General features: G+C 40.4%; 5 protein-coding genes, 1 long non-coding RNA gene, 2 other non-coding genes and 1 pseudogene across 17 annotated transcripts; 3 read left to right on the top strand and 6 right to left on the bottom strand.

Moving 5' to 3' along the window:
* The first annotated feature begins 298 nt into the window (after positions 1-298).
* LOC137210318 (general transcription factor IIF subunit 2 pseudogene) lies at positions 299-1,575 on the top strand (annotated as a pseudogene).
* A 14,194-nt stretch (positions 1,576-15,769) lies between these two features.
* Positions 15,770-36,381, bottom strand: LOC137218578 (zinc finger protein 239-like). 7 transcript variants are annotated; one of them, XM_067725680.1, is made up of 6 exons: positions 36,284-36,343; positions 35,473-35,651; positions 35,218-35,273; positions 24,734-24,995; positions 21,312-22,193; positions 15,770-16,703 (listed from the first exon to the last, which is right to left on the bottom strand). In XM_067725680.1, the coding sequence occupies exons 4-5, from the start codon at positions 24,765-24,767 to the stop codon at positions 21,691-21,693; spliced, it is 537 nt and encodes a 178-aa protein (XP_067581781.1). In that variant the 5' UTR covers positions 24,768-24,995; positions 35,218-35,273; positions 35,473-35,651; positions 36,284-36,343; the 3' UTR covers positions 15,770-16,703; positions 21,312-21,690. The 7 variants fall into 7 exon arrangements, 6 of the variants coding, with proteins under 6 accessions (XP_067581781.1, XP_067581779.1, XP_067581783.1 ...); XM_067725678.1 differs by having other exon boundaries at positions 24,734-24,947; XM_067725682.1 differs by having other exon boundaries at positions 35,478-35,651.
* An 11,193-nt stretch (positions 36,382-47,574) lies between these two features.
* On the bottom strand, positions 47,575-59,028 carry LOC137218575 (zinc finger protein 684-like). Its single transcript, XM_067725659.1, has 5 exons — positions 58,872-59,028; positions 58,220-58,328; positions 54,045-54,189; positions 53,263-53,358; positions 47,575-49,078 (listed from the first exon to the last, which is right to left on the bottom strand). Exons 2-5 carry the CDS (start codon positions 58,220-58,222, stop codon positions 48,153-48,155), a joined length of 1,170 nt encoding a protein of 389 aa, XP_067581760.1. The 5' UTR covers positions 58,223-58,328; positions 58,872-59,028; the 3' UTR covers positions 47,575-48,152.
* A 76-nt stretch (positions 59,029-59,104) lies between these two features.
* On the top strand, positions 59,105-65,370 carry LOC137218579 (uncharacterized). Its single transcript, XR_010940759.1, has 3 exons — positions 59,105-59,197; positions 62,934-63,049; positions 64,509-65,370. It is a non-coding gene; the product is annotated as an uncharacterized lncRNA (long non-coding RNA).
* A 1,039-nt stretch (positions 65,371-66,409) lies between these two features.
* ZNF684 (zinc finger protein 684) lies at positions 66,410-79,584 on the bottom strand. Of its 3 annotated transcripts, XM_067725660.1 has the most exons (5): positions 79,415-79,584; positions 77,972-78,009; positions 72,558-72,684; positions 72,138-72,233; positions 66,410-67,982 (listed from the first exon to the last, which is right to left on the bottom strand). In XM_067725660.1, exons 2-5 carry the CDS (start codon positions 77,984-77,986, stop codon positions 67,078-67,080), a joined length of 1,143 nt encoding a protein of 380 aa, XP_067581761.1. In that variant the 5' UTR covers positions 77,987-78,009; positions 79,415-79,584; the 3' UTR covers positions 66,410-67,077. The 3 variants fall into 3 exon arrangements, with proteins under 3 accessions (XP_067581761.1, XP_067581763.1, XP_067581762.1); XM_067725662.1 differs by lacking the exon at positions 72,558-72,684; XM_067725661.1 differs by lacking the exon at positions 77,972-78,009 and having other exon boundaries at positions 72,138-72,257.
* A 6,309-nt stretch (positions 79,585-85,893) lies between these two features.
* On the bottom strand, positions 85,894-93,376 carry EXO5 (exonuclease 5). 2 transcript variants are annotated; one of them, XM_067725657.1, is made up of 4 exons: positions 92,955-93,376; positions 92,235-92,405; positions 92,074-92,130; positions 85,894-87,392 (listed from the first exon to the last, which is right to left on the bottom strand). In XM_067725657.1, the coding sequence occupies exon 4, from the start codon at positions 87,381-87,383 to the stop codon at positions 86,271-86,273; it is 1,113 nt and encodes a 370-aa protein (XP_067581758.1). In that variant the 5' UTR covers positions 87,384-87,392; positions 92,074-92,130; positions 92,235-92,405; positions 92,955-93,376; the 3' UTR covers positions 85,894-86,270. The 2 variants fall into 2 exon arrangements, with proteins under 2 accessions (XP_067581758.1, XP_067581759.1); XM_067725658.1 differs by lacking the exon at positions 92,235-92,405.
* A 6,456-nt stretch (positions 93,377-99,832) lies between these two features.
* LOC137208786 (zinc finger protein 184-like) lies at positions 99,833-136,773 on the bottom strand. The gene is made up of 13 exons (XM_067709468.1): positions 136,660-136,773; positions 135,723-136,156; positions 131,779-131,864; positions 129,678-129,804; positions 129,316-129,414; positions 124,569-125,733; positions 114,166-114,573; positions 113,859-113,986; positions 112,233-112,448; positions 110,787-110,872; positions 104,977-105,103; positions 104,547-104,645; positions 99,833-101,179 (listed from the first exon to the last, which is right to left on the bottom strand). The coding sequence occupies exons 2-13, from the start codon at positions 135,847-135,849 to the stop codon at positions 100,044-100,046; spliced, it is 3,804 nt and encodes a 1,267-aa protein (XP_067565569.1). The 5' UTR covers positions 135,850-136,156; positions 136,660-136,773; the 3' UTR covers positions 99,833-100,043.
* Positions 101,567-101,639, top strand: TRNAK-UUU (transfer RNA lysine (anticodon UUU)). The gene has a single exon. It is a non-coding gene; the product is annotated as a tRNA-Lys (tRNA).
* Positions 130,041-130,136, bottom strand: LOC137220371 (small nucleolar RNA SNORA12). Its single transcript, XR_010941669.1, has one exon. It is a non-coding gene; the product is annotated as a small nucleolar RNA SNORA12 (small nucleolar RNA).
* Positions 136,774-143,356: the final 6,583 nt, after the last annotated feature.

Below are 143,356 nucleotides of genomic sequence, written 5' to 3'. Positions count from 1 at the left end.
ACAAACAAACCAATCAAATAAGACCTTTCATTCCTTCAAAAAAATAAAATAAAATTATTAAATGCCTACAGCACTGAAAGCCACAAACTCTACCCTCATGGTGCTTACAGTCTAGTAGGGAAGAGATACGATAATATAATAAATATACAAAATACAAATTATCTAGGATATTTCACGTTGACTGGTGCTCTGGAGAAAAATAAAGCAGGGGAGAGGGACAGGGAGAAACAGGGTGGTAGGGAAGGCGTTTAGAGATGACTGTGTCTTAGAAAACTCTTCACATCAGTAGATAGGAGCTCCTGTAATTTTAATTGCTGAAGTACTTCGTTTTCAGGATGTGCCACACTCGTTTATCAAACTCCCCACTTTTATGATGGTTTCCCATCTTCCCTTACTCTGAATCATTTGACAGTTGTTGTATAGCACTCGTTAGATTCTAACAAGGATAACATTTCTGAAGTCAGCATGTGTTTTTTATTTCCTTGCTAGGTTCCTGGACTCCAGCAGCTGGTTCTGGTGTCCTGCTTTCCTCTTCATCCCTAGCTGGCCCACCCTCTGCACCCTCAGCTCAGGTGCACATGGCCTCCAGAGGCAGCAGACCCAAGCCCCAGAGCATTCCACTCAGCTTGGAGGGAATCCAACAGAACCAGCGGATGTGGTTGGTGAAGCTTCCTAAATACCTGTCACAGCAGTGGTCTGAAGCTTCTGGAAGCGGTGAAGTAGGGAAGCTGCAGATTGCCAAAAATCGGGGAAAGTCTGAAATCTCATTTATCTTGAATAAGGAACTTACAGACATTCGGGGTACAGATGGACAACCTGCCCCGGTCATTGCTCCCAGGGAGCATCAGCTTGTCTTGCAGGGGGTCAGAGGCCAGGTCCTCACAGTGCTGACTGAGCGTGCACCGGATCAGCTCTCCCTGGAAGGAACGGTGGTACATCGGGGAGAATGCAGACCTGCTCTGAGTGAAAACTACACGAGGCTGAAGAGAAAGCAAATAGAGGAGTCTTCCAAACCTGCCAGAACCGTGCAGAAACTGGAGAAGGTAGTCACGACCAATTATAAACCTGTTGCCAATCATCAGTACAATATTGAATATGAGAAGAAAAAGAAAGAAAATGGAAAGAGAGTGAAGGCTGATAAAGATCAAGTTTTAACCTTGCTATTTGCTGCCTTTGAGAAACACCAGTATTATAACATAAAGGACTTGGTTGGTATCACTATGCAACCTGTGGCGTACCTGAAGGAAATCTTGAATGAAATCGGTGTTCAGAATGTAAAAGGGCCCCACAAAAACACATGGGAGCTAAAAGCAGAGTACCGGTATTGTCCGGCAGCAGCTAAGAGTGAGCGAGACAGCCCTTTGTCAAGAAGCGTCAACATGAGCGGGACAATCTTCCGATGCTAAAAGTGATGTGAGGCTGTGTTATTGCTAAGAGATAGGGCGATTAAATATCTTTTTAAGTATTCACATTTAGATTGTAAAACAGGGAAATAAAAAAAGATGTAAACGGAGAAAATGTTGTCTGAGGACTGCCCGTCTTTGCTGCATCCCCAAAGAGCTCAGCTCCTCTCAGTCTAAAGAGAAGTGTCATCAGAAACTGGACAGGGGTGGGACCGGGGGTGGGCCTGGAGTGGAGGGCAGGGTTGGCTGGGGTAGGCGTGGAGGCCAGCAAATTCTACATTCTAAAATTACCGAAGAACACAGTTGTTTTTGAAATGTTTAAAACGTATGGTCCTTTCATATGCAGAAACATCAATGAAAAATTATTTAGAGTAAGAGAGTGAGATAATTAAAACTGGCAGTTGCAGGTAGAGGAGGATGGACTCCGACTGATGGAGTGAAACGGGCTGCATTAGAGATCCTTTCCTTACTTCAAGGGAGTTGTGAGTTGTATCTTAAATTTGGATCCCTGATAGTTGCCTGAAACATCTTTTCAAGAGATTCCACTCCGGCAGCAAGCACTGAAATGAAAATTGACAAGGATAATGGCAACGATGACAACAATAATGGCTAACATTTATGCACTTGGTGTAAGCTAGGTGCTGTGCTCAGGACTTGGTATCATTTATTAGATAATTTTTTTCTTTCAGCAGCTCCACGAGGGAGATGTGGAGTCTCTCTTCTGCTCTCCCACCCCATCCTTCAAAGGCTGCTGAGAGACGTGGGGTTGAGGAATGGTTTTTTAATTTTTATTATTTTGGCTGCGCCGGGTCTTAGTTAGACGTGGAAGTCTGGAGGGCAGAGGAGGTCTGTTTCACTGCGTTGTTCAGGGTGTTCTGCTGCACGGGGACCGGTCTCATTCTTGGAATGTGCCGCGACAACGGGTACAAATGTTTCCTCTGGGCCGGGAGCTAGAGAGGGAGTTGGCGTGCTGTTATCCAGGGTCCAACGGGGCTGTCTGGAGGGGTGGAGAGACCTTGGTCGATGTAGGCTGAGAAGTGGCATCTGATGCCAGGGCTGCGGAAGGAATCATAAGCAGACACGCAGAGCAGAGGTGCCTTCCTCTGCATCAGGCTTACTGAAGGAGAGATGTGGCAGTGATGGGAAACCTCCCAATAACCAGCTCAGCACCTGTGAGAGCACTGGCCTTCTTCATCTACCAGAGCCAACCAGAGCTGGCTTCCACCAGAGGGCTTGAAATCAGATCTCAGGAGTACCAGTTCACATTCTACTTTCCTTTCTCCTCCATCCTTACACGTTGGCGGGTCCCAAACAGTGGTTCATGAATAGGGGAGGAGACAGCAGGAAGCGAGGAGGGAGCAGAGTGATGAAGCTGTCCCCACGTGGGGAAGGTGAGAAGGCTCAACACCGAGCCATGTCTGGGCGTCCTTATCACTGTGTCAAGACTGTTTGGGACCTAAAGTGACTGTAGGCTATTTATTTCCTAGAGAAGAAAAGGGCGGGTTTGCCAGAGTCTCTTCCAGGGAAGGAGGTTACTCCATAAATGAATATTAAAGAGATGGTAAGAAGCAAAAAGAAAATTAGTTTGATTAAGTCTTGAATATTGCTTATTCAGCTGGTGGGGGGAGTAACTCTAGTCAGGGGAGTAAGGTGAAGGCAGCCAATGTTGTGTGACTTTATTCCAACAACAATCAGCTGCTGAGTACAGGCCCAGAGTCAGAGTTGGGGTTATCAAGGGTTGGAGGTTTTCTAGGTTAGTATGATGGGTGGAGAGAGGGGAGAGAGTTGAAGCTGTTTACAAAGATTTATAATGATGGAAAGGTGGAAAGTGGAGACAGGAAGGGACAGACAGATAGTGGAAAGTAAACAGCATCAAGTCCTGGGAGACCCCAGTGGGGCTGAAGAATTACTGGAGTGTAGGTACCAGAGAACCTGAACAGGAAAGATGGGAGGTGGTGGTCAGTGATGTTAAGTAACTTCTGTGACGTTATAAAGCCACCAAGAGGGGAAATGGTGGCCTTCCATCAGTTAGACTGGTAGTCCCCAACTCATGCTCATTGTTTCTGTTCTATTACGAATGCTTGGAATAAATCTGACCTTTCCATCTTCATAACGTTCCCTCCTGGAAACCATGGTGTCAGCTTGAATGAATACTATATTTTCTACCACCAATTTTCTCCTTGTTTTCTATAGTTTTTCTAGGAAATAGCTCTTAGGTCCTCCCATACTCTCCCTTCCCATTTATGCTGGGCTAGGTCTCCATCTGTCACATACTTTCTTTTTTTTTTTTGCGGTACGCGGGCCTCTCACTGTTGGGGCCTCTCCCGCTGCGGAGCACAGGCTCCGGACGCGCAGGCTCAGCGGCCATGGTTCATGGGCCCAGCCGCTCTGCGGCATGTGGGATCTTCCCAGACCAGGGCACGAACCCATGTCCCCTGCATCGGCAGGTGGACTCTCAACCACTGCGCCACCAGGGAAGCCCTGTCATATTCTTTCTAAATAATGTCTCTGCCTGAAACAACCAGTTTTGTTTATTCCACACCTGGTATAAAACCTTAAGTGATTCCTTATTCACTGCTTCACGTCATAGATGTCTACCTAATTTTCTAGGCCATCCACACTTTCTCCTGCTATTACTGAGAGCCTTCCATGAAATCTGAGTTCCAGTTACTCATAGAAGATGAATAAAGGGAATCATGCTCAATGTGATCTCATCGATGTCCTCAAAAGTAACAATTCTTGGGCCTTCCCTGGTGGCGCAGTGGTTGAGAGTCCACCTGCCGATGCAGGGGACACGGGTTCGTGCCCCGGTCCGGGAAGATCCCACATGCCGCAGAGCGGCTGGGCCCGTGAACCATGGCCGCTGAGCCTGTGCGTCCGGAGCCTTTGCTCTGCAACGGGAGAGGCCACAGCAGTGAGAGGCCCGCGTACCGCAAAAAAAAAAAAAAAAAAAGTAACAATTCTTATTGAAGTTCCAGAATGCTCTGAGTGACGCATGTAGTGCTGGCCAACCTGGGCTAGCTCCCAGAGAGGACACGCGTTTTCAGTCCAACACAGAGGAGCACATGGAGGAGGAATGAGCAGACGAGCCTTTCCCATCAGATCGCGTGGCACAGGACTTGCACTCAATGCATTCTCCCTAAATGAGTGAATGGCTTTCAATGCACGAACATTTACTAAATCTATCCATCCAATTAGACTGCTAAGGACAATTCATGGTTGAATTTAAGTCAATTTGAATAGGAAGTGAAGCTCTGGAAATTTTAAAAGCAAGTGAGGAAAGTGGCTTCAAGGACTTTATGGCTATAGAAGGTTAACAGTATTTGGAATGAAATGAATATCAAAATCATACAAATTCATTTTGAGGATTGCAATTCATTTAACCAGAACAATATGACTAAATTAAGCAAAGCGTGGCTCTGTATCCCAGATGTAGAGAGGCGCTAACAATTATATTCAGAACTGGTAGAGAAGTAATTATACTCCAATGAAGATGTTAAAAAAAAGGAAAGAAAAAACTGGTAGAGAGGGAGATTGAGAGACAGGGAGAGAGTACCAGCTACCTGGTACTACCAAAGCTACCTGCTTTGTACTAAACTCCTCTACTTATACCATTAAAATAAGAACTTATTTTATATATAAAATAGATAAACAACAAGGACCTACTGTGTAGCGCAGGGTAATAACCTAAAATGGAAAAGAATCTGAAAATGAATATATATATTATATAATCATACAAGTATTATATATATAATCAGTTTGTTGTACATCTGAAACTATAAAACATTGTAAACTAACTATACTTCAATTTAAGAAAAGAATTTATTCAATGCTTATTGATTTTTGTCTCCACTGAGAGTCTTTCAAATAAGTCATAGTCATACTTTTTTTTATTGAGGTATAATTGACATATATCATTATATTAATTTTAGGTATACAACATAATGATTCAATATTTGTATATACGGTAATATGATTATCACGGTAAGTCTAGTTAACATCTGTCACCATACATAGTTACAAAAATAGTTTTTTCTTGTGATGAGAACTTTTAAGATTTACTGTCTTAGTAACTTTCAAATGTGCAATAGAGTCTCATTAACTGTAGTCACCATGCTGTACGTTATATCTCCAGGACTTATTCACTTTATGACTGGAAGCTGTGCTTTTTGATTCCCTTCACCCATTTCGCCCCCTACCCCTCTGGCAATTACCAATCTGTTCTCTATGGTATGAACCTGTTGTTGTTGTTGTTGTTTTTAAAAAAATATTCCACACATAAGTGAGACCATAACATATCTTTCTCAGTCTGACTTATTTCAATTAGCAAAATGCCCTCAAGGTCCATCCGTATTGTCACAAACAACAAGATTTCCTTCTCTTATGGCTGAATAATATTCCCTTGTGTGTGTGTGTGCATGCGTGGGCATGCATGCATCACATTTTCTTTATCCATTTATCTATGGATGGACATTTAGGTTGTTTCCATATCTTGGCTATTGTAAATAATGCTGCAATAAACATGGGGGTGCAGACATCTTTTTGAATTAGTGTTTTCCTTTTCCTCAGATAAATACCTGAAAATGGAATTGCTGGATCATATGATAGTTCTATTTTTAATTTTTTGAGGAAACTCCATACTGTTTTCCACTGTGGCTGTACCAGTTAAGCCATGGTCGTCCTTGATGTCTGAGTGAAAGAACTTGCAATCAGAATTCTGGGTGGTGAAGGGACTACACACAAGAAGCCCATCAAGGATTACCAAGAACTACACTCTTTAGAGATTATTTAGCAGCAGGATAGCCCTGGCCTAAGAGATGTTACTCTTTTCCAATTCTGAAGCTCAGCATGAAGGCAAAGGGCAGATGAGAAAGAGATCAAAAGTAAAGATGACAATCGTAGTCACCTGAGGGTAACATTTTCAAGATTTGGGGAATAGGGACAATGCGAGAGGAGAAAAGTAACTCCCTAAGTGAAACCTGATAGCCATTCCAGGACTTAGGCATTAATTTAACAAAGCTTAACACAAATCAAAACTTTAACGAAAATAACTATTTCCTATTTAAGAGGAAATTTTAAGTTGGGAGAAAGGCTTGATAAAGAAGTTGATTTAGCTGCTTATGGGTGAATTTGCCAAGGATGCTTTGGTGTTCCAGATAGCCCAGGTTAGCTGGAGGAATCAGAGGAGGTAAGGGGAATGGTTTGTCTTTATCCTCCATAACGTACCCATGTGGACTGATCATATTAGTTGCTTAATAGTAGATTATTAAAATAAAGGCTTGAGCTGCAAGGCTATATTGTACAGCACATGGAATACAGCCAATATTTTATAATAACTTTAGAGTGTAATCTATAAAAATATCGAATCACTATTTTGTACACCTGAAACTAACATAATATTGTAAATCAACTACACTTCAATTAAAAATAATAATAAAGCTAAATAACTCTCCTAAAGGGACTTCCCTGGTGGTCCAGTGGTAAAGAATCCACCTTCCAATGCAGGGAATGCGGGTTCCATCCCTGGTTGGGGAACTAAGATCCCACATGCCATGGGTCAACTAAGCCCGCGCACCACAACTACTGAGCTCACGCGCCTCAACTAGAGAGCCCGTGTGCCGCAAACTACAGAGCCCACGCTCTCTGGAGCCTGCACGCCACAACTAGAAAGAAGCCCGCACACCACAACAAAGAGCCCCCTCGCTGCAACGAAAGATCCCACATGCCACAAGGAAGATCCCGTGTGTCACAACCAAGACCCGACATAGCCAAAAAACAAAACAAAACACCCCAAAACTCTCCTAAAAATAAATTTTAAAAAATAAAATAAAGGCTTATTTGTTAGGGTGCAGTGAACCCTCCAAAACATTGATTCCCCTCTATCTCTGCCCCCAAATTTCTCACCTTTAGTCCCAGATGAGTGTGCTGGCAAAGCACTTGGTGAGGAGGCTTCTCCTGACCATGGCTGGTCTGAAGGGACCTCATCCTTAGCTGTTTGTTGATTTCAGGGAAGCCAAGGTGTTAAATGTCTTAAAATTTCATCAAAATAGGATGGACAGGGACTTCCCTGGTGGTGCAGTGGTTAAGAATCTGCCTGCCAATGCCGGGGACATGGGTTTGAGTCCTGGTCTGGGAAGATCCCATATGCCACAGAGCGACTAAGCCCATGCGTCACAACTACTGAGCCTGTGCTCTAGAGCCCAAGAGCCACAACTACTGAGTCCTCATGCCACAATTACTGAAGCCAACGCACCTAGAGCCCATGCTCTGCAACAAGAGAAGCCCATGCACTGCAACGAAGAGTAGCCCAAGCTCGCCACAACTAGAGAAAGGCTGCACATAGCAATGAAGACCCAATGCAGCCAAAAATAAATAAATAAAATATATAAATTAAAAATAAAAACAGGATGGACAGCACAGTAGCCCTGCCCTGACAACTGCTCAATCTTTTTTTATCTCTTTGCCCTTCCTCAGCCTGTTTTCAGAAGTAGATACCTGCTCCTTATTTAATGCTATGGAATGTCTCTGAAAAAGTATCAGAGCCCCATCTTAAGGTTTCTGTAGAGGACCTGGGAGTGGGTGCTTGGAGCTTGTTGGTTCACTCACTCGTATGTACCATGTCAAAAAAGGGGGCTTATTTATTATAGGACTAACAGCTTCTTACTTATAGAGCAAAGTGTTCCAGTACCAGAAACATTTTTCAGTGAGGAATTGCTGATAAGTGCAAAATTATTTTTATACTCTTTAAACAGTACTCGAGGAACATATTCATTGGCCCTAAGGGTGATCAGAGATTGCTTTGACAACTCGAATTGTGAAGCCCTCTTCCTGTGTGGTTCCTTTACTTCCCTTGATCGTGACCCCAGTAAACTCTGCCAGCATCAGTACTTTAACAGGATGTTCCAGACCCCATCTTAGTTGCCACGACCAAGATTCTGAACCAGCCATCCTCTAGGAAGCCCATATTCCGTTTAGAAAAGGAGTATAAAGCAGCAGTTCCAAAACCTGGAACTTAGATGCTCAGTCAAACCATCTCACAGAAATGCTGAATCTCAGCCTCCTGGGGTGGAACCCAAGATAACTCTATTTTTAACAAGCTGCAGTTGGTTCTGATGCCCAGGCACATTTGGGAACCACTGATACAGAATCAGATTAGGCTATAAATTGCATATTTATGCCACTCCATATGACTAATTACAGTAAATAGGCTGATGCCAGAGACAGCACAAATTATTTCAGTGACAGACTGACTTTATGCTGATGTGTCTAATTTAATCATCATTGTGCTAAAGATAATTTAACCGTTATCCTACTTGACTATAGGAATTTCTCAATCTGTTTATTTTTTTATATATAATAGACTCATACCAGATTCCCCTTATCAAGTTGTATGTTCCCACAGCAAACCATGTTTAACGCTGTTTGAAGCTTTAGAAATAACATCATTTAAAAGCCGAGTTGTGGCTGCTTGTCCCCATAAGTTTTCATTTACGGTCATCACCCATCTCATCATGGGTGATGTCAGAGAACCCTTTGTTAATATTTCCTTGGGCAGCCAATGAGCATTTTCAAGTCTCCTGAATTTTACCTCCTACTTCGATCAATTTATTGGTAGAAATTTCTGTATTCAGTAGGTTTAGCACACTAGTAAAATGCCACCTAAGATTTTGTTTCTTTTTTTAACTTTATGCAAACATCCCATAGAGCAGTAATTCTCCAACTTTGGTATACGTAATAATCACCTATAAGGGAAGGAGGAGCCTTTACAAATGCAAATCCTTGGTCCCCACACCTGTAGACTGATTAAGAAGGCATGGGTGAGGCCCAGGAATCTGCATTTTAACAAGTGCCCCCCCCCCCCCGCAAGATAATTATGTACACTGAAGTTTTTGTGCACTAAATACTAAGGTATTATCTACACTGTAGTACTCACCTTGAGTAATTCTGATATAGGTGATCTGCAAACCACACTGTGAGAAAAGAGGATACTCACATAAGAAATGGGAAAGTGGAAAATTTCACCTACCTCAAGACAAGATTTTAGACAATGCATAGGACATCATCACCCAGGAATAGCAGCATTGTGGACCTACTTCCATGATTACTTACATTCTTGGCAGAATCTTGTACCACTGGACAAGTCATGGTATGAACCCAACTCTTCGTGAGGTTTTTTCAGTCTCATTATGGGTCCAGGATGTTCCATAATTTTTTTTCAACATTTTTTTATTGCTTCTTCATAAACAGAACCTTAAGGTGATTGCTTCTATATCTTGTAACATTAAAACACTTGACAGATAATATTTTCACTTAAGTTTCACTCAGGCTATTGGTATGGTTTATTTCTTATGTGTAACGTCATTATGAGTTTTAAAGTTCTAGGTGAACTTTCTTCCCCCCACGATTGTCATATTTGTAATAGGTGTCTCTGCTGCATGTCTGTAACTTACAGTTTTGACCGTCCTTATTATCACATCGATTATAGAGGATTTCTCTTCCACGTGGATTCTACTAAAGGTGAATATTTCCTTTCTGACTGAAGTCCGTATCACACTTGTTCATATCAATTTTTCTCTTGTGTGGATTCTCAGATGAATGTGAAGTGTTGAAGCCTGAGAGGAGCCTTACCACACTCATCACATTTATACGGTCTCTCTCTCCATGGGCTGTCTTATGAATGCCAAGTTTCACACTCAGAAAAATGCTTACCACACGTACCACACTGATATATTCCTCTCCCGAATGGGAATGGGGTGTATAATGGAGAGGAGTGGAGCACCTGGTGAAGCCCTTACTGTGCTCTTCATGTGGATCTGGTTTCTCTCCCATGTGGACTCTGATGACCTCTAAGATCAGCAGCTCTGTAATAACTCTCACCACCATTACCTCCTTTATAGGGTTTCTCTCCTGCATAGATGCTTTCATGATTGCAAATGTTTTTGTACTGGCTGATACCCTCAACCCACTCGGCACATTTGCAAGGCCCTTCTACTGTGTGAACCCCAAGGTTGTTAGAAGTTTTTATTTTAGCTCATCTAAAAAGGGTGTGTGCTGGACTTCCCTGGGGGCACAGTGGTTGAGAATCCGCCTGCCAATGCAGGCGACACGGGTTTGAGCCCTGGTCCGGGAAGATCCCACATGCTGCGGAGCAACTAAGCCCGTGCGCCATAACTATTGAGCCCACGCACAACTACTGAAGCCCGTGCGCCTAGAGCCTATGCTCCACAAGAGAGGCCACCACAATGAGAAGCCCGCGCAACACAACGTAGAGTAGCCCCCGCTTACTGCAACTAGAGAGAAGCCCATGTGCAGCAATGAAGACCCAATGCAGCCAAAAATAAACAAATATGAATCTCATGCAAATAAATAAATAAATAAATAAATAAAAAGGGTGTGTGGTAGGAAGCTTCTGATATGGCTCCCATGATATTCATGCCTTCAGGTAATCACAGCCTCGGATAATTCCTTCCTCTTGAGTTCAGGCTGGACTTAACAACTTGCTTCTAACAAATAGAATAAGAAAAACTAACAATATTAATCTCCCTTTCATTTTCTTAAACTGAAATGATATGGTAATTGTGATGGGGATGCTACTTCTGTGATGAGGTTACGGATGACTGTGACTCTGTCTTGCTCGTCATCTCTTTCTGGCTCTTCTTGCATGTTTGCCTGATGGAGAGAGCTACCTGGCAAGGGACTAAGGGCAGTCTGCAGCCAACAGCAAGTAAGGAACTGAGGCACAAAATCCAACAGCCTCAAGTAACTGAGTCCTGCTAATAACCATGCTTGGAAGCTTCCCCTGTTGAACCTTCACTTGGGACTGCTGCCCCAGCCAACACCTTGACTGAAGCCTTGTGAGAGACTGAAACAGATGACCCAGTGTAGCTCTGCCTGGACCCCTGACCCACAGAAACTGAGATAATAAGTCTATGCTGTCTTAAGCCACTAAGTTTTGGGGTAATTTGTTACGGAGCAATAGATAAATAATACAGCGTGTAGTGATATCTCATTGTAGGTTTTATTTACTTATTTATTTATTTTTGGCTGTGTCAGGTCTTAGTTGCAGCACACGGGATCTTTCGTTGCAGTGCGTGGGCTTCTCTCTAGTTGTGCCGCTTGGGGTCCAGAGCTTGCAGGCTCAGTAGTTGCGGCACACGGGCTTAGTTGCCCCCCGGCATGTGGGATCTTAGTTCCCCAACCAGGGATTGAACCAGCGTCCCCTGCACTGGAAGGCAGATTCTTAACCACTGGACCACCAGGGAAGTCCCTCTCAGTGTGGTTTTAATTTGCATTTCCTTAATGACTAATAATGTCGAGCATCTCTTCAGGTGCTTATTTACCATCTGTGTACCTTCTCTGGTGGACTATCCATTCATATCTTCTTTTAAATCGGGTTGTTTTCTTTCTTATTGTTGAATTTTGAGAGATTTTTAAAAGATATATTCTGGCATACTCCTTTGTCATACAAGTGTTTTCTCCTAGTCTGTGGTTTGTCTTTTTATTCCCTTAACAGTGTGCTTCACAAAGCAAAAGTTTTAAATTCCGATGAAATCAATTTTTTTTTTCATGGATTTTGCTTTTGCTATCTTATCTAAGAACTCTGCTTAACTAGAAGTCATGAACATTTTCTCTTATGTTTTCTTCTAAGAGTTTTATAATCTTATGTTTTACATTTAGATCTCTGATCCACTTTTTTGAAAAACAGCTTTATTAAAGTATAATTCACATACCATACAATTCACCCATTTAATGTGTAAATTAAATGTTTTTTTAGCATATTCAGAGTTGTGCAACCATCACCACACCTAATTTTAGGACATCTTTATCCACACCCCCCCCAAAAAAAAACCCCATACCCATAAGCAATAAATCCCCTTTTCCACTTTCTACCTTTAGCCCCGAGCAACCATTAATCTACATTCCATCTCTTCAATCTTGCTTATTTTAAGCATTTTATATAACTTGAATCATACAATATGTAATATTTTGTGACTTCTTTCACTTAGCATATTTTCAAGGTCTATCCATGTTCTAACATGCATCAGTACTTCATTTATTATAGCTGAATAATAGTCCACTGTATGAATATACTATATTTTATTTACCCACTCACCAGTTGATGGACATTTGTTTCAGCTTTTTAGTTATTATGAACACTGCTGCTATGAACATTTGTGCACACATTTTTGTGTGGACAAATGTTTTCGTTTCTCTTGGGTGTACCCAGGAATAGAACTGCTGGGTCTTTTGGCAACTCTATGTTTAACTTTTTGGGGAACTGCCGAATTGTTTTCCAAAGTGGTTGCACCATTTTACAATTCCACCAGTAATATATGACAGTTCCAACCATCACGGCTTGTTACTGTCTTTTTGATTAGTGACATGCTAGTGAATGTGAAGTGGTATCTCACTGTGGTCTAGCTATGATCCATTTTGAGTTAATTTTTAACAGTGTAAATTGTAAATCAAGGTTCGTATTTCTGCATATAGACATCCAGTTCTAGCACCATTCATTGAAGACTTTCCTTTCTCTACTGAATTTCTATCGCACCTTGGTCAAAAATCAGTTCATCATATTTGTGAGTCTATTTCCGGGATTTCTATTATGTCTCATTATTCTCTGTTATCCTTTTGCCCAGATTACACTGCCTTGACCGCTGTAGATTTACAGTATGTCTTAAAATCAGGTATGAGTCCTCCAGACTTTGTTCTTCTTTTTCAAAATTGCCTTGGCTAGTCTAGTTCCTTTACCTTTCTATATAAATTTTTGTTTGGGATTGAAATAAATCTATAGGTCAATTTGGGCAGAACGGCCATCTTAACTATACTGAGTCTTCTAACCCATATGCGTATGTCTCTTCACTTTAGTTCTTTTTTTCACCTCTTTCCTTAGCACATAAAACCTCACATAATTTGTTATATTTATACTTAAGCATTTCTTTCTCCTTTGGAACTAATACAAATGGTACTGTTTTTTAAATTTGTGTTTCCAGTTGTTCATTGCTAATATATAGAAATACAACGGATTTTTGTATATTGATCTTGTATTCTGCAACCTTGCTAAACCTTTTAATTCTAAGAGCTTTTTAATAGATTCTTTGGGATATTTTACATAGACAATCATAACATCTGTGAATAGTTTTATTTCTTCCTTTTCAACTAGAATGCCTTTAGTTTTCTCCAGACTTATTGCATTTGCTAAGACTTCCACAGCAATATTCAATAGGAGTAATGACAGTAGACATTCTTGCATTAATTTCCAGTCTTAGGAGGAAAGCATTCCATCTTTCACCATTAAGTATGATGTTAGCTGTAGTTTTATTGCAGATGACCTTTACCAGACTGAAGAATTTCCCTTCTATTCCTAGTTTGCTGAATTTTAATTATGAATGAATGTTAATTTTTTTAAACTGCTTTTTCTGGACCTATTTATATGATCATGTAGTTTTTCTTAAATCTGTTAATGTGGAGAATTACATTGATTTTCAAGTGTTGAATCAGTCTTGTATTCCTGGAATGAACACCATTTGGTTATCTTTTTTATATTTTGCTGAATTTCACTTGCTAATATTTTGCTGAGGAATTTTTGCTTCTATATACGGAGGGCAGGGATATTGGTTTGTAGTTTTCTTGGATTTTTGTCTCGTTTTGATATGAGGTTACTGTTGGCTTTATTAAAATGAGCTAGGAAGTACTGCCTCTTTATCTTCTGGAAGAGATTGTGAAAAATTGTTGTTGTTTCTTCCTTAAATGTTTAGTAGAATTCACCAGTGAAATCATCTGGACCTAGAGTTTTCTTTTTTGGAAGCCATGAATTAGATTTCTTTAATAGGTATAGGACTATCCACTTTATTTCTCCTTGAATGAGTTTTGGTAATTTGTGTCTTTCAAGAAATTGGTCCATTTCATTTAAGTTGCTGCATATATGTGCACAGAGTTGTTCATGGTATTTCCTTATTATACTTTTAATATTTGTAGGGAGACTAGCGATGTCCCCTCCTTCATTCTTTATGTCAGGACTTTGTGCCTTCCCTCTTTTTATCTTGGTCAGTCTGGCTAGATATTTATCAACTTTACTGATTTTTTTCTTTAAGAATCAGCTTTTGGTTTCATTGATTTTCTCTATTTTTCTGTTTTTGATTTTATTAATTTCTGCTCGTATCTTTATTATCCCCTTCTGCTTGTTTTGAGTTTATTTTGCTCTTCTTTTTCTAGGTTATTTAGTGAATTACCCACTTTAGAGACTCCAGAACCATAGTAACAAATCCTGATTAAAATAGGCCAAAAAAAAAAAAAAAAAAAAAAGGAAATCAGACAAATCTATAGATGCAAAAACTACACAGAAAACATTTTATTAAGATAATTAATCATAAAATAATTAATAGAGAAACCAATATTATGATATCAATAAATGCCAAAACGACATTGGATCTCATTCAGCATTATTTTAAAAATAGGTAGAATGTTCAGATCAAAACTACATTAAGGGGCTTCCCTGGTTGTGCAGTGGTTAAGAATCCACCTGTCAATGCAGGGAACATGGGGTCAAGCCCTGGTCTGGGAAGATCCCACATGCCGCGGAACAACTAAGCACATGTGCCACAACTACTGAGCCTGCGTGCCACAACTACTGAAGGCTGCACACCTAGAGCCTGGCTCTACAACAAGAGAAGCCACCACAATAAGAAGCCCGTGCACCGCAATGAAGAGTAGCCTCCACTTGTTGCAACTAGAGAAAGCCCACATGCAGCAACGAAGACCCAATGCAGCCAAAAATAAATATTTTAAAAAACTACATTAAGAATACAAAAAGAAAAAAAGTACAGAAAATCCTCACCCTCACTCCTGTCCCCCCAATTATTTTATTAGTCCCTTGTTTATCCTTCCAGTGTGACATTATGCAAATATAAGCAAATATGGATATATAGTCTCATTCTCCTCCTTACATAAAATTCATTATATATATATTTCTATAAAATATATATTTATATACACACATTGTTCTTCACCTTGCATTTTTCATTTAATAATATATCTTGGAGGTATTTCCATTTCAACAAGGAAATTTTCCTTATTTTTTATTACAGCTGCATACCATTCCACTGTGTGGATATAGTTTATTAAACCAGTTCTCTGTTGGTGAACATTTGTGTTGTTTTCTACTTTTTACTATTGGAAACAATGCCAGATATTTGCAAAGCACATGTACAAGTGTATCTGTGGGATAGAGTCTCAGAAATAGAATATCTGGATCAAAAGGCAAATGTATCTACAGTGTCGGTAGATATTGTCAAATTCTTCTCCATAGGAGTTGTTCTATTTTGCAAGCCCCACAGCAATGTATGAAAATGCCTACTTCTGTATGCCTCATTAACAAGTTTTTTTTTTAATTTTCAATTTTTTGCTAATCTCATAGGTGAGAAATGGTATCTCAGCATGGTTTTGATATGCATTTCTCGTATTATGAGAAAAGTCTGTCATCCTTCCATACATTTAAGGGTCACTTGTATTATGCCTGAACAGTCTCTTCACATTTTTTTGTGTGCTTTTTCTTCTTAATTAATTTATTTTTGGCTGCGTTGGGTCTTTGTTGCTGCGTGCGGGCTTTCTCTAGTTGTGGCGAGTGGGGACTACTCTTCGTTGCGGTGCGCGGGCTTCTCATTGCGGTGGCTTCTCTTGTGGCGGAGCACGGGCTTCAGTAGTTGTGGCCTGCAGGCTCTAGAGCGCAGGATCAGTAGTTGTGGCGCACGGGCTTAGTTGCTCCGCAGCATATGGGATCTTCCTTGACCAGGGCTCAAACCCGTGTCCCCTGCATTGGCAGGCGGATTCTTAACCACTGTACCACCAGGGAAGTCCCTGTGCTTTTTCTTCTTGATTTCTAAGAGCTCTTGATAAATAGGCAGATGAATCTCTTTGTCTGTGATATGGACTGGAAATATTTTCACCAGTTGTAATCTTTTATACAGTTTGTATTCTTCCTCAGGGAACTGGTGAGGAAAAGCCTTCCTTTCCTAAAGCCCTCCCTCAGTGTCTCTTTCCCACTCAGTACTCACTCATTCATTCATTCATTCATTCATGGGGATTCAACAGAATGGATGAAGGCAGAGCCTGGGGGGAAAAAAGAACCATTTCATGATCTTATATACCCCACTGAGTTGACACTCCATGATTAAACCAGTTACACTTACTTTTGTTTCATAATGTTTTCATATTTTACAATAGGCACGTATCATTTTGTAATTAGAAGAGTTAATGCTGTTGTCAACAGGGATTGGGAAGCATTAGACTGCTTGCAAAATCCTGAAAAACATAAAATAGAAAATAAAAATCATCCATTGACACTATTAATATATTAGTATATTTCTTTCCAGTTTTTTCCTCTATGTATGTGTCTTTATATCTGCTATATTATGCAAATTTTCCTAAGTCATTAAAAATGATTCAAAAACATCACTTTTCTTGTTGGAGAATACTGCATCATAGAGATATACTATGATACATTATGACATCCTCTGGATTGTGAAGTAATCCTTTCCTTCTTTTAAAAAATGTAGGGCTTCCTTGGTGGCGCAGTTGTTAAGAGTCCGCCTGCCGATGTGGGGGACACGGGTTCGTACCCTGGTCTGGGAAGATCCCACATGCCACGGAGCGGCTAGGCCCGTGAGCCATGGCCGCTGAGCCTGCATGTCTGGAGCCTGTGCTCCGCAATGGGAGAGGCCACAACAGTGAGAGGCCCACGTATCACAAAAAAAAAAAAAAAAAAAAAAAAAAGTAGAAATAACACATGCTAATGTATACCTTTTACACATAATTTATTTGATTATTCCCTTAACATAGATTCTTAGATGTAAAATTTCTCAGTCAACTGGCATAAACATTTTAAAGCCTTTTGATACATACTGCCAAATTGCATACTGCAAGGGATGCTGCCAAAGTATTCAAGGGAAATTTAATTTCTAATAAATGCACTGAAATGCATTTATTAGAAAACAAGAAAGGCTAAAAATAAACTCCAACCATGTAACTCAAGACGCTAGGAAAAAAAAAAAGATACACCCAATAGAAGTAGAAGGATATAATAAAGAATGAAAAATTAGCAAAAGAGAAAATAGCATGTAAAAGCTATTTTACATGCTACTGTCTTGATTAGGGAAAATACAAGTAAACCCACTCCTATATACATTTAGTAAAATGGCAGAACATGCTTCTGCTTTTCAGGATTTTGCAAATCCTAATTTTAAAACTAACCAGAGAGAAAAGTCAGGCTGTCTCAAAAGAAACAATAATTAGACTAATAACAGACTTTTAATAGCAGCACTAGAGGTTAAGGAATTACTGAGAAAAATTAAATTCCAATTTAGAATTCTATATCCAGCTATGCTATAATTCACAAGTAAGGGAGAAATAAAGAATTTACTACTCTCAGACATATCTGCTGAAAAACTACTGAAGGATTCATTTATTTTATTTACAAAAGAAATACTTTTACAAGACTTAGTATGTGCCTGGCACTATTTTAATCATTCTACAAATATTAATTCATTTGATCCTAATAACAACCCCATGAAGTAAATAATACTATCATCTCTCTTTTACAGATGGAGAAATTGAAGCACAAAGAAATTAAGTACTCTGCCCAGGGTCACATAGCTAGAGATCTAGAGAGCCAGATATCAAACCCAGGCAGGCTGACTGCAGAGCTGGTGCTTTTAACCACGATACAAGCTGCAACTGCTCTGGGAGGCTGAGGAAATGGAACTCAGAAGGAAGGAGGAAATGCAAGAACCAGTGGTAAGAAACTGGTAAATGTTCCGGTTAATTGAAACTTGGGTTGGCTATTTACAACATATAATAATAGTGATAAATCTGCGGTGTGTTAAAAACGTGATGAGGGCTTCCCTGGTGGTGCAGTGGTTGAGAGTCCGCCTGCCAATGCAGGGGACACGGGTTCGTACCCTGGTCCGGGAAGATCCCACATGCTGCAGAGCGGCCAGGCCCGCGAGCCATGGCCGCTGAGCCTGCGCGTCCGGAGCCTGTGCTCCGCAACAGGAGAGGCCACAACAGTGAGAGGTCTGCGTACCGCAAAAAAAAACCCCAAACCCCCCCCCCCCAAAAAAATGATGAAGTTAAAACCATGTATTGATACAACAATAACATGTAACATGAGAGGAGGAGTAGAGTTAGTGTTCTGTTCTATCTTGTTAAGGAGGGGCTTAATTTAACAGTTATGTAAGTTAACATAAAACAAAAGGAGATAAAATGTAAATAGTAATCTTGTAGAGGTAAATAAAGGGAGAAGAAAACATAATCCAATGGAAAGAACAAAATGAGAGAAAATGAAACAAAACTCCCAAAATCCCAATCCAACAGATTTTTTCAAAAATTTTAGCAAGCTGATCCTACAATTTATATGAAAAAATAAAGGGTTTTAAATAGCTAAGACAGTTACTATAAAGCTATATTACTCAAAAATGTGTTACTGGCACAGGGATATACAAATAATCTATTGAAAAGAATACCTGTCTGATAGCTTAGAACACGATAGAAGTTAAAATCCATGAGTTTGTTCTAAAACATTAGCATAAAAAAAATATCAGGGCTTCCCTGGTGGCGCAGTGGTTGAGAGTCCACCTGCCGATGCAGGGGACGGGGGTTCGTGCCCCAGTCCGGGAGGATTCCACATGCCGCAGAGCCGCTGGGCCCGTGAGCCATGGCCGCTGCTGAGCCTGCGTGTCCGGAGCCTGTGCTCCGCAACGGCAGAGGCCACGACAATGAGAGGCCCGTGCACCGCAAAAAAAAAAAAAAAAAAAAAAAAAAAAAAAAAATCAAAACTGTAATGTTTGGTGAATCAAGCAAATTGCAAAAAGATAACATACAAGATGATGTTATCTATGTAAAAATTTAAGATACCAGGGACATACGGGTAATAAAAAAACCAAAAACATACAGAGGAACAACACATAGTAACTAAAGCATAATGGTTACCTCTGAGCAGAATTGAGAGAATAGGGCATGAGGCTTTAGTTGTATCTGTTGCTTTTTTTTTTTCCATACCAAAAAAAAAAAAAAAACCCTGAAGCTCTTATGGCAAAAAATTTAACATCTACTTAATCTCAGTTGAGAAAATAGCTGTTACATTTTCTGAACTTTTCTGTATGTCTGAAATATTTTGTACTTCAAATATTTTTTAAATCTAAAAACAGAGAGAAAGAAAATAAAAGGGAAGAGACAGAGAGGAAAAAGAAAGAGGAAGAAGGAAAAGACACTAATATAAAACCTCAGTGTTGTGAGAATTTTATTAATATAACCTGCATTCAGTGGTATTTGGGTGCCATCACAGTCCTCAGGGATACCATCCCCTTTCCCAACTTAGGCCAGTGGTCCCTGGACAGCTCAACTGGCAGTCCTCCTAAAGAGCCCCAAAGCCTTTCTAATCCCCAAATGGCTGTTTAGTGGGGATGCAGAAAAATACATTGCTCTTAGGTGAAGGACTCAGTGGAAATGTTGACCAACTTTCTCTGTTCCCTACCCAGATTTAGAGATGACACTGGGTCACTGACCTTTTCATAACCTCCACTGGTCCAGGTCTTCCCTTTTCATTGCCAGACCCCCAGGCTGTTCTCTAGTTAATTTATGCCTCCTGAAGGGGGTCAAGCTTATTATTGCCTGCATATATGATCCTTCCTTCTATTGGAGGGATAATGGTCCCGCCTGACTTGGGCCACGTGGGGAAGTGATGGGGCATAGAGTTGCCTTCCAAGGGCCCTCACAGCAGCTCTTCCACCTCTGGCCCCAACTGGCCCTGATGCTACTGGGGTCCATCTCTACCCACTACAGACCACACTCTGGTTAGCATAGATCTCCAAGGAGAGCCCTGTACTGGAGGTTGAGACACTTGCTGGAGACTTAGGAGAAGCCTTGGGGCTTCCCACCCCTATGACCCCTCCCAACTACCTCCCAGGCACTGTTCTTTTCCTATTTCTTCTAATTATTCCCTACCGTTTCAGACTTGCTTTCCTCTCCTCTAACTCCCCTCTGTAAACCCTGACCCAGCCCCCTTTTTTTTAGCTATCTCTTCTATAGACACTTACCCTGAACATGCCTCACCTGGGAATTTCTACAATCCATGGTGCAAAGCTCCCAGCAGCCTGATGACATGATGGGCAGGGAGACACTCAATCAGGGCCAGGAGGCTTCCAGCCTAGAAGGGCACTTTGCCAGGTAAGGGGCGTCTCTCCCAAAAGGAAGGCCTTGTTAATCCTTGGCCCTGGATAACTCATTGGTTATGTCTAACATAAACCTCTTTGAGATGAAATATAAAACAAAAGAAGAGCTACTGCTACCAGATTCTGGTGGAGTCCCCCTTACGCGGAGGTGGTCAGTCCAGAGCCTGACACATAACTTCATTAGGGTGTACACAGGATTTTTTTTTCCTGAATAGATACACATTTTAATGTATGAGTTTTGACTAAAGTATTTTCACAGCTGATACAGTTTTGGGGGTGTGGATTCTTATGCTGAAGACATGTATTTTTAAATTTACTACACTGATTTAATAATTTGATAATTTTTCTCTAAGTCCATTAGTATAATCATCAGGTTCACAGGATTTCTCTCCTGCAGGGATTAACTCATGACAAAACCCATGATCTGACCTGTGAACACACTTTCTAAAAAGGCTTCAACATGTTGACCTTGAAGTCCTTACCCCACTATCACACAAACAGGGGTTCCCTCCCACATGGATTCTCATTCAACAAATATTTACTCGGTGGCTACTCCTGCCAGGCACTGTGCCAGGAGCTGGGGACACAACGGCGAGCAAAGCACACGCAGCTGCCCTCTCTTGGAGCTGCCAGAATCGTGGTAGAAACAGGCTCTCTGGGGAAGGGGGAGATATGCACATACCTACACCTGCATGGTTTTCTCCCACGTGGAGTCAAATGGATGTGAAGGCCTGACTCGCTTCTCACGCACACAGGGTCTCTACCGCGCATGGACTCTGATGTGCATGAAGGTTTGTGCTGTAACGGAAGCCCCAACCACAGACACTGAAATCAATGGTTTCTCCCCTGAGTAGACGCTCTGCAGAGAAGCTCTGTGCTCTTAAGAAACCCTTTACCACACTTGCACATTTGTAACATTGCTCTCCTGTGGGGACTTATGGAACTCAAGGTTAGTGCTCTTTCCAAAGCCCTTACTACACTTAGCACATATAAATGGGTTTTCTCCTGTATTAATTCTTAGATAAACTCGAAGATCTAAGCCCTAACTGAAGAAACGCTTATCACACACCCATCACATCTGCAGTTTCATTCTCTGGAGAATGTGAAGATTCACTGTGATCTAAATCCTTTCCACACTCCTCACACCTACAGGTTTCTCTCCTGTGTGGACTTTCTGATGAGCACGGAAGCTTGTACTTTAAGGGTTTCACCATTGAAATGGTTTCCCTTGTGTGGACCCTCTGATGCTCTTGGAGGTCTACGTTCTGTCTGAAGCTCTCACAACACTTCTCACATTTGTACGGTTTTGCTCCAGCGTGGACTCTCCAGTGGATGCGAAGGTTGGGGCTCTGATGGAAGCCCTTGCCACACTCCTCGCACTTAAAAGGTTTCTCTCCTGTGTGGACCCTCTGATGCACGTGAAGATTCCTGTTATAACTGAAGGCTTTGCCACGTGTATCACACACGAAAGGTTTCTTTCTCGTGTGGACTCTCTGGTGGATGTGAAGGTCTGTGCTCTGACTGAAGCTCTTGCCACACTCGGCACAGTCATAAAGTTTCTTTCCTGTGTGGGAAAGGGGATGATTTAAGAATGAGAAAATGTTTACAATGATGAAAAAATATGACCGTCAAGTTAAAAGACCTCAAGGGAGGTTGTAAGCAATAGAATATCAGACTGGAGAATGTAAGAAACTATGTTAGTGGATTAAAAGATCAACTTGAAGATGGGACTTCCTGGTGGCACAGTGGTTAAGAATCCACCTGCCAATGCAGGGGACACGGGTTCAAGCCCTGGTCTGGGAAGATCCCACATGCTGCAGAGCAACTAAGCCGGTACACCACAACTACTGATCCTGCACTCTAGAGCCTGCAACTACTGAGCCCACGCTGCACAACTACTGAAGCCTGCGTGCCCCAGAGCCTGTGCACTGCAACTACTGAGCCCGCGTGCTGCAACTACTGAAGCCCGCGAATCTAGAGTCCGTGCTCTGCAACAAGAGAAGCCACTGCGATGAGAAGCCTACACTGCAAGAAAGAGTAGCCCTTGCTCACCACAACTAGAGAATGCCTGTGTGTAGCAATGAAGATCCAATGCAGACAAAACTAAATAAAATTTTAATAAATAAATAAATACAAGTTCTTTAAAAAGAAAAAAGATCAACTTGAAGAGTTCTACTAGGACTCAGAGGAAAGGATTTTAAAAATAGAATTATGATCTCGAAGCTCCTATATATTACATGTATAAGAGATTCAGAAGGAGAGAAGAAAGGATATGAAATAATAATAATAATAATAATAAATAATGAGAATGTACTTAGTCTGAAAGAGAACTTGATTCTCTTAGATTGAAACTATTTTCCCAGGACCACTTAGGAGTGCTAAAAAAAAAAAAGACAAACTAACATATACACCTACCAGGATGAAATTTATGAATTTCAAGGATCAAGAAAACATAAGCATACAAAACATTAAAAAAGCAAAACAAGTTACTCCTTTGAAAAGAGACTGAGACTGACCAAAGACAACAGTACAATATTTTCAGAGTCTTGAGGGAAAAAAGACTATCAGCAAGCAAGCTAAACCTAAACCAATGATTCCCCTACAAGGACAAAAGAAAGGAAAAAAAGGAGGGACAAAGATGTCCAAAATTTGTCAAAATAAAAACTCGTGAAAAGGGAAGACATGGAATATAAAAAGTAGAAATGAATAAATTAAAGCTTTTCCTCTTTTTCCCTCAACAAAATCTCATGAAATATCAAGGGAAAACTCCCCATGAGCTGAAGGCTTCAGAGATGAATGGGCTCAATGACAGGCAAATATAATTACGGGGTTGGGGGGTGGCGGGGAGGACTGCCTAGCTAGGCACATCCTGGTAAAACTCCTAAATTCCAAAGAAGGGAGGGACGAGAAAAACAGGTTAAACAAACAAAAATAAGATAAAATAAGACAGAGAAAATTACTAAACGAATGAATCAGATCAGACTCAGCAGTATCCGAGGCTTAAAAACAAAGATACAATGGCTAGAACATTCTCAGGGAAAATGATTTTGAATCTAAAGGTCTCTACTCAGTCAAACTACTATGCAAGGGACTTCCCTGGTGGTATAGTGCTTAAGAATTCGCCTGCCAACGCAGAGGACACAGGTTCAAGCCCTGGTCCGGGAGATCCCAAATGCCGCGGAGCAACTAAGCCCATGCGCCACAACTACTGAGCCTGCGCTCTAGAGCCCATGAGCCACAAATACTGAGCCCGCATGCCACAACTACTGAAGCCCGCGTGCCTAGAGCCTGTGCTCCGCAACAAGAGAAGCCACCGCAATGAGAAGCCCGTGCACTGCAACAAAGAGTAGCCCCTGCTCACTAGAGAAAGCCCACGTGCAGCAACAAAGACCCAACTCAGCCAAAAATAAATAAATTTAAAAAAAATTAATTTCAGTATATCAATATATCATACAATGGAATATGATATAGCCAGTTAAAAGACTGAGATAGGTCTAAATATTTTGACATGTGAAGATATCTAACATATGTTACTAACTAAAAGGAAAGTTGCAGAACTAATTTTTATAACATAAACAGATAAATACACAAATAGAAACAAAACAAATATGTATCTGTGAGCTTATATATTTTCTGTCTGCTTATATGTAATATAAATAGAAAATAGTCTGAAAGATACTTTTTACTTTATATGCAATATATTTTGTTTTAATACCTTTCTAATTAAATAAGTAATTACAGGGAGGGGGGCATGGGGAGTGACTGCTTAATGGGTATGGGGTTTTCTTTTAGGGTGATGAAAATGTTCTGGAACTTGATAGAGGAGTTAGTTACACAACATTGTGATGTACTAAGTACCACTGAATTGTACACTTTCAAATGGTTAATTTTATGTGAACTTCACCTCAAAAAAAAAAAAAAGAAATATAAATGGCGGAGGGGGAACTCAAGTTTTTACTTAGTAGCAACATTTTTCTTTCTTCAATAGTGATTTGGACACTCTGATATTTGAATCTCAAGCCTTCACCTAGTTAAACACTTTAAGAGCTCACAGCTTTAAACAACCAAGGGAACAAAAATTCTCCAAAGAGCAGTTGTCCTCACCCACTAAGACCAGGTTGCCATAGATCTCCAGCATCACCTCTTTGTACAGGGCCCTCTGTGCGGAGTCCAGCTGCCCCCACTCCTCCTCGGTGAAGTCCACGGCCACATCCTTGAACGTAACGTGTTCTTAAGACACCAATGACCAGTAATTCCTCTTCAGTGAGCAAACATCTATACCAGCTTCCGTGGTACAAAGGGTACAAACTTGGCAACACTGAGAAAGGTAGACAGTATAAAGGGGACTTCAGAATTTTGTCCTAAGCTGTAAGAATAATTTAAAGAACAATAAAAAAATTTTAAAGATATGTATATCTTTTGCAGAGGCTCACCAACCCTAATAATATGAGGAGCTCTTAAAAATCAATTAAAAAAAAATAAAATGCTCCCGGTAAAAATGGACAAATGGTAAATAATCTGAGTGAGTAATTTCAAGAAGAAAAAAAATTACCAATAAACACATAAAAAGACATGCTGCCTCACAAATTATCAAAGAAATGGGTATTCAGATAACGAGGCATTATTTTCCCCTATCCTTGGGGCAAAGATTAAGACTTATAATACCCACTAACAGTGACAGTATGAGAACACACATACCCCCATATACTGTTGGAAGGAGTATAAATTGGTATGAACTTTTTTGGAGAACAATTTGGCAGTATTTATCAAACATATCTTTTGATCCAGCATTTCCTATTCTAGAAATTCATCCTCATAAGATAACTAATGACTTCCCTGCTGATAAACCCAATGGAAAGTTTTCAATCCTTTTTATGCTTGACTCCTTGGCATTATTTGGCCCTGTTGACCACATGGTGTTCCTCAAAACTCCTCCGAGAGTCTGGATATCATAGTATCCTAACTCTCCTAACACTCTGGTCAATCTTTCTCAATCTCCTTCTCTCCAGGTCAATGTGCGGGTTTCCTGGGTTGGATCCTAGGCCTTCTTCTCACTCTCCCTATGTGATCTCATATATTCTGATAGCTTCAAATGCCAACTGAATGCTGACAACTCTCAAATGTACTTTGGCAGCCAAGACCTCAAGCTATACCTAGAGTTCCAGACCCAAATATCTCCTTGGTGAACATCCAGTGTGAAGCATAGTGCCTGATCTACAGTAGGTAATCAATTTCTACCAAGTGAAAGAAATATCTATTTGGATGTCTTCCAAGACATCTAAATCAACATGCTCAGTTCTGACTTTATCTTCCTTTCCAAAACTTCTTCTCTCCCAGTGCTCTCTAACTCAGGAAACCCCACCTCCAACCACCCAGATGTTTAGGTCAGAAAAAAAGAGGTCATCCTTGACTTCCTCTCTCCCATCCCTCACATGATCCGTCACTAAATCTTTTTTTTTTTTTTTTTTTGCGGTTCGCGGGCCTCTCACCGTTGTGGCCTCTCCCGTTGCGGAGCACAGGCTCCGGACGCGCAGGCTCAGCGGCCATGGCTCACGGGCCCAGCTGCTCCGCGGCATATGGGATCTTCCCAGACCGGGGCACGAACCCGTGTCCCCAGCATCGGCAGGCAAACTCTCAACCACTGCGCCACCAGGGAAGCCCACTAAATCTTTTAAAATCTCTCTTTTACCTCCACTGCCCCCACTTTATTCTGAGCCACCATGACCTCACCTCTGCCTCCTAATTGGTCTATACCATCCTGCCTTCCTGCAACATGATCTCTACTCTGGCTCCTCTTTTTGTGCCCATTCCTTAAATATTAATATTTGTGTTCCTCAAGATTCTTCTCTGGTTATCTTCGTTTTCTTCTCTTCTCACATATCAGCTGGATGATCTCAACCAAGCCCATGACTTTAATGACCATATACATGGTGACAACTCATAAATTTGTATCTTTCACCTGGATCTGTCTCAGACCTTGATATCTACCTTCTAGACTTCTTTAATTGGATGTCCGACAGGTGCTTCAAACTGTCTTCTAACTCCCCTCTGCACACACAAACACACACAGAAACACAGAGGCTCCATCTCCTCTGTTCCTTATCTCAGTGAAGACTATCACCTTTCACCCAGTTGCCCAAAACTTGCATTTCAGCCTTAACTACTCCTGTTCCCTCACTCTCCACCAACATATACAGACCCACAGTGTTATGTATGTTTTAGATACGTACTTGGAAATGTCCATATTCTTTATATACTTATTTATCTACAAAGCCAAGTTCTATTCCATTTCATTTCAAAGTTATATTTCAACATAAAGTTCATCTGACGCTGGCTAATTAGCCAGGCTAACTGATACCTTTATTATTAAACAAATCCAAGGATTCTTTGATCTATCATTCTTTTTGGAAGCCCAGCACCTTTAAACATTTAATTAGGAAGATATCATTTCTATTTTCAAGCAAGCTTGTAGATTCTTAGACTATCTTAAAGACTAACCACCAAGTGTAAATATAGCTGCATCCACACCTGAACAGTGGCTAGGTATTAAAATGCCCTTGATAAGAATTGGCAGTTTTGGGAATAGACAGGAAGGTGTCCTATGAACTGAAAATGATTTTATGAGATTACTTAAAAGCTAGTGCTTTCCTTTCCAATCACTGCACTGTAAAGAAGTCTAATATGGGTACAGCCACTGTGGAAAACAGTGGTTCCTCAAAAAACTAAAAATAAAACTACCATATGATCCAGCAATCCCACTCCTGGGAATATATATCCAAAGAAAAGGAAAACACTAATTTGAAAAGATACATGCTCCCCAATGTTTATAGCAGCACTATTTACAATAGCCAAGATATGGAAGCAACCCAAGTGTCCATCAACAGATGAATGGCTAAAGAAGATGTCACACACACACACACACACGCACACACACAATGGAATATTACTCGGCCATAAAAAAGAATGCAATTTTGCCATTTGCAACAACATGGATGGACCTAGAGGGTATTACGCTTAGTGAAATAGTCAAACAGAGAAAGACAAGTACTATATGTTACCACTTATATGTGGAATCTGAAAAAAAAAAAACACAAACAAAAGCAAATGAATGAATATAACAAAACAGAAACAGACTCACAGATATAGAGAATCAACTAGTAGTTACCAGCAGGGAGAGGGAAGGGGGTAGGAGCAAAATAGGGGTAGGGGAGTAAGAGGCGCAAACTACTATGAATAAAATAAATAAGCTACAAGGATATATTGTACAGCACAGGAATATACCCAATATTTTATAACTTTAAATGGAATATAATCTATAAAAATTTTGAATCACTATGTTGTACACCTAAAACTAATACAATATTGTAATTCAACTATACCTCAACTTAAAAAAAAGTCTAATATGAATGAGGATGTGATAGATCTTTTAGTGTGGTTATTTGTATTTATTATGGTTCTAAGAAGAAAGATTAAGTTGTATTGTGGGAAAACTCTAAGAATGAAATTCAATGTCTTTTATAAAGCTTTGAAATAGTTTACTAGTGATCTGTCAGTATTGAAATTCAAACATCAACATCATTAATGCTTAGTCTACAATAACTGTAACTTATTTTCTAAGACTGTATATTATGTGACTCAAAGGCACACTTAAGACTTATGTTCTGGATATCTATCCACTGTCTTAATTCTGTTTCTCAATCATCACAAACTTATTTCCTAGAGAGAGCATTCACTGCAATGCAGTCAAGTAACAGAAAATTTCTAAGTCTAGAAATACAGCAACTTCAGAAACAAAGTTGATGAAAATAAATTCCCAGTAATTAGGCATGTTCACACTGTAGTACTAATTTTCAATTCTTAATTATGAGAAGCTTTTGGGAACTGGCTGTAAAGGTGAAATATTCAAGTTGGTCTTGAATAAAGAGACACTGCTAATGTTTTGTTTATTTGACCCTAAGAATTTAGCCTGATAACAGCTGGCATTAGAAAATCTATTAACATACATAATCATAACAAGTAAAAAAGGAAAATCCATATGACCATCTCACAGGATGGCAAAACAGCATTTAATAAAATAAATCAAATTCTAATTTAAAAACACTTTTTTTTTTTGGCTGCACCACGCGGCATGCGGGATCTCAGTTCCCCAGCCAGGGATTGAACCCGCGCCCCCTGCACTGGAAGCATGGGTTCTTAATCACTGGACCACCAGGGAAGTCCCTAAAAACACTTTTAAAGGACATTGGTCTAGGTAGTGAAATAAACAGACAAAACATAAACCCAGATGAGAATAACAGATTATCAATATGCAATGATAATATTTTGACTTGGTCTTAAATATTGGGAGATTGAAAATATTTGTAAAGGAGTCTGTTTTACAAATTTAACCAGATATGAATAATGAATGATCACATCAATTAAATTTTGTCATTTTTAAAAATTTATTCTTAAATACAGTAGAAATGTGTCATTATAAATGCCTAAAACCACAGTTTTTAATGCCCAACCCCAGGTTTTATTTCAGCTATTAAAGAAGCAATATCAAGTGTATTTAAGGCTGTATCACTACAGATTGTGCTGAAAAATCACTTGTAGTGTTGCAACGTCTCACATCTATAATGATCCTACACACGGTGAGTAAGTAGTACAGGCACACATAAATTAGCTGCTGATATAAATGAAACCTCTAAGCCTATGATCTATTTGATCTCATGTAAAGAAATACATTTTTTGGTTCTTCCTCATATTCCTTGTTTGTAAAATGTCTGCAATATGGCTGTACTATTTATTCACTTGGCTGAGGATTTTTTCTAAACAGTGCATACTCTTTTTATATAATATAAAAAATGCAGTGGCAACTTTGAGTCTCTAATCTAGCCCACTAGTTTGACGAAGTGCTGGCTTGTATGTCTAGGCTAGACACTTAAATTATAACTTTTTCCTAGGGTATGTACTGACATAATTAACCTTCATCTATGGAAAGAAAACTTGATGATAAAACAACACACATTTCAAATAACCCCCTCCCTCCCACTCTCGCAATGAGAATCACATTTCATTTGCTATTTTTTTCTGATAACAAAAGTGCTATTATGGAAGATAAGAGAAAACTACAAAAAAAAATACAAAATATATAATCATATTGCCCCCAAATAACTACTATTTACATTTTGGCATATATATGTAAGTTTTAAAACTTGGGGATATTCTTTACAACTTTTAAAAACATTTTTCAATTAAAATATCATGAACATTTTCCCCTATTAGTAAATATTCTTCTATACCTTGTTAATGGCTATATAGTGGCTCTTCTCATGGTTATATCATAATTTAACAATCTCCCAGGACTTCCCTGGTGGCCCAGTGGTAAAGAATCTGCCTTCCAATGCAGGGGATGCGGGTTCGATCCCTAGTCAGAGAAGCAACTAAGCCCACGTGTCACAACTACTGAGCTCGTGGGCCTCAATTAGAGAGCCACAACTAAAGAGAAAACCTGCATGCCACAACTAGAGAGGAGCCCGCACGTCACAGCAAAGAGCCCACGCATTGCAACGAAAGATCCCGTGTGCCGCAACTAAGATCCAACACAGCCAAATAAATAAATAAATATTAAAAACAAAACAACAGGGGCTTCCCTAGTGGCGCAGTGGTTGAGAGTCCGCCTGCCGATGCAGGGGATACGGGTTCGTGCCCCGGTCCGGGAAGATCCCACATGCCGCGGAGTGGCTGGGCCCGTGGGCCATGGCCGCTGAGCCTGCGCGTCCGGAGCCTGTGCTCCGCAACGGGAGAGGCCACAACAGTGAGAGGCCCGCGTACCGCAAAAAACAAACAAATAAACAAACAAAAACCAACAACAAAAAAACGTCCCTATATTGGACACTAAAGTTACTTACCACTTTTCATTATCATAATGATACTGCAAGTTATATCACTGTATTTAAATTATATGCACTTATCCACTCTTTTTCTCAGGGTAAATTCCTAAAAGTAGAATTGTTAGCTAAAAGACTTTTGTTAGGTTTGTTAGGTAAAGACTTCTGACACATATTTCCAAAGCCCTCCAAAAAGTTTGTAGCAAGATGACATTTAGTTTAAAAGTATTTGAGTGTCCTGGTTTTGCCAGTAAGTATTTTTAAAAAACACATCTCTGACAATTTGATAGGTGGCAAAAATGCCATTTCATTATATTATAACATTTCTTGGATTACTAGTTAAGTTGAAAAATAGTAAACCAGATGCTACAAATATTTATAAGATTTACAGGTCAATAATATCATGTCACAAAAATAAGGAATTTCACCTAACTGGAAACAAAGAAAAAGGACTACTCCTTTCCCCACAACTGAAAAGTTAAAATAAGACAAAACAACCCAGTGAGCTGAGAGCAGAGTGGCAGGCAGTTGGAAAGGACGGGCTGCCCTGCAGAGATGCCAATAGCAGCGCTGCTGTGGTATATGGAACCTTATGCCAGCTGCAGGGTGGGAAGCTTAGCCTGACCTGGGACCTCTGAGGAACTGGGACCATCCCACGTTAGTACCATCCTCTAAGCTCTGGCAGAAACAGAAGCATATTTCCCCTGGAGAAAAATTTCCCATAGGACTCAAATAAAGATCAATCAATGAGCTCATAATTAAACTCATCAAAGGGGAGAGTGAGCATAAAACAGATTTACACTACCAACAACTACAGATATTTAAACTATCAGATACAGAACCAGAACAGCAATACATGAATTATTTGAAAAAATAAAAGATGCAATTATAAGATGATAAAGCAAAGAAATTATCTGAAAATAACACGCAGTTGTGAAAAAAATAACAAATGGAATGTCTAAAGATGCATTAAAAAGGAACTTCTAGGAAGAATGTATTTCAGGAAAAAGAAAAGTGATCCCAGAAGGAAAGCCTGAGACAGAAGAAAGAATGGCAAGCAAATAAATGATAAACATATATGTAAATCCAAACAAACATTGTCTGTATAAAATAATAATTCTATAATATCTAATTTATTAAGAGGACAGAATTAAAATGCAAAAAACAGGGACTTCCCTGGCGGTCCAGTGGTTAGGGCTCTGCACTTCCAATGCAGGGGGCACAGGTTCGATCCCTGGTCGGGGAACTAAGATCCTGCAAGCTGCTCAGCAAGTGCGAAAAACTAAAAAATAAATAAAATGCAGAAAACAATAGCTTTTAAGTCAATGGGGGATGTGATCAGTAGTTCCTAAGTCCTTGCATTATTCTGAAAGAGGTTAACATATTGTTTAAACCTAGGCTTGCAAGTATGCACGATAAAATTTCAAGGGTAACCACCAAACGAATGTATATAAGTTATAAATTTCAAACATGTAAAGAGGAAAAAGAAAAAAAAGAAAAAAACCCTCTCCACTTAAAAAACAAACAAAAAAAAGAAAGGAGGGGAAAATACAGGAAAAATGGACAAATAAAATTAAAGTGCAAGACAGTACAAACACATCAAATATATCAATAACTACACTAAATGCAAACAGACTAAACTTGCTAGTTAAAAAGGTGCTGATTATCAGATTGAGGGGGGAGGAGACAGAATTCAGCTATAAGCAGTTAATGAGAGACATACCTAAAGCATAAGGCCCTGAAAAGGTTGAAATAATGGAAAAAGGTAAACCAGGTAAATAATAAACAAAAGAAAGCAGGAATAGCTATACTAATGTTGAACAAAATAGATTTCTAGACACAAAGTGATATAAAAGGTCACTACATAGGGATAAAAACTTTAATTCTCCATGAAGATATAACAACTCAACTTGTATGTACCTCATAAAACATCCTCAAAGTAATATATTTTTTTAAAATGGAAGTACTACAGAGAGAAATTGACATATCTACTACTCAAAGAGATTCCACACACTTTTTTTCTCAATTCTTGATGGGTTAAGCAAACAAAAATAAATCAATAAAGATACAAAAATTTTAAACAAGTCAGATCTTATGGACACCTATAGACAGTTTTAAAAATTGTATAGAAGTATTAAAAATTAGGGGATGGGCTTCTCTGGTGGCGCAGTGGTTGAGAGTCCGCCTGCCGATGCAGGGGACACAGGTTCATGACCCGGTCCGGGAAGATCCCACATGCAGCGGAGCGGCTGGGCCCATGAGCCATGGCCGCTGACCCTGCGCGTCTGGAGCCTGTGCTCCGCAGCGGGAGAGGCCACAGCAGTAAGAGACCCGCGTACGGCAAAAAAAAAAAAAAAATTAAAAAATAAATAAAATAAAAATTAGGGGAAAATGCTGTTAAGTAATTTCCAATCAACATTATCTATGACCTAGGCTGCTTAGCACCAGATTTCTGTTGGTAACAAGAAAGTTGAGATGCTCCTTTACCATGCTGACGAAAAGCCCTCAGACCCTCTCTGGTAGAAGAAAAAGAACACCCATAGCCCAGCCCAAGGGCCATCCTTGGATTTTAAAGAACACAAACCCTGGTCAATGAATAAATACACTCACTTTATTTGGGAGAATCCTGAGGCTTCAAGATATTTCTGAAGATAAGTGTTCCGTTATGGATATGGAAAGAGCACTACATATGAGGAGTAATAGGTGGGGGTTTAAGTTTTGTTTTTTCCAAAAGTAACCATCTGACATTGGATGAAGGTAAGGAGGATAAGGATGATAAAGATTTATTCAATAGATATTTATTGTACCTACAATGCATCAGATATTGTTCCTGACTCTGGGGATACATTAGTGAATAAAACAGACAAACACTGCCCCGGTGGAACTAGCTTACATTCTATCAGTATGTGACAGGGAAGAAACATAATACATAAGTATACTATATAGTAGGTTAGAGGGTAATATGAAGGTTAATTTTATATGTCAACTTGGCTGGGCCACATTGCCTAGATATTTGGTCAAACATTATTCTGGATGTTCCTGTGAGGGTTTTTTAGATGAGATGAACATTTAAATGGGTGGACTTTGAGTAAAGCAGATTACCCTCCTTAATGTGGGTTGTCCACATCCAATAAATTGAAGGTCTTAATGGAATAAAGACTAACCTCTCTAAAATGAGAATGAATTGTGCCAGCAGAAAGTCTAAAAAAAAAAAGTTGAGGGGCTTCCCTGGTGACACAGTGGTTGAGAGTCTGCCTGCCGATGCAGGGGACACGGGTTCGTGCCCTGGTCTGGGAAGATCCCACATGCCGCGGAGCGGCTGGGCCCGTGAGCCATGGCCGCTGAGCCTGCGCGTCCGGAGCCTGTGCTCCGCAACGGGAGAGGCCACAACAGTGAGAGGCCCACGTATCGCAAAAAAAAAAAAAAAAAAAAAAAAGTTGGTACCTACCCACTTACCTTTAGAGAATATACATTCTACTCAAGCACACGTGAAACACTGTAAAAATTGATCATAAACTAGGCCATAAGGCAATTATAAACAACACAAAACGGTAAAGACTTGAAAGAGGTATGGAAGTTCATATACAGGTATCCTTGCTATCTGCCACTTCGCTTTCATGAAAGACCTACATTAAGACCTACATTAGCACCTGTTTTCGCTAACAGAAAGAAATCTGAAAAGCATTTTCACTTTCATGAAGAAAAACAAAAATCAAAAAAATCATTCAACACTTGTTTTGCAGAGTCATTACAGAGGCAGCACATACCCAGGGCTGCTAGAGTGGCACTGCCAAACTTCTTCCCCAGGAACTTCACTCAGCATCAAGTTTCCATAGCTTTGAACTGTGTCTGTGAGCATCTGTGCTTTATCTCGATTTATTTTGTGCGTCCATTAGCAAGATGTGTCCTAAAGTAATTGCTTCTTTCCACCATTTTGGCTTCAGAAAGGTTTCCTAGGAACACCCTACTTTCAGATAGCGGAGGAAACCTGTAGTACTCAAATTTTCTCTAGCTCACCTCCTTCAGTCTTCCTCAATCACCCCAGTGCACACTGATTTTTTTCCCTCCTCTAGCACTGTTATCACTGAGTGCAGTCTTCAAAGTGACACTTAAGAGTGGCTTCTTTTCATATTACTCATTGTATATGTGAGTAATAATCACTATTTTATACATGTACATATTAATCTCCCCCAAAGAAACCACACACTTTGAAGTAAGAATTGTATCTAAGTCAGTTTGTTTTGCTCTTACAAATAAATGAGCACAGAGCAGCCATGACAAAGTAGATAAATGAATGAGCAACATGTTAGGGAGAGAAGAGACCTAACCTAAAGAAGGGCACCAGGCAAGAAAGTGCATTCCTTTCAGAGTCCTTCATTTCACAGATTAGGCCCAGCCCTCAAGGTGTGCACAATTCAGGCTCAGTCCCTGGATGAGAAGACTTGTCCACTGACAACATGTACAGCATAGGCAATGGGCCTAAAGACAAATCTGGCTCCACCATTTCATAGCTTGGTGAACTTGACAGGTCTCTAAACCTCACTGAGCCAGCTGCTACATCTGCAAAATGGAAATAATGTCCACTTCTCACAACTGTTGTGAGTGTCAAAAGAAAAAGTCAATGTTGAGCATATCCAGCACATCCAAAATGTGTTTCCTTCTCCTTTTCTTCAAGAGTATGTATACCGGGACCGAGAAAGGAAATATGCATCTCACCTGGGAACCGGTCATCTCTTCTTCCTCAGCAAGGTCAAGGAGTTAAGGAGGAAAAGCTGGAAAAGAAAGGAGCCATGAGACAAGCCTGCCTTGCAGCCCCCAGAGTGGCCAGCCTCGCCTGAACCATTCCCTCAACCAGCCTGCCCTACGTTGCCTTCTCCTCTCCACACTACAGACTGTTCACCACCTCAGGCAAGAGATGGGGAACAGTCTGTTCTAAGTTCACGGTCTCTCCCTGTTCTCTGAAGGTGTCACCTGACCCAAGCCTTGCTGAGGAACGTCCACAGCCTCAGCAGCTCCAGAACCACTTCCTCCTCCAGACCCTGGTCTTGGCTAGTAGTTTTGGCAGGAAGCCTCAGGTCACAGGTGTATCCTCTCAGGGGTCCAGCCGCCTTAAGAGTTGCGGTCTTCTTTCCTACCAGCATGGCTTGTTCCTGTGGGCTCAAGAACAGCAAGAGTGCCACAGTCGGAAATCCAGCCGGGCTCAAAGTTACACTAAGCGTCTCCCAGGATACATACGGAGGAACTCCGGCTAGGAACCTCTGGCCACCGGGACAGCAAAGCCGGCGGCCAAACACTTGAAGGAGAAACCCGAGACATCAGAGGGTGGAAGCGCCCGCACACACTGCTCTGGGAGAGATACGCGGCTGACCCGCCCCGCCGATATGCTGCGATCGTAGCCCCGACCTGGGGGCGCCCACAGCCGGGAGCAGCGGGGCACAGGGGGCTAAGCCAAGGCTGGAGTCTGAAGGAGATGGGGATCCTGGAGCCACGGGGCGGAGGGGAGGAGGGTTCCACGAACGCTCCTGTCTGCGGTGAGCAGAGCCGGTGACTGTGCCTGCTTTAGAGAACCTGGTAGGATCTGACCCTCCACAGCCAAATCGCGGGTGACACACTCTTTCGGGGACCATCGCTCCCGGGGCCCCAGACTTGGGGCTTCAAGTCCCTCAAACCCACCCCTACTCTGGCCCTCTGATATCTATCTTCCCTTTGAACCTGAGTGCCCCTCTGAACCCCAGTCTTGCCGGAAGTAGCTCCTGCCTCTGCCAAGAGCCGCCGGACTCACCTGGCTCAAGCCGGGTCCCGCGTCTCTGGTTTCCCGGCTCGGGGCCAAGCCCGCTGAGGCTGTACTGCGCCTACGCGGAGAGAGCCCGGCGTCGCCCACAAGACCCCGCGGCGCGCCGCCTCGGTCCCTGCCGCCGCTGTCTCCATCGCCTGTTCCCCTGGCTGTGGCGTGTGGAGGGTTCTCCTTCAGCCTTGCCAAGGGCTAGAAACGCCACTTTTTAGTTTCAGTTCCTGGGATCCTACAGTGGCAGTGCCATGTAGAAGCTTGCGACCTACTACGGAGGTTTGAGTGGGGAGGGGAGGGTGTGCAGGCTGGGTGAGACTGCGCGCTGGGACTTCTCCCCCTCACGCTTGGGAGCCTGGCTTTGTTGTCAAACCCAAGTTCATGTGCCCAGTCAATGCCCAGTGAGACCAGGGTTTGGAGCCAAGAAAACAGGGCTGAGCAAGGAGAACAGGGCAACAGGGTGGCTCATGATCAAAAGACCTGCGATCCCTGATGACTTGGAGGAAGAGTGTTTATACGCAAACTTTCGGGGGGGGGAGGGGGAGTGCTTGCAGAGTGTGTGACCTTCCTCTGATTGGTTGGTGGGAGGTGTTCCAGGAATCTCAGTCATCAGCCTTCTGGTTCCAACCAGTTTGGGGTCTATGTGCTTATGCTTAGCATAAAGTTACCATCCTCTACCTGAGTGGAGCCCTTAGTTCCTGTAGAACTAAGAGATACAAGCTGCATTATTGTTTCTGTATTCCCTCACTCCCCTTATTAGTAACTGTTTGAATCTGCCCTTTGGAACACAGGGAAGGTCTAAGAGGCTGCAACCTTTTTCCTACAAACAAAAAATGGGGGACACAGAAAGGCTTTCATGCTTGGGAGGGCCCCACGGGGTCCTGCTCAGTTTCAATCGCCCCTTTTCTTTGCTACTCCTCAATCATGAGGGGACCCAGGTGTTGGACAAAAAAGGGAATAACATTTTGGATAAAGAGATTAATCATAAACTCAGCAGAGGAACGTGTTTTTAGGGGGACTCAGTTTCAGTTTCTTGGGGTTGGGGGCTGAGAAGGGGAAAGAGACTGGCATCTCTCATTTGGCCAGTGGTCCTTTCCAGAATGTCACCTCATATGCACCTCTGGGCAGACAGGTGTTCTAAGGCAGGGTGGCGAGGGACCCCTCAGTGCGGCCCGCCCTCCTGCACGGTTCTCGGACGGGGAGGCCTGGCCCAGTGTGACATCTTCCTATCCTCTCCGTCCCCTATCCCCGGCTAATGTACTCAATATGGTGTTCTCTTGACGGCCCCTCTGCCCTGCTGTTTCTATACGGGCTTCACTCCTTGCAAGCAGCCCCAATCTACATGGGGGAATCTCTTGCAACCCTCTTCATGGTACCAACTCGGGTCCTTGGGCTCTTTAATTAATAGAAATGGATAAGAGGCCAGATGAGAAAATCAGGCAAGGCTTTATTGAGACTTGTGCTGCAGCATGAGGGAGGGAAAACAAGTGAAAGATTCCCTTGCTCGCTACCGGAGGAAGGGGGTGAGGCTGGGGGCAGATGGGGGGGTCGGCAGGAGGGGTGGCGGAGGTAATCTGCCCACCTCCTGGTGGTACTGAGCGCAGGGGGCATGCGCAGTGCCCTGCTTTTGCTCTCAGCACCTCAGGAGTGGCAGTTGGTTTTTGGCCTTTTTGTATCTTACTGTTCATAATTTGCCCCAACTGCGCATGCATGCAGTTATTTTTAGTCCCTTACAGTTTCTTTGTACCTTGTTGCTCAAGGAGACCTTTGTCCAGGTGCAAGCACTCCAGTAAAGTGTCCTGGGTCCCAGGTCCCAGCCTATCTCACTCACTTGATTTTTGTAGAGAAATGCCAGGGCAGTCTCTGTCAGGGCTGACTCATGACTCTGCTGACTCCCATCCCCACCCTCTGACCAATCTTCTGGTTACATGAGGTTGTAGGGGTTATGGGGCAGGTCTGAGAAGATGGTTGAGGAAGGAAAAGTCGGTTTGGTCACCCTTTAAGTCCTGGAAGCAGAGAAGTTGTCTGACCCCCAATTATTTGTGCCTCTTTTTACAATGTGGGGTACTTGATGCCTCACCTGTAAATCCTAGTTTCTATCCTAGGCTAAAGGGCAAATCCCACTTAACATCTGTTAGAGTTACATAACATCCTGCACATGGTTGTATCAAAAATTTAAACTAGGGCTTCCCTGGTGGCGCAGTGGTTGGGAGTCCGCCTGCCGATGCAGGGGACGCGGGTTCGTGCCTCTGTCCGGGAGGATCCCACATGCCGCGGAGCGGCTGGGCCCGTGGGCCATGGCCGCTGGGCCTGCACGTCCGGAGCCTGTGCTTCGTGGCGGGAGAGGCCGCAGAGGTGAGAGGCCCGCGTACCGCAAAAAAAAAAAAAAAAAAAATTTAAACTATTCTCCCATTGTTGAACCTGTAGCTATGGTAGTCAGCCCTATTCACAAATATTCTGGGTTCCCTCTTCTTTCCAGTACATGGTAGGATTGCAATTTCCCATCCCTTGGAAGTTAGTGGTGACAATGTAACTTGTTTGGCTGCAAAATACGAGTAGAAGTAATGTGTGCCACCTCCAAAAGGAACCTCTGAAGAGCCAGCGCACAAATTGTCATGTTTCTTTTCCCTCTGCCCCAGAAATTGTAACGTTCATTGTGGCAAGCAGCCTCTAAAATGGCCCCCAATGATCCCCTTCTCCTGGTATTCAAGCCCTCATAATCCCCTCTCCTTGAATGTGCACTGAACCTGGTGACTTGCTTCTAATGAATAGAATATGACAAAAGTGATGGGATATCACTTCCAAGATTAGGTTACAAAAAGACTCTGGCTTCCATCACGCTTGGCCTCTTTACCGTCCACTGCTCCCTTAATCACTTTAAGAGCAGCCAGCTGCTTTGCTGTGAGATGTCCACGTGGTGCCTGCAGAGGGCTGTGTGGTAAAGAGCTGATGTATCCCGCCTGGTAGGACCTGAGGCCTGCCAGCAGCCACATGAGTTAAGTTTGGAAATGGATTTTCTGAGGCCTGCCAATCATCACATAAGTGAACTTGGAAGCACGTCCTTCCCCTGTTGAGGCTTGAGATGACTGTAGCCCCAGCAGACACCTTGACTGCAGTCTTTTTTCTGTGTTTAATGAAGTTTATTTATTTATCTAGGCCATGTAGCATGGCTTACAGGATTTTAGTTCCCCAACCAGAGATTGAACCTGAGCCCTCGGCGGTGAAAGCGTAGAGTCCTAACCACTGGACCGCCAGGGAATTCCCAATTGCAGTCTTAAACGCCAGAGGATCCAGTGAAGCTACGCCCAGATTCCTGACCCACAGAAATTGCGACAAAATAAATGTTTCTTGTTTTAAGCCACTAAGTTCTGGAGTAATTTGCTATGCAGCAGCAGATAACAAATACATTCAAAATGGTTCCAGAGTGGGGCAACATGGAGCTGAGGCCCCAGCCTTTCCAGCCTGGGCAGGTAATATGGCTGAGAAACAAATCTTTGTACTTACAAGCCACTAAGTAGATTGGGGGGTTGGTTTAGTACTACACTAACCTTTGCAAATGTAAATAACACAATGATAAACATCTTTGTACTGAAGTCATTTACTAAATTTCTAATCATTTGCTTAGGACAAATTCATAGAAATGGAATTGCTCATTTAAATGGTATGACAGGGACTTCCCTCGTGGCGCAGTGGTTAAGAATCTGCCTGCCAATGCAGGGGACACGGGTTCGGTCCCTGGTCCAGGAAGATCTCACATGCCGAGGAGCAACTAAGCCCGTGCGCCACGACTACTGAGCCTGTGCTCTAGAGCCCGCGAGCTACAACTACTGAGCCTGCATGCCACAACTACTGAGGCCTGCACACCTAGAGCCCATGCTCCGCAACAAGAGAAGCCACCACAATGAGAAGCCCGTGCACCACAACGAAGAGTAGCTCCCGCTCACCACAACTAGAGAAAGCCCGCGCACAGCAACGAAGACCCAAGGCAGCTAAAAATAATAAATAAATTTATTAAGTAAATAAAAAAATAAGTAAACGGTTTGACATTTTAAGACTTTTAATGTACATTACGAACTAATGGTCCAAAAAGTTATGTTGATTTACATTTCCACCACTGAGGGGTAGTTTGATTCACCAAACCCTGACCAGTTTATTTACCTTTCAGTCATAACTTATGTGTCAATGAAAAAAAACCTGTTCATTACCTCCGCCAAATTATCTTTTAAATATAATAGTTTCTAGCTCCCGGTACCACAGTCTTGGTTCGGGCCTTCATCATTCCTTATGTGGCCTACTGCAGTATTCTACTCAATGGCTTTGCTTTCTGCAATCAATGTGCCACTCAGCTTGCCTAAGTTATCCTTCAAAAAAATAGTAACCTGGTCATTAGTCTCCTTAAACTACTTCAATGCCAACCCGTGTATTAGTTATAATAGACTAAACTGCTATAACAAATAGATCTTACAGTGCACTGGCTCAGGAAAATAGAAGTCTGTCTCTTCCTCATTTCACAGTCTGGGTAGCTGGTCCATGTTGGTGGGTAGCTCTTTTCTGTGTGGTCAGTCAGCGACTGTCTTAGTCCATTCTGGCTGCTATAAAAAAATACCACAGACTAGGACGCTTATAAACAAGAGAAATTTATTTCTCACAGTTCTGGGGGCTGGAAGTCTGAGATCAGGATGCCAGCATGGTCGGGTGAGGGCCCTCTTCAGGGTGGCAGACTCCTCCTTACATGGTGGAAGGGGCTAGTAAGCTCTGTGGGGCCTCTTTTTCTTTTTAAGGAAACATAAATAAGTGCACTGACATACCATATTCACAATGGAAAGTACCAATATTATAAAGATGGCAGCTGTGCTCACGTTACCTCCTAAATTCAGTTCCAATCAATAACTGAACAATGAAAACATTTTTCATCGCAGACATTTTCAAACTTCACAAAAAAGGATAGTGTAATGAACTCCATGTACCCATCAACCTGCTTTGACAGTTATCAACATTTTGGCAATCTTGTTATAATTACAGGAATTTAAGGGGAAATGTGTGTTATTTTCCTGGAGAATTTTAAATCAGGACCAGAAATCATCATGTCATTTTGCCTGTAATTACTATAGTTTGCATCACTAAGTACTTATTTTTTAAAGCCATAACTACTATTATCATACCTACACAAATGAATACTTATTCCTTAATATCATCTAACTTTCCATCCACATTCAGATTTCTCAGGTTGTATCCAAAGATGGCTTTTTACAGTTGGTGTATTTGAATCAGGATGTAAACAGTCCTTACATTTGCATTTGCTTTTGTCCTTTAAGCCTCTTTGGCTGTGTAACAGCTTCCCTTCTTTTTATTTCCTGCAGTCTGTTTGTTGTGTGTGCATGTGAAGGAAGGGATGTGGGTGGGTGCGTGTTCCAGTGGTATGTGTGTGGGGCCTCTTTTATAAAGGCATTAATCCCAGTCATGAGGGCTCTACCCTTATGACCTAATCCATTCCCAAAGGCCACACCTTCTACTACTATCACCTTGGTTATTAGGTTTTCAACATGAATTTGGGGGCGGTGGGACACAAACGTTCAGACCATAGCAGTGACCCAGACTGACAGTGGCTCTGCCCTTTTCAACACATTGCTTCCAAAGTTGACACATTCCAGCCCCTAGAAGAGCACCTCCACTACTAAAACACCATCCTCTGTGGTCTGGACTCCAAGGCAATTGCCTCTTAACTGGTCTCCCTATTTGCCCTGTTGCCATCTCTACTATCCATTTCCCACACACAGAACTTTCCAAAAATAAACCAGACTATACTACTCTTCTGCTAAAAATGTTCAAAATCTTCAAAACCTTCCCATCACATTCAGAAGGAAATCTCACATAATCTGGCACCTGTCTAATGCACAAAACTCACCTTCACTGCTCTGCTCCAGCCACACTGGACTTCTTGCTGATTCTCCACAGGCCAGGCTCACTCTTGCCTCTGGACCCGTGCACAATCTTTCCAAGGCTCCCTCCTTTGCTGCATTCAGGTCTCTATTTAAAAGTCTCCTCTTCTCAGAGGACTTCCTTGGCCACTCCACCTTAGTTTCCTATGAATTCAATCACCTGACAGGTGTTTGTTTTTTTTTAATGTTTTACTTATCAATACCTGGGGTTATTATATATTTGTTTGATTATTGTTGTTTGAGTTGAGTGCTGGCATCATGCCTTTTTTTGCTCACTGCTATATAATCAGTATACAGTCAGAACAGGGGTCAGCTCTGGTTTGCTGCCTGTTTTTTTCTTTTTTTTTGGCCGCACTGCACAGCATGAGGAATCTTATTTCCCCAATCAGGGATGGAACCCGTGCCCCTTGCAGTGGAAGCATGGAGTCTTGACCACTGGACTGCCAGGGAAGTCCCCTGCTCACTGTTTTTGTAAATAGTTTTATTAGAACACAACCACACTCGTTCGTTTACGTGTCTATGGCTGCTTTCATGCTATAGCAAAGTAGTTGTAACAGAGACTGTATTGCCCACAAAAGCCTAAAATATTTAATATTTAGCCCTTTACAGAAAAAGTTTGCCAACTCCTGATCTATAGCAATTAATAAGGACGTATCAGCTTTCTATTATTTGCTCAGTGGATCTTGTTCCGTTCCTTTGTTTTCCATCCTTTCTGTATGATTCTGCTTCAGTCTTCTTGTATGCAGTTTATACCTGGATTTTAAAAAACAATCTGGTGGTCTCTGAAAAAGTATGGATTTTTAAGCCCTTTCTGGTTAAAAGAAGGAGGAATGAAGAGTATTTCTTTTACCATCTTGATTAAAATATAATGAAGACAGAGAACCGTGATGCAAGAGAAACAGCTGCTCTGATCTTAAAGATACTTTCTACTGCTGCTGTGCTCTATGAAACGTCTTGCTCAAAAATCAGACTAAATCCCATCTCTGTCCAAAAGAAAGCAGTAACTGTTATACTGATTAAACACATTTACTACCTTCCTAGCTAATTTCTAGACTTGAAAAAATTATTTGAAGAAATTTTTTTTTTTTTTTGCAGTACGCGGGCCTCTCACCGCTGTGGCCTCTCCCGTTGCGGAGCACAGGCTCCGGACGCGCAGGCTCAGCGGCCATGGCTCACGGGCCCAGCCGCTCTGCCGCATGTGGGATCTTCCCAGACCGGGGCACGAACCCGTGTCCCCTGCATCGGCAGGTGGACTCTCAACCACTGCGCCACCAGGGAAGCCCCATGAAGAAAACATTTATTATAAGAGATAGTATTAGTTCATGAAATAATTTGACAATATCACCAATTTATCTTCTTTCTTCCTTCCTTTCTCCAGAAAGGCACCAGCTCTTTTGATTTGGGGTTAGGGACAGCACCTGATTATCTACCTTTTGCAATGTAAGTTATAAGGTGCTTCTGACATATTTATAAAAAAAAAAAAAAAAGAACGTTATTATTCCTTAGGAAAGGTGATTTAATCCATTTGCATTTATTGTGATTAGTGATATACTTTGACACATTCCTGCTGTTTTATTTTTGCTTTCCATTTACCATGCCTTTCCTTCATTGCTTTGGTTTTTCTTTCCTGTTTTCTATTGGAATTACAGCTCTCTTTTTCTCTCTAGTGATTTGCGGCCTAGTCTATTTCTTTCAGTGGTTAACCTTCAATTTTTAACATGCATATTCAACAAGGTATAAAGTTAGTATCTCTATCCTTTCCCAGATCAAGGATTTTATAACTTTAGCCCTGATTCCTCCCACTTTTCCAACTTTATTCTCTAGAATATTCATTTTACCTTATTTCTAGCCCTCTCCCAAAGCAGTCATCATTTAAATTACTTACACCCAACATAAACTCAGCTTTACCAACTTGTTTACAACTTGTTTGTTCATCGATATTTCTTGCATCCTACTCTTCTCAGGTGGCTGATGTTAATGATGGTTTCTGAGGAAAATGAGATTTCAGGTGATATTTTCGTTGAGAGTTTTTTGGCCTTCTATATACATATACATATATATATATATTAATAAGCAGGTATTATAAAAGCATTAAAAAATAAACCTATCTTCAAACTGGAAAAAAAATCAACCTAATGTCCGTGTATAAACACTTAAACAGAGAAAAAATAGCATATTTCAGTGTTCCTGTTAAAAGGAAAAAAGTCAAAGTAAAAATATCTCAAAGTGTAACATTCTTGAGGGAAGGTGGGTGTGAAAAAGGATAATCTGCTTACATTATGTATGACTATTTTCAAACATTTCGGACTAGACAAAGGCACAGGCTTCCAACGAAGAAAAATGGGCTTCTGGGGATTTGAGATCATATTTGACCTGAGTGTAAATAACATTTTGGTTTTCTTCCTGCCAAAATCATGTTCTGGGGTTGAGGTCATACAGGAAAAGAATGAAGTCAATGGTAGAAAGCTCCCCATGTAGCAATTTTTATGTGTCCAGTACTAGAGTCCAGGTGTCAAAGAAGTCTGGAAATGTGAGAAAATAACTTTTTATTGTTGTTTTTTCAGATAAATGGTCATATCTCTAGCTTTAAATATAGAAGTACTTTGCCCACAAACATGTCTGAGGTTGAAAGAAAACATGTTAAACATATTATTTGAAAACATAACTAGTTATTGTTTGAAATTTTTTCTTGCAGCATTATTTACGATAGCCAAGACATGGAAGTAACCTAAGTGTCAATTGATGGATGAATGGATAAAGAAAATGTGGTATATACACAATGGAATATTACTCAGCCATAAAAAAGAAGGAAATCCTGCCATTTGCAACTACATGGATAGACCTGGAGGGCATTTTGCTAAGTTAAATAAGTCAGACAGAGAAAGACAAATACTATGTAATCTCACTTATATGTAAAATAAACAAAACAAAACCCAAACCCACAGATTACAGAGAACAAATTGGTGGCTGCCAAGGGCTGGGAGTGGGGGCTGGGCAAAGTGGGAGAAGGGGGTCAAAAGGTACAAACTTTAAACTTTCAGTTATAAAATAAGTAATAGGGATGTAATGCACAGCATGGTTAATAATTAATAATACTGTGTTGCATATTTGAAAGTTGCTGAGAGAGTAGATCTTAAAAGTTGTCATCACAAGAAAAAAATTTTAGTAACTGTGTGTGGTGATGGATTTTAACTAGACTTGTGCAGAACATTTTGCAATGTATACAAATATTGACTCATGTTGTACACCTGAGGCAAACATGATGTTACATGTCAGTTATATCTCAACTTTTTAAAAAAGATAGGGAATTCCCTGGTGGTCCAGTGGTCAGGACTCTGCACTTTCACTTCTGAGGGCATGGGTTCGATCCCTGGTCGGGGAACTAAGATCCCACAAGCCACACACCCCCCCCCACAAAAAAAAAAAAAAGAAAGATAAATTGAGCAATATATTAAATATGTTCAAGAAAGTAAAACACTACAATAACTTGTGATCACAACAATCACCAACAACAGGGTCTTGGCAGATATAAGAGTCTTCCAATTATATGTAAATGTCTAGTACCCCTTATCCTATTTTATTCAATAAAAATATATATGTTTTATTAAAAGAACTTCAAATTCACTTGACTTTACATAAAAATAATTTGTATATTTGATTATTATTAGACATGATTTTCTGCACATCTCACAAATGTGAGCTCTAGACCCATGAAATGCATTAGAATTAGTGAGATTCATGATTTTGTTTTATTGCCTGACAATGACTTGGTTTAAATAGAAGAAAAAAATTTTTTCTTTGTTTCAACTTTTTAAACACCTATTTAATTTTGTTTCATTATGGTTCATACTTAGCTAATTATTTTACTCTATTAATTAAGAAAGGGAACAAATAGTTTAATTCAGAGCTCAGATCATAATACCAAATACTCATTCTAGCAGCAATGAGGCAGTTCCCACCCTTCAAGGGTGTCTGTCTTCTTGCTGCCTTAAACTTTACATTTGCTTAGATACTAACATTACTGCTAAAGTCAGGAGCTGAGAAAGAGCTAGGAGGGGAAGAGAAAATGTTAAATAAGGCAAAGTGACAGCTTTAAAGGGAAGTGAGAGAAAAGGCAGTCAAAATTGAAAAAAGATCCCTGAGTTTATAATTAATTTACATATATACTTCTGTGGTTTGCCAAGTGATTTGGTGTGACTACCTAAGTTTAATTAGCATACAGTCTCAGAATGAAAACTCTGTAAGACAAGGCTTCACTTAGATTTGATGGATATTCAGAAAATCACTCTCATTCACGTCTTTGTCATCATCACCCTGCAAAAATGTTAATGAGGGAAAACAATTCCAAGTTCACACATATAATCCCAAAACTTATGCTTACAAGAGAAAACCTGATTTTGTGAATATAGGTTCAAGCTCAATGCAGTACCTAAGCTTCAACCAAGTCTGAAGAAAGGGTTTAAAGACTCATATTAGCAAGCAACACTTAAAGTGAAATACAGACTTTTCACTTAAATCATTGTGAGTTCATGTGTCTTTAAAGGGAATACACAGAATTTATGTAATGTCAAATTATAAAAGAACTGCTAAGAAGTTCAAGGAAGCAGAAACACTTTTCAATATAGCTTGATATGATACCTATGGTAGTCACCTGGAAATTTCCAAACAAGCCTGAGATATCTCTGAATTGATTTCCTAAACAAAAAGGTAATAATTGATTTTAATAATAATATAGACAATTTAATTTTATTTTAATCAATAATATTGATTTTAATAATTTCCTTCCAGAGGTCTCACAAAGTATTATGACACCTAATTTTTCTAAACTAAGTACCCCAGTTATATACTGCTTTAGGTTCACTCCTACTTATGTAGCCACTCCAGTAAAATAGGATGGATTTTATTTATGACTATTTATCTGGAGAAATGCCTCTTTCCCTATACTAAGTGCTTAGAGTAATACAGAACACAGCTGTTTTCTTTCTTCAGTGTCCGGTTAATCAGGATTAAATACACACACGCACATACACACACATGCACACACACACATTGTGCACAGAGAAGAAAACATATTACACAATGTCTTCAGCTGAGCAGAGCAGACGACTTCATAACTGTCCCTGACTATTATTTAAGAGGAGGCTCAAGAAGGCTCAGTAACAACTGCCGTAACTATTCATAAGTGCCACGAAATGGTTAGAGATCAAGTTCATAGCACTGACCTTCATCCTACATAATAAACCGTATTATTTCATTTATATTTGGCAATCTGGTTACGGTGATTTTAGGCTTTGAAGAGACAATGATGGTGTTTCCCAGAGATCTTAATAGATATAATTTTAGAAGGGGTTCAAGTTTTATTTATACATTTTTTATTGTATCAAAATATACAGAACATAAAATGTACTATCTAAACCATTTTTAAGTGTACAATTCATTGGCATTAAGTACGTTCACAATGTTATGCAACCATCGTTACAACAGATAAAATTTTGTATAATGTGCATAGCATATATTTCAAACCCATGGTTATACAAATTTCTTAAGCAATGCAGACATTTGTATAAATTGTGTAAAAATCATAAATCAGGGGCAGTGTACACATGCAATTATAGTCAGTCTGATGCCTTAATTATTCAATTTTTTCACAACTTCCTCAGTTTTACTGTAAAGTTGTCTGTAGCTCAAAATTTTCTGCAATCTTTTCAATAAAATTAGTAATATCACTTACAGAACATGAATTTCAGAACATGCTTTTCCACATTTATTCAACTGATAGGGTTTTTCTCATGATGAATTCTTTGCTGCTTCAGTAAAAGGCTAATTTTAAGTTTTCCCACATTTACAAAGCTCCCTTGTTTTTATGACTTCTTTGATGGAGAATAAGATGTGTCTTCTAGTTAAAAGATTTCGCACATGTGTTGCATTTATTTTGTTGCTCTGCTGTGAGTTGAGTAATGTTTAAGGAGATGTGATCTCTTGATGAAGGCTTTGCCACATTCAGTGCACCCGTGGGGTTTCTCGCCTGTATGAATTCTCTGATGCATGACCAACACTGATGAGTCTGCAAAGGCTTTGCCACATTCTCTGCATCGGTACGGTTTCTCGCCTGTATGGATTCTGGAGTGTTTATAAAGGGATGAACTGTACCTGAAGCTTTTCCCACACTCCTTACATTCAAATGAGTTCTCGGGTGTGTGTGATTTCACATGCTGAGTAAAGGAAGAGTTCCAGGTGAATGATTTCCCACATTGACCACATTCATAAGGCTTCTCTCCAGTGTGGAGTCTCTGATGGACCACGAGTTGTGCTTTATGCGTAAAAGCTTTCCCACAATCACTGCACACAAAGGGTCTCTCTCCACTATGAATTTTTTGATGAGCTGCAAGGTGTCCCTTACTGTTAAAGGCTTTCCCACAGTCACTGCATTCAAAGGTTATTTTTTTCCTTGTATGCTTTTTTTCATGTCTAATGAGATGAGACTTCTTTTGGAAGGCTTTCCCACATTCACTGCACCCAAAGGTTTTTTTCCTTCTGTGCTTTTTTTCATGTCTAATAAGACACAACTTGTTTTTGAAGGCTTTTCCACATTCCTTGTATTCATGAGAGTTTTCTCTGATATAACTTTTATTATAACTAAGAAAGTATAAGTTAGGTTGCAAACACTTTCCATTTGATTCACATTTATGCTGTTTTTCTCTTGAAGAAATAAAATTTATATTCAGATTACAATTTTGGACTGTCTCATTGGTCAGTGTTTTCTTGAAGGTGAACATACCTTGGTTCAAAAAACTGTCTTTGCTTCCTTCTCCTTCCTGTCCCTCTAGCTCATCATCAAGTAAGCAGATAACTTCTAAAAAGGAGTAAAATGAAACATTCTCAGTTACTCCTTCCAATATCATGTAATAGAAAGAAATTTTTAAAGTCTATGTTTTAGGGCAAGGATGCCTATTCTGACCACTTCTAGTCAACATAGTACTAAAGTCCTAGCTAGACCAATTAGGTAAGAAAAAGAAAAAAAACATCCAAATGGGGAAGGAAGAAGTAAAAGAATCTCTGTTCATTGATGACATGATCTTGTATTCAGAAAACCCTAAAGATTCCATGAAAAAACTGTTAGAACTAATAAATTCACCAAAGTTGTAGGATACAAAATCAACATACAAAAATCAGTTGTCTTTCTATACCCTAAAAGCAAACAATCTGAAAAGGAAATTAAGAAAACAATCCATTTACAATAGCATCAAAAAGAATAAAATAAACTTAACCAAGGAGATGAAAGACCTGTACACTGACAACTACAAAACACTTCTGAAAGAGATTAAAGAAAACACAAATAAATGGAAAGACATTTTCCATTTTCTGTGTTCATGGACTATTGTTAAAATGTCCCAAATGTACCCAAATGTATCTACAGATTCAGTGCAAGCCCAGTGGAATTTTTTGCAGAATTTGAAAAAGCAATTCTAGGGGCCTTCCCTGGTGGTGCAATGGTTAAGAATCATCCTGCCGGGACTTCCCTGGTGGCACAATGGTTAAGAATCCGCCTGCCAACGCAGGGGACATGGGTTCAAACCCTGGTCTGGGAAGATCCCACATGCTGCGGAGCAACTAAGCCTGTGTGCCACAATTACTGAGCCTGCACTCTGGAGCCTGCGAGCCACAACTACTGAGCCCATGTGCCACAACTACTGAAGCCCACGTGCCTAGAGCCCATGCTCTGCAACAAGAGGAGACACCCCAATAAGAAGCCCGCGCACTGCAACGAAGAGTAGCCCCCGCTCGCCACAACTTGAGAAAGCCCGTGCACAGCAATGAAGACCCAATGCAGCCAAAAATCAATAAATAAATAAATTTATATATATATAAAAAAGAAGAATTCACCTGCCAATGCAGGGGACAAGGGTTCGAGCCCTTGTCTGGGCTTGCACAGCAACAAAGACCCAATGCAGCCAAAAATAAATTTAAAAATAAATTAATTAACTAAAAAAAAAAAAAAAAAAAAGAAAGAAAAAGCAATTCTAAAAGTCATATGGAACGATGAAGGACTCCCAAGAGCCAAAACAATCTTGAGAAAGAAAAATGCAGCAGGCCTCACATTTCCTGTCTTGAAACCACATCACAAAGTTACAGTAATCAAAACTGTACTTTATGGTACTGGCATAAAGACAGACATATAGACCAACAGAAAAGAATAGAGATCCCAGAAGTAAGCCCACACATATATGTTCTTCAAGAAGTGTGCCAAGACAACACAATGGGGAAAGAATAGTTTCTTCAACAAATAGTGCTGGGAAAACCAGATACCCACATGTAAAAGAGTGAAATTGGACCCCAATCTTACACGACAAACAAGAATCAACTCAAAATGTATTAAAGACTTAAACATAAGATCTGAAACTATAAAATTCCTAGAAGAAAAGGTAGGGGAAAACTTCAGAATATTGGTGCTCACAATGATTTCTTGGATAGGGAACCAAAAGCACTGACAACAAGAGCAAAAATAGACAAGTGGTACTACAGTAAACTAAAAAGTTTCCATCAAGAAAAGGAAACAATTAATAGAGTGAAAAGGCAACCTACAGAATGGGAAAAATTATTTTAAAAACATATATTGGATAAGTCGTTAATATCCAAAATATATAAGGAACACTTACAACTCAATAGCAAAAAACGGGCAAAGAACTTTAATGGACATTTCTCCAAAGGAGACATACAAATGGTCAACAGGTATATGAAAAGATGCTCAACATCACTAATCATCAGGAAATTGCAATTCAAAACCACAATAAGATATCACCTCACACCTGTTAGGATGTCCATTATTAAAAAAATAATAACAAGTGTTGGCAAGAATGTGGAGAAATTAGAACTCTGGTACACTGTTGGTGTGCATGTAAAATGGTACAGCCACTATGGAAAATGGTATGGAGTTTCCTCAAAATATCAAAAATTGAACCACCATATGATCCAGCAATCCCACTTCTGGGTATTTATCAAAAAAATTGAAAACAGGATTTCTTTGAGATATTAGCACTCCTGTGCTCACTGCAGCATTATTTGCAATAGCCAAGAGTTGGAAACAATCTAAATGTCCACTGACAGATGAATGGATAAAGGAAATATGGTATATACATACTTTAAAAAAGAAGGAAATCCTTCATATGATACAACATGGATGAACCTCAAGGACATTAGGCTAAGTGAAATCAGCTAGTCACAGAAGGACAAAAACTGCATGATAGCACTTACATAAGGTATTTAAAATAGTCAAACCTATATAAGCAGAAAGTAGAGTAGTGGTTGCCAGGGGCAGGGAGGAGTGGGAAATGGCGAGTTGTTCAATGGGTTTAGAATTTCAGTCCTGCAAGATGAGGAAGTTCTAGAGATCCCCTGTACACCAATGTGCATACAGTTAACCATATTGTACTATACACTTAAAAGTTTGCCAATGAGGGTAAGTTTCATATTATGCATTTTTTTCTACCACACACATGCAAGAAGTCTCTGGTTTCAGGTCTAGTCTCCCATTCTGGACTACAAAACGAAAAAGAGATCTGTATTTGTCCTGCCCTGGGCATTAAGAAGAAACTGCTGAAATGGAGGCTTCTGGAAAACAATAATGAGATCAAGTAGCTTTTTCTATTTATAAATATGACTTTCCATTCTGTGAAAAATGGTAAAACAGGTACAAAGTAATGTTATAACAGTGACAAAGAAAGTTAAAAAGGGCTCTTAACAAGGATGCAGAGTAGCTCTGAGAATGGGGAGAGCCATTTCAGAGGAATGAATGAGGAGGGTAACCAGGGGAACAAGGAGATAAAGGCATTCTGAGAAATGAGAAGAGCTAGACTGGGTTGGGGAAATTTGACCAAGTCAAAATCTACAACATCTAAGAATTAAGTTATCCTGTTAGGATGCTCCCGAGTCTCCTTCACACACTTCTCCTTCTCCTTCCTCATCCTGCACACAACCACCAAAGAACTGTCAAGCCATTAACTCCCTTTTACCTATAGGCACTTTCCTATATCCTCTCTAGCCACCCAAGCCACAGTTGAGGACTATTTGTAGAAAGTTCTCCAACTCCACTTCTAGCTAGGATTCATTCTCCAATGCCTACACATACCCAGGAACACAGAGGCTCAGCAGAACGTTGAAAAGAGACCAGATGTCAATTCTTTTGCTTCTATCATCAGTTATTTCTACTACTCGATAAGAATTTTTCCTGATAAATAATCCTATTTTTTTTATAACCTCTTTCAACCTTCCAGATGTACTAGCCTCCAAAACTCTGCTTTGCCCCTGACACCACACTCTTTAACTCAAATTTCACATTTTGGTTTCCACACATACAGATTCCATTATTTCTGGGGATCTGAACCATAAGACTGCTAGGCTTTACCAACTTTTGCCTTTATATACTGTGTGGTTAAGAAAGTTAACTCTGACTACTGTTACCATGGTGCCACACCGTGTCCAAAACAACATAATCACTGCTCAAAACCCTACAAATGCTAAGTCCACTGATATAATAATGTTAGGGAAAATGGAGGAGAAGGCAATTCTTCACTGTTTCTGAGATTGCCTTCCATCAAGGGAGAACCTTATTAGTGTAACAATTGGACTCTTACCTCATTCCTTATTTCTCAAATAAACACAATCTGATTACATTATTAGAAACAGATGTATGGAAAGATCTGCCACCATGTTGAGGAGGGAAGAAGAATGAGGATTCTAGGGACTGAGAGAACCAACAAGCACCTCGATGGAACAGGCAGCGCGAGGAGCCAGAGCGGAGAGGAAGGACATCCTCCCACACAAGAGCTGAGAAACAGAAAGAGCGGCCACGTGGAAGAGTGGAAGTGAAGGTGTCACCTGGGGATCTGAGGATGTTGTGTCAGGTGTACCCAGTCACTTTCAAAGGTGTGTGGTTTTAAGACGTGCTTCCTGAAAAGTATTTCAGAGGTGCCTGTCCCTCACTCACCAACTGGGATCTCAGTTCCAGAGACTCCCATCTACCTGCTTTCTCTGACTCACCTGGAGAGCGCCAACGTGGGTTCTCTCCCTCCACCATCCATGGCTCTTGTCCTTGCTCCACCTTGAAGATCACTTTTGTTTTGGTGACTGGACACCCTGTTCATGGGAAACAACACAGAACTGGGGACAAAGTGCTAGGAACAAACGACTACCTCACAATTTGGGTTTGCCTCCTGGAGTCTTAGGGCCTGTGAAGATAACATGCTTTAGAACAGAAAAGACCCTTCTTCATTTGGGAGGCAGAAACATTAAACATACTACCTGATCCCCAAAGGGGATTATGAATCTTTGACCGGACTAAGCTGATGGCGCAGTGGTTAAGAATCCGCCTGCCAATGCAGGGGACAAGGGTTCGAGCCCCAGTCCGGGAAGATCCCACATGCCGAGAAGCAATGAGGCCCGTGCACCACAACTACCAAGCCTGCTCTCTAGAGCTCGCAGCCGTAACTACTGAGCCCATGTGCCACAACTACTGAAGCCCACGCGCCTAGAGTCCGTGCTCCGCAACAAGAGAAGCCACCACAATGAGAAGCCCATGCACCACAACGAAGAGAAGCCCCTGCTCGCCACACTAGAGAAATGGAAAGCCCGCACGCAGCAAAGAAGACCCAACACGGCCATAAATAGACAAACAGAAATAGCAAAAACAAAGAAAAAGATTCTTTGACCACTAAAATTCAGGGTCAAACTTACTAATGCTTCAGAATGTTCACAGGTTTCTCAAGTCTTAAAGGAAGGGTACTATTAGTATATCCTGAGTTACACAGGGAAGTTGTCCTTACCCACTGAGATGAGGTTTCTAAAGTTCTCCAGCAACACATCCCAATACAGCTTCCTCTGAGAATATCCCAGCAGCTGCCACTCCTCCAGGGTGAAGTCCACGGCCACATCCTGGAATGTCACTGATCCCTGTAATAGTACATTCATCTTCGACCTGAAGTGAGCACCACTGGGGCACGTGGAGGAGATTCTGACCAATTCCTCTAATTATGTTCATATGTTCAGAGTTTGCAGTAAGTTACCTAGAATAACTAAAAACTATGTACTTGATTTAGAATTAAAATTTGTGATAGAAGAAAATCATATTAAAACTGTCCCACTGGGCTTCCCTGGTGGCGCAGTGGTTGAGAGTCCGCCTGCCGATGCAGGGGACACAGGTTCGTGCCCCGGTCTGGGAAGATCCCGCGTGCCGCAGAGCAGCTGGGCCTGTGAGCCATGGCCGCTGAGCCTGCGCGTCCGGAGCCTGTGCTCCGCAACGGGAGAGGCCACAAGAGTGAGAGGCCCGCGTACCGCAAAAAAAAAAAAAAAACTGTCCCACTATATACATATACACACATACGTATATATACATACGTATACGTACATATATATGGAGAGAGGGAGAGGAAGAGAAGGAATAAGATAATACTAAGTTCACTGAGCATTGTCTTGGCCTCATGTATTCTGCTTATACAAAGGGACACTGAAAAACAGTCATATGAAAACGGCTACTCATTTATGATAAATCATCAAATTTTTTTCTTTCACGATAAGTTCCAAGAAAATCTTTATCTATGGAATTGTTATACCTTATTCTCTAGGTCATGGCCAATAACTTCACTGATTGGGTATCCTGTTTTTATGAGTGCCAAGATTAAGCATAAATTTGCATCTCAACATTACAAAGTATGTGCAGACCCTATGGCCTCTATATCAATTTTCTAATTTTTCTTCAATTTAAATTTCAATCTATATTTTTCCCATTTATATTCTTACCTATTAATACTTTTCCACTTTAATATATGGAGCTTTACAAGTCACTTCAAATTCACCAGAAAGCAAAGTGGAATTTGAATGAATAAATGGATGGATAGACGTATGGATGGATGGATATCTTGCCTGGAAGTTGGTCGCTTTCTGTGGCTCATGAGAAAGGACACCGATCTACGAAAACAAGACAGGGGGAGTCCCCTGCCTTTCCAGCCTATAAATAAGTACCTATGTGCCAGCTACAAAAAAGGCTACTGGGGGAAGAATGACCTGTCAAACAAGCAGGGAAGTCCATGTTATATAGAAAGACCAACTTGTCCACTTTTAATCCTGATATGATCACAGGAAACTTGGATAAGGATGGTCTCTCTTGGGTAGATGTATACATTTCTGCCCATTGATCTATTACAATTTATTGTTAATTTCTGATCTAGTGATTTCTTTTCTCCCAGAAACTTATCCCAAAGAAATAAAAATTGATGGATATGAAGATTAAAAGCCTGAGTTCTAGAGCCAGGCAACCGAGTTCAAATTCAGCTACTCCACTTACTAGCAGCAATGACCCTCAGAAAGTCACTTAACTACTCTATACCTCAGTTTTCTTATCCGCAAAATGCTGATGATAATAGTACACGCATCATAGGATTTTTATGAGGATTAAATAAGTGAATACATGGAAACCACTCAGAACAATATGTGGTAAGCACTCAATAAGACTGTGACTATTTTTAAAAATAAAAAAGGGGAGAAAGGGAGAGATGAAAAATGTTTTTATATCATTGCTTATAATACGAAAACACAGACAATAGCTTAAATGTCCATTAACAGTATTGATTAAAAAAAAAGATGCTGTAGAAAGATATTGCTTTGGAAAGAGGTTCCATTTATATTTGTAGGTGAAAAAAGTACGTTAAAATATATAACATGGGGGCTTCCCTGGTGGCGCAGTGGTTGAGAGTCCGCCTGCCAATGCAGGGGACACGGGTTCGTGCCCCGGTCCGGGAAGATCCCACATGCCGCAGAGCAGCTGGGCCCGTGAGCCATGGCCGCTGAGCCTGCATGTCTGGAGCCTGTGCTCCGCAATGGGAGAGGCCACAACAGTGAGAGGCCTGCGTATCGCAAAAAAAAAAAAAAAAAAAAAAAAAAAATATATATATATATAACATGATCCTCCCCTCCCCTTTTAAAAGAATATGTATGCAGATACAGAGACACACAAGCTTGGTGGTCTCTGCAAATAAATAATAGCTATTTACCAAAATGTAAATAATTGTTATTTAGGGTTGTAAAGACAGCAGAATCATATGTAACTTCTATTTTATTTTTTTACATATTTGTACTTTCTAAGTGTTTACACTGTATTATTTTTTCAAATACATACATATACACATACATGTAAATATATACAGTTTAAAAATATACATGTAAAATTTAAACAAAGGTCTATAATGCCCTACAACATCTTGGTTCCACCTCTTCTAACCTCATCTGCTTCAATCCTTCAAGCACCCTCCTATAGTCACTCTGATCAGACATTCAGCTTTCTTGCTCTTCCTCCAAAATACCAAGGATGATTACTCAGGATTTCTGCACATCTCTTCTGCCTGGGCTGTTCTCCCACAGGGAAAAATCGAGATACTGCACAGCTCACTCTCTAAATTCCTTCAGGTCTCTGCTTACAGGTCACTTAGCAGTGAGGCTTTTCTTGACAACCTCAGATAAAAGAGCTTCCTTGCTCATGGTCACCACCACTCTGTACACCCTTACTCTGTCTTTTTCTCCATTGCACCTACTATCAAATGACAGATTGTGTATCTGTTTGATTTTTGTTTCTCTACCTCCATGAAAAACATAGATTCTATTTTGCTCACTGTGGAGCACCAAGTAGCAGAATGGTGTTTGGTCCACAACAGACACTCAGCAAACATTTGCTGAATGACTCAAACTCCTTGTTACATGTTTTCAAAAGAAACTTATTAAGCAACTTTGGCCCAGCTGAACTGTGATGCAGAGGACTTCCCTGGCAGGCGAGTGGTTAAGACTCCACACTTCCACTTCAGGGGGCACCCGTTCAATCCCTGGGCAGGGAACTAAGATCCTGCATGCCGCTGCGGTGCGGCAAAACTTTTAAAAATTTTTATTATTTTTATTTTTGGCTGCACTAGGTCTTTGTTGCTGCCCGTGGGCTTTCTCTAGTTGTGGCAAGTGGGGGCTACTCTTCATTGCAGTGCACGGGCTTCTCATTGCGGTGGCTTTTCTTGTTGCAGAGCACGGGCTCTAGGCACGCAGGCTTCAGTAGTTGTGGCACAGGGACTCAGTAGTTGTGGCACACGGGTTTAGTTGCTCCGCGGCATGTGGGATCTTCCCGGACCAGGGCTCGAACCCGTGTACCCTGTATTGGCAGGCGGATTCTTAACCACTGCACCACCAGGTAAGACCCGTGGCAAAACTTCTGAACTGTGATGCAGGAAAAAGAACAGTCTGGGAATTGAAGACTGGATTTCAGGCCTGACTCAGCCATTAACAAGCTGTGGGACTCTAGCACTCAATTGCCATCTCCTTTAAATGAAGAAGCAGAACCAGAAGACTCCGAAGTCCTTCTAGCATCTTGAGGCTGTCATTACTCTGTAAACTAGTTCTGCATTTACGTAAGGGGAGAAAGGGAATCAGCATAACCCCAAAGGGCAAATATGACAACTAAAATAGTTAAGGAGCCAGCTTAATTGTGAAGGAAGCAATGAGGAAGGAAACGCACTGGTGTGAATGTGTGTTTGTGAGAACCTGAGAGAGAGAGAAAGAGAGAGGGGGACTGAATAAATGTGTTTAGGAAAGCAGCAGAATTTCTTCTGTAGTAGCTCTTGATTCTTCTTTCCCTTGACCATACCCTCATTCTCCTCCTGTGAGTTTCATTTTCCTGTGGAGCCTGACCACATAAAGCCATACTTCATTTTCTGTAATTCTCACCTCTTTCCTCAAACATTTGGGACAACACCTCCATAAACACAGTCCTTGATGGTACTTACATGTAATGCCATGAGTCAAGCCCTACTCTCACTAGATAGTAGAGACAGAAGTTGATTCTTGTCTCAACTGAAATGGGGTAAAAATGTCACAGGTCAGGAGAGCCTCTTCCCGGGGTTAATCTGATGGAGAAGCAACACTCCTTCAACAGGAACCTTCACGTTGGGCCGCGATTCTTTAAACTCACCATCCTGTGGCCCTAGGTTGGCTTTTTGTAGATTTTAACCAGGGCCGCTGGAAACTGAAACAGGCAGGAATACGCAAGAGGGACCCTCAGGTTCAATTACACAGTCTTCCTGCAGAGACACCAAGAGTTCTCTCAATAACAATGATCACAAGTTGAAGTTCATTTAGCATTCACTCCTCAAGAAGAATACAAACTAACTCTTTGTTTTAGGCAAAGTACTATGTTGCAAAAATAATGAAATTTGGGTAAAATGGCACTGAGTTTGAATACTCGCTCCTCCACTAACTAGCTGTGTGATTTGAAGCAGCTTCATACCTCCCTGTAAAACGATGAGTACACTTACAAAGTCATCGTGATAAACAAATGCCAATACTTTAAAATAATGTGCTTAACAGTGTCTGGCACTGGCTGTATTGATTCTCTTCCCCGCCGCTTTGAAGGGGTTTACTGCCTTCGGCGAGTCAAAAATCTTGTGGAATGAGATGAGTTACGGTTCAACGCACAGGCGGGGGCTCCCTACGCGGGCCGCACTACCTACAGCACAGCAACGCAGATTGGCCCGCCACGCCCCAGCCAGACCTGAGCAGAAAGGAGCCCAGCCCTTACTCGGCTTCCTCTGAGCCAAATGACCCCGCGCATAGGAGTTACCTACAATTTTGCTTTCTTCACATGAACTGAGAAGCCGGTCTCTGCTCTCCACCTGTCCCTCAAGCCCTTCTAGCTCACCCGCCGCTCAGTACTGAAACACATGGAGGATCGAAAACACTTCCTGAGGTCCCCACTGCGCGTGTGCGGAAGTAGCGACCCACCCAGACCCTCCCCCCAGGGTTCTCTGAGGAAATCCACCAGAGACTACATTTCCCATAAGGCTCCTGGAGTTTATGTCCGTAAGGCCTCAGGGACTTCCTCTTCATCTAGCGGAGATTTCTAGTTTGATGTAGTTTGGGCTTCATGGAGAATCATATTGAAAGGAAAAGTGTACGTAATTTTTACTGATTAATATAAACGTGACATATAGAAAACATATGCCATATAGACGTGGTAAATAGAAAACAGTAATTTATTTAAAGGAAGAGTTTCTTCTTTCATTTTATTTTTAAAAAGAATTAAACTTAGTAACACTGTAATAACATATCATCTGTAAATAGTTTTAAAATCTAAACTATGTAAATTAATATATTAGATCCCTGTTAAAAAGGTTTTTAGTTTCAGACAGCTTAGTTATGAGTATATTTCAAAGCTTTATTACAATCTAGCTGTAAGGGAACAGCAAGACGGCAATTTCAAGTTTCACTCAGGGAAAAGAGTTTATATAGGAAAAGAGAAGGGTTACATAATCGTTGGCGAGCTATAAAAATGAGAGTGTATCTAACAGGCATCAGGTTGGGTGGATAACTAGTTTCTATAACAAGTCTTAATTCCATTAAAGTCATTTAGAAATTGCTTATCAGGAATGATCATTTTTTCCCAGAAGGAAGTAATGAATTATAGTATGCAAAAAAAAAAAAAACCCTTTCCCCAGACGAGGTTTGGGACAATTTCTCTTCTATAGGTTTCTTCAGACCTCTCTCCTCCACCCCTCAGCTCTCTCTCTCTCTCTCTCTTTTTAAAAAATTATTTATTAATTTATTTATGGCTGCATAGGGTCTTAGTTGCGGCACATGCGATCTTTCGTTGCGGCATTCGGGCTTCTCTCTAGTTGTGGCCCACAGGCTCAGTAGTTGTGGCACATGGGCTTAGTGGCCCTGTGGCATGTGGGATCTTAGTTCCCTGACCAGGGATCGAACTCACGTCCCCTGCATTGGAAGGCAGATTTTTAACCACTGGACCACCAGAAAAGTCCCTTTTTTTTTCTTTTTTTTTTTTAATGTGTATATACTGTCAGGCCTTATCGTAAGCATATATCTAATATTCATTCAACAAAAACATGTTGCCTGAGTTCCTGTTATATACCAGACATTGATCTGGGTATGGAGTAGTGAGCAAAACAGACAAAAATGCCTGCCTTGTGGACCTAATGTTCTATTTTATTAGATATTGATAAATGCTATGGAGAAAAATAGTGCAATGAAAGGGGATAGGCAGCAGTGGAGGGCTGCAGTTTTAAACAGAGTAGTCCAGGAAGGCCCCTCTTAGGAGATATTTGAGCAAAGACCTGAAGGAAATGAAGTTGCAAACTCATGCCAGATGAAAAAGGGTTTTAGGTAGAGAAAACAGCAAGAGCAAAGACCTGAAGCAGAAAGTGCCAAACACATTTAAGGAACAGCAAGGAGGGCCATGTACCTGGAGAAGGGAGAATAATAAAGAGGTAAGGAGGGGTGAGGGCCCAGACTGTGGAGGGACTTGTAATCAATGTAAGGACTTTAGCTTTTCCTCTGAGTGAAAATAGAGGCTTCTGGAGAATTTTGAGCAGAGGAGTGGCATGGTCTGACTCAAGTTTTAATATGATCACTCTGGCTGCTGTGTGGAGAATAAACTGGAGGAAAGCCAGGGTACAACCAGTTAGGAGGTCATTAGAATAATCAAGAAGTGAGATGATGGTGGATCAGACCAAGTAGTAGCAGAAGAGCTAGTGAGAAGTAGTTGCATTCAAGGTCTAGTTTGAAGGCAGACTCAATATTGATTTACTGTAGATCATATATAAGTTATGAGAGAAAAAGGAAACTCAAGGATGATTCCCACGTTCCAGATGTGAGCAAGTGAAAGGACGGAATTGCCATCAGATGAGATGGAGAAGGCTGCAAGAGGAGCATATCTAGGGAGAAGGAGAGAGAGCAGGACCTGTTTTGAACGTGTTTAGTTTGAGATGCCGATTAGAGAAAACCAGGTGGTGAAGTTGGACAAATACGCTTGAATTCAGGAGAGATGTCTATAAGAAATACATTTGGGAGATATCATTATATAGATAGACTTTGAAACCATCAGACAAATGGGGCTACCAATGAAGAGCATATAGAGAGAGAAGAGAAGAGGTCTGAGGATAGAGCCCTGGGATATTCCCAAGTTGAGAGTTTGTAGAGATGAGAAGGACTCAGCAGGGAGACTGAGAAGGAAAAATCAGTGAAGCAGGAGGAGAACCAGGAGAATGTGGCTGCTGTAAGCAACGTGGAAATAAATGCTTCACAGAGAACCGAGAGCTACATCGCGTCCTAAGCTGTTAATAATTAAGGCCGACGACTTGGTCATTGGATACAGCAAGTAGAATTTTATCGGTGACCTTTACCAGAACAGTTTCAGCAGAGTGGTGTAGGGGAAAGCCTATTTGGAATGAGTTTAAGAGAACATGACCTGAAAAGTCTAGATTGGGGAAATTTCAGTGAGACAGAGATGGTTTCTGTGGAAAAAAAAAAAAATTCAAGAAGGAAAAGCAAAAGATGGAAGGGGAATGGGTAGATTAACAGAGTGCTAAAACTAGCACTTTGGTGAAAGTTTGATGAGGAACAGGATATTATTTCCCCTGAAAATTACTTAATTACCATTTTTCCCTTTGTAATTAAGTAATTAATTAAGGGAAAAATGGTAATTTTACAATGTAGAAATGTGGTGGATGCCACCCTAACCAAGTAATTAAAGTTAAAGTGACCAGTAATGGGAATTCCCTGGTGGCGCAGTGGTTAAGAATCCACCTGCCAATGCAGGGGACACGGGTTTGAGCCCTGGTCCGGGAAGATGCCACGAAGCAACTAAGCCTGTGGGCCACAACTACTGAGCCTGTGCTCTAGAGCCCGTGAGCCACAACCACTGAGCCCGCATACCACAACTACTGAAGCCTGTGCACCTAGAGCCTGTGCTCCTCAACAAGAGGAGCCACCACGATGAGAGGCCTGTGCACCGCAATGAAGAGTAGCCCCTGTTCTCCACAACTAGAGAAAGCCTGCGTGCAACAGCGAAGACCCACCTCAGCCAAATAAGTAAATAAATAAATAAAATTTTAAAATAAAATTTAAAAAAAGTAAGATCACCAGTAATAAGTTTGACATTGTGCCTCCTGACATGAAATACTAAGAATATCACTTACATGATATACTTGCCCAAATGCATAACTTGAATCTAATCATGAGGAATCATCAGACCAACCAAAACTGAGGGGCACTCTACAAAATAACTGGCCTGTACTCTCCAAAAATATCAATGTCATGAAAGACGTTGAAAGGCTGAGGAATTGTTCCAGATTAAAGGAGTCTGAAGACATATGACAACTAAATACAATGGGTAATCCTGGTTTGGATCCTGGAGCAGAAAAAAAAAATTAAGAAAAACATTATTGGTTTAAATGCAATGTGGTATCTTGGATTGGATCCTAGATCAGAAAAAGGACATTTATTGAAAAACTAGTGAAATATGAATAAAATCTGGAATTTAGTTAATTGTGATAAACTGGTGTTGGCTTCTTAGTTGTGCTCTGGTAATAAAAGTTGTTAACTTTAGGGGCAATAGGTGAAGGATATATGGGAACTCTCGGTACTAGATTTGAAACTTTTCTGTAAACCTAAAATTATTCCAAAATTAAAAATTTCTTTAAAAAAGAACAGTATTGAGACAATTGGGGAATTTTATGGATGATAGATTATAGTATTATACCAGTGGTAAATTTTTTTTTTATTTTGATCATTGAACTGTGATCATATAACAGAATGTCCATGTTCAAAGGGGTGAAATGTTACTGGACATCTTCTCAGCCTCACTTCTTCCTTTTTTTTTTTTCTGCCCACAGCATGCAGCTTGCAGGATCTCAGTTCTCCAACCAGGGATTGAACCCAGGCCACTGCAGTGAAAGCCCAGAATCCTAACCACTAGGCACCAGGGAACTTCCTCTTCTTCCTTCTTTTGGTAACAGTCCCTATTTTTCTTTTGGGGGACTACTCTGCTCCTATTACATGAGATCTTGGTGGTAATGTAAATCAAGGTTTTCTGTGGTATCAATCTGTCTTTTCAGTGGTATGCACTAGCTCACTGGAAATAATACGCTTTTAGTTTTGCAAAGGAAATTACTAAAAGACTAAAGTGCTTCTAAAAAAATAAGAGACCATTGTTTCTTCCTCATCATAGGTGAGTTTAACACATTTGCAATTAATATTATTATTGATATGCTTTTATTTATTTCTACTTTTTTTTTTTGCTTTCTATTTATTATATCGTTTTCTGCAACTTTCACCTTTCCTGCTCTGTTGGATTTATGAAGTTTTCATTATTGCCCTCTTCAGATTTTTAAGTTACACATTATATTTCTAAGCTTTTCTAGTTACCCTTACTTTTTTTACACCTTTATAAAGCCTAACTCTCTTTTTCCAGAACTCAAGGACTCCTAAACTTAGATCTGCCTTTCTCACTTTTTCTGTTTTCTTCTTTTCATTATACTTTTTGTATTTCATTCTTAAAAATTAGCATATATGATATAATCAGAAAAAAATGAAGTTTCATTGGGGGAGAAAACGCCCTATCTTCCATCTGTGTATAAATAAAAGAGAAAGAAGGTATTTTTCAGTGATCTTTTTATAAAGTAAAAAAGGAAAGAAAATCTCAAGGTATGACAGACTCAGAGGTGGGAAAAATCGAGGGAGTTCTCATTTAGATTGTGTATGGCTGTTTCAGCCACAGAATACAGACTAGGGAGTTCTGGGAATCTGAGATGTTTGGATGGAACTAAGCATAGTTTTGGTTTTCTTCTTGCCAAAATCTCGTATGGCCTAAGCCAATGAGCTCAGTGACAAAAACTCTCAAGGTGGCAGTTTATATTTGTCCAGTAAGGAAGTATATATATATATATATATATATATATATATATATATATATATATATATATATATATATATATATATATATATATATATTTTTTAAATTTTTGGCTGCATTGGGTCTTTGTTCCTGAGCGTGGGCTTTCTCTAGTTGCAGCAAGTGGAGGTTATTCTTCGTTGTGAACAGGCTTCTCATTGCGGTGGCTTCTCTTGCTGCAGAGCACAGGCTCTAGGCGCGTGGGCTTCAGTAGTTGTGGCACATGGGCTCAGTAATTGTGGCTTGTGGGCTCTAGAGCGCAGGTTCGGCAGTTATGGTGCATGGGCTTAGTTGCTACGTGGCATGTGGGATCTTCCTGGACCAGGGCTTGAACCCGTGTCCCCTGCATTGGCAGGTGGATTCTTAACCACTGCGCCACCAGGGAAGCCCAAGGAAGTATATTTTAACTTGCTCTACTGTATTCCTTCTTCCACTTAAGGGAGTGAATTAATTTATGGAACCTAGATAACATACTTCCTGACATATTACAATTAAAATTCCCTTGTTTTATTCGCAGACCATCTCACACCTCTTGCCACCTCGACCTACACAGCTGCTCTTCCAAGGGGACCTCACATAATGCCGACAACAGTAGAGCTCCCTACTGCCTCCTAATATGTGTCCTCTTCCTGTAGCCTTACATAGTTTTGAGTTTCTCAGATGAGAAGCATGGGCATGGGAAGGGGAGATAGGATGGCAATGGAAAGCACTGAGTAGGGTAAAACAAGGATTTCATGTAGGAAATGAGAGAAAACTGTTGGGCTGCAAAAAAAAAGGCAAGTCCCGTGACTATACATACCTAAAGAATTCCCTGTGTGGCTGACAAATGGATTCTGAAGACAATTCCAAAAGAAAGAAGGTAACAGAAATTTTTGAAACTGCAAGAGTGTAACTAGTATGCCACCTCCTAAAACAACTGGGAAAGTGTTAAAGAAAAAAGGTATTCAGTGACATTTGTTAAAGATGACAAATGACAAGACAGACTTTACTCAGAACCAGTGTGATAGGTATAGGGACCACTGCCATGGGATTTTAGTTGGGGAGAGACTGCGCTCAACTCTGAATACACCATACACAAGTAGGAATTTATAGCTAAGGAGTAGGGTAGGGGGTCAGTGGTGGAAAATTACTAAGAGAAAACGGGTAAGGAGGGTTCTGGCTGAATCCGCCTAACAGGATTCCTGCTGAAGACAGGCCAGGGTGATCAGACATCACCTGAAGGATGATGGAGGATGAGGAACCTGATCAGATATTGAGGGTGGAGGGTTCTGGTTAAAATGACTTAGCAGGGTTCTTGCTAAAACTAGATTTTACAAGTAAGTGTGCAAGTGGGCCTCGGAAAGATTCAGGAGCCTGACTAAGGTTTGGTTAAGCAACAAAGTCAGTAAATAATTTAGATCCTTAAGTGCTAGTATGCTTGTTCAAAAAAAAGCACTGTCATTCATTTATAATCATTACTCAGCATTACTCTTCAAAAAATGGACAATGAGGGCTTCCCTGGTGGCACAATGGTTGGGAGTCCGCCTGCCGATGCAGGGGATGCGGGTTCGTGCCCCGGTCTGGGAGGATCCCACATGCCACGGAGCGGCTGGGCCCGTGAGCCATGGCTGCTGAGCCTGTGCATCCAGAGCCTGTGCTCCGCAACAGGAGAGGCCGCAGCGGTGAGAGGCCGGCGTACCGCAAAAAAAAAAAAAAAAAAGCCAATGAGAGAAAAACAATGTAATATAGTTGTAACTGAGCTTAAACTTGAAAAGGCTTGATTTCTGAATTTAGGTTCAAGCTGTTTTGTCACAACTCAAGAAAAGGCATAAAAGTTTTTTGACATTATCAAAGAATATTGTGAACAGCAGTAAAAACTGTAGCTTAAATAATGGTTGGGGCTTCCCTAGTGGCACAGTGGTTGAGAGTCCGCCTGCCGATGCAGGGGACATGGGCTCGTGCCCCGGTCCGGGAGGATCCCACATGCCGCGGAGTGGCTGGGCCCGTGAGCCATGACTGCTGAGCGTGCGCATCTGGAGCCTGTGCAACGGGAGAGGCCACAACAGTGAGAGGCCAGCGTACCACAAAAAAAAAAAAAAAAAAAAAAAGGTTGCTTCATCCTTTTAAGGGAATATGTGGAACTTATAAAATGTCACGTTCCAAAGTGAAGTTGCTGAGCAAAAAAAAAGTGCTCTTTTCAACTCGATTAATGCTGCCTGTGCTGTCACATGGTAAATTCCAGGCACCCCTAGGAGCAAAACCTGTATCAATTTCTTACAAGAAAACAAAAAATAGACCCCAAAGCTCACTCCCTGAAAGTTGCAAAGTATCATGACACTCTAGTTTATTAAAATGAAATGTAGATGATACCCTAGTTAACTACTACTTGAGCTATACTTATACCTTAGGTAAATACATCAATGAAAAAGAACAGGAATATTTGAAGGGCAAATGTTTTATTTACACACTTATTTAAATACTTCTTTTCCTCAACTGAGTACTTACTGTAATACAGAATACAACTGCTTTCCCCCTCTCAATTGGTATCTTGTTAAATTATACATATGTGTAATTCTATACATCTTTATAACAAGTTTGAGAATGAGATTCAGTAACACTACCATACCCCTCAAAAGTGCCAGCAAATGGGTGCAAATATTACTGAAATTCATACTACATATTAAACCACATGTTTTCACTTGCATGTTACTGTTAGGATTGGAAGAAAAAAATGGTGAAATTTACTGCAGAAACTCTTAATAGATATAATTTAATATAATATAAACATTTTTTACTCACACTTGCATAATTGTATAATTTGTTATAAGAATTAAAAATCAGAGATGGTAAATGTAGTTTTCACTGATTCCTTGATTGTTTAATTTATGCTTACTTTCCAAGCTCTATGTGCATTTATAAATTAACTTTTTCTGTGATCTTTTCTCTAAAAACTTTATTATCACTTGCAGAACATGATTGGCATTTTTTTTTTAATGGGAATTTATTCTTCCAATTCATTCAGATTGGTGGATTTCTCCTCACCATAAATTCTCTACTTAATAAGGTTTATCAAATATTTAAAGTTTTCTCAGATTCATAAGTGAATATTACATATGAATTTTCTGATGTAAAATAAGATTTGACTTCTGGGAAAATGCTTTCCTACATTTGCTACATTCATAGGGCTTTTCTCCTGTATGAATTATCTGATGTCTGAGGAGGTGACACTTCTTGATGAAGGCTTTGCCACATTCAATACATCCATAAGGTTTCTCTCCTGTGTGAATTCTTTGATGAGTAACAAGCACAGAAGTGTTGCCAAAGGCTTTGCCACACACGATGCATCGATAAGGTTTCTCTCCTGTATGAAATCTAGAGTGTTTATAAAGGGATGAACTATACCTGAAGGTTTTCCCACATTCCTTACATTCAAATGAGTTCTCAAGTGTATGTGATTTCACGTGTTGAGTAAAGGAGGAGTTCCAGGTGAATGATTTTCCGCATTGACCGCATTCATAAGGTTTCTCTCCAGTGTGGAGTCTCTGATGGACCATGAGTTGTGCTTTATGTGTAAATGCTTTCCCACAATCACTGCACACAAAGGGTCTCTCTCCATTATGTATTTTCTGATGAGTTGCAAGGTGAGCCTTCCTGCTATAGGCTCTCCCACAGTCGTTGCATTCAAAGGGTTTTTTTCTTGTATGATTTTTTTCATGTCTAATAAAATGAAACTTCGTTTTGAAGGCTTTCCCACATTCACTGCATTCATAAGAGTTTTCTCCAGTATAACACCTATTACAATTAAGTAAGTTTGAAGTAGGTTGCAAACTCTTCCTATATGACTTACATTTATATGATATTTTTCTTGTAGGATTAAGACTTGTGCTCATATTATAGCCATGAAGTCTCTTCACAGTCAGAATTTTATTGAACATGAACAAAACTGAATTCAAAAAATTGTCTTTGCTTTCCTGGTGCTTGTCTGATTCATCAATAAGTGGGCAGTCAGCTTCTAAAAAGGAGTACAGTGAAACATTCCTAGTTAATCTTTGCCATCAATGGTTATAGAAACATATATGACTCCAAATCTAGTCTCTCATTCTGAAACAAATCTGTATTTGCCTTGATCCTGAGCTTTAAGAATAAAACTGCTAAAGAGGAAATGGGAGCATAGAATGACAATGAGAACAGATGGCTTAACTTGTGACCTGAGGAAAGATAGTAAAATAGCACAAGGTACAGTAAGGAGGGTACAAAGGAAATCAAAAAGTTGCTCAATTGCTCAACAAGGGCATATGGTTAGCTCACAGAATGATGAGAGCCCACTGTGGAGATGTGATCAATGGACCAGGTAGCCAGGGGAACAAGAGACAAGGGAGTTAAGGGAAAATATCAGAGGGAAAACTAGATTTGGAGAAGGGAGATCAGAATCAGGGTCCTTACTACCTAATTCCTAGATTACCCAGGTAGAATAGCTCCTTATTTCCCTCATTCATATCTCATTTTCCTATTGATCATCTGGCACAATGTCATTTCCCTTCAGGAACATTTTTCTATCTCCAACCCTCTAACCTCATCCGAACCATGGCTGAGACATATCTGTAGACAGGGCTCCAACACTACTACAGCTGGGATTCATTCTTACACGTACTTGTAGGCCCAGGAACACAAAGGTCTAGCAGGTAATTCGAGGGTGTGCTATTCTTAGCCCAAGCACAGATTCTATCTGCTTGTTACCATTTTTATTCAGGCTAAGTTTTGATATATGACAAGTACTGCTTTTACATCCTCTTTCAATCTGCCTAACAAACTAGTCCCCAGAAAGCCTCTTTGCCCCTGAAGTCACATTTTTAACGCCTAATCTCAAAACCCTGTAAATCCCCAATCCACTGTTCCATTAAAAACAAAAAAAAAAAATTAGGGAGGGGGTTATAATTCCCCACTCGTGAATTTCCTTCCATGTGAAGTTACTACAATACCCCTAGCCTTTTGCTTCATGCCTTATCCTCTGTGGAGCTGGCTGAGTAGTGGGCTATAGCCATTAATACACATTTCTTTATTGAGTGGTTCTAAATGTGGGGACTCGGTTCCTGTCTTCTTTCCTCTCTACTTCAACCAATGAGAAGCAGCATCCTGTGTTACCTTGGCCAACAATAACCAACTGAAAAATCCAGGGTAATCAGCCTGGTGAACAAAAATATGCAATACAATGAATTCACTCATGGTATCTAAGCATGCACTACTCTAGCCCTCAACAAATACCTACTTCTGTTCCAAGGATTCTAGATTCTAAATAGCTACAATCATTTGCTCATGTTCCTTCCCCACCTTAACTTGCCCTCCTTCATCCTCTCTCATCCTATGTAGTATTTAGATATCCTTTAGGGAGGAGCCATTGTTCCATGATCTTAAAAAAAAGGCTCCTCCAGTCTTTGCCTACTTTAAACTTTAGGCTCCATTTTCTCTGAACTTCTAAGACAGTCATCACTGCTGCCTAAACCATTTATTTTGACAACTAACTAGATTAAAACCACAATGTTACTGTGCATTGAACAAATGTTCCACATTCATCAAATTTTAAAATATATGGCTATGTTTTGCCTTTTCAACTACAATTTACACACCTGGAAAAACAATTTTTTTTTCTTTATTTGAATCCTTCTCAGGAAACATTAAAAAGCCTTGTTGAATGAAAGGATAAGAAACATCCCTACAATCCCTGACTTTACAAAAATGAATTAATTAAATATTCATTGAATGTCCATGATGTGCTCAGCTATGGTGTGAAGAAAAAAAATGATATTGGACTTTCTCTTCAGGGAGTAATCATGAGAAAACATGCCTTAAAGCCACAGGTTTGTTTTTTTTTAAAAAAGTCTTAAAAGCCACAGGATTAAAAAAAATCTAAGATAGTATATGTCAAGTTTTCGTTGACAGAGCCATAGTAGAGTTGGGATGGGAATTCAAAGAAGGCAGAGATCAATGTAGGCTAAAGTTACCATGAAAGAGGAGAAAACTGAACTTAGACTTCATAGCATGCTGGTTTTGAAACCGAGTTGGGTCTTGAGGGGCTCCCAGGCACTGAAACCATGAGGCCTGAGCGCTGAGGCCTCCTTTTGTCCACCATTTCTTCCAGGCAAGACTCCAGCCTCCATGACCATCCCTGAGTTCCAAAGGGTGGATTTGAACAGTTGCTAATCAAGGGAGGAGCAGCTAAGAAACCACCTGAGGAAGGATTAAAGGGACCAGAGAAGCTCAACAAGATTAAGAGAAGACAATCTGAGACTGAGGGAGTGCAAGCCCTGTTCACACCCTAATCTTGTCAGGACCCCACCTTTGAACCCCTGTTATAAAGCCCTTAATCAAATCCTCTGGGGGAGAGACACATAGTTTTTCAAGGCTGAAGCCCAGTGTGTCTCCCTTTGCCTGGCAAAGCAATAAAGCTATCCTCTTCTACTTCACCCAAAACTCTGTGATTTGATTCAGCATTGCTGTACAGAGAGGCCGAGCTTTCGGTAACGGTTTTAGTTAGATGGAGCACATCAGAATCAAAAGGACTAAGGCAGAAAAGAAAACTGTGTACAGAGGATGCTAAAGAGTCTAATTGCATGGAATAGGGAAAAGATGGACAATTCTGGATAAACATGGGATCACATACAGAGGGATAAGCCATTTAAATACCATAATACAGGTGATACAGGAATAACATGTTTGTCAGAAGAGTGACAAGCAAAATGAAATAATTCAGATAAATCTTGCAAGAACGTCTAAGATAAACCAGAAAGTAGGCTGGAATTGGCAATATAAGTATTTACATAAACAGCCAAGATACCATATCAGGAGTTAAAATTCATTTGTTTTATGCCAGTAGTAATTGGGGTTCCAGGGAATCTAAAACACATTTAATTGGTATCTTAATCATTTGAAACATACTTCTTTTATGGACTCTGTGCAAAGGGAAGATTTTATTTTGAGTCAGTCTTGGATAAACTAATAGTTGAAATTATAGGTAATAAGTCCCAATAGTATTTAAGGAGAAATTCTTAAGAGAAAAAGCCAAATTGCTTACCACAGTGATTTTGTGACTGCAGACCAGGAGACCAGTCACTACCTTTTATTGTAAGGATAAAGGTAAAGTGTTGAAGAATATTAAAAATTGGTTCCTATGATAAAACAGACAATAAGGCCAGGTAGGGTAAAATTAAGGGAATGGAAAGCTGGTGAGGCAAAGATGCTGGAGATGGCACAAAAGAAATAACTGTAGTCTTTAGAGTGATGAAGTTTCTGAGGGAGTTCCTGTGGACAGAATTTCAGAAGATGGAAGAGAAGTCAAACAGCAAAGGGTGAATAAGCTGTGAGAAAGGGTGAGGGCAGATTAGTGAGGAACTAATCAAATAAAGTTGGAGGACAATTTCCGAAAGATATCAATATTATCAAGTGAAGCAGAAAGACGCACTAGAAGGTAGATACCCCAAGTTAGCCGTAAGACTAAAGATGAGCAAGGTAGGGTACACAGGGGGAGTATATGCTGCAAGAAAAGGAACGAGTTTTTTTAAAAAAGGAAAAAAATTAGGAAGAACATGTTATGAAAGTTTTGAAATAAAAACAACTAACATATGCTGAACACTTACTGTCTGCCACTATATGAAGGGTTTTGCTTGTATTAACTCATATAATCTTTACAAAAACCTGAGGTAAAGTCATATTATCCCTATTTTATAAATAAAGTTGTGCTACAAAATAATTAGGTTAGACAGAGGTTGGTGGAATAAGACTTCAAATCCACATAATCTGACTACATTATTAGAAACAGATGTATGGAAAGATCTGCCACCATGTTGAGGAGGGAAGAAGAATGAGGATTCTAGGGACTGAGAGAACCAACAAGCACCTCGATGGAACAGGCAGCGCAAGGAGCCAGAGCGGAGAGGAAGGACATCCTCCCACACAAGAGCTGAGAAACAGAAAGAGCGGCCACGTGGAAGAGTGGAAGTGAAGGTGTCACCTGGGGATCTGAGGATGTTGTGTCAGGTGTACCCAGTCACTTTCAAAGGTGTGTGGTTTTAAGACGTGCTTCCTGAAAAGTATTTCAGAGGTGCCTGTCCCTCACTCACCAACTGGGATCTCAGTTCCAGAGACTCCCATCTACCTGCTTTCTCTGACTCACCTGGAGAGCGCCAACGTGGGTTCTCTCTCTCCACCATCCATGGCTCTTGTCCTTGCTCCACCTTGAAGATCACTATTGTTTTGGTGACTGGACACCCTGTTCATGGGAAACAACACAGAACTGGGGACAAAGTCCTAGGAACAAACGACTACCTCACAATTCGGGTTTGCCTCCTGGAGTCTTAGGGCCTGTGAAGATGACAGACAAGCTTTAGACAGAAAAGACCCTTCTTCATTTGGGAGGCAGAAACATTAAACAAATTATCTGATCCCCAAAGGGGATTAAGAATTTTTGACCACTGAAATTCAGAGACAAACTTACTAATGCTTCAGAATGTTCACAGCTTTCGCAGGTCTTAAAGGAAGGGCACTATTAAAACATAATGAGTTACACTGAAAAGTTACCACCCACTGTCCTTACCCATTGAGATGAGGTTTCTAAAGTTCTCCAACATCACATCCCAATACAAGGTTCTCTGATCACAGTCAAGCAGCTGCCACTCCTCTGGGGTGAATTCCACAGCCACATCCTGGAGTGTCACTGATCCCTGTAATAGTACATGGATCTTCAAACTAAAGTGTGCATCATTTGGGGACTTGTAAGAGAATCATGGCAGCCTCTTAGGATCATATCATTTTCATTGCTGAGTTTTCAGAAAGTAATGTATGATAACTACTGTACACCTGATTCAGAAATATACTTTGTGATAGAAACAAAAATTATATTAAAAATATTCAACTAGTGCCAGGATAATTCAATGGGGGAAAGAATGGTCTTTTAAACAAATGGTGTTGGACCAACTGTATCTCCACATGCAAAAAAATGAAGTTGGACTCCCCTCAACACACACACCTCACATCATATATAAAAATGAACTAAAAATGGATCAGAGACCTATGTGTAAGAGTTAAAACTAGAGGTGACCCTTGAACAACTTGGGGGTTAGGGGTGCCAACCTCTCCACAGTTAAAAATCCACATAACTTTACAGCCCTCCATATCCGTGGTTCCACAACCACGAATTCAACGAACCACAGGTCATGTAGTACTGTAGTATGTATGTATTGAAAAAAATCTACACATAAGTGGACCCACACGGTTCAAACCTGTGTTGCTCAAGGGTCAACTGTATATAATTCTTAGATGAAAACAAGGGAGTAAATCTTTATGACCTGGGATTAGGCAATGGTTTCTTACACATGACAGAAAAAGTGTAAGTGACAAAAGAAAGAAATAGATAAATTGGAATTCACCAAAATTAAACATTTTTAAGCTTCAAAGGATACCATGAAGAAAGTGAAAAAGACAATTCACAAAATAGGAGGAAATATTTGTAAATCATATATCTAAAAAGAAATTTGCATCTAAATTATAAAAAGAATTCTTACAACACACAATAAAAAGAAAACCCAATTTAAAAATGGGCAAAGGATTTGAACAGACATTTTTCCAAAAACAGATATGGTCCATAAGCACATGAAAAGATGTTCAACATCATTAGTAAATACAAATTAAAACCACAATGAGGTATCACTTTATACCCACTAGGATGGCTAAAATCAAAGGCAGACAATGATAAGTGTTAATAAGGATAGGGAGAAACTGGAACTCTCATACATTGATGGTAGAACTGTAAAATGGTGCAGCAACTATGGAAAACAGTTCAGGAGTTCCTCAAAATGTCAAACATAGAGTCACCATATGACCCAGCAATTTTTCCTAGGTATATACGCAAAAGAATTGAAATCATACATCCCCCCGCCAAAGAAAAAACCATACACAAATGCCCATAGCAGAATTATTCATAATAGGCAAAAGTGGCAATATGGGTATCCATCAACTAATAAATAGATAAACAAAATGAGGTACATCCATATGATCCAATATTATTCAGCAATAAAAAGGACTCTACAACATAGATGATCCTTGAAAATTTTGTGCTGGGTGAGAGAAGCCAGTCACAAGAAATCACATATTGTATGGTTCCATTTGTATGAAATGCTCAGAATAGGCAAATACATATAAACATAAAGTAATTCAGGGCTGGGGGAAGGAAGGAATGGGGAGTGACTGCTAATGGATATGGGGTTTCTTTTGAGAGTAATGAAAATGTTCTGAGATTAGTGGTGATGGTTTCACAATTACGATAATATACTAAAAAAACCCCCACTAAATTGTATACATTTTAAAGGGGTCAATTTGTAATATGTGAATTATGTCTAAAAATTATTTTAAAATATTACTTATATGTTCTTCATTCATTCACTCATACAATATTCAATGAGGACATACCAAGTACAGTACTAGAGATAACAAAAAATAAAATTATTACTGCCCTCAGAGATCTTACAATCTATTAGACACTGCAAAACAAACATGTAAAGGTAATAAGATGTTAGAGGGGCTATAAGGTTAATACGCCAGACTCACACAAGCATAATAAAATAGAAAAATACAGACTTTTTTTTTTCTGCAGTACGCGGGCCTCTCACTGTTGTGGCCTCTCCTGTTGCAGAGCACAGGCTCCGGATGCGCACGCTCAGCGGCCATGGCTCACGGGCCTAGCCGCTCCGCAGCATGTGGGATCTTCCCGGACCAGGGCACGAACCCGTGTCCCCTGCATCAGCAGGTGGACTCTCAACCACTGCGCCACCAGGGAAGCCCCCAGATTTTTTAATATGATAAAATACATCCTCTCAACCATAAAGTCAAAATCATGTTTAACTTAAACTGAAATTAAAAAGGCATGTGGTAACATGCCTACTGCAAAGAGATAGTTAAGACCATATAAAGCAGGTGTCAGCAAACTACCACCCACAGGTTGACCACCTGTGTTTGTAAATAAAATGTAACTGGAACATAGTTATGTCCATTTGTTTACTTCAACTACAAGAGCAGAGTTGAGTAGTTGCCACAGAGATTATATGGCCTTCAAGCCTAAAATATTTACTATCTGTCCCTTTAAAAAGTTAAGAGAGGGACTTCCCTGGTGGTCCAGTGGTTAAGACTCCTCGCTCCCTAAGCAGGGGGCCTGGGTTCAGTCCCTGGTCAGGGAACTAGATTCACATGCTGCAACTAAAAAAGCCTGCATGCCACAGCTAAAGATCCTGCACACGGCAACAAAGATACCACATGCCACAACTAAGACCTGGTGCAGCCAAATAAATAAATAAATATTAAAAAATAAAAAAGTTAAGAGACTAGGCAGGGTTTACCCCAGGAATGCACAGATAGTTCAATATTGGGAAATGTATTAGAAATTCTTTAAACTGTTATATTAAAGAAAAAATATATTATTTTATTGACAGGTATAAAAAAAATGATATGAGAAAAAAAGTTCCCAATTTATGAAAACAATCTCAACAAGCTAAAAATCCTTAACTTGATTTAAAAAACAAAACAAAACAAAAAAACAACTATCGACCAGATTACAAGAGGAAACAGTATGACACTGGAAGCATTCCCACTAAAACTGGAACAAAAAAGATTTTGGTTAGAAATTACATTCAAAATTATAGTTACTAGAAGTCCTGTCCATTGACATAAGACAAGGAAAAAATATGGAGCCTACATATTAGGCAATAAGGGACAAAACTCCATTTGAAGAGTATATGATGGTCTATCTAGAAAATCTAAGAATCAACTAAAAAACTCTTGGACTTAGTAAGAGTTCTGTAAGTTGACATAAAGTCAATTAGATAAATCCATACTTTCCTCTACACCAGAATAGCCGATTAGAAAATATAATGAAAAAAGATCCATTCCATTCTCAATAGCAACTTAAACCATATGTAAGAATAAACATCATAAGAACTGTAAAAGAATTACCATAATAAACCTATAAAACTGTAATGAAGGACCAAAAAACAATGAATAAAATGAAGAACTCACAAATAACAAATGCTGGAGAGGGTGTGGAGAAAACGGAACCCTCCTACACTGTTGGTGGGAATGTAAGTTGGTACAGCCACTATGGAGAACAGTATAGAGGTCCCTCAGAAAACTAAAAATAGAATTACCATATGATCCAGCAATCCCACTCCTGGGAATGTACCCAGACAAAACTATAATTCAAAAAGATACATGCACCCCTATGTTCACAGCAGCACTATTCACAATAGCCAAAACATGGAAACAACCTAAATGTCCATCGACAGATGAATGGATAAAGAAGATGTGGTACATATATACAATGGAATATTACTCAGCCATAAAAAAGAATGAAATAATGCCATTGGCAGCAACATGGATGCAACTAGAGATCATACTAAGTGAAGTAAGTCAGAAAGAGAAAGACTAATACTATATGGTATCACTTATATGTGGAATCTAAAATATGGCACAAATGAACCTATCTACAAATCAGAAACTGACTCACAGACATAGAGAACAGACATGTGGTTGCCAACAGGGAGGAGGGGAGGGAGAGGGATGGACTGGTAGTTTGTGGTTGATAGATGCAAACTATTACATTTAGAATGGATACACAACAAGGTCCTAACGTATAGCACAGGGAACTATATTCAATATCCTGTGATAAACCAAAATGGAAAAGAATATGAAAAAAGCATGTCTCTATGTGTATAACTGAGTCACTGTGCTGTACAGCAGACATTAGCACAACATGGTAAATCAACTCTACTTCAATTTTAAAAAATGGAGAACTCACTATTGAAAAGTTATGAATTCTCTCCAAATTAATCTAAAAGCATAATGCAATCACAATAAAAATACGTAACATACCCCCTTATGGACCTTGACAAGCTGATTTTTAAATTCACATGGAAGAGAAAATGCTCAAGAATTGCTGAAGACTCTGGAAAAGGAGCAAGGTTTACTTATGGATCCAGGTGAATATTAAAAAGGATATGTACCTGGACTTACAAATTGAGTTCATATAGCACTTCTTGGCACTATGTTCTCTGCTTATTCTAGGGAACACTCTAAGAAAGTCACAGGAGGGACTTCCCTGGTGGCACACTGGTTAGGACTCCACGCTCCCAGTGCAGGGAGCCTGGATTCAATCCCCAGTCAGGGAACTAGATCCCAAATGCATGCCTCAACTAAGAGCTTGCATGCCACAACTAAGGAGCAGGCGAGCCACAACTAAGGAGCCCGCCAGCTGCAACTAAGACCTGGTGCAACCAAATAAATAAATAAATAAAAATTTATAAAAAGAAAGTCATAGGAAAACTGATGTTATATTCATCACAGGATTGTTACTGTCAATATTGTTTCCAACACTATCTCTATGAAAACCCATTGTGGGAATCCCCCGGTGGGCCAGTGGTTAGGACTCGGCACTCTCACTGCTGGGTCGTGGGTTCAATCCCTGGTTGGGGAAGTAAGATTCCACAAGCCTCGGGGTGCGGCAAAAAGAAAAAAGAAAAAAGAAAAGAAAACCCATTGTAAGATATTTTCTTTGGAGAATTGTGCCAAGAAAAAATTTACTTATCCGGGGAATTGTTCTGCTTTATTCTCAAGGACAAAGCCAGTATTTTAAAAGGTTGGCTATCCATTTTCTATGATCACCAGAAAGACTGGGTATACACATGCAGCTCCAGCTAAGTGCAGACCCTATAATCTGGATATCAACTTAGCACTTGTGGACCTGATCTATTCAATTTACGTTTTCCCTGACTATACATTTCCTTTTTATTATGTGGATTTTTTTTTTTTTTGGCTGCGCCGCACGGCATGCAGGATCTTAGTTCCTCGATGGAACCCGCGTCCCCCCCCTGCAGTGGAAGCACGGAGTCTTAACCACTGGACCGCCAGGGAAGTCCTTATATGGATTTTTTAAGAGATTTAAATAGCAATAAATGGATGCCTTACCTCTAAGTTGACCATTTTTGCAGCTCTTACACAGAGATCTATGAAAGTAGAAATGGGGAAGAGAGTAAAGACATGAGAAACACCAGGACTGCAGTGTAGAACCCTGCTCTGTGAAAACAGAAGCACACATACTGCAGTCTCAGAAAATGCCACCCAGTGGGAGAACGACATTTCTAGCAAGTCAGAAAAGTCTATATTTTATAAGCAATGATCTCTGTGTTATTAATATATGGAGCTTAGATAAGTATCTTGTACATTTCTGTCCTACAGACCTAACAGCAAGTCGTTAACCTTTAAACCAGTGACTTTTTTTTTCTCCCAGAAACGTATCCTAAGTAAATACAAATACTTGTATCCTAAGTAAATAATGAATGAGTTAAAAGGATAACTAAAAGCCTGACCTCCGAAGCTCATTATCTTTAGAAGTCATTCCTTCCTGTGATTCTCTGGTCTCTGTTCTGTAGCTGGAGTAAGAGATCTCAAATAGGTTTCTTGAGAAGGCCGGATCCAGGGACCCGGCGGGGAGAGGGGGGAGGTGAGGATTTTTTTTAAGCTGGAGTCTTCAGTTTAGACTCTAAATCTGTCTCTCCCTCTCCCTCCTCCTCCCCCTCGGAATTCACCATCTCCTATGAGCCCAGTCTAGGCTTTTTGAAATTCCAACCAGCACTGCTAGGGCCCTAGAAAGGCTAAAATGTGCAAGATGGACCGCCAGCTTTATTTCGTCTTCACTGGAAAAATCTGAAGATTCACCAAGAGATCCTTAAAAAAAAAAAAAAAAAAAAAAAAGACACACCGAATTTTACTCAGCATACATTACTCAAATATTTCAAAAGGAAAATATGTCCAACGCTTTGTTTTGCAGGTTGTTTTCATCTTGCGAAAAAAATGAAATTTGAAGAAAACTCATCTGGATTTGAATCTCAGATCTTCTATTATACTAAACTGTTTGAGTCTAGGCAAGTTAACTTCACCTCTCTCAGCTTCAGTTAATTCATATGCAAAATTCGGATGATTGTTGTGATAATACCCTAAGAGTGCATCGAAGTTTCTCTAGAATCACTTTATTCCTAGATCCCTTAACATGGTTTAATTTTAAACCATTGTAAATGGTTTTAAATGGTTCTGGTAGGACCAACTGTGCTCCTGTAATCAGGGAAGGTGTAGTTTGATGCACAGACTTCTACATAGTGTCCTTTACTTACAAGGGCAGGAATGCAAACTGAGCTTGCTCTAGCCCCACCCGGGATCTAGGAATCCTCTGAGTGGCGGTCGGGCCCTTCTCTTGCTTTCTCTGAACTACTCCAGAATTGGACAGGACCCACACACCCAAACACGAAGTCACCGCACGTGAGAGTTTTAAGGTTTTTCAGTTCAGTAAGCCAATAAACCGGTCCCTTTCTTCCCGCCCTTCCCTTATGTCCCCCAAGTTCTGCAGAGTCATACCTGCCAGTCTTTCACTGCCACACTCCCAGCTCCGACTCTAAGCTGGAGATCAGCTTACAGAGATCTCCCAGATCTGGGCGAAACCCCGACTCTCACTTCATACAGTGCTGGTTGGAAAATTACAGACTACAGGCTACTGCCCCACTGCGCGTGTGCGGAAGTAACTGCCCACCCAGAGATTCCCAAGTTCCCCCGCGGTGCAGGCTATTCATCGGGCACTACATTTCCCATAAGGCCCATGGAGCTCGTTTCCGGAATGCGTCACGTGCTCCTGCCTCTTTAGGGGGAGATTCCTGGGTTAGTATCTCTGGGGCCGTTTGGAGAGACAGGGTCATTTATAAAAGGGAGATGTATATATCCTTTTTGTTTAAAATGAAAGACATCAGCTTTTTTTTTTGGAAATTTTATTGTTTTATACAGTAGGTTCTTATTACTTATCTATTTTATACATATTAGTGTGTATATGTCAATCCCAATCTCCCAATTCATCCCACCACCACTCCCCACCTCCCGCTTTCCCCCCTTGGTGTCCATACGTTTGTTCTCTACATCTCTGTCTCTATTTCTGCCATGCAAACCGGTTAATCTGTACCATTTTTCTAGGTTCCACATATATGTGTTAATACATGATATTTGTTCTTCGCTTTCTGACTTACTTCACTCTGTATGACAGTCTCTAGATCCATCCACGTCTCTACAAATGACCCAATTTCGTTCCTTTTTTATGGCTGAGTAATATTCCATTGTATATATGTACCACATCTTCTTTATCCATTCATCTGTTGATGGGCATTTAGGTTGCTTCCATGACCTGGATATTGTAATCAGAGCTGCAATGAACATTGGGGTGCATGTGTCTTTTTGAATGATGGTTTTCTCATGGTATATGCCCAGTAGTGGGATTGCTGGGTCATATGGTAATTCTATTTTTAGTTTTTTAAGGAACCTCTACACTGTTCTCCATAGTGGCTGTATCAATTTACATTCCCACCAACAGTGCAAGAGGGTTCCCTTTTCTCCACACCCTCTCCAGCATTTGTTGTTTTTAGATTTTCTGATGATGCCCATTCTAACTGGTGTGAGGTGATACCTCATTGTAGTTTTCATTTGCATTTCTCTAATAATTAGTGATGTTGAGCAGCTTTTCATGTACCTCTTGGCCATCTGTATAGACACCAGAATTTTAAAATACTGGAAAATCTAAATCAGCAGTATGCTAAAGAGAATAATTTACCCTTAATTCAGTTTCTTCTAGCCATACACTAGCTTAGGTCAGGGAGATGAAAAGAACCCAACAAAGTAGACTGAGATGGAATAATCCGTGAGACAGGTGGAAAAGAAGGAGGGTTTGAATCTGCAAAATCAAGGGAAGAAAATGTTCCAAGAAGGAAGGAGTGATCCACTGCATTAAATGCTGCTGATAGGTCAGGTAGGATGTGAACTAATAATTGGCTAGTGGATTGAGCAGTGTGGGAGTTGTTGAAACATGCCCTTTTGGTGTAGTGATGGAAGTTTGATAAAGTCTGATAAGAGTTAGGTAAGGGTGGGATGAAACAATGGGAGAAAGCAAATACATATAGACAACTTCTTCAGTTTTGCTTTTTTAAGATGAGTAGAAAAATAAAGCTGTCCTCTGCATATGGAATTGGGGTCCAGAATTTTTTTTTAAGATGGAAGAAATTAGTGTTTGTATCCTAATTAAAATGATACAGCGGAGAGGGGGAAATGGACAATACAGGAAAGACGACAGTTGCAGGAGGAAAGTCCTTGAGGAAAGAAGGGATGTAATCCAGCACATAATCGGGGGGATCAGTTCTAAGCAAGAGTATGGACAATTTATTAATTGAAATAAAAGGGGAGGCATACAGGGAGGAGGAAGGGTAAGCTGGGACAAAGTGAGAGAGTGGCATGGACATATATACACTACCATATGTAAAACAGATAGCTAGTGGGAAGCAGCTGCATAGCACAGGGAGGTCAGCTTGGTGCTCTGTGACCACCTAGAGGGGTGGGATAGGGAGGGTGGGAGGGAGACGCAAGAGGGAGGAGATATGGGGATATATGTATACATATAGCTGATTCATTTTGTTATACAGCAGAAACTAACACAGCATTGTAAAGCAATTATACTCCAATAAAGATGTTTATAAAAAGGGGGGGGGAGAGGCAGAGTCGATAGGTACAGATGCAGACACGTGGACAGATTTGGTGGTGGGAGAATGAGGATATCCTCACCTGAGTGCTTCTATTTTCTCAGTGAAATAGGAAGCTCAAAGTGAAGATAGGGAGAAGGTATTACAGGTTTGAGGAAAGAAAATAGTGTATTACATTGATTCTAATACTTCTTCATATTTCAACATCTGTGAAATTGCTCTTACAAATGATGGCATGCCATAGTTTAATTGGCAGCATATTTTTTCTTTCTTAGTAATATGTAAAATAATGATGTATCTTATAATCAATGGCATCTGAGATCCTAATGTTATTTAGGAATGGTGAGAGTGAATGGATTACAGAAATGTGGTACTATTGCCTGGCATCATTAAGAGCCCGCTTGATATTAGTAGCCCTTAACTTTACTGGCATTTTCAATGTCATAAAGACATATTTTTATATCTAATCTTTAAAAAGTCCTTTCTTGACATGTAGCTCACTTGAGCAATTGCTCTATTTCCTAGCTTTCTTTCATAGAATAATTTTCTCTGAGTTGTTTCTTGTTGCTGTCTATATTTTCTCACTTCCAACTGTCTCCTCAGTCCATTCTAATTGGCTTCTTGACCATAACTACACTCCTAAAACTGCTCTTGTCAAGTTACCAATGAAATTTCAGTTGAAAAATTAAATGGACTTTCTTAGTCCTCATCATATTTGACCTCAACGGCATTTAAGAAAATTGAAATACTTCCTTATTTTGGCTTCTAGAACATCTCACAAAAGATCATTTCTCCCACCTCACTAACACTACTTCTTTATTTTCTTTACTGAATACTCTCCCTCTGTCCTGCCTCCAAATGTTGGAATATTCAAGGGTTTGGCCTTGGGCCTTTTCTTTCTGAAGTTTTCCTCAAATGGTCTCATTCAGTCTCATGGCTTTAAATACCATTTATTTGACGTTGACTGAGCAATCTATATCTCCAGCCCTCATCTCTCCCCTGAATTTCTGACCCCTAATTCCTTATGCCTACCTGAAATCTCCCCTTCGAGAGGCTTAAAAGCCACCTCCAACTTCACATGTTCAAATCAAATATTTAGGAGCCATCCTTGATTTCTCTTCTTCCTTTTTCCTGTCTTTCTCTCATAGTATATATGTTCTATGAGGGCATATATTTTATTCGTTTTTGTGATATTGTGATTTATAAGAAGAAATATGTATTTGGCCTTCATCCCCAATTCTGGCTCAGAGCTCCTAAAACTCTTGGAATTCCCTAAGTGATGAGAATGAGCATGGTGTCTTTTGTTATGTTAATGAGGCGACTTTTGGACTGCACCTAAGGATGGGGGCTGATTGCCAGGAAAACCAAATCATGTGATTAGAGGGTTGGAACTTTCAGTCCCATGCCTCCTAACCTCTGGGGAGGCGAGAGAGGCTGGAGGTTGAATCAATAGCCAATGGCCAATGATTTAATCAATCATGGCTATGCAATGAATGATTTAATCAATCATGGCTATGTAATAAACCCCCAAAAATATGGGGTTCAGAGAGCTTCTGGCTTGGTGAACATGTGGAGGTATGGGGAGAGTGATGTGCCCAGAGAAGGCACAGAAGATCTGCGCCCTTTTTCCATACCTTGCCTTATGCATCTCTTCCATATAGCTGTCCCTGAGTTATATCCTTTAATAATAAACCGGTAGTCTAGTAAGTAAAATGTTTCTCTGAGTTCTGTGAGCCACTCTAGTAAACTAATCAAACCCAAGGAGGGGGTTGTTGGAACCTCCAGTCTATAGCAAGTAGGTCAGAAGCACAGGTAGACAACCAGGACTTGCAATTGGCATCTGAAGTGGGGCCAGACAGGCAGTCTGAGAGGACTGAACCCTTAATGTGTGAGACCTGACATTATTGCCAGGTAGATAGTGGCAGAATTGAGTTGAACTATATGACACTCAGCTGATGTCTGAGAATTGCTTGGTGACGGGGAAAAAAAAACACACGTTGGAATTGGTGTGAGTAGAATTTTAGTTTTGTCTATGACTATATCTCCAGAGGCTGACACAAAATAGGTGCTAAATAAAGATTTATGAATACTGAATAAATGTGAAACTGTCTATAGTTTCATGTCCATAAGTGCAACCTGTCTAGTTAGGGTCTTGAATCTATAGGTCAATTTGGGGAAAATTGATATCTTAACAATATTAAGTTTTCCGATCCATGAGCATGGTATATCTCATCATTTATTTAAGTTTACTTTAATTTCTCTCAGCAGTGTTTTCTAGTTTTCAGTGTACAACTCTTGCATATTTTTTGGTCAGATTTATCCCTAAATATTTCATAATTTTGATATTATAAATTGTATTTTTGAATTTCCATTACCAACTGTTTGTTGTGACTATGTAGAAATACAATTTATTTGTGAATGTCGATCTGTTAGCTTTTCAAAGTTTCCATGGGATTTCTTACATAGATAATCATGTTATCTGCAAATAAAGTTTTATTTCTTCCTCCTCAATCTGGAAGCCTTTTATCAATTTTCCTTTACTTATTGCATTGGAAGTAAGTTATCCACCACTACAATGATGACTAGAAATGGTGACAGATGACATAACTGCCTTTTTTCTGAACTAAGGGGAAAAACATTGTCTTTCACCATTAAGTATAATGTTAACTGTAGGTTTCTTGTAGATGCCCTTCATGAGATTGAGGAAGTTCCCTTTTAGTTTTAGGTTTCCAAGAGTTTTTCTGAAGAACAGATGCTGTATTTTCTCAAAAAAATTTTTGCATCTATTGAGATTATCATGTTTTTTTCATGTTTAGTATATTAATATGGTGAATTACATTGATACTTTTAATGTTAAACCAATCTTGCATTCCTGGCATAAACCTCATTTGGTCATGTCCTTTTTCTGTATTGCTGGATTCTGTTTGCTAAAATTTTGTTTAAAATTTTTGCATTTATGTTCATAGGGTATACTGGTCTACCAGTAATATGTGGTCTGGGTATTAGAGTAATGCCGGCATCATTGAATGAGTAGGGAAGTTCCCCTCCTCTTCCATTTTCTGGAAGTTTGTGTAGACTTTAGTATTATTTCTTCTTTAAATATTGGGTAGAATTCAGCAGTAAAGTCATCTGGACCTGGAGTTTTCTTTCTGGGAAGGTTTTAAACTACAAAGTCAATCTCTTTATTAGATATAGGGCTATTCGGGTTACAGATTTTCTTCTTGAGAGAGCTTTGGTAGTTTGTATCTTTCAAGGAATTTTTCTGTATCATCTAAGCTGTCAAATGTATTAGCATAAAGTTGTTCATTATATTCTCTTATTATTCTTTTATTTTATTTATTTATTATTTTTTTTGTGGTACACGGGCCTCTCACTGTTGTGGCCTCTCCCATTGCGGAGCACAGGCTGTGGATGCGCAGGCTCAGCGGCCATGGCTCACGGGCCCAGCCGCTCCGCAGCATGTGGGATCTTCCCGGACCGGTGCACGAACCCATGTTCCCTGCATCGGCAGGCGGACTCTCAACCACTGAGCCACCAGGAAAGCCCTAGAGTCTCAGTTTTGACCTATAGTAAATATCATTGATAAAACCAATATAAACAATATGTCTTTGGTATCGTCAATAATTTTTAAGCATGCAAAGGATCTGAGACCAAAATATTTGAGAATGTTGCTCAATGGAAAAAGAGATGAATGAAACAAAGGACTAGAAACAACTTACACTATCATCAACATTATCTTCATTATTATCAGCTGCAGCAGCAGTAGCAGCAGCGCCATCCATATACTGAATCATCGAATGATTCTGCTGTGCTGAGTACTGTCCTAAGCTCTTTGCATGCATCATCTCATTTAATCCTCATAATAACTCTATGAGGTGAGTATAATTACCATCACTCCATTTTCCATATTGGAAAACTGAGGCTCAGAAAAGGCTTAGAAACTTTCCCAAGGTCCCAAGCTAGTAAAGAATAGAGTCCAGGTCTGTCTAATTCCAGGGCATCACTTATGCTCTGGTCTTAGAGTAGGAGATGATGATGGGTACCTGTGGGGTTGAAGATAATACAAACTTCCACTCACGTATACATTCTTTCGTAAATATTAATATCATTTTTACTATTTTCATTTTTTATGACTTCCTGTTCCTGCTTCATTTTTCCTTATTTCTTTGAGCATATGTATTAGGCTTCTTTTAAATGAAAATGAAAGAAATATGTTTATGTATGAAATATGTTTATGTATGTACTTAAAGGCTTGGAATAACATGCACACACAACTATTCTGGTGGTCCTCTTTGAAGGGTTGAGATTATGAAAAAATCCAACCTGGACAGTGTTTCATTTTATTTCATTATATAAAATGTAGAAACCCTGATTGAGAAAAAATAGGGAAGAGACTTAAAAGAAACTGAAGAATCTTCTTAGGAAAGCAATGATTGCTGAAGGATACCTTGCTCCAGCCATGATAAGCATCTGTCTTCTTGGCAATCTACGGCAAAGCTCCAGGGACAGTATAATCCCAGATCTCTCCCACTCACCCCTGAGCCTTGGTCCTGGATTTGTGTGGTAAGAGGCTGAGGAAATATGAAAAGAACCAAAATAAGAACACTCTCCATGGAAGTGAAGCTCAGAGACTGGTCCTCTTTCACTCTGCTGAGTACATTAGGAGCAGGAAAGATCAAAGTTCCTGAAAGTCTATCTTCCGTTCATTTGGCTTTTTCGGTTTGTGGCTCTAGCATGGAGTTGGGCAACCCACCGCTCTTCCTCCACTCACAGATATCTGCATAGCTGCATGTCCGGCATTTCCAAGCCTCCTCCACATCAACACCTTGAGGCTCTCGGTGTCCCATCCAGTAGGCCATATAGTGCTGCACTTTGTTTCTCACCTCCGTCTCTTCAAAGGCCACTATCTCTGTACCCAGCACAGTGGCAGTCTCTTGGTGGATATACTCAATCTTCAGCATATCAATAACTGGGAGGTCAGACAGTGTTAGAGACAGGAAGACCAGCTCCATGAGGTCACCCAAGGACTTCACAGAGAAGCCTCCCTGCCGGGCATGCCTCAGCACTGAAGGTCCCAATGGCTTTTCTGGACACAATTTTGTGTGGTGGATTAGGCTAGCAGTGGTCACTTTCCCTTGTACCATGGCATCAAAGATATATTTGTACAGGCTGACCTGAAAACAGTCTTTTTTTCTCTGAGCGTCTGGAGGGAGCACAGGGTGCCTGCGTGTCTTGAGTTCAGCCAGTTCCAGTTCCCCCCTGGCTGTATAGTGCAGCTCATCAATCACTCCAACAAGGAGCACACCCTCCACTTCTCCAAACACTGGAAACTCTCTGATGCGCCCTTCTGACTGCAGGGTAGGAATCATCGATAACATGTTCAGAAACTTAATTGCCCAAGCATCTTCTTTAGTGGTGATGGGGACAGTCACAAGATCATGAACTTCTAGTTCTCTAGCTAGGTGGATGCTGGCACCAGTGTCCAAAACAGATGACTTCTCAGGTGTCAAGAAACCAGGAAGCTCCTTCCCATATACCATTTGCTGTTCACACCAGTTCTGAGTAGACAGGTCAGTGACATACAAATATTTAAGATGGAATTGTTCCATAGGTGACAAGACATCCAATCCCCTTTTCCACTTTGGTAAGCTTATGAGCTTGCCATCCTTCCCAGGGAGTTCAGAAGAAGGGCCAGGCTTGTTATGTGACGTACTTGACTCTTGTGTATCCTCCAGGTCCAGAAACTCTGAGTCACTCAAGTCTGAGAACCCTGAGGCCTCTGCTGACGCCGTCTCCTCTTCCCTAGTCTCTGCCATGGCACAGCTCTGGATTGGGCAAAGGCCGTGCATATCATGTTAAAGAAATGCATTACCCAAATGAAAAATTTCTCAAAAGCACTTTCAAATTCCAATGAGGTAAAAAAGAATCACGACTAATTATTTATATACAGTCTTTAAAGATGCTTATTTATTTATGACCAATTAGTAATGCTATAGAGTTGTACTACGGGTACAATTTACAACAATAAGACTCATTGTATCATCCATATATGAATACTTGGCAAAAATTTTTAAGGGCAAAATAAAACTTAAGTTTTATTACTGAATCTGGTACTAACATACCATATGTGACTTTAAGCAAATCACCTACTTTGTCCTCAGTTTCTTCATTTAAAAGGAAATTTGAGGTTTGCCTTTTTTCCTTCAAAATTCTACTGCCTTGGGACATTATTTCATTTTTTAAGTGAATGTAGATCATTGTAAATGTTGGAGCAATGTTTGCCAGTTTACCATGGACCACTTCTACAATTCTTTTGATACAAAGTCCTTGACTAGGAAAATAAATCTCAATAACAAACTGTTCCTTGAGAAAAATCAGCTCTACAATGACTGCTTTTTTTTTTTTTTTTTTTTTTTGCGTTATGCGGGCCTCTCACTGTTGTGGCCTCTCCCGTTGTGGAGCACAGGCTCTGGACGCGCAGGCTCAGCGGCCATGGCTCACGGGCCCAGCCGCTCCAACGGCATGTGGGATCTTCCTGGACCAGGGCACGAACCCATGTCCCCTGCATTGGCAGGCAGACTCTCAACCACTGCGCCACCAGGGAAGCCCTACAATGACTGCTTTTAAATGTAGTTCTCAGAAACATAGTGTGGCAAAATTCAAAGACTAACTACAGATAAATACAAATAGATCTACTCATGAAGTAATAGCATGAAGTAACGAGAGAGGATATTCACAGCAACTTGTGGAAATCAGTTGTTTTTTGTGTTTGAGATATATTAAGAAAATGACAAGAAGAAAAAGCTCTTGGTGGGTTTTACTTTACTGACTGTATAAATTCCTCCTAACACTATAGAAATTGGTGTTTCCCACTAAGTTTATTTTCTCCCTCCACAAGAAATTAGCTTATGATGGAAAATATGTAAGTGAAAACTCTTAAAATATTACTGTATTTTGCTATAAATAATAGTGAATATTTATTGCACAGTTATTGTGTGCTAGACACTGAGCCAGGTGCTTCACACCCAATATCTCAGTGCTCTACTGAGGGACAAATACTCTCCCTTTTTACAGCAAACAATTTCACAAGCACAGGAGACAGAATAGAACAATGAACACAATCTAGATAAATAACTGTTGACATGTTGCTGTGTTTGCTTCTTTCAGGTGTTTTTTTTTTAGCCTAACTACTTTAAAATAAATTACAGAAATCATCATGCTTCAAATACAAATGCTTCACATACTTTTCCAAAGAAGCCTCCTACATTAACTACAATATTATCATATCTACCAAAATTAATAATTCCCTAATACTCCAGTCCATATTCAAATTTCCTCAGCTGCCCTAAAAACCATTTGGATAGCTTTTCGTTAAACCAGGAAACAAAGACCATACATTATGTTTGATTGTTTTGTCTCTCAAGTATTTTTAATCTTAAGAAACTAGGGGAGTTCCCTGGTGACCTAGCGGTTAGGACTCCGGGCTTTCACTACCATGGGCCAGGTTCAATCCCTGGTCAGAAAAAAAGAAACTAGTAGGGGGGAGGGATAAATCAGGAGCTTGGGGTGAGCCCATGTACACTACTATATATAAGATATTTAGATAACCAACAAGGACCTACTGTATAGCACAGGGAACTCTACCCAATATTCTGTGATAACCTATATGAAAAAAGAATCTAAAAAAGAATGAATATATGTATATGTATATGAATTACTTTACCGTACAACTGAAACTAACATAACATTTTAAATCAGCTATACTCCAATAAAGGGACTTCCCTGATGGTGCAGTGGTTAAGACTCCGTGCTCCCAATGTAGGGGGCCCAGGTTCAATCTCTGGTCAGGAAACTAGGTCCCATATGCATGCTGCAACTAAGAGTTTGTATGCCACAACTAAGGAGCTGGTGAGCCACAACTAAGGAGCCCACCTGCTGCAACTAAGACCTAGTGCAACCAAATAAATAAATGTAAAATAAAAAACTATACTCCAATAAAATTAAAATATGAAAAAAAAAAGAAACTAGGCAAATTATCTTGTGAAGATACTCTTTTTAAGCCTTCCTTCTTACTTCACATATCTAACCCTGCATACAAAAAAAACTCCAAAAAACAAAACAAGGTATGAGTAGCCCATGAGTAGTATTTTGACTTTGGGTGACAAGAAAATAACTTGACACAGAATGTAAGCTGATTGAGGTAAAAACTGTGAGCGAAGCTTCCTCCTTGCTACTCTAAGGAGCAATGAAAGAGCAGTATGTACCAACTCCCATGTTAAAAACTTAACAACTGATACTTTGAAAATGGTATTAATATTAGTTATCATTGTACTTAACTAATTTTTAAATAGTCTAAATGTCCCTAATGAAGGAAAACACAGATAGCTGGAAAACAAGTTATTTGCAATGAACGAAAGTAATATAATGCTAAGACTTCTGGGTATATCCTATAAAGTTATTGCTTTATAGGATATTTCAACAGTAATAAAACACAGAAGCTGCACGTTTACACAAGTGTCTTAAACTATAAATGTGCCTTAGATGATGATAGTTTCAAAATTAGTAATGTTGGACTTCCCTGGTGGCACAGTGGTTAAGAATCTGCCTGCCAATTCAGGGGACATGGGTTCGAGCCCTGGTCTGGGAAGATCCCACATGCTGTGGAGCAACTAAGCCCGTAGGGCACAACTATGAGCCTGCTCTCTAGAGCCCACGAGCCACAACTACTGAGCCCACGCACCACAACTACTGAAGCCTGTGCGTCTAGAGCCCGTGCTCTGCAACAAGAGAAGCCACTGCAATGAGAAGCCCGTGCACCACAACAAAGAGCAGCCCCCGCTCGCCACAACTAGAGAAAGCCCGTGTACAGCAACGAAGACCCAAGACAGCCAAAAATAAATAAATAAATAAATTTATACAAAATGAGTAATGCTATTTGGACTATGAAGTCCCTGAAACTGGGAGAGAATCTTTACCCTCCACCAAGAAACAAAAGTTAAATGGCAATTAACACGTATACTTCGGGTTGTCCCCTACCCCCACCCCGCTGCAGAGGAGGGCACTAAATCCAAATCAACTGACCTTGAAAATAGTTTACTTCAAATATCCAGTCCTGGGCTATCCAATATGTAGCCACCAGTCACATGCAGCTATTTAAATTTAATTAAAATTAAATAAAATTAGACACATTTCAAGTGCTCAGTAGCTACATGTGGTTGGTGGGTACCACATTATAAGGCACAGATATAGAACACTTCCCTGTCACACAAAGTTCTATTGGACAGTACTGGTTTCAATTATTTCGTATGTATCTATTAACTCCCCAAAGAGAGCGTAAGCTCCTGAAATGCATGGACTTCCTACTTGTTTTACATACAACACTCAAAACAGGGTAGCTCTTAACAGGTAAGTGAAATGTTTGTAAAGAAGACACAAGGGACTTCCCTGGTGGCGCAGTGATGAAGAATCCCCCTGCCAATGCAAGGGACACGGGTTTGAGCCCTGGTCCAGGAAGATCCCACAGGCCGCGGAGCAACTAAGCCCGTGCGCCACAACTACTGAGCCTGCGCTCTAGAGCCGGCCAGCCACAACTACTGAGCTCACAGGCTGCATCTACTGAAGCCCGCGCACCTAGAGCCTGTGCTCTGCAACAAGAGAAGCCACTGCAACGAGAAGCCCACACACCGCAACGAAGAGTAGCCCCGCTCACCGCAATTAAAGCCTGCGCACAGCAACAAGACCCAACACAGCCAAAAATAAATACATAAATAAATTTATATTAAAAAAAAAAGAAGACACAAAAGGAGAGCATTCTTTGTGGAATTATTTACCTAAAAGGAAAAAACAATACACTGGGGATGGATAATTTAGACTCAATGTGTTGCTTGGACTTTCCTATGCAGAAAAAATCCAGGCAAGGGCATGATGCAGTGTGCACTTTGTCCCCAAATTCAGTTTGTATCTTTTTGACAGGAGATGATTTACGTGGCACATGGATCAACATCTTAGAATAAATATAAAGCTTAGAGTGTTCTTCAAAGGCATAATTTCATATGTAGTGTTTCTAAGCACAAGTTTGATTTTTTTAAATAAATGTAAGTAAAAAATTAAAAATATGAGACTAACAACATATGTGGTACATAGGTATGGTAGAAATAGGTGGTAAGTGAATGAGATGTTTGGGAAACACCAGCATGCTGCCAAGAGTCTGGGGGTCCTAGAGATCTGGATTCTGAACCTGAGTAGGTCAATAGTATTTAGTATGCTACTTGCCTTATGAGTATTCTTGGGCAAGTTTGCAGTTTTCCTGAGGCTACTGACACATCTTTAAAATTAGAGTACTCCTTCCAACCATACTCAGCTACCCAAACAACTGAGTGATGGCAAAGTACACACACTGGCACTCAACAAATGTGGATCTCCTTCTCCTTCTCAAGGGAGAGATGAGATAGTACACCTATTCCCTCTGACAAATTAAATTTTAGGAGAGAAGAAACTTCTACTCACCTGGGACTTGGCTGATCTTCCTCCTCACAGGAAAGGTAAAATGCTGAAATGACAAGGCTGGGGGGGGAGGAAAGAGCTCTGAAAGACCAGGTCTGCAATCGGAGAATCCAGTTAAGCAACTCTGGGCCTTGCTAGAACAGAGACTTTTGGTCCTTTCTCACCTGACCAGTCCCTCACATTACGGCGTTTCCTCCTCTCTGATTCACACTGCACAGACTGTTGCTCACCCCAGATCCTACGTAAAGCTTGCCTGGCTCCGAAGGCAAATTCTACGTGACTTGTTCGTTTTTGCCCCTACCCTGGATGCCGTTACTTGATCCAATCCCCGCTCCCTGCAAGTAAAAGGGTCAGCAATAACGAAGGTCCCCCAGGAGCTCCGAGAGCAGTTTCCTCTTCCAGCCCCAACTTCGGCCCAGAAGCTCGGGCAGAGACCTCAGATCAGATGTTTTTCCCCTCTAATGGGTTCCTGCTGCCTGCGGAACTGCCTCTGCCTTCACGCTCAACATCCTGACTTGCTCGGTGCAGCCCGGCCTTGTGGGCTCCAAGAAAGCCTTAAGCGGAGACCTTCCCACCGGCCCCAAAACCACTGTCTCCCTGGGAATTCCATGCATGTCCGAAAGTTTACTGAGCACCTCCCTACAGTGTACTGGAGGAGCAAGCAAAGGATTGCTGGACTTGGGAAGGGGTCCCAGCCGACAGCAGGGTCTTCCAAGTTCGAAATGTCCTGAACCCACAGGAGCAGACGCGATAAGCCGCTGCCCCGGAGCCGTTCCCACCCAGAAAGGGGGTTGGGGGGACGCGGCACCCGCGGAGGCAGATCCCCCGAGTTCCAAAACGCAGCCCCTCAGCCCGCCACCGGCATTCGCCGGCCTTCCCCTAACCTGGGATATGCCTCGGAACCCCGGACTCCACCGGCTCCGCCGCGGCCTCGTAACGGCTCCCGGACCCTTTCCCCAGACACGCAAGTGCAAGACAGGCAGAGGACCCCTGGTTTCGCGCTTCGCACAGAAGCCTCCTGGACACCAGGCCCAGAATGCCCAGCGGCTGCCCAAGGTCCGCCCCCTCCCGGAGGCCTCAGCTGCGCCGCTTAGTCTTCGCGCGTCTGCGGCTCAGACGCGAATCCCGCTAGCTGCGGGGCGGAGGAGGGTCCTGATGCTGTTCCGCCTCTGCGGAGGTCATCCTTGTGGGTCGCTGGCTGTGCGTGTGGTTTCATTCGGGACGGAACTGCGCCGTCACCTGACCAAGAAGCTCCCACCCTGGCGGCTCCCGGCTACTGCCAAGCCAGTGTAGGGGAAAGGTCTAGGGCATGTCCCTTTCCGCGGTGCACTTGGCCTCTGCCCGTTAGCGCTGCGTCTGCGCTTTGCCACCTTGTACGCCTTTCTTTGCACCTCGCACCAACTTTCCCAGCTGAGAGAACAGCCACGAACTCACTTTTCGAAGATGCTGACGCTCGTCTCATCAATGTATTTCTTTTTTCTATTTGCTTGCTTTTTAATTAACCCTTTTATTGGGAAATATAACACAATTATATTCTGAAATAGAAAGGTGAGTATAATAATTATTGAACAGACATATCATGTAGAGCAAAAATAGTGTCGTGCCATTCCCAAATACACTCCCATGCCTCCTTCCTGAGAAAACCAGTTGTCTGACTTTTATGACAATCATCGCTTTTTTTTTTTTTTTTAACAGCCATCACATATTTGGAAACAATTTGTGACAAAGGTGGCATCGCATAGCAACGGAGAAAAAAAGATGGCCTTTTCGATGAAGGTTCTGAGACAATAGGGTATCCTTATGAAAAAAAATATAAAATGAGACCCCTTGTCTCACTTCATCACAAATATCAATTCCAGGAGGATTAAAAACCTAAATACATTTTGGACTTCAGAATAGGGAAAGATTTTTTTTTAAATCTATTTATTTACTTACTTATTTTTGGGCCTCGCAGCTTGCGGATCTTAGTTCCCCCACTAGGGATTGAACCCCAGCACCAGCAGTGAAAGCGAGTCCTAACTACCGGACTGCCAGGGAATTCCCCGATTTCTTTTTAAAAAATACAAAAATGTTGGGAGTTCCCTGGTGGTCCAGTGCTTTCACTGCCCTCGCCTGGGTTCAATCGCTGGTCAGGGAACTAAGATTCCGCAAGCAGCGCAGCACGGCCAAAAAAAAAAAAAAAAAAGTTAAATAAAAAAGAAAACTACAAAGGAGATTTTGGGTCAGTTGGGGGAATTTAAATGTGACATATATTAGATAATAGTATCAATTATCAATATCCTGAGTGTGAAAATGATTTTGTGGTTGTGTAGGAAAACGTCCTTGTTCTTGGAAATATGAAAGTTGAGGGGAATCTTACACATCAAGTGAAATATGGGTGGGCACTGCTGTATTGAGGCTGGAGGTTTCTACCTCCTCCCAAGTATAACTTTCCTTCACCAGGATGCAATTCCCAATGCACAGAAGCCTCTCCTCAACCCTCTCACACATGGACCTGTTATCTTCAAACGGAGTTTGAGGGGGCAATGCTGATTGGTGGAGTGAAGCAGAAGCGATTCAGAAATGATCACGCTGTGGGGAAAAGAAATTTCCAAGATAGCAAGACGATGTTCCCCAAAGCTTTCATTCTCAAATTTCAGAAAATGTTACCCTTTCCCCAAAAGGCTATCATAAGAAGTCAGGGCATTTAAGGTCCATCTGTATACAAAAGCCTTTGATTTAGTTCCTCCACCTCCAGGGATATCTGTAATATGGGAAATAATGTTAGACACAAGTTGTCTGTTTTCCTCTTTCCATCTTACTTTCCTTACTCTTTCAGAGGGTAGAATTTGTATCTCTAAATCACACTGATTACAGTCTTCCACTGAAGTGTTTATATGATAAAAGTAAGTGTTTATCTATATGAATGCTCTCGAGAGCTTCACTGTCCAACACAGTAGCCACTAGGTACGTGTGGCTCTTAAGCATTTGAAATGTGGCTAGTCCAAAATGACATCTGCTGTAACTATAAAATATTGTATTTTGAAGATTTAGTAAAAAAAAAAAAAGTTAACTCACTAATAACTTTTATATTGATTACATGTTGAAATAGTAATATTTGGATATATTGTATCAAATGGAATATATTTTAAAAATTAATTTTACTTACTGCTTTTTATTGCATTAATGTGGCTGGTAGACACTTTAAAATTATTTATGTGGTTTGCATTTGTGTTGTGGCTCACATTATATTTCTCTTAGACAGTGCTGCTCTTGAGCATCAGACCTAAGGGTGGGGAATTTATCTTGCTCAAGTTTGGGTTCCTTACAGGTGCTAGAACAATTATTGACATAATTTTTATATGCTTAAGAGAAACCCACTGACAATATTCTGTATTTGAGAGCCTTCTCTTCCCAGTATTAAGGTCAGCCTCTCTTTAGCCAAACACCAGTTTCTGGTAATTGAAAAGGGCATTGCTTAGTTGGAGAAAGCCAGAAAAGGTAGCCCTAAGCTAGGAAGTTGGGGGAGCTGGGAATGAGTTAAGGATGTAAGACTGGGCCATGCTTCTGCTAAAACAGGCAGCCTCAGATGTAGGACATTTGAACTCTTGAATCTATTAGGGTTTATTCATTTATCAGTTTGAAAACCCAAGAGCTCTAGCTTCAGGTGAGGCTTGATCCAGATGTCAAACAGTGAGACCAGAACTGAGTTTTCTCTCTCCATTTCTTGGATCTATTTCCTCTGTGTTTTTGCATTTATAGGCAGTCTTTCTCCTCTTCCACTGCCAGTAGCTTCCAGGGCCACAGTCTTCCAGATTTGTGTCCAGTGGAAAAAAAGGAAGCCCATTCCCTAATACCTCAAAGGTAAGTCCAGAAATTGTCCAATTGGCCCTGATTACTCAAACTGGGGCTGTGTGCTTGTCTTAACCAGAGTCTTCAAGAAAACAGAGCCTGAGGCAAGGATTCGATGATTTTTTTTTTTTTTTTTTTTTTTTTAGGTGCAAACCCATGGTAGCAAGGGTAAGAAAATAAGGAAGTGTAGCAAGCAACAGTGTGAAGCAAATTGAAGTTGAATAGCCCTGGCTATTGCTTCATGTTGAGCCATGGTCCTCCATAGTGATTCCAGAGTAATTTTATAAAATTAAAATCCCTTGCTATCACTCTCTAGTCAAAAATCCTGTAGGATAAGGCCTAGATATTTATTTAGTAAATTCAGCCAAGACTTCAATTGTTCATCCAAAACTTCATAGATTTTGTGTAGTATTCCCTGAAGATGTAACACAAACTAAATCTAGGAGGATGAGTAGGAGATAAAAAAGAAGTTAGGCAGAAGGAGGAAAAAATAGCATAGTTGATCACCAGAAACCATGAAATAGCATGGAATATTTGGAGGACCATAATATGTTTATGGCTGGAGAGAAGTATGCTTGGGGGGAAATTTGGGAGCCACTACTAGAAAAAAAGGCAGTGCTCTATACCAAGTATTCTGTTAAGGAATCTGACATTTAGCTTCAAGTTATAAGAAACCATTGAGGGATTTCAAGCAATAATTTGATTAGTTATATGTTTTAGTGTGACCACTCTAGCAGCAGTGGGGATGACAGAGAGATGAGTCCAGATTAGATATATAAAAAATATTTAGGAATCTATTTAAGCAGTTAGGAAATGCTAAGAGCCTGATTAAAGTACTGACAATGGGAATAGAGCAGAGGATATAAACTGAAGAGATCCTGAACAGAATGTATAGGACCTGGTGACTGATTGGGAAAGGTGACGGATGAGAGGGAGAAGTTTAAACTGGAGAATTGGATGAGTGGTGATACCACTTCCTGGATTAAGGAATACAGATTTTATTGAAAAAATTGAGTTGAGTTTTGGACACACTTTGAGGTGACTATGAGTTACCCAAGTGGAGATATCCAGTGGGATATTGAACATAATGTTTTCTCCTGGAACTCAGGAGAGATTTGTAAGATATAGATGTAGATGTAAGAGGCGTTCGGATGTTAACAAGATCAGACAAAATATCTAGCTTGAGAAGAGAATTATGCCTAAGCACACAGTTCTGGGGAAGAACATTCACATAACCAACAGAAGGAGAAGTTCCTGTGGGATAAATCGAATGAATGAATAAGCACTGATAAAAGGCAAAGCCAGTGGGTAGGCTCTGAAGCATAATTTATGAAAGACTTCCTTGGGGCAATAGATCTGAGAAGTAAAAGTCTTACAATGGCGAAAAGCAGCTATGTTCAGCCATTAAGGGCAAGTGTTTGGAAAGCCAGGCTAACAAACTTAGAGGAAAAAATGCTCAAAAATATGACTTAGGTGAAAAGATGTGAGTAATTAAAGAAGGGGAGTCTCCATTTCTTTATCTATAAAGAGAGAAGTTTCAATTAGGTGAGTTCCTAGATCCTTTCCAGTTCTAAAGTTCTGATCTGATAAGCCAGCATTGAAGAGTGAGTAGGATATGGAATGCTATGAACAGTAACCCTTTCTTCTGCTCTCCTGCCCCTCCAGCACCTCCCCCCCCTCCCCGGCCCCATTCACCACCACATCATCCACATGGTTCCCACAGAAGCTGAGATCTCTGCCTACAGTTGACTTGTTTAGTGGTGGGCGCCTGACCTAGCTGGGCCAGTAAGAGAGCTTCCCCATGATTTTGAGATAAGAAGTGAGAAAGAGAAGACAGTTTTTCTCTGAGTGATGGAAACCGAATATATGTAAAATCTAAAGCTGATGGTAACCGTGATTTGCAATGAGGTGTTGAAAACAAAAAAGAAAAGCCAGAATGAAGAAAACACAAGAAGCAGAGGTCGGAGATGGAGAGAAAACTGCCTGGGTTTTCCAAAGCGTTTCAGATCCTGGTCTCAGTCCACTGTTATAATGTATCGCTGCCCTGAATTCCATGAGATACCCCAATATCCCTCTATTAACACCTCTCTTTGAGACTTAACTAACCTCAGTTGATTTCTGTTACTTGTAACTTAAAGATTCTCAACTAATATATTTGAGTGTAGTCAGAGCCCATAGGGGAAGGAGATAAGTAAATGGAAGACGAAGCTGTAAGGTACAACTAGATGTAATGAAGGATCTTAAGTGCCAGGCTTTGGTTTATAACTGAGTAGTGGCTGTGGGGATGAAGATGAGGGGAAATCCATCAACATTTCACAGAATCACTAAAACTTTAATAAAACTTTACCAGAATGAAAAATGAACATATACAAAATTACTGTGGTCCTGACCTTGGCAGTCAGCTTTCACACATAATAAGCAATGTCAACTAATTAATTAATGTTCTCTTCATTAATTAATGTTTATTAATTAGAAAGTCGTGTCCTACCTCGTTTCTGTCTCCTTCCACATGTGAACTGTAACTCGCTAACACAGCCATCCTGTAAAATGCTACGTATGGTCAGTTAATCAGCTGTGGTATATCCTGCTATATTAAGTACCCTGACTCCATTGTCAGTTTTCCTCCATTCCAAAGGGGTTGCAGCCAAGATTATACTTGCTAAGGCAGGTGGATCAGTCTCTTTAAAGGAACTCTACTTCATCAGACAGTTCCAGACTCAGAAGTCAGGGGCTGTAACAGTTGGTGGAGAGATGTCTTCTCCTTCTCCAGCTGAGACTTTGGTTGGTCTATTTGATAACATGCAGATTTCTCTCTGGCTCCAGGGATGGCAAGTGCCGCTCTTTATGGGGATGCAGCTCGGCTGGTACTTCTAGGCTATGTTATTGAGAGAAGCTGATACTTCTTTAATGGATGATGGGGCTGTTGGCTCAGGAGATACTTCAGCACCAGATATGGTTCCCACAGTTCTGTATCTTGCTGGTGGGAAAATAAATTGATCCAACCTCTATGAAGGTCAATTTGGCAGTATCCATCATACAAATGTGCATACCCTTTAGCACAGAAATTCCTGTTCTAGGAATTTGCCCTATGCATGTACTTACATTGTGAGAAATAAAAATGCATGACTATTCATTGCAATATCATATAAATAAGAGATTGGAAATTCAAAAATCCATCTATAGTGAAGTGGCTAAAGTACATTCAAACCATGGAATACTATCAGCTATAAAAAAAGAATGAGGGGCTTCCCTAGTGGCACAGTGGTTGGGAGTCCGCCTGCTGATGCAGGGGACACAGGTTCGTGCCCCGGTCTGGGAGGATCCCACATGCCGTGGAGCAGCTCGGCCCATGAGCCATGGCTGCTGAGCCTGCGCATCCGGAGCCTGTGCTCCGCAACGGGAGAGGCCACAACAGTGAGAGGCCCGCGTACCACAAAAAAAAAAAAAAAAAAGAATGAGGAGGCACTTTATTTACTGATATGGAATGACCTCCATGATATACAGTGAAGTAATAAAAGTAATATGTGTTTGTATGGGGGGCTGCCATTTATGCTTAAAAAGTAAAAAATGTATATATGTATTCTCTTGGATTTAAACAGAAAGATCTCTGGAAGGGTGTACAGAAAACTTAGTTATAAAAAATGGTTGCCTCTGGTAGAATTTTGTGATGGGGGATGGAGGAAGAAGTCTTTCCACTTATACAACTGACTGTACCTTTTGAAGTTTATACCGTGTGAGTTTTCCCCATTAAAAAAATTTTTTTTAATTAAAAAAATATAGGGGTGGTGATGTTTTAAACAGTAGTTCCCAAATGCTGGTCTGTAAATCAGCGAATGCCCATGATGAATAATTTATTAATCTACCATGAAATCATAAAAGTAATAATGTGTGAATTTTCTATTGAATTTTATTTCTATTGAATTCTGTTGAATTTAACTTGAAGGGCCATCTTTTATTCTTGATTAAGTACTTTGTGTGGAGATATTAGTAGACAGTAGTTATCAATGTAATGTTTATTTACACAATGGGCAAAATTAGAAGTTGGCATCATTATGTCAATTCCTCCAATTTAGAGTCCTGAAATTCGAAGCACAGAATCACTGATTTAGACCTGGCTTTTGTTCATGTTGAATAATCTGTTTTTAGGCATTATTCTGGAAGGCATTTCTCCTGTGTATTTCATGGTGTCGAGTAAGTGATGAATTATAGCTGAAGGCTTTTCCACATTCATTACATTCATAAGGTTTTTCTCCTGTGTGATGCCTCTGATGTTTCTTAAAGGATGAATCATGCCTGTAGGCTTTTCCACAGCGGTTGCATTCATATGCTTTCACTCCTGTATGAACAGTTTTATGGTTGCTAAGGTGTATCCTTTGCCTAAAGGCTTTCCCACATTCCTTACATTTGTAGGGTCTCTCCCCAGTATGGATTCTCTGGTGATGCGTTAGATAAGCTCTATGACTAAAGGTTTTACAACATGTGGTGCATGCATAGGGCTTCTCCCCAGTATGAATTCTTATATGTTCACTAAGGTGTCTAATCTGTCTAAAGGTTTTCCCACATTCATTGCATGTAAAGGGTTTCTCTCCAGAATGAGTTCTCAAATGTTGGATCAAGCTAATGTTCTGGCTGAAAGCTTTCTGACATTTATCACATACATAGGGTTTCTCACCAGTGTGAGTTCTATGATGTTGATTAAGAGATGAGCGATGTCTGAAGGCTTTACCACATTCTTCACATTCAAAGGGTTTCTCACCAGTATGGATTCTTTGGTGTGTGGTAAGGGATGCACTTTGACTAAAGGCCCTTCCGCATTCCTTACATCTGAAGGGTTTCTCACCAGTATGAATTCTCATGTGTTCGGTAAGGTGAATGGGTTGTTTGAAGACTTTTTCACATATATTACATTCGTAGGTTTTTGTTCTTATGTAACTTGTTGGATGATTAATCAAATCTGATTTGTATTTGTTTCTCTTTCTAGGTGTGTCATATTTATGGTGCCTCTGTTCTATAACAACATTTGAACTCACAATATTTTTGCCAAATTTGTAAGTTTCTTGGCCTCTCTTCTTATGGGTCAAGATGGTTTGTCTCACGTCTCTTCCATGGCTATCCTGGTGGCTTTCTAACTCATGATCATATTTTGAGACTTTTCTCAATGTGGAAAAAATGACATCATCCCTCATGAACCTTTCCATCATCATGCCATGATAGAACTGTTCCTGTAAAACGTCATTCTTTGCAGTTGATGCAGCTGTTTCTGTTTTACTCTTCAAGTCTGAAAGAAATGGAAAAAATGCAAATAACTCATATTCATTATGCTTCAAAAAATCAATTATTATACTGGGTATGGACTAGAGATTTAGATAACAATACATATAAAGTACATGAAGTTCTGAGTATATTTAAATATGGTTAGGCACTCTGGAGAGGTAATGGGAAATTAAGAAACAATGAACCAGGTAAAAGTGTGATTTTATATACAGGGTAAAAATTTGAATATTTTAGTCCTCTTCTTTCTATTAATACTAAATAATGAAATTTCAGGGCTATGTCTTAACAGTGTCTTTTTAATTGATAACTACTTTTGGAAAACATTCTCAGAAAGATAAAAAGATTTCCCTTTTCCCACTCCAGCTAGTTCAAAAATAAGGTTTGAGGGAATTCCCTGGTGGTCCAGTGGTTAGGACTCTGCGCTTTTACTGCCGAGGGCTCGGGTTCAATACCTGGTCAGGGAGCTAAGATCCCACAAGCTGCACGGTGTGGCCAAAAAAGAAAACAAAAAAATTTGAACTAAGGACATTCACAAGAATGTCAAGCTGTCTTTTACTGAAGCTTATATTAATATTTACATATTGTTCTGCTTCCTGTAGTTATTAATCTGTCCAGGGAAGTGTTAATTATACAAAGGAGACTTGTAAGAAACCCAGACTGCTATGTTGCTACTATTGCTATGTTCTATGAAAATATCCTTTCTTTAAAGGATATTTAAAATTCTGTTTTTTTAAATAATTTAGTGCACCATTACTAATACTTCAACTGACAGTTCCATATTCCTGAAAAGTATAACTTCTTGTAGGATTTTTGGTTAACACAGAAGGATCATTTGTACTTCCAAATTCCAAATTCTAAATGAATAGATGCAAAAATAAAGTCTATGTTCTGCAGGCCCCTGATTCTGGTCCTGGATTAGGGAGAAGGAAGACAAGAAGAAGATAGGGGAAGAGAGAACAGGCCATCTATGACTCCTTCCCAGTTCTGTATCCAAGCTGAAGCAGGCCCAAGCTAGGGGAGGAGAGAAGATATAACTTTGAAGTTGGGAGTTTTTATTATTATACTGAATTACATATTTCACTAAAAGACAGACTGTTTTTATTTAAAGGGACTGGACCACCTATGGGATCTCTCTGAGATTTCATCCAGAGGCAGGGAAAGAACATTCATGGTAGCTATTATTATTATTTTCCTTATTATAAGTTGAAAAAGAGAAAACCCAGGAGAATGTACAAATTATTGGAATTAATAACAGAGTGAAACAAGGTGGCTGGCTAGAAGATCAAAACCGGTTATGTTATTACACACTAGCAAAAAAGAGAAAACATAATTGAAAAAAGTTATACCATTTAAAATAGGGAATTCCCTGGTGGTCCAGTGGTTAGGACTCCGTGCTCTCACTGCCAAGGGCCCGGGTTCAATCCCTGGTTGGGGAACTAAGATCCCACCAGCTGTGCAGGGTGGCCAAAAAAATAAAATGAAATAGCAATAAAATATAAGTTCTTCAGGACGAATCTGACAAAAGATGTTCAATGTGTACAAGACTTTTATGGGGGAAAATCCTTTATTTAAAAAAATTAGGAAATATCAGTAAGTGGAGCAATATACCACATTCCTGGACAGTAGGACTCAATATCATAATATCAATTCCCTCCCAAATTGATCTATAAATTCAATTCTATTCCAATCAAAATACCACCAGAGTACTTGTGTGTGTGTGTGTGTGTGTGTGTGTGTGTAATTGATGCACTCATTATATAATTCATATGGAAAAGCAAGGGGCTAACAATAGCCAGGACAATTTTGAAGAACAAGATATTAAGTCTCACTATTAAATATAGTAATTAAGACAGCCTGGCATTAGAAACTTGGCAGGTGACAGAGTGGCATTAACTATTCAATAATTGGTTCTTGGACTGATTATCCACATGTAATAAGTTAAACTAGAGCTTCACCTCATACTACATATAAAATAAATTCAGATTTAACCTAAGTATGAAAATCAAAATCTTAAAGATATAAAATAATATATTTTTTCTATAAATCAATAAGGAAAAAAGATAATATAAAAATTCACAAAGGATATAAACAAGTAATTTACAGAAAAGGAATCCTGGATAGATGACCAATAAACATGAAAAATATGCTCCCTCTTATTAGTAATCAGGAAAATGGAAAAAACCAACAAGATATTCACCCACTGAATTTATAAAAATGTGAAACTTTGACAATGCCAAGTGTTGACAAAGATGCTGAGTTCTGGAACCTCTCAAAACCTGCTGATAGGAGTACTAATTGGTGCAACTAGTTTGAAGAACAATTCTGTAAAACCTAGCAAAATGAAGGTGACCCAACAAGTCTGCTTCTATCAAATATCTCAGAGAAACACGAGAAGTTTTACACAAAGTTTTACTCCAGTATCTTTGTAATCCCCAAATTCAGAAACAGTACAAATGTCTATCAACAGGAAAATGGATAAACTGTGCTTTATTAATTCAACAGAAATGAATGAACCAGAACAATATGGATAAATATCAACGGTGTTGAATGAGAAAAGCAAGTGGAAAAGTATATATACCATTTATTTAAAGAATAAGAACATGCAAAACAGCATTATATATTGCTTGGGGGATATACACATGCAATACAAGTATGAAGATACATATACAAATGAAAATATTTAAACTCAGAAGAGTTGGTTGTTTCAAAAGGTAGGAGGAGAATAGCGGGGCTTAAACTCTGTTTTATTTCTTAATCTAGGTGGAAGTTACATAGAAATTTATTATAATGTTCTCTATGCCTTTCTGAATATCTAAAATATTTCATAATAAAAGCAAAGTTTAAGGAGATTGTTAAAAACCATTGGATTTGATGAGAAGGAATCCTGTGGTAATTTCTCTTGCAGGACTTTCCATAAACTAGTTATTACAATAAATAAAGATACTTGAGTTAAAGGGAGAGTGAGAATCAAAGCTAGGATTGTAAGCTGAAAAACTGGTGAAAAGTAGAAATAGAATTCAAGAGAGAAGATTAAAGATTTGTAGAATGCAGTGAGAGTCCTGAAAAGAGACCTGTTTTCTTTGAGGAGAGACCACGTACATCTGACTGCTTAGGGAGGGGAGCTTTCGATTGGCAGACTTCAGGATACTGAAGAAAGAAGGAAAATCAAGTTTAACCTTAATGAAGAGAAGACTTCTTTTCCCTCCAACTTCAGAGACTTTTGCAAGGTTAGGTGAAAGAAAGGGGTGCAAAGGGAGGGGTAAAATCGGGTTCAGTGCATGCCTGTCCATCCTCTCAGCCTTCCCGCAGCCTGGGAAGATGCTGGGCACTCTGGCCTACATATTGAAAGGCACCATCTGCCTTGGTCTCACCTGAACTGGGATCTCCTGGGCCTTCTTTCTCTGTCATCCATGGCGCTTCTCCTTTCTCCAACTGGGAAATCACACTAGGTTTGGAAAGTTGACATCCTACTTATGGAGTGAAAAAAAGGGTATGAATATTTATGCTGAGGTCTAAGAACCATCCCTGGAATGTAGTTCCAATCCTCTGGTATTTAGGGTCTCTGAAAACAGAAAGGGGCACCACAGCATTTTTTTCTGTTCTCACTCTACAAAGTAAAACCGTTCCCCCAAGGGAGGAGATTCAGGTATGTTCTGGCTTGATTTTCAAAGGAATGAGACGTCTATCTCCAACACAGAACCCAAGGCCAGGCTCCAGGGAATCTACAGCATTTAATAATTTAGGAATAGTAACTGTCCTGTAATGGGTAGGTTTCTGGACGTATGTGTAACCCATGCTTACCCACTGAGACCAGGTTCCCATAGTTCTCCAGCATCACCTCCCGGTACAGATTCCGGTGAGCAGGGGCCAGCTGCCCCCACTCCTCCTGGGTGAAGTCCACAGATATGTCCTTGAAGGTCAACAGTTCCTATAATATCAAATATATTCCTTTTCAGTCTGAGACCACCTCCAACAAGATCCAAGATGTTCTTACAGTATTCTAAATTCTGAGAGATTCTAAACTAGTTTTACTGGGAGCCTCCTCTGGATCTGTTTGGTGATTCTCGGAGACTACCATAAGTAATTAAACGTACAGAAGGACAGATGGTCACATATGTCTTAGAAAAAAATTAAGCAGGATAAGGGGAACAGGGAGAGCCACAGTGTAGATGGGGAGGATCGTTCACGTAGGGTGGCTGGGGAAGGCCTTCCTAAAAGGGTGATATTTGAACAGAGACATGAGCTCAGTGAGGAAAAGCCACGTGGAAATCTGAGGGGAGAGCCTTCCAGATGTGGACAAAGGACCTGAGGTGAGAGTGTCCTTGGCTTGTCTGAGGAACAGGAGAGTAGCCAGCATTGCTGGAGGTGGGCTAGTGAAGGGGAATGCAAGGAGATGAGATCAGAGGGGCTGGGGGAGGGAAGAGAGGCTTTTAGCACTTATTGTCACAAAGACCAGTGCATCCCTGCTGAGTTGAAATTCTGGGGCCCTGCTGGAGTTTAATGCAAGATGAACAAAACTGTCTGGGACTGTGGTCTAACCCCTCCCTAGCTCAAATACTGAAGAGGTAAAAAGGATCAGCCCCTCAGCAGTGGTGGCATGGGGCACTGGTAGTTGGGTTAATCAGAAGTGAACTCAATCGAATTAAAGTGTATCTCAGCCAGAGCTCAGCCACAGCTCTAGGAAAAATATGAATAATCAGTCCCTCACCTTAACCACCAGTCAGAGGAAAAGGCTTAGAATCTTCTGTAAATAAATGGAACAAACAAAAGAAATAAACAGACTATATCTATGTTTCTATCTATCCATATATACCTTTATTTGTTAATTGTTTATTTAACAAGAGAAATTATTCCTTAGACCAGATATTCATGTTTCATAGTTCAGGAACACAGGTCAGTGACAAACTTCATGCAACTCAACCCAAAGAAATTCTTTACATTCTAAAATCACTTTGCACTCTGAAAGATACCAGCCTTCCTCATTGCCTCAAAATTTTTCATGGAACCACAATTTCTGTAGAAATCTGCATATGCCTTCTTTCTTGGTTCAGCCAAAGCAATCCTGTAGAAAGCTGCAACCCCCAGGGATACAATGAATGCTCTAACAGTATAAAATAGTAGATGCTTGGCCAGGAGGCCATGCATCTAAGGTTTCGTCAAAGAACTGGAAATCATGGTAGTTATTCACCTCAACACCAACGTCCTTCCAGGCTGATGGAGAAATGGACCTATCTATGCATATTTCATCCTCCACCATTCTTTTATACACAATATCTGAACTACAATAAAAAATTATTAGACATACAAAGAAGGAGGAATATCTGACCTATAATCAAGAAAATAAAAACATAAGAAGCAAACACCTAGGTAACCAAGTCATTAGAATTAGCAGAAAAGAAGTTTAAATAAATTATTAAAATATATGTTGAAGAGGGCTTCCCTGGTGGCACAGTGGTTAAGAACCTGCCTGCCAATTCAGGGGACACGTGTTCGAGCCCTAGTCCAGGAAGATCCCACATGCTGCAGAGCAACTAAGCCCGTGCACCATAACTACTGAAGCTTGCACACCCTAGAGCCCGTGCTCCACAACAAGAGAAGCCACCACAACGGGAAGCCTGCACACCGCAAGGAAGAGTAGCCTCCACTCCCCGCAACTAGAGAAAGCCTGCACACAGCAATGAAGACCCAACGCAGCCAAAAATAAATAAATAAACTTATTTAAAAAATAAAATATATGTTGAAGAATTTACAATAAAATATGGATAGAATAGGTGAAAACGTGGGGTTAATTGAGGAGAGAGAAATGCTGAAAAAGAACTAAAAGACAATTCTACAAGTGAAAAATACAATATCTGAAAAATCCACTGGATGGGCTTAATAACAGATGGACCCTGATGAAGACAAAATCAGTGAAACTTAACACAGGTCAACAGATAGTATTCAAATGGAAGCACCAAGAGAGAAAAAGAAAAACAAAAAACCAAAAAAAACCTGGGATAATATCAAGTAGTCTAATATACATGTAATTAGAATCTAAGAAGGAGAAGAGAGAATGAGCAGAAAAAAATATTTGAAGAAATAAAGGCTGAAAAATTTGCAAATTTGAATAAAAATTCAACCCACAAATCCAAAAGCCAGCAAACCCTCCATGGGGGGGAAAAATTCAGAGAATATCATGTCTATGCACATCATTAAAACTGCTGAAGAGCAAAGATAAAAGGGAAGAACATAAAAGTAGTGAAAAAAAGGTAGGAAAGGAGGAACAAAAAAAAAAAGAAAAGTTGGTGTAAAACAAAGGAACAAACAGAAAGACATGTCACATCTGGGGAAAGAATAAGAATAATAGCTGACTTCTCATCTGAAACAATACAAGCCACAAAATCATGGAACATCTTTAAAGTGCTTAAAAGAAAAAACAGTCACCCTAGAATTCTATATTCAGTAAAAGATTCTCAAATAGGAAGACCATATAAAGACATTTTTAGATCACCAAAGCTGTGAGAATTCATCATCAGAACACCCCCGCTACAGGAAATGCTAAATGACATTCTTTAGGCTGAAGGGAAATAATGTCAGTTAGAAACTTGGAACTTGGTGGTGGGATGAATTGGGAGATACTGATTGACATATATACACTGATATGTATAAAATAGACAACTAATAAGAACCTGCTGTATAAAAAATAAATAAAATAAAATTCAAAAGTTCAAAAAAAAAACTTGGAACTAAAGGAAGGAATGAAAAGTGCTTGAATTGGTAAATGTGTGCAAAGATGAAAGGCTCGTTTTTTTTTCCTTTTCTTAATTTCTTATAAGACAATTTACTGTTAAAAGCAAAAATAAGAACAATGTATTATGGGGTGTATAAGATGTAAAGTGAAAAGCATGATGACAATACACAAAGAATGGGAAGAGTAAATGGGAAAATAAGGCTTTCAAATTATATGTGAAACAGTATAGTAATAATTCAACTGTGACATGTGAAAAAGGCATATTGTAATAGCTAGAGCAACCACTAAAAACAAATGAAACAGCTAAAAAAGTCATTAGAGGACATAAAATAGAATACTAAATAAACTGCACAATCCAAAAGAAGGCAGGAGAGGAACAAATAAACAATAGATTTGACAAACAGCAAACAAAGAACAAGAATATACACTTAAATCCCACCACATCAATGATTATGTAACTGTAAATGTACTAAGCAAGCACAACCCAGCTATATTTAAGAAGGTCACACTTTAAATATAAAGGCACAAATAAGTTAAAAGTAAAAGAATGAGGGACTTCCCTGGTGGCACAGTGGTTAAGAATCTGCCTGCCAATGCAGGGGACACGGGTTTGATTCCCTGGTCCAGGAAGATCCCACATGCCACGGAGCAACTAAGCCCGTGTGCCACAACTACTGAGCCTGCACTCTAGAGCCCACGAACCACAACTACTGAGCCCGCATGCCACAACTACTGAAGCCCGCGCACCCTAGAGCCCATGCTCCACAACAAGAGACGCCACCACAATGAGAAGCCCGTGCACCACAATGAAGAGTAGCCCCCACTCGCCACAACTAGAGAAAGCCCAGGCGCAGCAACAAAGACCCAATGCAGCCAAAAATAAATAAATAAATAAAATTTAAAAAAGAAAGTGAAAGAATGAGAAAAAGCTATCCTATACCAACAATAACTAAAAACACTGGAGGAGCTATGTTAAATCAGACAAAGTGGGCTTAGGAAGAAGAATATTATGAGGCATAAAGAAGAGACATTTCGTAATGATAAATGGTCAGTCCATCAAGAAGACAACAATCCTATGTGTTTATGCACCTGATAACAGAATTCAAAATAAATAAAGCAGAGTTGACAGAACTAAAGGGAGATATAGATGAAACTATAATAATTAGAGATTTTAACACTCCTCTCAGTAAATGACGGAACAAGTAGACAAAAATTCATCAAGGATATAGATTTGAACAACCTGTCAACCAACTTAACCTAACTGACATTTGTAGAGCACTATACCTAACCACTGCAGCATATAAATTTTTTTTTTAGATTCTTTTTTAAAGTAAACTTTTTATTTTGAGATTACAGATTTATTATATAATTTTAATTGTAGATTTACATGCAGTTGTAAGAAATAATGCAGAGACCCCATGTACTCTCTACTGGGGGTAAAACAGAGTTTTAATTGGAAAGGGGCACAAGGGAACATTCTGAGATGGTGGAAATGCTCTATATCTTGATTTGGTTACATGGTATATACATATGTCAAAATAGAACTATGTACTCCCTTAAGTGTATTTTCCTATATGTAAATTACAACTCAATTTTAAGAAATTTAATCTTATCCCAGTGCTAAGAATCCCACCAGTTTTTGACAAATGTCAGTCAGGTGGTAAGAATTCCAGATAAGTGGAATGTAGATATAAGATACCTCTTCAAATAATTAGAATATTATTACTTCTTCCATATTACCAGAAATAACCCTGGAATACATTTCAATCCTAAAAGGTGTTAGCATCTGAATTAACAGAGGAAACTGGGATTGTAAACAGCTAAAAAAAATCACCGAGCAAGTAAACACAGGAGATGAGTTCAAATCCTGTACCATCTAATTTCAGAACCCAAGTTCTCACCTAAAACTCTTCTGTCCTCGAATAACATCTCCTCTTTAACAGTCTTCCTTTCTCATTTATTCTACAGTTTTCCTTCTGTTTCACCTATGCTTCTACCAGGTGGTAAGGACACAGTTTCCACACCCTGTTGTAACTGCCCAGCCTGTCTAATGTGTACGCTCTGTGGCCTGACCATTTCTTCTCTTCTCACGTCTTTGGCTGCAGTTTGACCTCTGCTCCAGACACTATTCTAAGGGCCACCTCATGAAGTGATAGATGTACCTCACTAAAAATGTCAAAACTTTATTCTCACTAAGTTTGTTTTTGAGTATGAAATACTCATAAAAATTGAGGTTTATCGGACTTCCCTGGTGGTGCAGTGGTTAAGAATCCGCTTGCCAATGCAGGGGACATGGGTTCCATCCCTGGTTCGGAAAGATCCCACATGTCGCGGAGCAACTAAGCCTGTGCACCACAACTACTGAGCCTGCGCTCTAGAGCCCACGAGCCACAACTGCTGAGCCCACAAGCCACAACTACTGAAGCCCACGTGCCTAAAGCCCGTGCTCCGCAACAAGAGAAGCCACCGCAATAAGCCTGCACACTGCAACGAAGAGTAGCCCCCGCTCGCCCCAACTAGAGAAAGCCCACATGCAGCAACAAAGACCCAACGCAGCCAAAAATAAATAAATAAATTATTTTTAAAAAATTGAGGTTTATCTTAGGTCCCAAGTTTTTAGGGGCTAGAATTTATATCACTCATTTCGCTTTCTCTACAAAAATTCGCACAACGTTAGATCTAGACGTTGGTTAGAAACAAGCGTTTTCTATGAGTAAGGAAACTGCTGTCACTGCGGCCCAGTTTTCTGTAAAAGACTAACTTGCACTGAGTTCCCTGGGTGAAATTAGCCTCAATATACCCCAACTCCCCAGAAAAGGGCAAGTCATAATCTTAAAAACCAAAAAGCATGTCAAGAAAGTGACAGGAAACTTCAACCCACTTGGGAGTCTGTTGTCCGGGTCCCGGGAGTCACTTCATCCTTTAAACTTTCTCCCTGGGTCTCATCAGCATCCTGAGACAGCAGAGCTGAGGAAGGAAAAGAGCCAGAAAGTTTGCATCTCCCCAAACCCCCCAAATAGAAAAACTGCCTGTAGATCTGCTGAATATGGCCCCCCTCTCAAAACATTCACAGAGGGACATTCAGAGCAACTCAAGAGCAGACTGGAGCCTCCTTAATGAGGAGGATCTGCAGGGCATTGCTTTGGGCATTAATGCTTTCCAATGGCCAGTGCTGGTACAAAAGCACAGACCTACCAGCCACTCCTTTGTTCAAAGGTTCCCGACAAGAAAGAAAAATACAAACACCTCCCATGGACTTCAAGGCACTCTATAATCTGCCTGAAGCACATTTCCCCAGCATTAGTTTCCTCTAACCACCATCCTTTATCTGTGGGACACATACACTGACCACATTCTTAACCCTTAGTTAGACTAGAATAGTCTCCATTCTCTGAACCACTCTTCAAGGTACCCACTTTTGTATCTTTTCCTCAATTCTTCCGTAAAAAAAGCTTAGACATCTTTTAAGGCCCGATTCAATGCTACCTGCTTTGTGAAATTTTCTCTGATAAGTACAATCAGAAGAATGTTTCCTGTCTCTTGTCTTCCAAAAGAATTTTACCATAGAATGTATTTAGGCTACTTTCTATTCTTTTGACCTGAGTATGTGTCTATCTCCATCAATTAATAATTAGCATTAGAGATCATTATTCATTTTTCCATCCATCAAGATGCTTAGCAAAGTCCCCTGCCTGACAGAGTTAGAATATAACAAATACAAGCTGGATTTGAAGTGTTATAGGTATGAACTAAGAGACCACATGAGACATACAAATTCCTCTGTCCACCCATCTATTCTGACCCAACCACCAAATACTGTGTAATCTTGGTTATGTTTCCCAATGAACTCATATATTTCAAGGTAAAATGAGAGTAACTAAGCATGTCATTCCTTCTTCCTGGCAGGAGATGAAAAGAAAGAAAAAAATATTGGTTTGGGGTTAAAATGATTGAAACTTGTGAAGGAAAACCACTGGAGGGCTTAAGAAAGTAGAAACCTTTGACCCCAATGTCTGTGAGTCACACTTACACACTTGGGAGCCGCTGGTGGGGAACACCCTGAATTCTGTCTTCCTGTCCTGTTCATTCGAGGACATGAGATGGGAGCAGCATGGCACACGTGTTGCAAAGATCCAGTGCCCAGAGCCCAACATTTCCTCTCACAGCTATCCCTTTCCCCAAAGCCATAAGCATGAGCCCCAAGGACCTCCTTTCCTCCAATTTTCTCCCCTAGAGACACCTCAATGATGTGTGTACCTATCTTTCTGCAAGCAAACTGAGACCCCTTCCTCTACCTCCATCCCCTCCCTCCATCAGCCTCTCTCACCTTCTCCTTCAAACATCTTGGTCACGTCCTCCCACAGGGGCGCCCCTTCCTTGGCCTTCCGTGGATGGTGCAACTTCACCCAGGTGCTGGCCTCAGTGGGCAGGGTAATCAGGAGCTGCTGTAGCATGATGATGCCACCCGACTGGCCTTGTCCACTTCTGGGGAGGACACTGCCAGAGCCTCTGCTGAGATGCCTCACAGTTGTATGGTCCTCCTCTGATCACAATCTCCTGCCCTCAGGACTTTGGCCTGAGGACTTTGGTCCCTGCGGCACCAGAACCTGGGGGCTCCTAGAGGCTAATGTGGCTTTAACAGCCCTGAAAAAGTGACTCCTTTCTGAAATTAAGTACTGCCTGCTTAGGAGGCGGCCGGTTGAGTAGGTCTGAGTACATGCCTCTTCATATTCTTCTAGAGGAGCAAAAGGCAGGAGAGGAGGGACCCAGAAAACTGATCATACAGCTAGAACTCCAGAACTTCCGGAAATATATTTAAAACTGCAAAAGATCCAAAAACAAAGATGTGGCATCAGTGTGGAAGTAAGTATAATTGGTGCTTTGGATGCGGCTTTAATTTCCAGTTCTATACACACTTTCATAAACAGCCAGTGACACACAAACACCAAGGATACACAAACATACACAGTCCCTGCCTTGACTTCCTTCCTGGTAAGCTGCATGCATCTTCTGCCTGGATACAGACGTGGGAGTTAAGAGGGCAAGTTTAGAAACCAGACAGCCTGGGTTAGAATCCTGACACTTGCACTTCAAAGCTCTAAGACACTTCAATTCTCTGAGCTTCAGTCTCATCATCTAGAAAATGCAGATAATAAATGTACTTCATAGGGCTGTAACCATGTTGGGAATACAGTGCCTTCATAGACTTTATTAGAAACCTTTTGCTTTAATGTTGCAATCATAGCATTACCTTTTAAAATTATTTTTTAAAAACAATTACAGATCTGAATTTAAACTTCAAGTATCTCAACTGATGGAAAAATCACATAGCTGTGTTTTCACACGGGCAAGTAGTGACAGACACATCACCACCCACGTGGATGCCCAGAAGCTGGCAAGTCCTTTTACTCTGGGTTAAGATACAACCTGCTTTCAGAAATGTTCAACTGGGGGAGAGGGGTATGTCTTCAAACGGAGGAAATATAGTACTTTGAATATAATGAGGACTACTGCATAACCGTTTGTAGCAGGAAAATTTGGAAACAGCCCAAATTCATCATCTCATCGAAACCCCTGGCATCTGGACATGTGCCTCCACAGCGACCAGGTCCAGTGTATCCCGGCCCCAAGAACAGTCCCTAGTCCTAGCTCCCTGGAAAGGGAGCTGGCCTAACTTTTTGGAGTTTGTGGGGCAGGCTTCTTCTTGTTTTCAGCTGTGACTGATGCAGAGAAAGGAGCAGCATCCTATGGATAGGAGCATGTGGAAAATATCCAAACCCTGATTAAATAGAAAGTAAAATAGCTTGTTACCAAAGTGAGGAAACTTTCGAATCTTATGAAATGGTTAAAAACAGAGAAGCTTCATTTCGAGATGCCCCTTCTCACTGCTCCCAGACGTGCCTCCCTCGGACTTAGAGACTTGCAGACACAGGCAGCTTAGCTTCCTACTCACCAGACCGGCCTTGGACGCTGGCAGGACGAGAGATGGGGGCGTGAGAGAGCCCGTTCTTGAGGCTTTCAGCTCCAGAGGGTGTCTCTTTAGAGAAGGGCCGTGGGTGACGGATTTTGTTCTTTCCCGGCCTTTTATAGACAGACCACATCCCCACCCAACACAATGATTCTTTTAAAAACGCCCAACGTTCACGCAGGCTTCCTTCGGAAGCTCAGAGGACTATCGGCCTCCGGACGGGACCGGGGAATCTTTTCCAAATTCCCAAGAGGCGGCCTAGGGCGGGTGCTGCGGCACCAGATGAACCCACCGCCCCTCCACGGTATCCTTTCCCGGCCGCACCCCCGGGAGCAGGGCTTTGGGGGCCACAATGCGAGGGGTGCCCAGAACCGGCTTCCCGCAGACCCGGGCGAGGATACAGCTCGCCGGCCGCTGCTTTGATGCCGGCCCGGTGGCAGCAGCCAGGCCCACCGGCGCCCAGCCTCCTGGGCCGCAGCCCGGGTGTCCCGGCGCCTCCACCCTCCCGGCGCGCCGTGGCCTTTGCCCGTGTCCCGGTCGCTCTCGCCCGGGCCCTGGCGGGTTCGGGGTGCGGCCCCAGATGCTGCGGTGCAGCCACAAACCCCGGCGCCCGCCCTTCTTCCGGCGGCTCAGCACGCCTGGCCGCCCGCTCCGCCCACGGGGAGCCGCGAGGGCCCCGCCCTCTCCAGGGAGGCAGGCGCTCCGGAAAACCCGGAACCCAGATTACGCCGGACTCCCCCGCGGCACGCGTGTCCCCAGGGCTGCCAGACCCTGGTCAGCGGCCACCCAGGCGGACCGCCTGCGTTTCCTGACTGTGGTCCCAAGAGACTAGGTGGCCCGCCCAGCTCTTCTGGTGGGGAAGCCCTTTCTCTGTCGTTCATTCGTTCATTTATTCAACTATCTTCTGAGTGCCTATATCTGCCACACATTGTTACAGTCTCTGGGGAGATACCAGTTATCAAAACGCAGTCCCTGCTTTCTTGGATCTTAATTCTGGCAAAATTAAATAGGTAATAATAATGTAGAAAGGGAATATCGCCTGCCAGTCCAGTAAACAGCAAATTGCCTGCCATCAAGCCATCAGCCACTGCAGCCCTCCACTGAGGGGAATTCAGGATGGGGACAAACAGGAAACACTCTGCACTCTGGATACTGGCCCTAGATAGTTAAGATGCGTATCTAAGGAATAATTTCAATGAGCCCAGACTCTTGCATCTTCCCATAGACAGGAAAGCACTAAAATCATTAAGATTTTTTGAGATGTCCGTAGATTAACAGTAATCTTTTTATGTTTGACTACATGTCTTTCTTCAGCAAAAAATCCTATGTATCCTGGCTCCTCCTTTACCTCTTCAAAGCAGTTCCTCAGAGCTATCTGAAAGGCTGTCTCCCAGGCTATAGTCCTCAGCAAGTTCCCCAAATGAAACTTAACATGCAACTTTTAGGTTGTGCACTTTTCTTCAGCCCACAATAAATAGAAAAATAAAGAGATAATCCCCCAAGTGATGGTAAGGGCTATGAAGAAAAAGGAGGCAGCGTGTGGAGAGGGGGATAGGCGATGACTGGAGTTCCTCTTTCTGGTAACAGTGGGCTAGCGTCTTTATATCAACCCCCCTCAGGAAACGACAAATTAAAAAATAAAACTCTGGAATACATGCAGAGTATATGAAGTTCTTAAAGGAATGTATTAATTTGCTAGGGCTGCTACAACAAAATACCACAGACTAGGTGGCTTAAATAACAGAAATTTATTTTCTCACAGTTTTGAAGGCTAAAAGCCCAGGATCCAGGTCTCAGCAGGACTGGTTTCTCCTGAGGCCATTCTGCTTGGCTTACAAATGGCTCCCTTCTCCCTATGACCTCACATGGTCTTTCCTCTGTGTGCTTTCATGCCCCTAGTGTCTCTCTATGTGTCCAATTTTCTTCTTCTTTTTATAAGGACACTTCTTAAAATCTCCTCATATGAAGATTGGATTGGATTAGAGTATACCCCAATGCCTCATTCTAAATTAATCACCTCTTTAAAGTGACCAAGCTTAAACACTTGAATATGTGATTAAATACAGTCACATTCTGAAGTACTGGGGGTTAGGATTCCAACATCTGAATTTTAGGGGGATGCTATTCAGCCCATAGCAAGCTGTCTAAGAGATGTCATGATATTAGGGAATTGCCAGACCAAAAGCTGGAAAGCCAGGATCCTGGGACATGATATGACTTGGAAGATGCCTTTGCTGAGGGTATTTACCTAACTGGAAAATTATAATTTTTCACTTCAGAGAAGAAAAAGTAAATAAAATACAGTGTGTGGGGAGTGAAACAGAAGACCCTCTGTATAATAACTGGGACCCCAAAGGGCTATACACTCAGGAGAAGAATGAATTGGAAGTGGAACAGCTTCAGGGGAATTTACAGGCTAGTGTCAAATTGCCTGTCCAAGTCTTGATTTTGGTTTAAGGTGGGCTCTAACTGAGATGCTATCAGATGCCTGGCAAAAACAAATACAAATCCTCTCTGGAGGAAAGCATTATAATTATAGGCCTTAGATTGTTCCTACATGTAAGTTTTTGTAGAAATGGTGAGTACAGAGTTAAAGATAAACCGGTACACAGGGAAACTAGACTCCTAGTGAGTATTTCAGCAGAAACACAAACAACAGAAATAGACCTACAAAGACAACTGCTTTTGGAATTACCAGATGCAAAGTATAAAACAATTTATGTTTTCTTTGTTTAAAGAAATAAAAGATAACTCAGACAGTTTTGGCAGATACCTGGAAACTATAAAAAGTGATATAACATATTTTTAAAAAACTAAATAGAAACTCTATGACAAAGAAATACAGTAACAAAATTAAGAATTCCTTGAATGCATATAATGGCAGATTAGACATATATGAATAGAGAATAAATGAAATGGAATGTAGGTCAGAAGAGATTATCTAGAATGAAGCATTAAGAAACAAAAGGATGAAATATATGGAAGAGAGAATAAGAGACATAGATGTTACAGTGAAAAGATCTAGCATAAGTTTAAGAGGAGAAACAGAGACAGTATTTGAAGAGATAATGGCTAAATATTTTTTAATACCTGTGAAAGCAAACAGATCACAGATTTAAGAAGCCAAATAACTCTCTAATGAGTTAAATAAAGAGAAATCTACACCTAGACACATCATAGTGAAACTGAAAAAAACTAAAGACAAAGAGAAAATCTTAGAAGTGTCTGTGGTAGTTTTAAAATATGCCCGGGCTTCCCTGGTGGCGCAGTGGTTGAGAGTCCGCCTGCCGATGCAGGGGACACGGGTTCGTGCCCCGGTTCGGGAGGATCCCACATGCCGCGGAGCGGCTGGGCCCGTGAGCCATGGTCGCTGAGCCTGCGCGTCCGGAGCCTGTGCTCCGCAACGGGAGAGGCCACAGCAGTGAGAGGCCCGCAAAAAAAAAAAAAAAAAAATGCCCATTCCTTCCTCCCTCTCCCCTTGAATGTGAGTCAGACTAACTTCTAAAGAATAAAATGTGGGATTCCCTGGCAGTCCAGTGATTAAGACTCCATGCTTCCACTGCAGGGGGCGTGGGTTAGATCCCTGGTCTTGGAACTAAGATCCCACATGCCATGCAGAGTGGCAAAAAAAAAAAAAAAAAAAGAGTGGAATGTGGTGGAAGTGACAGTATGTGATTTCACATTGCCACTTCTGCTTTGCACACTCTTTGATTGCTTGCTCTGAGGAACTTGTCAGCCATTTGAGTTAGCTATCTTGGAAGTGTATCCTTTAGCCCCAACCAAGCCTTCGGATGACTCCAATCTCAGCTGACATCTTACTGCAACTTCATATTGACTGAATTCTGAGCCAGAATCTCCCAACTAAGCAGCCTCTGAATTACTGACTCATTAAAAAATGTGAGATTAAAAAATGTTTATTTTTTTAAGCCATTAAGTTTTGGAGTTACTTATTATGCAGATATTCCTAATTAATACAGTGGCAAATTTTGATAACTAGCACAAGCAGCATTGTGACAGCTAACTTATCATCTGTGATAATGGAAGCCAGAAGACAGTGGGATGAAATCTTCAGTGTGTTGTAAGGAAATAATTGACAACACAGAATTCAATGCAGAATTTTAAAAAAATCTTTCAAGAATAAAGGAGAAATAAAGACATTTTCAGACCAAAAAAATGAGAGAGTTTGCCACCAACAGACTACATTAAAGAAAATTTTCAAGGCTGAACTTTAGGCAGAAAGAAAATGATTCCAGACAAAAGGACAAAAATGTAAAAAGGAACAAAGAAAAAAAATATGTGACTATAAAGGAGCATTAATGATGTAGAGTAAAAATCTTAATAATTTGTGAGGTTAAAAAAATAGATTTGGAGATACAGGGATATATGTATATGTATATGTATAGCTGATTCACTTTGTTATAAAGCAGAAACTAACACACCATTGTAAAGCAATTATACTCTGGTAAAGATGTTTAAAGAAAAATATTTAATATCCAAAAACAATGGCATAGAGATTGGGAAGATGGTGAATTGAGTTAAAGTATTCTAAGTTAAAGTGTTATAGTTAAAGTGCTCTAAGGACTATTGTAGACAAGAGTAGAGATATTCATTAACATACATTCTGATAAGTAGAAAATGTATATTGTTAGCCAGTAGACTTATATTACTGAATATGAAAACCTATTATAAAGTTATAGTATCAGTAATTAAGACAATGAGGTAGGTATTGGTGCAAGAATAGATAAACTGACAAAGGAACAAGAGTCCAAATTCAGACCTACATATATACCGTCACCTGATTTAGAAAAAGGGTGGAGGAAAAGAAGGTCTTTTAAATAAGTTGGTGATGGGTCAGTTGGACCTTTATATTGACCTCTACTTTACAACATAAACAAAAATCAGTCCTGATGGATTTCAAATCTAAATGTGATAGATAAAACAAAATTTTTTAGAAGAAAGTAGGAGAGTATTTTTACAACCTTGAAATGGGCATAGATTTATTACATGGAATAACAAGTGCTAAACATAAAGGACAAAATTAATAAGTTAACCCAGATTAAAATCAAGGACCAGAGATTTCAGGTATTTTTGGTGAGGGTATAAATTGGTACAACTATTTCAGAAAAGCATTTGGTAGTAGCATTTACTGAAGCTGAACATTATGATCCAGCAATCCTATCCTTTGTTATATAACCAACAGAAATGGATACATGTATTTACCAAAAGACATATACTAGAATGTTCATAGAACATTCTTTATATTAATCCCAAACTGGAAACCACCCAACGCCCATCAGCAGTGGACTGAGCAAATAAATATTGTTATATCATACAATAGAGTACACACAGCAATGAATATAGAGACTAGAACTACACACAACAATATTGATGAACCTCACAAATATAGTATTGAGCAAAAGAAGCCAGATACAAAAGAATACATGTAATTTTATTTAAATAAAATACAAAAACAGGTGAAATTAACCTATGGTGTTAGAAGTTACCTTTTAGAGGATAGTGACTGGAAGGGAGCACTGCTTCTGGATGGCTATAATTTGTTCTTAACCTATGAGCTGGTTACACAGATGTGTTTAACATTTTGAAAACTCATTAAGATATTTATCTCTATATATGCACTTTTCTGTATGAGTATAATAATTTAATAAAGTTTCTAAAAAATGCATGTTGCAAAGCAGAAATAGACACACAGACGTAAAGAACAAATGTATGGATACCAAGGGGGAAAGGGGTGGGGTGGGAGGAATTGGGAGATTGGGATTGACACATATACACTATTGACACTATGTATAAAATAGACAACTGAGGGGAACCTACTGTATAGCACAGGGAACTCTACTTAATGCACTGTGGTGTCCTAAATGGGAGGGAAATCCAAAAGGGAGGGGATATATGTATATGAATGGCTGATTCATTTTGCTGTGCAGTAGAAGCTAACACAACATTGTAACGCAACTATGCTCCAATAAAACTTAGTTTAAAAATTTAAAAAAAAGCATGTTGTAACATTCAGGGTAACCACTAAAAGAACAGAAGTAGAATATCTAACTTCAAACCTAGTAAAGAGGGGGAAAGAAGTGATAATATATAATCAACCCAAAAGAGAACAGCTATAAGTGGGGAGCTATTTTATACAGGGTAACTCAGGAAGATCCCTCTGATGAGATGCTATTTGACCAGAGACCTGAAAGAAGTCAGGAAATAAGCCACATTTATATCTGGAGAAAGAGCATCTTAGAGAAGGCGAAGGCCCTGAGGTGGGAGCAGGGATGGGCATATGCATCGACCAGCAAGAAATGCTGTATTGCTTAAGGCAAATCATAGTGAGAACATAAGTCATATGGGTACTATCTGGAGAATAAACTGTAGGGGATGCAAGTGTGCAATAACCCATTGTGAAAGAAAATAGTGAACTAAATTAAGTGGCAGCAATGGAGGTGATGAGAAAAGATATATTTTGAAGATAGAGCCAACAGAATTTTCTGAGGGATTGAGGAGTCAAGATGATTCTGATTGGGCAATTGGATGCTCCCATTTACTGAGACAGGAAATACTGGAAACGGAGCAGGTTCAGAAACAGACTTGTTAAATTTGAGATGCCTAATACACATCCAAGAGTCAATTATGCACTTGGAATTAAGAGTCTGAAGTGCTGTTTGGGGTCAGAAACATGAATTTGGGTGTGCAGTGATCTGAATGTGTCCCCTCCGAATTCATATATTGAAATCCAAAATACCCAATTGACAGTAGTTAAGAGGTGGGGCATTGGGAGGCACTTAGGTCAGGGGGGTGGAACCCTCATGAATGAGATTAGTGACCTTAAAAAAGAGCCCACTGGGCTCCCTAGCTCCTTCCACCATGTGAGAACACAGGGAGAAGTCGGTAGTCTGCAACCCAGAAGAGGGCTTTCACCAGAACCTGACCATGCTGCTATCCTGATCTTGGACTTTCGGCCTCCAAAATTCTGAGCAATAAATTTGTGCTATTTATAAGCCACCCAGTCTATGATATTTTTCTTACAGCAACCGGAACAGACTAAGGGTCCGTTAGTAACAGACCGTTAGTAACGGCGGGAGAGGGAAAGGGAGTTTATTCTCTGGTGTCTCTTCTTTTAAGGGCACTAATTCCATCATGAAGGTCACTCTCATGACCTCATCTAACCCTAATTACCTTCCAAAAGCCCTTCTCCAAATACAATCACATTGGGTGTTAGGGCTTCAACATACATATTTTGAAAAGAAACTTTTAGAAAAATAAAGGTAAATAGAGGAAACTTACCTGTGTTTTGAAATCAACTACATATATTTTCATTAAAATGTCTCATCAGAGAAATTAAAAGACACATGAATGTCACACACAGCCCAGCTCCTGTCCCAGCAGTTTAACCCATCCAGCATTTCAACTGCTTAGCTGTGCAACCTTGGGCATATCATTTATCCCCTCAGATCTTCAGTGTCTTCATTTATAAAATGGGGGAAAATAATAGTATCCATTTCATAGGAATGATTCCATTGAAATGAGGTCATCTCTGTAGATGTACAGAGTGTGTTTGGCACAATCAATTGAAAGAGGGTGACAAACAATGAGGGGTATTTGGATAATTGACTAGAAATTTGGAAAGCAGAAGCATTTAGATCCTCAACTGCATCAGATGTAAAAACATAAACTCAAAATATAGGAAATAACCTTTTCAGTGATACCAAGACTAACAATAGTCATACAAATAAATTATATATGAAGGGATGAGTTAAACTGGAGTGGGGGGCTGTTGAAGGGGTGGAGCCTGGCTTCCCCCGGGAGAGGGGCTGTGCATGCCACCATTCAGTCTCCATTTCAGCCCTGTTTCTTACCCCTGTCTCTTCTGTGTCTGGTGTCTCTGATTCCAGAGCAAATTGTCCTTCTCCAGAGAATAAACTCTAGTCTCCTTTGGGATGAAGGAAGGTGGTGATGTAAACGCTTTTACAAAAACAAAGATAAAGTCATGTAGTTAATCAGCCCTACTTAACTGCATTTTAAACAAATTAACTTAAAAATACCCTTCTATCTTAAAAGTATGTCAGTTATGATTCACCATTCTTAGAGGCTTATAAATTCTGATCCATTTGCAAAGAAAAAAAAAGGAAACGGAAAAGTTTTCTCACCTATAAAATCTAGGTGAGACAGTATAGGAACTGCCTTTCTCTACTGTCATCATAGATACGTAATTCAATTCAGTTCAAATCAAAGCAATTCAACAAATATTTCTTGAGTCCCTACTGTGTGCCAGGCACTATTCTAGGCACTTATGATACACTGGCAAACAAAACAGATCCCTGCTGTCATGCAGCTTACATATTAGTAAGGGGAGACAATAGTAAATAATAAGCATAGTAAATATGTAAATTATCTAGTATGTTAGGTGATATGTGATATGGACAAAGAAAGAATAGAACAAATTAAGGGGGGGTTGGGAATATTGAAGTTAGGGGGTAAGGGACAGGTTGCAGTATTAAGTAGCATGTTCAGAACAGGCTTTAGTGAAAAGGCAACATTGAGCAAAGATGAGAAGGGAAGGGTAGGATGTCCGAAGGAACAGCTAGTGCAAAGGCTCAATGGCAGGAAGAGGTTGGAGTTCAGAAGAAAGGTCTAGGCTGGGGACGTGAATTTGGCAATTAAACAGAGATAGTATTTTAAGCTATAAGACATTATATGAGATCACTGAGGCAGGGACTCACTGAGGCAGAGAAAAGTGATGGTTATGCCTTTCACTAAAAGAAGCAATCAGAGAAACCCAAATTCTTGGGAAATCTAAGACCATAGAAACATGGACAAACATATATAAGGAACAGTGAGCATCCTCACTCTGTCCTCTGCCCATCAAAGTCATACAGGACCTAAGAGTTAGAAGCCAGTTGTTTTTTGCTTTTTTTAAAGTAAATATACTAATAGAAAATATCTAGAGATAATGGTATATATTCTGGATTAACAGCTTTACTTTTGATGGTTCACACAATGCTCAGGCAGTTGAATTGTTTGTTCTTCCATTTAAGAGTAAGAAGTTGAACTTGACCAATCTTCAACTATGTTTGGAAGGATGCAGTATTTATAAATACAGTGAAATACTATGAATCAACTCCTCCACTTCTTCTCTCATACTTACCTGCCTCAGTTTGGCCCGTGGTCACTTTCTCCCTGGTCCTCTTTGGTGGGCCTCTAGATGTGTTTTTCTGGGGCTATTTCAAAGACCCTCCCACTCAGCAGAAAGCACATTTTTGAATCTAATACTGTACATTTGGCAAATGGAAAGTCAAAAACAATTAAAATGGCAGCCACCAATCTTAATATATCTATCTTCAAAAAAACATCAATATGTATTAAGGAATTATGGCTTAATTTTCTTACGTGTAATAATGGCATTGCAGTTAAGTCTTAACAGAGTGGTGGTTATCTTTTAGAGATACATCTCAAAGCACTTGTGGATGAACAAAAAAGCATCATTATGAACTAAAGTCTGCATAAATATCTCCATAAATAATTCCTAGGTTTCCACAATAGCATCATAATTGTGATTTAAAACAATTTTTTTTGCAACAAAATACCAAAGGAATTGGTAAGGAAATAAGATTTTTGGCATAGATATAAACAAACATACAAATTTGACATTAAATGACAGTCCATTGTCAGTATTAATCATTTTACATACTCTGTAGCAGGAGTGGCAAACTACAACCCTTGGGCTAAATGCAACTCAAACTTGTCTTTTAAATAAAGTTTATTGGAACACAGCTACACCCATTCATTTGTCAGTGGTTCTCAAGTAGGAACTACCTTGCCCTCCAGGGGACATCTAGCAATGTCTGGGGAAAGTTTTGGTCATCACAATGGATGAGGGGACTACTGGCATCCAGTGGCCAGGGATGCTGCTAAACACCCTACGATGCACAGGATGGCTGCCCATAACAAAGTATCTGGCCCCAAAATATCAGCAGCACCAAGATTGAGATACCCTGATTTATATATTGCCTCTGGATGCTTTTGCACTAAAATGGTAGAGTTGAGTAGTTCTGACAGAGGCCATATGGCATACAACACCTAACATATTTACTATCTGGCCCTTTATAGAAAAAGTTTGCCAATTCCTCTCTATAGAAAACCATAAAATATAAGTATCTCATGTATAGCACATTATCTATCAAGTCTAGAAAAATCCCTTTAACATTATTTCTTCTAGAAATGAGACAACTGACATTTTTATTTATACCTCTTCTAGCCATATAAAGAGCTATAGTAAAGATTATATTTTATTCTGATTCATTAAAGGGATATTTAAAACAGTGACTCTCAAAGCCAATCACAGATCACCGGCCTGTTGTGATGATTTCACTGGCCCACAGTGAAATGAGAAAAATAAAGATAAATTTGGGAGATTTTCATAAAGCTAAGTTAATTCAAATGTAAAGGGCTGTTCTCTATGAATATATCCTTCCTGTATTTTTAAATATTAAAATGCCCTTTCTTTTCTGAAACAATGCAGATAATAGGTAGTTCTTTTTTTAATATGGCAAAATTAATAGTTGTAACATTGGGTCAAACCATTAAAAAATAATTATTGGTTCTTGAAATCCAAAAGTCAGAAAACCATAGATTTAGAGGTTTTTGCTCCAATTTGGGGATTCTTTGATGTTGAATATATTTCACATATCATTGCTGAAGGTATTTCTTAAATGTGTTTTGCAATGTCGAATGAGTGATGAACTACAGCTGAAGGCTTTTCCACATTCATTACAATCATATGGTTTTTCTCCAGTGTGAATTCTCTGATGTTTAGCAAAGGATGAATCATGCCTGAAGGCTTTCCCACAATGACTGCATTTATAAGGTTTCACTCCAGTATGGACTCTTTGATGGATAGAAAGATGTATTCTCTGGCTAAAGGCTTTCCCACATTCCTTACATTTATATGGTCTTTCCCCAGTATGAGTTCTCTGGTGTTGAGTTAGGTATGTGCTGTGGCTGAAGGTTTTACTGCATACATTACAAATATAGGGTTTCACACCAGTATGAATAATCTCATGTTGCCTGAGGTGTCTAATCTGGAAAAATGTTTTTCCACAGTCTTTGCATGTAAAAGGTTTCTCTCTGACATGAGTTCTCAGATGCTGGATCAGCCCAATGCTCTGGCTGAATGCTTTCTCACATACACCACATTCATAGGGTTTCTCCCCAGTATGAATTCTAACATGTTGAGTAAGAGATGATGGATGTCTGAAGGTTTTCCCGCATTCTTTACACTCATAGGGTTTCTCGCCAGTATGGATTCTCTGATGTGGAATAAGGGATGAACTTTGGCTAAAGGCTTTTCCACATTCTTTACATCTGAAAGGTTTCTCTCCAGTATGAATTCTCATGTGTTCTGTAAGATGAATGAGCTGTTTGAAGATTTTTTCACAAATATTACATTCAAAGGTTTTCATTCTTGTATAATTCCTTGAGTGATTAATCAAACCTAAATTGTATATACTTTTCCTTCTAGATATGTCATATTTATGGTGTCTTTTTCTTGGAGGATCTATTGGTCCTGGAATAACTTTTGAGCACACATTAATACTTTTCACACATCTGTTAGATTCTTGGCCTCTCTCCTGTGTGAGTGTTTTCTTGTGGATCAAGGGGATTTGCCCTGCACCCATTCCTTGGTTCTCCTCGTGGTTTTCTAACTTATGACATTTGGAGTCCCTTCCCAATGTGGAAACCAAGGTGCTTCCTCTTGTGGACCTTTCCATCATCAGGTCATGGTGTAATTCTTCCCATGAGATGTCACTCTTTAAGATTGACTCTTTGGTTTCTGTTTCATCCTCCAAGTCTGAAAGAAATCCAAAAATATAAATAACTCATATTCACTGAACTTTAAAAAATAAATGGCCACAGTGAGAACAGGAGGGAAAAAAAATAATATATACTAGGTACAGGAGGGTTGGACTGTCTTCAAATAGGATCCTGCCACCTAGAGAGCTGATGTGAAAGTAACAAGGTGGTCAACACAAAGAAGCTGTTAAAAGTATGTAAGGTGACTTTAAAAATTGGGAGGAGTTCATCCATGAGAATTGCAAGAGGAAATGGACTAAGATGAAAGCATCACTGGAAGGGCAAATATCAGAGATAAGACAAGGAGATAAGAATTCTAACACGATATCATCTCGAGCTTATATTTCTATGACAAAATTTTATTTACTTAGAAAAATTTAAGTATCTCATACTCTGTGCATGTTAAAATAAAACATCAAATAATATAGAAATGCATTCACCGAAAAAGGATAGCCTTTCTCAATCTCATCCCCATTTCCTTTAATCTCTTAGGATTTTGGAATGCATCTGTTCAGACATTTCTCAATAATATACACAAGTGAATGTGTGCATTTGTGTATATATTGTCATAAATATACATTTCTACCCAAAAAAGGGGATCATGGAATACATATAGTTCAGCATGTGGTTTTTTTTTAAGCTCAATTATATGTCTGTACATTTAGATTTATCTCATTCTTATTAACAATTATACTACATTCTACTTACAAACATATTTGTTTGACTTTACTAAAAAATATTTAGGTTGTCTCTGATTTTTCACTTTGTCATTACATGTAAGTTTGTGTACACTCCTGTCAATGTTTCATAGGATTTACTAAAAAGAAAGTATTGGGTATGAGTATGTGGGCTATCACTGAATATGGGTGCCCCTCCCTGCAAACTCACTGGATTTTTATCAATCTTCATAATTTCTGCCTACATAAGAGGTGAAAAATGATTTCTTAATTTGTGACAAAACATTAATTACACTGTAAACTCTTAAAAGATAGAGAATATGTATTTTATCCATAGTATACATGACACAGCATTTTTGGATGAGGGAGTTTCCTGGATTTTTACTCTCTATTCCTATCCAACCATTCTGGACCCTGTCATCCTAAAGCACCAATATTTCCAGTTCACGGCAAAATCTTAGTCCCCAGAATGTTTAACCTCATTTTAGTAATAGCACATACAAAGTACTTGGTAATAGCTGAATAAATTTTAGAGTGGACTCAAAAAGCAAGTAGAGATGTTTGGATTACTTACTACAGGGAATAAGACGACATTTAACTTTTTAGGGTAAAAAAAAGATAAATGTGATATTTCAAGTGATCAAATCTGGCAGTAACATTCAAAATGATTCAGAAAGAAAAGGAAGACATCAACAAATGCAACTAGAAATTATAGTAATTGGCATGGGATGATGGGAACCTGGCTTAGCAAGGTCAACAGAGATGAAGAGTAGAAGTGGACCTAGCAGGTAATATCAAAGAAAAAACCACGGAGAATGAGGGAAAAACAGAGTAGAAAGCATGATACATTCTTGCTGATACCATGATTTCTAGTCTCAGAGGTTAAAAGAACAGGAGGAGTCAGGATAAGAACTTTGTTTGAGAGAGAAGATAGCTTCTGTTTTTGGATATGCTGGGCTTGAAGTAACAACAGCATGTCTATATAGAGATGTCCCAAACACCAGGGATATGTGAGAACAGAGTTCATATGAACATATATGACAAAGATGAAAATATGGGGAATATAGATGTCAAAGGGATAGTTGAGACCATCATAATGCATTTGTGGGAGTTTGTGCAGAAACAGAACAGCAGTGTAAAAGACAGTCTCCTCAGGGATTGTGGCAGAGACTGTTGGCCATTCTGAAATCTCTTCTCCCTACTTCTGGACACAGAACTATACTATATTTCTCAATCTTCCTTGAATTTGATTGAGTGAAGTGACAAAGGTCTCCCCCATTAAGTGAATGAGAGTGAAAAGTGATGTTAGCCATTCCAGTCTGGCCCGTAAAAACCACCCAAATGAACCCCTCTGTGCTCTTCTTCTACTGCTGGCCAAACTTAGTTGATGAGGAGGCCCTTGAGGATGATGGAACCACCATGTGGAAGGAATCTCTGTCCCTGAATTGTCAGGGGGAAAAGAACTGTCCACTGAACTAAACAGATCAATACATGAGCAAGAAAGTCCTATTCTGTGTGAGCCAAACTTTACAGTCTATATACTATAGTAGTTTAGCTTAGCCTAACAAAGGTGTCAATTATATATCTGCATTAAAAAAGGAGACTGATGAGAAGCATTGAAGAAGCAATAAGAGAGATAGAGGAGACAAAAATTATTGAGTTAGCTGGTGGAAGAAAAGATACCAAGAAGGTGGTGTGGTCTATATAACCTAATGCTGCCCTGCAGGACAGTACCATAAGAACACAAACTGTGGCAGCTTCCCTGGTGGCACAGTGGTTAAGAATCCGCCTGACAATGTGGGGGACATGGGTTCAAGCCCTGATCCAGGAAGATCCCACATGCCACGAAGCAATTAAGCCTGTGCGCCACACTACTGAGTCTGAGCTCTAGAGCCCACGAGCCACAACTACTGAAGCCCCCGTGTCACAACTACTAAAGCCCATGCGCCTAGAGCCTGTGCTCCACAAGAGAAGCCACTGCAATGAGAAGCCCGTGCACCACAACGAAGAGTAGACCCCGCTCGCTGCAACTAGAGAAAGCCCGTGTGCAGCAACAAAGACCCAATGCAGCCAAAAATAAAATAAATAAAAATTTTTTTAAAAATTTAAAAATAAAAATGGGTTGTAATTAAAAAAAAAAAAGAACACAAACTGTGGAGTCAGAATGATTAGACAAATACTGATTCCCCAAGTAGTAGCTAAACAATCATGTACAGATTTCTTAACCTAAGAGCCTTCTTTTCCTCATTTGTAAGATGGGGTTAAAGTAGGCACAGGACTCGCAGAAGCCAGCTTGGAAAACAGTGTCATTATTACTGTTACATTATTACTGAAGTTGAAGAAGACTATTAAAAGCCATTGGATTTGGTAAGAAGGAATTCTGTAGTGACTTCTCAAAGAGTCATAAATTATCTGAAATAAAAGTTAAATTACACAAGTTAAAAAGAGAATCAGAATTGAAGATATGGTCATAAAATAAGATTTAGGAAAAAATTTTAAATGGAATCATCAGAGAAAGTGAAAGTCAGGATACAGTAACATAAGGATCTGGTGAAGGGTACTGTCTTTATGAGGCGAGATCCATGGATAACTGAATGTACAGGAGAAAGAAACTATGATCAGGGTAAGGTTTAGAATGCTGGAGAAAGCAAGAAAACCACAAATGTCAGGTCAGGAGAAATGGTGAAGGCCGCTAACCCTGATGAGAAAGGCATCTATCTCTTTTCCTCTGACTCCAAAGAAACTAATGAGAAGAGGCAAGTGCAGGAAAGGGGGGACAGAGTGGTAATCAGGTTTCTTGTGGGTCTCACCCAGGTGGCTGCAACCTCCCCAGTGGCCTGAAGAAGCCTTTAAGCCGAACTCTCTGGCAAACATGACAAAGGCTCCATCTGCCTTGCTCTTACCTGGACTTGGACCTCCTGAAATCTCTCTCTCCATCAGCCATGGTTCTTCTCCCTTCTCCAACTGGGAAATCACATCAGGTTTGGAAAGCTGATACCCTGCTTGTGAAGAAGAAGAAAACTACATGTGCTGAGGTCAAAGAGGCATCCCAAGAATTTAAAGATAGTTCTTTGTTATTCAGGCCTTCTGAAGGGTAGAGTAGAAAGACCAGAGCAGAAAAGACCACAGCAATCCTGACTTGATGTTCAGAAGGAATTAGAAATCTCTAACACAGAACCCAAAGACCAAGCATACCACTTAACTTAGAAATAAAGATTGTTATTCCAATAGACAGGTTCTAGTTACAAGGGGAACCCATCCTTACCCACTGAGACCAGGTTCCCATAGTTCTCCAGCATCACCTCCCGGTACAGATTCCGGTGAGCAGGGGCCAGCTGCCCCCACTCCTCCTGGGTGAAGTCCACAGATATGTCTTTGAAGGTTAACAGTTCCTAGAACATCAAATATGTTCCTTTTCAGCCAGAGTTAGGAAGTTGTTCTAACCTTGTCTAGATGCTAAGAGATTTTAGCCAAGTTTTCCTGGATACCCTCTTTTTTTTAAAAAAAATAAAAGCAAATCCATCATAGGGTTGGAGAAACACCATTCAGCAGAGATTCTCCTCAGGCTAGACAGGTCTAGTCTATGTCAGTCTGTACGTAAGGACTTAAATTTATGAGGTAGCCTGCCACATGTGGGAGCCCATCTCTGATGCAGGAAAGGCTAGAAAGAGATCTCTTTGTCATCAAGCCTCTGCCAGTTCCTACGGACACCCTCTTGAAAACTGGCTGATTCTCTGCTGGAGGTTACAAAACAATGCAGGGAGTGTGTAAGCTGTCTTTTCCAACTCACAATTTGGTTGAAGGCAAAATACTCATGAACTATATTAAAGAAGGTCACAGAACAGTATACAGTAATTTAGGTTAAGGACAATAAAAATCAGGAATATTTGAGAAAGGAAAGGGTTCAAAAGGGGCTAAGGCCACAAGAGAAAACAGGGACCCTGGTTGGGCTGAAAGAATTGGTTAAAATGAGAACATTTCGGGACTTCCCTGATGGCCCAGTGGTTAAGAATCTGCCTTCCAATGCAGGGGAAGCAGCCTCGATCCCTGGTCAGGGAACTAAGATCCCATGTGCTGCAGGGCAACTAAGCCTGGGCGCTCTACAGCCCGCATGCCACAACGAAGAGCCCGCTTGCTGCAAGGAAAGATCCCGCGTGCCACAACTAAGACCCGACGCAGCCAAATAAATAAATTTTTTTTAAAAAATGAGAACATTTCAGCATGGATAAGACCCTTAGCTGGGTATTTCTGTTAGTAAAAAAAGTATGTGAGAACAGCACATTTTTAGAGGGAGCACGAATTCTGCCTAGTAAGGAAGATTCCTTGACCAAAGCAGACACTGCATTGTGAGGTACAAGAACCTGATATGAATGATCTACACAAATTAAATAACCATTTGGGTTATTTTTTAAAAATATTACCAAATGCAAAGAGAACCCAGAAGCCGGAAGGCTGAGATAATAACAAATTCCTTAAGTATGGAATTAAGACTATTTTAATGCTTTTTATGTATTGTAAATAATTCTGGAATGCATTTTAGGCCTACTAGACACTAGCCTCCATGTTTAACTGATGAATTTGAGGAAGGTTAAAGACATGGGACTAAACCCTGTACCATGTGATTTTGGAAGTTATGATCACTCCACTTTAAAACTCTTCTGTTCTCTAATAATATCTCCTTCTATAGTGGTTTTCTCTGATTACTCTCTAATTCTCTTGAGTTTCTCTATGCTTCCGGGGTTTGGCTGTGCAGAGCTTTGCCTGCTAGTGTCACTGGTTTTCTGATGAGCTCGTGTATGATACACAGACACTATTAAACTGCTCTTGGAAGTTCTCCTTCCTTTTCTTCTTAGCCTGTTTAGTTTGTGTCCTTTAGGACCTGTCAGTAGCTTCTCTACTCATTTCTCTATCATCTATAATTCTGCTCGAGGACATGACCAAAAATCCTTTCTTAAAGGTCATTAATGAAGTGTATACATCTCCAAGAATATCAGAACCTCTCTGTTCATTTTAAAGTGTTGCTTTAAATATTTTACAATGTTTGTCTTTCCCCTGGATGACATCTTGAGATGTTTAAGGGCAAGAATTATATTATATACTTTTTCTCTCTCTTACACACACACACACACTCACATACATGATTTTTAAATTTGTTGTATAAATGGCTAGAGGTTTGCTAGAAACAAGAGGGTTTCTGAGGAAGGTTACTACAGGTGGGGAAAATGCCTGTGAAATCAATCCATGCAGCCTGGTTTCTAACAGGCTAAGAAAATCCAATCCAGGAAGTCGAGTCAAAGAAAATTGAAGCCAGGGCTCTTAAAATCTGAGAAACAATTTCAAGAAAGTGACAGGAAACTCCAACCTACCTGGGATTCTGCTGTCAGGGACCCAGATGCCACTTCATCCTCAAAACTTTCTCCCCGGGTCTCATCTGCATCCTGAGATAGCAGAACTGGGAAAGGAAAAGAGCTATGAGGTTTGCATCTTCCCAGATCCCCCAAATAGAAAACCTGCGTGCAGACCTGCTGAATCTGGCCCCTCTCTCAATACATTCAATACAATGAGGGACATTCAGAGCAACTCAAGAGCAGGCTGGCGCCTCCTTAATGAGGAGGATCTGCAGTGCGTTGATTGGGGGATTAATGTTTCCCAATGGCCAATGCTGGTCCAAAAGCACAGACCTACCAGGCCATTCCTTTGTACAAAAATCCTCAAAGGTTCCCCACTTTCAAGAAAGAAAAATCCAAACACTTTACCGTAGACTTCAAGATCCTCCACAACCAGTCCCAAACTGCTTCTTCAAGTATTACCTGCCTCTAAACACCATCCTTCATCCTCTAGACACACCCACCACATAATCCTATTCACCATTCTTTGAACATACCTGGATAGCACCCACCTCAGTACTTTCCCCCAAGTCCTACTTGGTGAAAAACTGAGGTATCCTTCTAGACCAGTTTGAGTGAAGTTTTCTCAGAGCCCCTTAATGAGAGGAAAGCTTCCTCTCCCCTGAATTCCTCCAAAGCTTTTTTTAAAAATTAATTTATTTAATTTATTTAATTTTGGCTGCATTGGGTCCTCATTGCTGCGTGCGGGCTTTCTCTAGTTGCGGCGAGTGGGGGCTACTCTTCGTTGAGGTGCGTGGGCTTCTCATTGCAGTGGCTTCTCTTGTTGCGGAGCATGGGCTCTAGGCACGCGGGCTTCAGTAGTGGTGGCTCGAGGGCTCTAGAGCACAGGCTCAGTAGTTGCGGCACACGGGCTTAGTTGCTCCGCGGCATGTGGGATCTTCCCTGACCAGGGCTCGAACCTGTGTCCCCTGCATTAGCAGGCGGATTCTTTTGTTTTGTTTTGTTTTGTTTTGTTTGTTTTTGCGGTATGCGGGCCTCTCACTGTTGTGGCCTCTCCCGTTGCGGAGCACAGGCTCTGGACGTGCAGGCTCAGCGGCCATGGCTCACAGGTCCAGCCACTCCACGGCATGTGGGATCTTCCCGGACCGGGGCACGAACCCGTGTCCCCTGCATCGGCAGGCGGACTCTCAACCACTGCGCCACCAGGGAAGCCCAGCAGGCAGATTCTTAACCACTGCACCACCAGGGAAGCCCCAAAGCTTGGTTTTTATCTCTACTCTGGTATCTATCTCAGGCTGCCTCCTATTATATTTATTTTTATACTTATCACTGTCAATTGAGTATTAGTATGAGTATATGCATAGAAACTGTATCTGGTTCATTTTTGCCCATCTGCTACTTAAACACAACTAAATTATGCCAGGTTGCTAGAATTCAAGAAATACTGGCTGAAATTTGACATATTAAAAATATGAACTAGCAATTAAGGCACATGAATTATTGTCCTTGTATTTTTCCCTTAACTTTTTATCATGAATATTGAACACCCATATATCTAACACATTAAATGATCGTTAACATTTGCCATATTTGTTTCATCTATCTATATTTTTTTCTGAACCATTTCAAAGTTGCAGAAATTATGATACTTCCTCCCTAAATACTTCAAAGAGTCTTCTCCTACATAATCATGATACCAATTATCACACTTCAGAGAGTTAACAATAATTCCATAGGATCATCTAAATATTCAGTCCATATTCAGATTTCCTCAATTGTTCCCAAACTATCTTTTATCCTAGAGTTTTTCCAATTAAGGCTCACACATTTTAAGTGGTTATTATTCAAAGTCTCTCTTACTCTAGACAGTACTTGCCTTTCCTTCATGACACTGGCATCGACTTACTGTATCCTCATGGTGGGGTTTCTCTTATTTCTCCATCCCCTGTATTTTCTTTAAACCAGAAGTTCTGCCTTTAAGATTAATTTGGATCAGGTTAAACATTTTAGGCAGGGATTCTTCATGGGTGATACCATGTGCTTTACATTACATCACCCAGAAGGCACAAAATGTCAGGTTATCCCATCACTGGGACACTTGGTTAAGATAGTGATCACTAGGACCTCCCTGTTGGCGCAGTGGTTAAGAATCCATCTGCCAATGCAGGGGACACGGGTTTGAGCCCTGGTCCGGGAATATCCCACATGGCTGCAGAGCAACTAAGCCTGTGCACCACAACTACTGAGCCTGTGCTCTAGAGCCCGCAAGCCACAACTACTGAAGCCCGTGCTCCGCAACAAGAGAAGCCACTGCAATGAGAAGCCCGTGTACCACAACGAAGAGTAGCCCCGTCGCCACAACTGGAGAAAGCCCGCACACAGCAACGAAGACCCAACGCAGCCAAATATAAATACAATTATAAAAAAACAAAAGATAGTGACCACTAGATCTTGTCCCTGAAAAAGTATGTCCTTTCCCTGGCATTTAGCAAGTGATTTGTGGGGGCCATACCTTGACACCATGTGAATATCCTATTCCCTACCAACCTTCCAATTACTTCATTTACAGTAAAATATTCTATCATTCTTTCTACATTTATTATTGGCAGGTATTCTCTGAAAAGGATGTAAAAAGCAAGGTAAATGCATCCTTCATTCCCATAAAAATCTATTTTCAACATAAGAAATCAGTGTATTAATCACTTCCAATGTGGCAGATGAGTTTTCTCCCCCCCTTCTCTGTTATATTTATTTATTTTGGGGGGGTTCCTAAATTCTTTTTCATTTTTAAAAATTTTTATTGGAGTATAGTTGCTTTACAATGTTATGTTAGTTTCTGCTGTACAGCAAAGTGAATCAGTTATACATATACATATATCCACTCTTTTTTAGAGTCCCTTCCTATTTAGGTCACCACAGAGCACTGAGTAGAGTTCCCTGTGCTATACAGAGTAGGTTCTCATTAGTTTTCCATTTTATAAATAGTAGTGTATATTTGTCAATCCCAATCTCCCAATTCATCCCATCCCCTCTTCCCCCCTTGGTAACCATAAGTTTATTTTCTACATCTGTGACTCTCTTTCTCTATTTTAAGTGTCATTGTGAATGCGTGGAATTTTACTTATTTAAGGTGTTACAATCAATCTGGACACTTAGGGCTTCCCTGGTGGCACACTGGTTAAGAATCTTCCTGCCAATGCAGGGGAAACGGGTTCGAGCCCTGGTCCAGGAAGATCCCACATGCCGCAGAGCAACTAAGCCCGTGCATCACAACTACTGAGCCTGCACTCTAGAGCCCACGAGCCACAGCTACTGAAGCCCATGCTCTGCAACAAGAGAAGCCACTGCAGTGAGAAGCCCACGCACTGCAACGAAGAGTGACCCCCGTTCGCTACAACTAGAGAAAGCCTGCGCCCAGCAACGAAGACCCAACGCAGCCAAAAATAAAATAAATAAAATAATAAATAAATAAATAAAAGGCCCTTTAAAAAAAAAAGCTGGACACTTAAACTGTCCGCAATTTGAACCGGGCTTCTGCATCCTTCTGGTAGACGTCCATTGGTCTTTGAGCTCTTCCTTGCTATTCTAGCACAAGATACTCTGGTCTCACCTGGTACTTTCCCTACTGCCTTCTACTTCTGACCTACTCACCCAATACCTGGACAGGTCATTCATTTGATTCACATTTCCTCACTGTAAAATAAGGAAAATCAGGCAAGTCCTCCCAGCCCCACGCACCCATGGGGAAGATAAAAAGAAATAACATACACAGCCCTGACACTGAAATATTAGTTTTAGTCTGAACTAACCACTACTACTTGGGAAAACCCCAAGCCAGGAGCAATAATCAAGAACTCCAGAGACCTTTTACCTAAGCAGATGCTTCTGCTCAGGTGCCCACTTGCCTTCCCACCCTAGACGATGCTGCTTTGCTTCCCTCCCACCCAGCAGTCTATTCTCACCTTCTCCTTCAAACGTCTTAGTCACGTCCTCCCACAGGGGCGCCCCCTCCGTGGCCTTCTTTGGATGGTGCAACTTCACCCAGGTGCTGGTCTCGACGGGCAGGGTGATTAGGAGTCTCTGAAGCATGATAACTTCGGCGCTCCTTTCTGGCGAACTGTAGCTCAGCTCACAGGGCAGAGAGTCCTGACTGGGCTTGTCCACTTTTTATGAGGAAACTGCCGGAAACTGACGGGAGGCTTCACAGTTGCACAGGTGTCCTCCACTCTCAGGAACCCGGCGAACATACAGCACCAAAATCCGGAGTCTGGACCTTTTTACTCCCTAGGCTCTCAGAAACACCTCCCATCCTTGGGCTCCATCTGTCTCCTTAGCAGGCAGCGGGAGGCTCCAGACGTTTATTCTAAATCGCCAAGTCTACAGGCCCCTAGCCATGCTGGTTAGAAAACATCAGAGTCAGCAAAAGGATCCGGAAAGTTCAATCACATGGTCAGAATTCTAGAACTTGCACCAATCACTGAACATTGTTTACAAAAGATACATGGAGACCGTGGATATATACAGTCCATATGGTCCAAAACACCGTGCTGGGGTCATGAAGCATAAAGGGATAAATAAAACCCAATTCTTTGTTTTAGGCAGCACTAGTTTAAAGTAGTCTGAGATTTGGAATCAAAAAGGATCTGGCTTTGAATCCCAGCTCCTTCCCTTGCCGGCTGCGGCAAATCCCGTAACCCCGCTAATCCAGTTTCCTCCTCCCGAAATGGAGAGGATAAACCTTTTCTCCAGGGCTGAACCGCCCGGCCCTGCCCTCGCAGCCTTTGTCTGAGCCGACTCTGGGGCGCGGGGCACACTGCGCGCCACGGGTGACAGCGGGCGGGGCCGAGGCGGCGCTACCCGGCTTGTCCCCTCCCCAGACCCAGGGTAGCCCTGGCTCACCCCTCTCACCAGCTCGGGCCGCACGCCCTAGCCCTCCCGCCACGACGGACCGGTCTCCGCGCAGTGCCAAGATGCCCCACGTAGCGCAGCCCGGCCGGTGCGCCTGCGCGGCAGCAGCCTCCACGCGCCGTTCCCGGCGTCCTGCGGGGCAGCCTGCCAGCTCGCCGGCGCCTCCCGGGATGCGCCCCGGGATACTGTCCCATCACTCTCCGTTTGCACGCAGCTCGAGACCCGAACCCAGGGAGAAGCAGCCTGCTCCTGCGGAAGGAAACAAAGCCTGTGTTCCCGTCCCCGCCGAGACTACTGAATAGAACCGGCTCCCCTCTGCCAGGCGTAGATGTGTGTATGTTTCCGCCGGGAGATTTGAAACCCTTGACAAAGGGAAACATCTGTATCTCTTTTTTGTCGAAACAACATTGGGGTAAAACAATCCATACCACTTTCACTTAATATGTACGTGGAAAAGACTGAAAGTGGAATGGAATCCAGTGTTTCATTAAAAGAATACCACGGTCAGGTAGTTGTTTGTCCTAGTATTCAATAAGTTCTTACGTTAATTGCTTTCCTTGTATTTCTAAAATGCCACAAAATAACTGTTACCTGTAATCTCACCAAGCAGAGTAACCATTGCTAACATTTGGTGCACAGACACCTACATACACATAATTTTTTAAATGCATTTCTATGTATTTTCTGCAAAAACGATTATACTGTAATGCTGTTTTATTTTCTACATCAATAGCCTACAGAAATAACAATTCAGAAAATAGAATAAAACTATGTGATTGCTGAACTTCCCTGGTGGTCCAGTGGTTAAGACTCTGCGCTTGGACTGCAGGGGGCGCGAGTTCCGTCCCTGGTCAGGGAAGTTCCGCTAGCCGCGGTGCGGCCAAAGACAAAAATCCACAACAAAACAAAAAAACTATGTGATTGCTAGCTATTATGAACTGAATGTCTGTGTCTCCCCACCCAGCTCTCCAAATTCATATGTTGAAGCTCTAATCCCCAGTGTAGCTATATTTGGAGTAATAAAGTACAGATCTTGGACTTCCCTGGTGTCGCAGTGGTTAAGAATCCACCTGCCAATGCAGGGGACACGGGTTGGAGCCCTGGTCCGGGAGTATCCCACATGTCGCGGAGCAACAAAGCCCTTGTGGCTGGGAGCCACAACTACGGAAGCCCACGTGCCTAGAGTCCCTGCTCTGCAACAAGAGAAGCCACCACAATGAGAAGTCTGCACTGCAACAAAGAGTAGCCCCCACTCTCTGCAACTAGAGAAAGCCCCTGAGCAGCAACGAAGACCCAACGCAGCCAAAAATAAATTAATTAATAAAATAAATTAAAAAAAAAAGTACAGACCTTCCTGGGCTTATGATGGGGTTACATCCAGATAAGCCCATGATAAATTGAAAATACAGTAAGTCAGAAATGCATTTAATACAACTAACCTACCAAACATCATAGCTTAGCCTAGCCTACCTTAAACGTGCTCAGAACCCTTACATTACCCTACAGTTGGGCAACATCTAACGCAAAGCCTATTTTATAATAAAGTATTGAGTATCTCATGTAGTTTACTGAATACTGTACTGAAAGTGAGCAAAATGGCTGTGTGGGTGCAGAATGGTTGTAAGTACATTGGTTGTTTATCCTTATGACTGTGACTGACTGGGAGCTGAGGCTCACTGCCACTGCCCAGTATCATGAGAGGGTATTATACCAAATATTGCTAGCCCAGGAAAAGATTAAAATTCAAATTATGGTTTCTACTGAATACATATCACTTTCACACAACTGTAAAGTTGGGGACTGTCTGTAATTAAGATTAAATGAGGTCATAAGGGTGGGGCCCTGATCCTATAGGATTAGTGTCTTTTTAAGAAGAGACATCAGAGGGCTTAATCTCTCTCTGAAGGCAGACTCTGAGGAAAGGTAATATGAGGATTTAGCAAGAAGTCACCATATACAGACAGTAAGAGAGCCCTCATCAGAAACAGCTCCTACCAAACTTTGATCTGGGACTTCTAGCTTTCAGAACTGTGAAAAAATAAATTTCCATTGTTTAAGCCACCCAGTCTATGATATTTTGTTATAGTAGCCCAAGCAGACTAACACACCAGCATATAGTATTTACAGAGTATGAAGCTTTGTTCTAAGTGCATTACATATTTTTTTAATTAATTAATTATTTTTTTTTGGCTGTGTTGGGTCTAAGTTGCTGCATGTGGCTTTCTCTGGTTGCAGCAATCAGGGCCTACTCTTTCTTGTGGTGCCCAGGCTTCTCACTGCAGTGACTTCTCTGTTGTGGAGCATGGGCTCTAGGCACATGGGCTCAGTAGTCGTGGCTCGCAGGCTCTAGAGCACAGGCTCAGTAGTTGTAATGCATGGGCTTAGTTGCTCTGTGGTATGTGGGATCTTCCCAGACCAGGGCTTGAACCCGTGTCCCCTGTGTTGGCAGGCAGATTCTTAACCACTGAACCACCAGGGAAGTCCCGCATTACATATTTTAACCAATGTAGTCCTCATAACAACCCCTTGAGGTAAATGCTATTATTATTCCCACTTTGCAGATAAGAAAACTGAGGTTTGGAGAAGTTAAGTAACTTGCCCTGCATCATACAGCTTGCAAGTGGTGAATCCAGGCAGTCTGTGCTTCTGTCTACTACTCAACAAAAAAACAGCATAAAATATAGTAAAAAGTTAATGGTAGAGTCTAGGTAGTGGTACATGGATGCTCACTGTAAAACTCTTTCAACTTTCCTGTATGTTTGAATATTTTCATACTAAAATATTGGAAAAATATTGCTAAGAACGAACAACAAGAGTTATGCAGGACATTATAAATAAAATCACAAAAGTTACTGATTTAAATGGAGAGAATAATGATGTACACCATGTTCATGGATTGGAATAGAACATTCTAAATATGTCACTTTCCCTCCTTTAATGCTCCACAATCAAAATCTCAACTTTTCCTTTTATTAAATTAAATGATTCTAAAGTTTACCTGGAATGGTGAGTATTCCAGAATGGCCAGTAAAATTTTCCAAAAATAATGATGTCAGACTTGACCTACCAATATAATTGGTATAAATTGTTTTATCAATATAATATAAGGCACAATAATCAAAATAAGATAAAACTAGTGCCAAAATATACTCATAAATTAATGAAATGAAATTGGGACCCCTGAAACAGACTTGGTAATTTACTTAAATTTAAAATATTATAAAAGTGGCATTACAAATTAGTGGAGTGATGATGAATTATTCAGTAAGTGTCATTAGGACAACTAGTTAGCCATTTAGGGAACTGTATTAGTCTGCTTGGGATGCTACAACTAAATACCATAGACTGGATAGCTTAAACAGCAGAATTTTTTTTTTTTTTTTACAGTTCTGGAGGCTGGGGAGTCCAAGATCAAGGTGCTGGCAAGGTAGATTACATTCTGAGGACTCTTCTCTTGACTTGTAGGTAGCTGCCATCTTGCTGTGTGTGAGACCTCATGTGAGGTCTCACATGACCTCTTCTTGTAGGCATATACGAAGAGAGAGTGAACTCTTTGGTGTTTTTTCTTATAAAGACACAAATCCTTTACTTAAGACCTCATTTAACCTAAGATCTTATCTCCAAGTACAGTCACATTGGGGCTTCAAACTGAATTTGAATTGGGCAGGGACACAAACATTCAGTCCACAACAGGAACAAATCAAGTTGGGTTTCTACTGTACATGTTACACATCGTATAATTTCTGGAAAGTTAGGTTTTGTTTTAAAGTAAACTACTAAAATGTTCAAAGAAAGCTGATTCTATGCATAGTTTTGTGATTGAGTCTCTTTTATTTGCAAGGAACAAGTTCACCAGAATTGCTTTCTAAGTTCAAAGGATGATGATGATGGTGATGATGATGATGATGGTGATGATTATTGAAAGGATTCTGGAGTGTCTTTGGGTCATCATAGCCATATAATTATGATACTGGTGTGAAAAATGACAAATAAACCAATGGAACAGACTAGGGAATCGAAAAATAGATTCTAGTGTATATGAGAATTTATTAAATGACAAAGATGGTAGCTCAATTCAGAAGGAAATGGGTGAATTGTTTAATAAGTGAAGCCTATTGAATTTTAGTACTTATCAATCTGGAAGAAAATAAAAACGGATCCCTATCTTAAACCATATTCAGAAATATTCCAGTTGTATTAAACTCTTACATGTAATAACAGAACAAAAATCTTGCAAGAAAATCCAAAAGAGTACATATACAAATAGAACAGTAGTTACCAGGGGCTGGGGAGAGAAGAAAATGGGAGTTGTTCAATTGCTATAAGGTTTCATTTCTGCAAGATAAGTTCTAAAGATCCACTGTACAATATTGTGCCTATAGTTAACGATACTGTATCGCACACTCAGAAATTTGTTGAGAGTAGATCTCATGTTATGTGTTCTCATCACACACACAAAAATAAGAAGGACTCAAGGAAACTTTTGGAGGTGAAAATAGATTCTATATAGATTCTGCTTTCTTAATTGTGGTGATGGTTTCATGGGTCCATGCACATGTCCAAACTCATCAAATGTAGACATTAAATACTTGCAGTTTTCTCGTATATCAATTACATCCCAATAAAAATGTTGGAAAAAAGTACGTATGCAATCTATTAGTGGAAGAAACGTTTTTAACAAAAAGTCTGAAAACTTGATCAACATACTTGACTAGATAAAAATTAAAAACTCTTGTAGGCAAAAGATCACTTAAACAAAGTCAATATACAGATGACACATCTGAAAATAATATTTGTAATACAGATAGACAAAAATATGTATTTGACTCTAAAATATCATTTATTTTAAATACACCATTATTTATGTACTACTAATAAAGAAAAATTTTGCAATTAAATTAATACATAGTTTTTTACAGTGTAGAATTTTATTTTGTACTTAATGAAGGAGCTCTTTCAGCCAGACTATTTCTAGGAATGGATTTTTGTTACATCTCATGCTACTCTGTTTCTTTTTATGTACATCATAATTTTTTCATTGTAATGCCAAACCACTCTGTAACTTTTAGACATTTAACATAGTAATTAAACTCAACAGTTCCAGTACAAACAATGCACATAACTTAACCAATGCTTGGGCACTGACAGTCAATAACAATACCTCAACTACTGATTTCAAGTCAACTTCATCCCTATAAAAAAATTGGAGGTGGGGGGGAGAAAAAAAATAATCCAGTGAGAAAATGGGCAAAGAACATGATGATTAGAAAATTCACAGAAGAGAAATCCAAATAGTCAACAAGCATATGAAAAGATAGCCAAACACACAAATTAAAAGTAATAATGAGACATCACTTTACACTCAAACTGGGCAAAAATAAGAACTATAACAGCTATTGCAAGTGGGAATGCAGGGAGAGATTACTCCCATACGTTGATTATAGAAGTGGACACCTGTCTTTCTGGAAAGTAATCTGGAAACATCTCTTAAAATAAAAAAACACATACTCTTTTTACAAATCATTCCTACTTTGAGAATCTATCCCTTGGAAAAAATAGCGTTGTTACAAAGGACAACTGTACAAGAATTGTTATTGCAGAACTGGTTTTACTGGCAGAAAATAGGAAAGTAAATGCCCACCAGTATGGAAACTGCTGAATAAACGATGATTGGCCCACACCAAGAACTTTAAAAAGGCCTTATAAACAAATCAGTTGGAGCTATACCATCACTTGGTGGGATTTCCATGAGATATTTTTAAATGAGAAAGTATTAAATTAAATCATGTGAATTTCTTAATATTTGATCAGTTTTGACATACAAAAAGGCAATATATGATTCAGACTAATAATTATCCCCCAAATATGTATATTTGTGTGTGTATATACAGGTATATGTGTGTATGTAAATATACTACTTATTATATGCATACTTACATTGGTGCAGAGTATCTGAATGTAGAGAAAAATACATGCTACACTGTTAACATGCACAAATTAAACAAAAGGAACATAACATGATCCTAAAGCAGATCACTGTAACACTGTGCTTGAACTGGGGATTTATGCCAAATGATGCTGGCTGCATTATATTGAAGCTCTCAACTCCCTTTATTTCAATAAATGTGTTGAAAAAGAGAACAAATTTTTCTACTGTAAATAGGAAAGCATTACATGCCACAAAATAAATAAAAATACTGAATCCAAGAAATTAAAATTTTAAATAAAACAATGAAAAGAAGAAATAATAACTCAGTCAATTTACAAAAGTACATATCTGAAAATAAGTTTCTCAATGCAAAGAATGGAATTGTTTATCAATTTAAAAGTAGGGAGAGATATTTGGATTGATGTCACTGAAAAAAAAAAAAAAAGATGGGCTTCTACATTAATGTTTCCACTTTTCAGATTTGATATGAGCCAGCACTGGAAATCCTAATTCACTTGCATGCATGGTATATAAGGACAAGATAACTGCATTTCTGATGGAGTTAGAAACTAACCAGAATTATGAGAAATTTTTGTTTGATAATTATTTCAATAGGACATCTAATACAATATCTAGAATTTGATCTTCAAAATGTGTCAAGTTGTTTGATTAAAGATTGGAGATACTGGAGAGAGGGCTCCTTATCTATTCATCTCTGCCACCAGATTCAGAAAATCCCTACGAAGACATTTTAGCAAG

Source organism: Pseudorca crassidens, chromosome 2, assembly GCF_039906515.1.
Source record: "Pseudorca crassidens isolate mPseCra1 chromosome 2, mPseCra1.hap1, whole genome shotgun sequence".
Lineage (NCBI taxonomy): Eukaryota > Metazoa > Chordata > Mammalia > Artiodactyla > Delphinidae > Pseudorca > Pseudorca crassidens.
Note: the sequence above shows the minus strand (reverse complement) of the source record. Positions and strands in the feature narration are given on the sequence as shown.

Bases quoted from the DNA above. Each gene is read 5' to 3' on its own strand.
- EXO5 (XM_067725657.1), bottom strand. From the start codon at position 87,383: ATGGCAGAGACTAGGGAAGAGGAGACGGCGTCAGCAGAGGCCTCAGGG.
- LOC137208786 (XM_067709468.1), bottom strand. From the start codon at position 135,849: ATGCTTCAGAGACTCCTAATCACCCTGCCCGTCGAGACCAGCACCTGG. The intron at 129,805-131,778 runs GTAGGTTGGAGT...TTGATGTTCTAG, and splicing joins CCCTGACAGCAGAATCCCAG to GAACTGTTAACCTTCAAAGA. The intron at 101,180-104,546 runs GTGAGACCAAGG...CATTTCTTTCAG, and splicing joins CCCAGGAGATCCCAGTTCAG to ACTTGAAGAGTAAAACAGAA.
- LOC137218575 (XM_067725659.1), bottom strand. The intron at 53,359-54,044 runs GTAAGGACAACT...TCCCATGAACAG, and splicing joins TAGAAACCTCATCTCAGTGG to GGTGTCCAGTCACCAAAACA. The intron at 49,079-53,262 runs GTGAGTCAGAGA...ACTCCTTTTTAG, and splicing joins CCCACGTTGGCGCTCTCCAG to AAGTTATCTGCTTACTTGAT.
- ZNF684 (XM_067725660.1), bottom strand. The intron at 72,234-72,557 runs GTAAGGACAGTG...TCCCATGAACAG, and splicing joins TAGAAACCTCATCTCAATGG to GGTGTCCAGTCACCAAAACA. The intron at 67,983-72,137 runs GTGAGTCAGAGA...ACTCCTTTTTAG, and splicing joins CCCACGTTGGCGCTCTCCAG to AAGCTGACTGCCCACTTATT.
- LOC137218578 (XM_067725681.1), bottom strand. From the start codon at position 24,767: ATGCTGGAGATCTATGGCAACCTGGTCTTAGTGG. The intron at 22,194-24,733 runs GTGAGGACAACT...TTTCCCACACAG, and splicing joins TGGCAACCTGGTCTTAGTGG to GAAAGAAACTTTATGACTGT.